The sequence below is a fragment of the Myotis nattereri genome, assembly GCF_964212035.1.
Source record: "Myotis nattereri genome assembly, chromosome: 2".
Lineage (NCBI taxonomy): Eukaryota > Metazoa > Chordata > Mammalia > Chiroptera > Vespertilionidae > Myotis > Myotis nattereri.
In genome coordinates, this window is record NC_138076.1 from 56890330 (window position 1) to 57032347 (window position 142018).

General features: G+C 47.2%; 14 protein-coding genes across 14 annotated transcripts; all 14 read left to right on the forward strand.

Moving 5' to 3' along the window:
- Window positions 1-44787: 44787 nt before the first annotated feature.
- Window positions 44788-46296, forward strand: LOC308513701 (F-box only protein 31-like; the record flags this gene model as incomplete). The annotated part of the gene is made up of 4 exons (XM_081083869.1): window positions 44788-45003; window positions 45121-45551; window positions 45669-45879; window positions 45967-46296. 4 exons carry the CDS (start codon window positions 44788-44790, stop codon window positions 46294-46296), a joined length of 1188 nt encoding a protein of 395 aa, XP_080939995.1.
- A 3435-nt stretch (window positions 46297-49731) lies between these two features.
- Window positions 49732-51240, forward strand: LOC308513702 (F-box only protein 31-like; the record flags this gene model as incomplete). The annotated part of the gene is made up of 4 exons (XM_081083870.1): window positions 49732-49947; window positions 50065-50495; window positions 50613-50823; window positions 50911-51240. The coding sequence occupies 4 exons, from the start codon at window positions 49732-49734 to the stop codon at window positions 51238-51240; spliced, it is 1188 nt and encodes a 395-aa protein (XP_080939996.1).
- A 3434-nt stretch (window positions 51241-54674) lies between these two features.
- Window positions 54675-56189, forward strand: LOC308513703 (F-box only protein 31-like; the record flags this gene model as incomplete). Its single annotated transcript, XM_081083871.1, has 4 exons — window positions 54675-54890; window positions 55008-55438; window positions 55556-55766; window positions 55860-56189. 4 exons carry the CDS (start codon window positions 54675-54677, stop codon window positions 56187-56189), a joined length of 1188 nt encoding a protein of 395 aa, XP_080939997.1.
- Window positions 56190-59623: 3434 nt separating this feature from the next.
- Window positions 59624-61138, forward strand: LOC308513704 (F-box only protein 31-like; the record flags this gene model as incomplete). The annotated part of the gene is made up of 4 exons (XM_081083872.1): window positions 59624-59839; window positions 59957-60387; window positions 60505-60715; window positions 60809-61138. The coding sequence occupies 4 exons, from the start codon at window positions 59624-59626 to the stop codon at window positions 61136-61138; spliced, it is 1188 nt and encodes a 395-aa protein (XP_080939998.1).
- Window positions 61139-64572: 3434 nt separating this feature from the next.
- On the forward strand, window positions 64573-66086 carry LOC308513705 (F-box only protein 31-like; the record flags this gene model as incomplete). The annotated part of the gene is made up of 4 exons (XM_081083873.1): window positions 64573-64788; window positions 64906-65336; window positions 65454-65664; window positions 65757-66086. The coding sequence occupies 4 exons, from the start codon at window positions 64573-64575 to the stop codon at window positions 66084-66086; spliced, it is 1188 nt and encodes a 395-aa protein (XP_080939999.1).
- Window positions 66087-69521: 3435 nt separating this feature from the next.
- Window positions 69522-71036, forward strand: LOC308513706 (F-box only protein 31-like; the record flags this gene model as incomplete). Its single annotated transcript, XM_081083874.1, has 4 exons — window positions 69522-69737; window positions 69855-70285; window positions 70403-70613; window positions 70707-71036. 4 exons carry the CDS (start codon window positions 69522-69524, stop codon window positions 71034-71036), a joined length of 1188 nt encoding a protein of 395 aa, XP_080940000.1.
- A 3434-nt stretch (window positions 71037-74470) lies between these two features.
- On the forward strand, window positions 74471-75982 carry LOC308513707 (F-box only protein 31-like; the record flags this gene model as incomplete). The annotated part of the gene is made up of 4 exons (XM_081083875.1): window positions 74471-74686; window positions 74804-75234; window positions 75352-75562; window positions 75653-75982. The coding sequence occupies 4 exons, from the start codon at window positions 74471-74473 to the stop codon at window positions 75980-75982; spliced, it is 1188 nt and encodes a 395-aa protein (XP_080940001.1).
- A 3434-nt stretch (window positions 75983-79416) lies between these two features.
- LOC308513708 (F-box only protein 31-like) lies at window positions 79417-80925 on the forward strand (the record flags this gene model as incomplete). Its single annotated transcript, XM_081083876.1, has 4 exons — window positions 79417-79632; window positions 79750-80180; window positions 80298-80508; window positions 80596-80925. The coding sequence occupies 4 exons, from the start codon at window positions 79417-79419 to the stop codon at window positions 80923-80925; spliced, it is 1188 nt and encodes a 395-aa protein (XP_080940002.1).
- A 3435-nt stretch (window positions 80926-84360) lies between these two features.
- Window positions 84361-85869, forward strand: LOC308513710 (F-box only protein 31-like; the record flags this gene model as incomplete). The annotated part of the gene is made up of 4 exons (XM_081083878.1): window positions 84361-84576; window positions 84694-85124; window positions 85242-85452; window positions 85540-85869. The coding sequence occupies 4 exons, from the start codon at window positions 84361-84363 to the stop codon at window positions 85867-85869; spliced, it is 1188 nt and encodes a 395-aa protein (XP_080940004.1).
- A 3435-nt stretch (window positions 85870-89304) lies between these two features.
- On the forward strand, window positions 89305-90816 carry LOC308513711 (F-box only protein 31-like; the record flags this gene model as incomplete). Its single annotated transcript, XM_081083879.1, has 4 exons — window positions 89305-89520; window positions 89638-90068; window positions 90186-90396; window positions 90487-90816. The coding sequence occupies 4 exons, from the start codon at window positions 89305-89307 to the stop codon at window positions 90814-90816; spliced, it is 1188 nt and encodes a 395-aa protein (XP_080940005.1).
- A 3434-nt stretch (window positions 90817-94250) lies between these two features.
- LOC308513712 (F-box only protein 31-like) lies at window positions 94251-95765 on the forward strand (the record flags this gene model as incomplete). The annotated part of the gene is made up of 4 exons (XM_081083880.1): window positions 94251-94466; window positions 94584-95014; window positions 95132-95342; window positions 95436-95765. 4 exons carry the CDS (start codon window positions 94251-94253, stop codon window positions 95763-95765), a joined length of 1188 nt encoding a protein of 395 aa, XP_080940006.1.
- A 3434-nt stretch (window positions 95766-99199) lies between these two features.
- On the forward strand, window positions 99200-100713 carry LOC308513713 (F-box only protein 31-like; the record flags this gene model as incomplete). The annotated part of the gene is made up of 4 exons (XM_081083881.1): window positions 99200-99415; window positions 99533-99963; window positions 100081-100291; window positions 100384-100713. 4 exons carry the CDS (start codon window positions 99200-99202, stop codon window positions 100711-100713), a joined length of 1188 nt encoding a protein of 395 aa, XP_080940007.1.
- Window positions 100714-104148: 3435 nt separating this feature from the next.
- LOC308513714 (F-box only protein 31-like) lies at window positions 104149-105663 on the forward strand (the record flags this gene model as incomplete). The annotated part of the gene is made up of 4 exons (XM_081083882.1): window positions 104149-104364; window positions 104482-104912; window positions 105030-105240; window positions 105334-105663. The coding sequence occupies 4 exons, from the start codon at window positions 104149-104151 to the stop codon at window positions 105661-105663; spliced, it is 1188 nt and encodes a 395-aa protein (XP_080940008.1).
- A 3435-nt stretch (window positions 105664-109098) lies between these two features.
- LOC308513715 (F-box only protein 31-like) lies at window positions 109099-110613 on the forward strand (the record flags this gene model as incomplete). Its single annotated transcript, XM_081083883.1, has 4 exons — window positions 109099-109314; window positions 109432-109862; window positions 109980-110190; window positions 110284-110613. The coding sequence occupies 4 exons, from the start codon at window positions 109099-109101 to the stop codon at window positions 110611-110613; spliced, it is 1188 nt and encodes a 395-aa protein (XP_080940009.1).
- Between the last annotated feature and the right edge of the window lie 31405 nt (window positions 110614-142018).

A 142018-nucleotide genomic window follows, 5' to 3' on the forward strand; every position in this document is an offset into this window, starting at 1 on the left:
TCACCTTTCTCACTCACCATGAAACTCATCAAGCACACCTCTTACGGTGTTTTTGTTTTTAATCTAGTGACATGAGAAATGTGAAAATGTGTTATAAACAATAAAGCACTATGATAATTGGTTGCATTGCCATTTTCTAATGCTTCAAGGAGAAAAAGAGATTCAGGGCTTGCATACAATACTGTAGGGCTTCTCGTAATGGTTTCTTTTTATTGAACTGATGGGCCAACAGCAGAGTAAGAATTGACTCCTGAGGCAGAACTGCAGGCGTATAAAAGTTCACATTTGCTCCTGGACACTCTTCAGGTGTCAGAGGGTCTTTCCTGATTTTTGGGATCTTGTTTCTCCCACTCATTTTACCTTTCACATAAAAGGTAAGTATTTAGTTAATGTATTTATTGCTTATTCTAAATAAATCTCAGTGAGACACCATTGATCTTTCCATGTTGCAGACTCCTGTGGTCAGGGTTCACACCTCTGCTTTTTGCTTTGTCCAGTGACTGACAGAGCACCACATGCAAGGAGTTACCTAATGATGTCATGGGATTAGAGGAGTAAGTTCTGGAAGAATGTGAGGGATCCTGGTCTGGAGATGAGCACCAGAGTCCTCTGCTGGCGTAGAGAGTGATGGTAGGACAGGAGGAGAAACTGTGTTAGACAGGGTAGCTAGGAAAGACTTCTGAGTAGATGATATTTGAAAAGATATCTGCATGATGAGAAGAAGAACAGCCATTATGTATTTTGATTCTCTATTATTAGGAGCATACCTAGACCATGATAATTTTTAATTATGTGATCAATATTCATTTATATAGGTAGAGATATAGATAATGTATTTAAAGCCATCCAGGATAATCTCATCTCAAATGAGATTATTTGAATATTTACATTAATTACATCTGCAAAAACACTTATTCTAAATAAGGCCACATTCTAAAATTCCAGACAAATGTCTATTTTGGGGTGCAGTATTAAACTACTACAATCATATAAGAAATTCATAATGTTGATACTACTTCTGCTATTAATAAATGATATAAGTGGCACTACAAGGTTATATCTGCTTATTACTATTGCTCTCATATAAAATTACACTCATATAATTACACTTTTGAGATAACCCATTTTTCTACAAAGGTACTCTTTTATAAATAATATAAATTACCTGGAACTATTACCCACATTTGTACTTTAATTTTATGTTCAAAGCAAAATTATACCAAGGTTGTATATTCCAGACCGTAAGAACTGTGTTACTTTCATTGACTTTGTTGTAGGTGCAGTGGAAACATTTTCAATAATAATGTTCCAATCTATAAAATAGACCCAATCACCCGATAGATGGTGTGGATTTAGTTTGCCTCAGTTTAAGTTTCCATCTTTCAGAATGTGAGGAAAGTTAGATAATCAATATTCTTGACCTACCAGCTATGCTAAACTTTTATGGCTGCCTACCCCTAGAGAGATGCCATTTTCTTTGCATTGAAAGATTTGCAAAGTATCTGGACCAAAGTGACTAGAATTGCCCTTATTCACAAAAGGCCTCAGCGAGCAGATTAAAAACCAATTCCCTTCCTCTGCTGCCTTTTCATTTGACTCTTGTGGTCATTTTTGCTGATGTCAGCTGCACTCTCCCCAGCTATCACTGTCGTTTTCCTACAGAGATGGATGACTGAGCGGACTGGTGGCGTAGCTATCCATCACATATGCCTATGGATGGTCAAGGCCATGTCTAAGGCTCCAATAAGTGTGGCTTGCATCCAGCAACATAGCCCTCTGTGCCACCCACAGAGAATCAGGGAACCTGAAAGATTTTTTACTTATTTCAGAATGCTGCTAACAGCTCACCTACTGAGATCGAAAAGTGGAAACAAAGATAAGATGAAAAGTGAAAAGGAGATGGAAAAAACTGAATAAAGATATCCAGGAATTGAGGCACTGGGTTTCAGGGGCTCTTTGAGCTTGCTGCTTTTGTGGAGAGCAGTTTGCCAAGACTTAGTATACAAATAATAATGCCTTTGTGGGTCAAAGGATGTAGAGCCACTGAATTAGGCATATACCTGGGTGTCAGAGAGGTGAATTGCTGCTCACAGAGATATGGAAAAATGTGTTTCTTGAAGATCCTCCAATATTAAATACCTAGCTGTCCTGAGAGCTTAATAAACATTACAGAGGGATCTAGTTTCTCCTCTGGAGCTTTTACTGCCATAGTCATTCATTTAGCATTATTAGGCAGGCCTGCTTACTGATTCACTGGTGAACTCCAAAGAGGTGCAGTGAATGCAGTGAGCAACTCAGAGTTAACGACTATTTCAATAACAAGGATTTGGATTTATAGCTTAAGTCCTTTAAGACCCATTTTAAAAAAAGCAACACAGAAAAATGAATAGTAGTGACAAAAATTTTTTAAACTTAATTTATGAAAAATTTGAATACCTTCTACATGGGCCAGAAAAAATCTTTGGAGTGTATGTGAGTTGTCATGTTCTCCCTGTCCAGGGTCGTCCTTCAGCAAACACTAATTGAACACCTACCACTTGGATTCAGGTAAAAGGCCTTGCATCTAAGGAGTGCACAGTCTGTCGAGGGGCACCAAACTCATGGATCCTCATTTTCTCTCACTTTAGAAATACACCAATTTATGCCTTCTTCCCATTTTCTAAGCTGAGAACCTGTGTCTTCTACAGTCGTGAATAGAACACACAATAACTGATCTATGTTAGCCTCCTACATCCTCTGATGTAGTAGGAACAGTGTATGGGTGACTGCTGGAGACAGCGTCATGGCCTGGGTTAGAGTGCTGTCCTTGCCGAGATTTTAAACTTCTACCACAGAGAAATGAGTACGTCACATAAAGCATGTCAGGAAGATATTTTTAAGAGGCTCATACTCTTCCTATGTAGTTGTCCAGTGCTGGGTCACAAGGGAACTGTTTTCAAATATGACTTGATATATTCACATAAATTTTACATATTGTACATTCAATATATCTTATGCATTGAACTAGTCAAAGTCACAGCTGCTTCAGAGATCTTTGTCTTTAATGAGACTCATCAGACAAGAAGACTGTTGAAATGTTACGAAGAAAACCAACAGTATTACATTATGAGCACAGCTAGTACCATTTTTCATTCAATATGATGCTGTTCTGATTGGAAATCCATAATCTGCTATTAACCCTGAGATTTTCCTTCCAAACAGTGGACAAACAAAATGATTTCCCCCCCCCTTTAGAACTACTCTTCTCTGGAGCCTCATATCCTAAAATGTGCCAAGTTTAGCTTTTTATTTATATTTTTTGTATCACAATATAAATGTATTGTGCCTGCAAGAACATTGCAGAATTTAAAAGCTCAGAGAAGTGAGTGTCTTTCCAAAGTTGACAGCAATCGGCGGAGTTAAGCTGCCACTGCTGCTGACTGCTTAGCACACACTCTTTACCTGAGAGGAGGGGGAAAGTTTGGGCTCTCCTTCAGCTTTTTATCATTCCAAGATCAGCTGACACCGATTAGCTCAACCAATCCTAAAATTAGGTAAAATAAATCATTTGTATTATCTCGCTGCACGTATGAATTCACGGTACCCAGCTGAGAGGTCAGTGGGGGGCTGGAATCCAGCCCACATTTGGTCATCAAGCTATGGGCCATGCCCTAGAATTCACTCCAAGAAAAAGGCACCACATTCTAATTTGCACAAAGACACCAGATCAGCTGCTGGCCACCCTGTGCATAGCGAGATCTACAAATGGGTTGAGGGGTCCAATTCAGCTTTCATTCTTCTTAATACTCCCTGCGTTCCTAAGCACATAGCTCTTCCTCGCCATTTATTGGAACAGGTCTCAAACCAATTCATGACACCTTTTAATTTCAACTAGTTTGGAAGAGTGTAAGAAGAAATTTTTATGTTTCTTTTTTATTTTATTTTTATTTTTGTTTTATTGATTTTTTACAGAGAGGAATGGAGAGGGACAGAGAGTTAGAAACATCGATGAGAGAGAAACATCGATCAGCTGCCTCCTGCACACCCCCCACTGGGGATGTGCCCACAACCAAGGTACATGCCCTTGACCGGAATCGAACCCAGGACCATCTGGTCCTCAGGCCAACACTCTATCCACTGAGCCAAACCAGTTAGGGCTTTTATGTTTCTTTTACATTTAAAAGCATTTCTGGTCATCTATACGTATTGCTGTACTATGGCATGACTTGTCCATATTCTGTAGCATCTTCAGTTTGGGGAAAAACATGCATTATGGCTATTACTAGATTAGATGCTATGAGGAATGAAAAAAAGGATTGTGGGCATCTGGGTTTATTTACATTGCATAATGTGTTCGTGCACATTTAGAAGATTTTGTTCTTGTTTTTGCCCAATTTGGAGTCTAATTTGGATAGTTAGAATATCCTGTCTATCTCTTTCATGTGCTGCATAGTAAGTTGTTTGTTCTTCAAGGCCTTATGTCACCTCTTCTGTGAAGCCTTCCTACTAACAGGCAGTGGCCTACATGTTCCCTTCCCATGAACACATTTATTGCAGTCTTTACCACTGGTAGTGTGTATCTGCCAGCTCTATTGGGCCAGCCAGGCCATGAATGAGTTCTTTGAAGAGAAAGACTGCACCGAATACATTTTTGCAGCCCCAGAGTCAGGGGAGGGGGAGCCTGGACACTCCGTGATGCAGAGAATGCTAATTGAGTCCAGGTGAATGCATGATTCCTGAAGTGTGATCCTTAGTTAATCTTTGAGGGTTATGGCTTCTTTGAAAATGCTTTATATTCTCTCCCCAGAAAAAAAGTACATATATGCACACTCACATTTTGCATTAACTTTTTAGCTGTTCTTTGGCCCTCTCTGAAACCCTTCATGGACCTTCCTGAACTCAGATGAAGAACTACTTGCTAAAGGAAATAAATAAATATCCTTGCTAAGATAAAGTGCTAAACATTTCCCTGCTATTTCCTTCACTCAAATATTTATTGTGCTGGATGCAGAAGATGCTGCGATGAATATCATGCAGTACTCACCTCCCAGAGAGACTGACACATGAGTCAATAATGATACTAGGGCATGGTAAGTACTATTGTAACAATGTATGTAGAATGATGGCCTTAGAGAAGTGGCTTTCAGATTCATGATTTTATGGACTAAAATTTTCATTTATATATATATATATATATATATATATATATATATATATATATATATTTACCCATACAAGTGGTTACATTTTTATCCCAAATCAGTAACCAAAGGACTTGTATGCATGCATATAAGCCTAACCAATGGACACAGACACTAGGTGGTGAGAGCATGAGTTGGGGGGTGAGGGAGGCAATGGGGGAATAAGGACACATATGTAATACCTTAATAAAAAATGTTTTTTTTTTAAGTTTCTACTACCACCCCCATTTCAAAAAGTCTGACTCCCCCAAAAGAAAGAAAATGTATAATTTTGGAACAAAAAAAAAAACCTTTTTAATTGATCACATCTAATTTTGTGAGAATAAATTTTTTCTCATTTTATTGTGGACCTCTGAAATCTTCTCATACATTGGCACCAGACACTGAGTATTTGAATTTCACTACCTTAGGGAGCCATTGAAGTCAGTCCCCAGAACTGTCCAAATTGAACCTTAAGGGATCATTGTGGAGTCAGAATGGGGAGAGAACCAGAGGGACACATTTATTTCAGGCAGATACAATAATAGCTGAAAGACTCAGAGACTAATTACACATAATATGCAGATAAGGTAATAATGGGGTGAGCTCGAAGGTGAAATGGGCAAGCCTTGGGAATTCTTAGGAACTGGACTTACGCAGAGGAAGGACATTACGTGCTGGTTGGGTGCAGAGGCCAGTGCAGAGGAAAGCTGTAAGAAGTTTGGGGCCCCTGTATGAAGAATTATTCACCCTGAAACCATGTGTAAGAGCAAGTTAGCCAGGAAGACACTCCTCCTGGCAGTGTAAGAGAAGAGAAAGGAGGGTTGGGATGCAGGGAGGAGAGCCTGAGTCTGTGCTGGGAGAGACTAAGGGCAGGCAGGCTGCAGAGTGGAATTTGCACCAGAGACTGATGGGAGGATAGGACAACCAGCTCAGGGCAAACATTCAGAAAGTCGTTCAGTAGGTAAGGTCAAGAGGGCCTTTATTTGCTAGTTAGAAATGGAAATAGAGTATAAATATAAATTCAAGATATAAGGAAGAAACAGAAGAACCCGGGGTAGATCTATATCCACAGAATTAATATTATCTTATTTTAAAATAATTTAAAGGTGTCCTCTTCTATTCTCTATATGCCATGATTTTATTTAATCAGCTTATTTAGCTAATCAAACCTTAGTAAATACATATGTCATTTAAAAATATTTCTCACAATTGTATCAATCCTATTGAATGGTATTTGTTGATGATGATTTTTTAAACTTTCAGCTCTGAAAGAGTTTATAAACAGATTACTCAGATAGTCTAGCTAATTTAAAGTAATTCAAAATGTTATGTGATCCAAAATTACTTTCTCTGATGAACTGTAGATATGTGTCCCACATCCAACCCATGGCTACTGCTACTAAATAATCCTCTATTAAGAAAAATAAGCCTTTAATGAAAGGCACTGTTAATATTTCTGGGTCTGTTTCCATTGGGAGAATATTGTACATTATCAAAGCTCACTCTCAGATGCTTTCTGTTTATGGCATGTAAATAGTTAAAAGCCGTCTTTCCCCAGAATCACTGTTTCCTACCAGCCTTTTCCTCCACCTAAGATTATCCTTTTAAATTTTTAACAAATAATTTTTAGACACATTTCTTATTATAGCATTACCACAGCCAGCACAAACATCTTCCTTTTCCTTTCTCCCGCCACGTGTACACATAATGGAGTTTCTTATTAAATATACATGCAATTCCTTGTTGCATATAAATGTACCTCATCAAAGAATAAGGGAGACCCTGAGACTCTGCTATCGATTGATCATAAAGACAGGGTAATATCTGAATGATCTTCTTGCGGTTCTCTTAAAACAACAACAACAACAACAACAACAACAACAACAAAACCCTGAAAGAATCATGTAACTTTAGCGACCATCATAAGGAGCTCTGACGTGGTTCCCTTCTTACATATTTATTAGGCTGCTTTCTTACATATTTTTTGAGAACGCGAAAAGCAAAACTGCTTTCCTTCTTTCTGAAGAGAAAATACAAAAGTCACGGGTTTTGTCTTCATGGGCAATACACTTGTCTTTGGGGAAGATGCCAGTCTGAATGAAGAAAGTCACACTATGGGCGTGGGGTGGGAGACTCATATTAAAATGAACTTTTTGATAGTTCAAATGCTTAGAGGAAACGCCGTGCAGTGCCACAGAAGGTCTTTTGAATAAGTAAAGAAGAAGAATATTTCTCATATCCAAACAATTTCATTTTAACATTAGATGCAAATGAGTTGAAATTTATAAACATATGAGGCAGGGGAGAAGGAGAAAATCAGAAGCCGAATTAAGGAATAATAGTCTGGAAGAATTAATAGACTATTGTTAGGTTGCAGGTGCAGGCTTCCTCAGAAAGCTGCTCTTCGTCGGCTTGGGAGTGCTGAATTCACTGCTGGAAAACACACCAGGACGGGTGACTCGCGCCAGGGCTGTACACGCTAGGTGAAACGTATCTATTGACTTACAAGCTGGATGCATGTGTCAAAATGCAATCGGGTATTTTTGTAATAATAGCGAGCAGGCACGGCTGTAAATTATTTATGGGGCATATTCAGTGCAAACAGGTTCGTGCACACATCCTCTTCAGCTTGACCGCCCTGGTTTTAGATCACGCAGGCATTCAACTCCTCAGAGAGCTGCTCTTATCACTGCACATCCTAAAAGGGGGCCCAAGCTGCAGCCAGTTCCACCGCTCACAGCGGCGGGGCCACTGGCTAACGCTCTACCTCACGGTTCAGTGAGTAAACACGGTCCCTCTGCCCGCTCTCACGCCCGCCTGGCCCTGCTGATGTCAGGTAATATCAGACATGAAGGCGGATCGATCCCCGAGCGGAGGCAGGGCGGTGCTCCGCTATCTGTGTGCAGAAACATGGAAGAAAGTGCACAGACAAGGCCACCGGTGATCTTAACGCAAGCTGACAGTTCACTAATGCCATGTTTCGGAGGCCAGGAAGGGCTGGCTAGCCAGCCAAGTCCTCGGTTTAGATTTAAATAAGCGTGACGCCCCACTGCCATCCAGGGCATGGATTCCCCCTTCTGCCCCGGCGATTTCAGCCAGGTCCGTTGCCATCTCTTCTCCGTGATCAGTGTAGGCAGGTGGGCTTCTCGCAGTGCCATACAGACCGCCTGAAAGGCTACAGCATCTTTCACATTTTAAGAATTAAAACCACAAGGGAGAGCCAAGTCTCTGTTAATATTTCAGGAAGGCTCTTCCGCCTCCCCAAACAGGCAATTAATGAGATACGGACCTCAGATGTCCCAGGTCAGATAACTATACATTTCTCTGTACCTTCTTTGTCCTTTGAGATGAAAAGATATTACAGACTTTCTACTGCGTAATATGGAAGAACTATTTTGTCATAAGAGATCGCAGCTTTTATCTGTGGGGCTTAGAACAAGAAGTGGGTTAAACTAGCTATCTAGTCTGCAGTTTATAAACATAGTAAAAGAGATGCCAGCACAACTGTCGGGGCCAAACTGGGAAAGATAATGGGCACTGCCAGATGGAAAGAGTGGAAAACAAAACCTGTGGGTTCTAGAATCAGCTCTCTTTAGGATTTGATAGCAACAGTTTCTCTCCCAAATTGTTTTGCAGAATGTGAGAAAGCAATGGATAAAAACATCTCCATGGCTCAAAGGGCATGCTACCAGAGATCAGGAACCCTGGTTCCGCCGCGTAAAAGCCTGTATGACTTAAAACCATTCATTTAACTTCTCTGAGAGCCAGTTGCTCCATCTATAGAATCTTAAAAATAAAATCCTCCCTGAATGTCATTTTGTTGTTGTAAGCACAAAATAACATGATATAAAGAAAGAAGGTTATTGTGGTAGTTTGTATGGTGAACCCCCCCCCCCAAAAAAAAGGCCATTTCTAAATGTCTGGTAGCTGTGAATGTAACCTTAGTTTGAAGAAAACATAAAAATTCAAATGCATTTTTTCAATGATTTGATTAAGTTAAAGGTCTTGAGCTAGAGATCGTCCTGGATTATCTGCGTGGTCTCCAGATCCAATGACTAGTTCTCTAAGAGGCACAAAGAAGAGAAGACAGAGATGGAAGGAGAAGAGCCTCTGAAGAGGGAGGCAGGATTGAAGTTATGCAGCCACAAGGCAAGGAAGCCAACAGCCACGGGAAGCTGGAAGAAGTTAGGAGGGATTCTCCCCGAGAGCATCAGGGGAGAGTGGCCCTGCCAACACTTTGATTTTGGACTCTGTGAGAGAATACACTTTGTTGTTTTATTCAAGCCACTAATTTTGCGGTAATTTGTGACAACTGCCACAGGAAAATAATATAATTATGATCAGAGTGGGGATTAGGAGGGTAAGGTGAGGAAGGCTTTCACCTCTGGCACAACATTTAAAGTCCCCCCCCCGCCCCGCCAACTCAGTTACTAAGATAAATAATATTTTAAGGCAACAATTAAAAAAATCAAAATCAATGGAAAAAATCCATGATGAAAAAAATATTCAATCTTCTAGGTGATGAAAGATTTGTCTTTGATGCAGATGAAATATCCTCACATTATTACAATAATAAGAAGAAAATGAGGTGAGGCAACATTTTTCTGTTAGAGCATTTAACTGAAAAGTGTCAGTAATTAAGCCTGTTTTGGGTTGAATTATGCTTTGGAGACTGGTATTTTGAAAGCCATAATAAGTGAAAATATAAGGTCCTCAGAGACAAATAGAATCCTATTCACAAAGAAAGGTTTCAAGAATAAAATTGGTTCAGTCTTTGGCTGAATATTAGAATCTCAGTGCCCAGGATGCATCCCAGACAAATTAGATCAGAATCTTTGGGCTTGGGACCCAGGCATCAGACTTGGGGTGCCCAGGAGATTTCAATAGTAGCCCAGCCTGGGAGCTACCTTGTGGAAGATAAAGATGGGTGTCTGGGTGTTTGGGAAGCTTAGTTCTATGAACCATACCTTGGTATTTCATTTAAATGATAAATGCTAAAGGGTGATTTTGAACCATGTCTAAAATTATACATCGTTAGGGATAACTTTTCATTTCAACAGTTTAGATTCTTTAGAGAGTTGACGTGGTAATTCACAGGGGATGGTAATAGTGACCGTGACAACAGTGCTGTATAGCTTTTTAGAACTTGCAAAGCAACAAAACCATCTTCCCGTTAGCCCCCAGTGTGATCCTTCAAACACAGTTGTGTGTTTCTCAGATACATTTCCTGAAAGCTTTTTCACTGAAGTATAATGAATGGTGCCCCCCGCCCGCTCAAAAAAAGATACATCAACCTGGAGCCTATTTGGAATAAACAGGCCTTTGTAGATTTGATTAAGTGAAGGATTTTGAGATGAGGAGATCATCCAGGATTATGCAGGTGGTTCTTCAATCCAATGACAAATGTCCTTATAAGAGACACACAGAGAAGAACAGACACCGAGGAGGAGACACCATGTGAAGAGATTACGCATCCACATGGCAGGAAGCCCACAGCCACCAGAAGCCACAAGAGGCAAGACTGGGTTCTCCCATAGAGCCTTGGAGGGAGCTTGTTTCAGCCACCGCTTTGATCTTGGACTTCTGCCCTGCAGAAGTGTAAGAGAATAAATTTCTGCTGTTTTCAGCCACTCATATTTTTATGAGAATTCAAACTGTCTCTTACTAAGAAGCACCTCATGATCCAGTGCCCAGCTATCTTTCCACTCTTTCCTTTTCCCAGTCAGTACCTTGTCTATCTCACCTGAGTCATCTTACTTCTTACGCTCCCCCACCCTCACGCCTGCACCAGCATGGCTGCACCTTTCCACAGTAGACCCCTTTCCATGGCCATTTGTCTGGTGGATGCCTAGTCAACACACAGGCTCTGAACCCTCTTAAACCTCCAGGCAGTTTGACCCTCCTGATCTCTTCACAAACTGCCTCTTATTTATTTACTAGAGGCCCAGTGCATGAAATTCGTGGACTCAGGGGGTGTCTCTCAGCCTGGCTTGTGCCCTCTCACAATCCGGGAGCCCTAAGGGGATGTCCGACTGATGGTTTAGGCCCACTCCCTGCAGGAGAGGCTCCTGCCACTGCCACTGCGTTCACCATGAGCCCTTGAGCCCAGCTCCTGCATTGAGCATCTGCCCCCTGGTGGTCAGTGAGCATCATAGCAACCAGTCAATTTGCATATTAGCCTTTTATTAAATAGGACTAGAGGCCTGATGCACAAAAATTTGTGCACTCGGGGGGGAGGGGGGCCCTCAGCCTGGCCTGTGCCCTTTTGCAGTCTGGGACCCCTCGGGGGATGACCACCTGCTGGCTTAGGACCGCTTCCAGGGGGATTGGGCCTAAGATGGCAATCAGACATCCCTCTGGCAGCCCAGCAGCCCTTGGGGGATGTCCACTTGCCAGCAGGGAGCAGGCCTAAACTGCAGTCGGACATCCTTAGCACTGCTGAGGAGGCAGGAGAGGCTCCCACCACCACCGCTGTACTGGCAGCCATCAGCCTGGCTTGTGGCTGAGAAGAGCTCCTCCCGTGTGAGAGTGCCCTGACCACCAGAGGGCAGCTCCTGCATTGAGCATCTGCCCCCTGGTGGTCAATGTGTGTCCTAGTGACCAGTCATTCCCAGTCATTCTGCTGTTAGGGTCAGTTTGCATATTACACTTTTACTATATAGGATAGAGGCCTGGTGCATGGGAGGGGGCCAGCTAATTTGCCCTGAAGGGTGTCCTGGATCAGGGTGGGTGTCCTGCTTGGGTGCCTGGCCAGTCTGGATGAGGGGATGATGGCTGTTTGCAGCTTGTCACACCCTTTTCAGGGTGGGGGTCCCCACTGGGGTGCCTGGCCAGTCTGGGTGAGGGGCTGAGGGCCGTTTTCAGGCTGGCGGGTGACTGAAGCTCCCAACTGCTCCTTTTCTTCTTCTTTTTTTTTTTTTTATTCTGGGATTTATTTACCTTCTATGGCTGTCACTGGAACTTAGAGCCTGCTTTAGCTCTGAGGCTTGGCTCCAGCTCTGAGACCTTGGCTGCTGAAAGCAGGTATCTGGGTTTGTTTTGGTTCTATAATTGAAACACTGTTGCAGCTCCAGCTCCAAGGCCGGCTGGCTGAAAGCAGGTTTCTGGGGTTTGTTTAGCTTCTATAATTGCGACATTGTTTCTTAGAGTGCAGCTCAGAGGCCAGCAGCAGCAGGCGGGGAACCTTTGCTTCCTCCATCACTGGAGCAAGCAAGCCTCCTCTTTGCTTTAGTTGCCTGGCTGCCGGCCGCCATCTTGGTTGGCAGTTAATTTGCATATCTCCCTGATTATCCAATGGGAAGCGTGTCGGAGGTACGGTTAATTACCATGTTTGTCTATTATTAGATAGGATTGTACCCTTTTATTATAGTACTAGAGGTCCTGTGTACAAAATTCATGTTCAAGAAGGGGAGGTCCCCGCAACCCAGCCGGCACTCTCTCCAATCTGGGACCCCGTGGGGGATGTCCAACTGGGATCAAGCCTAAACTGGTAGTCAAACATCCCTCTCACAATCCTGGACCACTGGCTCCTAATTGCTCACCTGCCTGCCGGTCTGATTGCCCCTCACTGCTTCTGTGTGTTGGCCTGATCACCCCTATCTGCTCCCCCTGCTGGCCTGGTCACCCCTAACTGACCCCACTGCTGGCCAGGTCGCCTCCTCCAGGCAGTTTGACCCTCCTGATCTCTTCACAAACTGCCTCTTATTTATTTACTAGAGGCCCAGTGCATGAAATTCGTGGACTCAGGGGGTGTCTCTCAGCCTGCCCTGCACCCTCTCACAATCCCGGAGCCCTTGGCGGATGTCCGACTGATGGCTTAGGCCCACTCCCTGTGGGATTGTATATATATATGTGTGTTTATATATATATACACGTCTAAGTACCATAAACATGAATATTTTGAGGTTATACATGTGTTTATAAGTAGAAAGTAAAAGGAGGTGCTGAGGATACAGAGCTAGAGAACCTGGCTTACACCTCTGCATCCCTCAGGCAACAAGGAGGAAGAAAGCCCCCTCGCTGCCTGCCTGGTCACCCCTTACTGCCCCTTGCTGCCATCCTAGTTGCCTCTTACTGCCCCCCCTGCTGGCCTGGCCACCCACAACTGCCCCCTCTGTCAGCCTGGTCGCCCCTCATTGCCCCCCCTTCCAGCTGGTTGCCCCCAACTGCCCCCCCCCCACCAGCCTGGTTGCCCCTCATGGCGCCTCCCCAGCCTGGTCACCCCACACTGCCTGCTGTTCAATCATTTGGTTGTCCCTCACTAAACCCCTGCTGGCCTGGTCACCCCTCGCAACCTGCCTGTTCAATCATTTGGTCATCCCTCACTAACCCCCCTGCTGCCCTGGCTGTAGGCAGCCATCTTGTGAGGGGTGAGGGTTAATTTGCATATTACCTCTTTATTATATAGGATTAGAGGCACAATGCATGAAATTCGTGCAAGGAGCTCAGCCCTCGCTGCCATGGCTGCCTGGTGGCCCTGCCCTCTGCCCACTGGTCATTCTAGAAGGTCATTCTGCCATCTGGTCTAATTAACATATCAGCTCTTTATTATATAGGATATGCCACATGTGACCAGAATAATTTGTTTACTCACATATTTCCTCCACATCACTCTGAACTCCTTGAAGGGAGAGTCATATTTAGCTTCATTTTTCCAGTATTTAGTAAAGCTTCTGACTTCTCACTGATGATCAATAATTGTTGGTTAAATTAATTACTTTGTTTATTAATAATGTCTTTTAACACGAATTAGTTTATCTTTGGTTACATTAATTAGTTTAGTAATAATGTCTTTTAACATGCATTATTTCATCTAATATCTTAAAGATCAAGTGAAATGCAAACTACTATTATATTTTTTACAAAAGAGAAAATTGAGCAACAATGTGATGGATTAAATTGTTGTAATTTAAATCTAGGAACTTGATTTCAAATCAGCATGTTTAATATATAACCCTATATATTTAAACCTATTTGTTTAATCATATATACAGGGTTGGCAAAAGTAGGTTTAAGTTGTTCATATGGAAAATAAAATAACTAATAAATAATAAGAGAATAAACTCTGTTTCATGTATTCACACTGTAAGCCTACTTTTACCAATCCCTGTGTATTTGACTATATATATATATATATATATATATATATATATATATATATATAAAATTACATATATATTTAACCATATATGTTTGTTATATATTGCATAGGACTCTATAACACACATTGCCTTATTTCTTTCTGCCTAGTGTTAAAGTTATTTATGTGTAAGTTTTACCTCTCATAAGTTCATTGAGAATGGGATCCACATTTTATTTAGCATTTCTGCCATAATGTGTCTTCTAAATAGCAATCATTCAAATGTTTGTTGAATGGATTAATGATCATTGCAATGGCTATATTTTATTGAAATGTGCTTCATGTTTCTTCAAAATTACCCTATGAGGCTGCATAATGTCATTTTACTAAAAGCTGTACATATGGAGTTCCCAGGCAATTGCATACCTATTTTCTGCCCTATTTCAGGAGATGGTGGGTTGTTAACTGGACTGCTATTTTACCCTGAATGTCTCCCGGCTGCTCTAGTGATTTAGCTGGGCTTATTATTTTCATAATTTTTTAGAAAGTTAATAAGGATAGAATTTCACTTTAGGAACAAGCTCAGACAAAGCGAGTAGAAATGCTGCCTTGGACATTTTTGTGGTAAGGATGAACTTTGACCCTTTATTTCTGATGCCACCATGGGTAAGGATCATGCCAGCGGGGAATTGAGAATTGCAGTTACAAAAGAAATAATTACCCAAATTTTAATTATAACCACTAACAGAAGCATGAAGGAGGGACCCAGGGTCTAGGAAATGCAAAGCAGATGGGAATTGTGAGGAGTTAAGCAACTTTTGTAGAAAGCAGTCAGTGATTATGAGTTGGAAAGAGACCCTAGTATAAGGGTAGAATGGGAGCCAGGAAAGAGAAAGAGGATTTCCCAGGAGACTAACTGGTGCCTGAAGCCTACCCTATCTCTGTCACCAGCTTAGGAAGCGATAGTACATATTTATCAAATCAAATGTGTGATAGTTTGATAATTGTCTCTACATATGCAGTTCACGGGCAAGCTGTAAGGATTCATTTCCCTGTGAAATTCTTAAGACAAAATAGCTCTGCCTTGGGCCTTTCCTTAGGGGCACTGGGACAAGTGTGAGTTCAGGGGTGAAAAGATGTACAGGAAGGAAGAGAGGTGCTGAGAAAGTAAAAGGAGGTGCTGAGGATACAGAGCTAGAGAAGCTGGCTTACACCTCTGCATCCCTTAGGCAACAAGGAGGAAGAAAGCACAGCCTCTCTCACCTCCCTCCTCCTGACTGGTCCCCCTTTCTTCATTCCTTGCCACTGCATTTTCATAAGGCCTATGAGGATAGAATTGGCACCAAAGTACAGCCGACTGAGGAGGAAAATGACAGAGGAACTAAGGGTACATGGTAGAGAACAGGCAGCATGGAGGTCACCAATGCATCAAAAGTCTCTGATAATGTGCAGGAATGGTGGCAACTGGCACCTTAAATGAAACCTCCAATGAAGTAACATTGGGAAGGAGGTGCCAATTAATCAGACATTATTGTCTTCAGACACTGGGAAAGGATGTCCATCTTCTTCAGCAGTACACTCTCAGAGAATATCCAAGGTTTAAATTTTGGACTCATTACTGAGGCCAAAACAAAACACACACACACACACACACACACACACACACACACACACACACCAAAACAAAACAGTGCACAAGAGTCAGAAGACCTGAGGGGTTTTCTCACCTCTGTCACCTCCTTGTCTAATGACCTTAGGCAAGATGCTTAGCCAGAGTGAGATTTCTCTTATCTGAAAAGAAAGCAACAGTGTCTAACACAGGGTTCTTGGAGCATAAGCCAAGATAATGTATGCAAAGTTCTTGGACACTGTAAATTGTGAAGTATTATAAGATGAGAAAAACAATATGAAAGAAATTCTCTTTCAAACGCAAACCCTACAGTCTTCATATAATCGTATGCTAGCTATTCTATAATCAAGCAGTTTGAAATTTTCATATTTTAATGGTCTGAACAACAGAAGCCAGACCACGTGACTATATATGTTTATATATATACACGTCTAAGTACCATAAGCACAAATATTTTGAGGCTATACATGTGTTTATAAGTAGAAAATGAAGCATGAGTTGACACTACAATTTCTCTCATAAAAATAACCTTAAAACAAAAAAAATCAATGTTTCTCAGAATTAGAGATCCCCTGAAATACTATCCATTTGGACTATATTATCAGGGACTACCAATACTTTTAATAATTACAGATGAAAGTCCGAGGAATACCTCATTCTTCTATCAAACCATTCTGCGGGTGGCAAGGTGAAGGTGGGACTTTCCTATGCCTCCATGTGTGTGCTCATATTTTCATGGCAAATTAGAGACTGTGGCAACCTGAAATATTTTGCATAATAACTTACACCAGACCAAAAGAAGCCCAAAATTGTTAATAATTTGGTGGGAACTATATTCACCTCTTGAAATAAGGTTGCCAGATAAAATACAGGACACCTAGTTAAATTAGAATTTTAGATAAAAAAATAAAGTATTGCAATAAAATGCAATATTCAGGACATGCGTATGCTAAAATATTATTCATTAGTTTTCTGAAGTCTGAATTTAACCAGCATCCTATATTTTTATTTGCTAAGTCTGGCAGCCCTACCCGATGCCATGAGCTGCTCCATGACCCCGTCCCATATCCCTGTGATCTCACCATATTTAGTTCACTTCCTGAGGTAAACAGCTCTGTCCCTTTGGCCTCTGTGGGACTTGATATTTCTCCTTGTCCTCCCTGACACTGTGAAGGGGGAGATCACATATCTTGCCATCAGACCAATTGTACCTGCAGTAGTGGATATGAAGTCACATGCCTGCCTGAAATCGCTTAGAATTCTTCACCCGCATTCCTATCTTCTCTGTTGGAGAGGCCTGGAGATTAGTATACAGGTGCTTTGGAACTAACAAAACACGGCTTCCCTTTCTGCAAAAATTAAATGGAAATTCCTGGAAACCCCAGATTCTAATTCTACCCCAGATGAGTAATTGCAGTAATGATTAGTGTTTACTCTGTCTCATTTTGACATTTCTTTGATTATTAAAAAAATACACAATGCCACTGATACAAAGCTAATTGGATTCTAATTATTTTCACATAGATTAGTGTTCTCAAGACTCTGTCTCAGAAAGGTCATGAGATGGTGACCTCAAATCAGTTTCTTGTCATTTACATTATTTTTAAAAATATAGGGAAAGGGGACTATTCTGCATAATTATCACTCTTAATTAAAAAATGGACCAAGATATCAGCTGTGGTGGTGGCTTAACAAACCCCTTAGGGCTAGCTCAGATTCTACTACCCTCTGATTAGAATACAAATCTGGAAATATCCACCTCCATTATCTCCATTAAGATGTGATGCTTTCAGGGTTGATAATCAGTTCAGGCTGGGTAATCATTTCCATGAAGGTCTGGTGGTGAGAAGAAGAATGCGAGTGTCTGGTAAACATGCCCCTTGACTTATGGTTCCATATAATAAGCTACTATTCAAAATTACTGTTAGAACTCTGAGGGGGTTCCTCAGGCTTCCTAATATATAAGATCCAACATGCTTATGAAACACAAGGTAATTTGCAATTCTCACAACCACCACATCTGAGAATTTTCATGGGAGATGCATTATAAGTTGTGTGTGTGTTTTTTTTTAATAAAAAGCAAATAAAAGTAATTGATTTGGCTTTTAACTGCTATCCCAAATGGGAGCTATGACAAAGGCACTCTATTCTAGCACTGGCAAAAAATTCCGTCTGTCCCTTTTTGACAGTTCTTTGAGCTAAAATTGTCCAACTTTTTGAAAACTGCAATGTAATCATACCAACCAAAAATTGAGTAGATTAAAGGACAAGTATTCTTCCCATGACTGTAAAGTTGCACCTGTATATTTTACTGAAAATCATCAATAATAATAAGAGAAGTTATTCCAATTTTTTGTTTATGGTTATTTTCCTGGTTTTGCAGGGTAGCTGATAAGTTGAAGGTAGAAAGGATTTCCCTATTTCATGAGTTATTTAGAAACACTAACTTCCAAAAAGTGTTGACGAGCTTATAATACAATCATAGGCATAAAACTACTTATTGAAGGCACAAAATCCAGAAATTCAATAAGGTAGTGTCTTTACCAGACAGAAAAGCAGTGAGGACAATCATGGGAAAGATAAGTAGGCCAGTGGCTGTGGGGAACTAAATGGAGTGCTAAATCTAACTCACTTGCTAGCAACTAGAAGGAGAAGAAGAAGAAAGCAAACAAATTATAGTTTTCATTGTCAAGTGGTAAAAGGTATTGCAGTTTTCCAGGAGAATCAAAGTTTGCTTACACGCCATACCCCAAGATGGAAGTGGGAAAGTGCCATGCTGGTGTTAAGGGCACTGTGTGTGGACTTGATGGAGATGTGGTGTTTCCAGGCAGCCTTCAACACTGGATCAGGACAGAGAGACTCAGAGGCCCGGTGGTCCATGTTCTCTCCCTGTTCCTCTCAAAGGCAGTGCTGTTCAAACATGTTGACCATGACCAGTGTCTGAAAAAGCAATGCTTCCCCTACGATGTGTTACTCTGATGTTTTCTGATTTATTTAATTCTATTTCTTTTTAAAAGTTCTGGTCAAAACCCACTACGTTGACTTTTTGAGCCGCTAATTAATAGGTGGAAACCCACATTGTGAGAAACACTGTACGAGCAGGAATAGCATCTTCTTAGAATACAGAAAAATGGTAAAATAGAATGTATTTTTTATTTATTCATATAAATATATGTAAGTATGGATATATCTCAGCCTGTATATATCCACAAACATATCAAAATGTATATGTAAAGTTTTACAGATTTGATAACAACTTGCTTAAGCGCATGAGAAATCTTGAAGTAGGTTTAAACATATCTTTTAATCCCACAGTTGAATAAAACCCATATTAAATGTTAAAATTGTAGTATGTATTTTTATTCAGTTCATAGATTTTAGCGTGTCTTTTAACAAAAAGATATTTAAACTAATTTAAATAATTAACCTAGCTAACTCTTTCGAATTCTTATTACCTAAGTTTCTCCTATAGCCTCCTCTGATAAGCTTTCCTCACTTCCCAGGCAAAGTTTGTGCTGTCAAACCTACCAGTGGGTCATTTGTAAGTGTGTGCATGTCAGCCTAGCAGATAATTTCATTCAAATATGATTTAGACATATGATCATTAGCTTAAAAATGTTATTATTTGTGTGTTTTTTCAAATGATAAATATTTAAAAATAAAATCACACAGTGGTAGATTTCCCTTCTTACCTCATTTGTCTCACTCTCTCTGTTTCACCATTAAAGAATGTAAAAATATTTAGGTCAAGTTGTTAGCCTTTTTATCCTCCAAATATATCCTTTTCCCTCCGTTTCCAAATCTATCATGATTGAAACAGCCCTTTTCACTAGGCATCCTTGAGGCAAGATGAGGCTGGCATCTGAATTGATAATGCTTGAACTGAGATAAGTAAGAGGTTGGCCTGAGAAAGAGACAGGGAAGGGCATTCCTAAAAGACCTACACTTGCTACAAGGAGGTTCAAGTCATTGGGGATAGCTAAAGTAAAGAGTTCAGGCTGAAGAACAATGGAAAGTAATATCCCAAGTGAAAGCAAAGGCCAGATCAGAAATTTGTTATTTATTACATAGGTGGAAGAGAGACTTGGAATGTTTCCAAGCAGAGAAGTGACATGACTAAACTTTCATTTTAGAAAGATCACTTTAACAAAAATTTAGAGAGTGGATGGAAAGAGGTCAAGATATGAGGCTGAGAGTTCAGTTAAGAAGTCATGGCTATAATCTAAAAGAGAAATAATAATGGCTGAATTAAGACATGAGAAGAATTGAAGGAAAGAACATGGACTCAGTAAAACATAATAGAGACCAAATGTCTGGTGTATTGGTGGATAGTGTTTGAGGGTAGGGAAGAGAGAGAGAAGAAAAAGTCTAGAATGATTCCTGGTTTCTGGCTTGGCCACTGATATAAAAGGTATTGTTGGTAACAAAAGGATCAAGCTTTGAAAAAAAAAAAAAAGATGAGTTTAGCTTAGCAATGTTGAGTGTGGGATGTCTACTGTACCCTCCATAGAGATGTTCACCTGAAGAGCTAACTTTCATTGAGCACTTACTATGCTCAGATATTGTGCTAAGTATTTACATGCATCAGCTTCATCTTCTAAAGACTCATAAGAATGGCCATTATTATCCTTAGTTTACATATAAATAAACAAGCTCAGAGAGTAAATTCATTGACCCAAGGTCACATAGCTGGTAAATGGCTGAGCAGGGACTCAAATTTAAGTCTGCATGACCCTATCCCTGTGCTTGATACCCATGCTATGCAGGACTGGTGTAATAGAGACTCAGGATCAATGAAACATCAGTGGAAGTTGAAGTTGTAATTGTGAATGAGGTTACCAAATTAGAGTATATGTTGTAGAAAACAGAGGTCCAAGGAAAAGCCCCATAGAACACCAAGATTTAACGCACAGGCCATAAATTAATCATCTCCATTTGCCCACAGATACAGTTCGCTTGACTAGCATAGCATTTTAAAAAACTTTGATTTGAATGCCTTCTGGAAGGGAAAGGGAGTAGTCTGCATTGTTTCACAGTCCTCACCAATCATTGCTAATTACACACAGCTCCTTTAAACCTGTACATTTCCTACTGGGCCCCTAGAGGTACTATTGTTGTGACCCCTAAAGAGTGTGAGAAGGAAAACCTCAGGTAGGAAAGAAAAAATCAATTAAGAAAAGGTGAAAAAAGAAAGAAAGGAAGGAATGAAGGAAGGAAGGAAGGAAGGAAGGAAGGAAGGAAGGAAGGAAGGAAGGAAGGGAGGTATATTTGTGGCTACAAGGAAGTTGAAGAAGGAAAGAGTTTCAGGAAAAAGGGAACAGTCAGCTACATTAAATATCATAGATGGCCCAGTAAAATGAGGTGAGAACAGTGTTTATTGAATGTATCAATCCAGTGGTCACTTATAATCTTAGTAAAAATCAATGGGGTTGGATGGATTGGTAACAAAGTAAGATTACAATGGGATGAAGAGAGGAAGAGTGCGGATGAGGTGGACATAGATGGCTTAGGGTCTTCTTTAAGAAAATGTATATGAACCGGAAATGAAGGAAATAGACAAATAAGTAACTAATGGAAGATGTGGCCAGATGGGAACTTGTGCTCTTAGAATGGAAAATAACCGAGCATGTTTTTGGCTAAGGAAAACTAGCCACAAGGAACGTCACCTGAGAATATGGAAGAGAAGAGAGATGGTGGGTTCAACCGTGATCTTTAGAAGTGATACTGTGTACCAGGCAATATCTTAAGACATTGAGAACATTGACGTGAAATAAGAGAGAAGGCCCCCATTGTCATAGAGATTACATTCTGTAGGAAAAAGACATCCAATCGACAAGGAGAATAGCTAAGATAACTTTAGACAGTGATGTGATAGATAGAGAATGAAAGGTTTCTTTTTAACTTTTTCTCTTATTGTAGGGTGGCTTTATGTTGGGTATTTAGGGAAGTCCCTTCTGAGGATTGACATTTGAACTGAGCCGTGAATGAAAATGGGAGCTAGTCATGGATGATTTGGAAGAAGAGTGTTCCAGATGAGACACACAGCCAGTGTACCCTGGGTGGGTGGGAGCTTGTTGTGATTGGGAAACAGAAAGAAGCCACAGTGATTCAAGAACTACAATGTGGTGAGAGATGAAGTCAGAGATATGGGTTGGGACTCAGGTCAAAAGGCACCTTGCAGACTTATAGTAGTGAGTTTGGGTTTTATTTAAGGTATGATCACATGGAAGGGCTTTAAGCAGGGGTATGGTATCAGCTCCAAGGAGGTGAGAGGGGATGCATCCAACACAGAGGTAGAAGGATGAGCCTTGAATAGGCAAGTTATCAACTCTTCCACTGATATGGGGGAAGCAGGAAAGAATAGGTGGAAGTGGAGATATTTGTAGGTAGTGTAGAGGGTTGTTAAATGAGTTAATACTTAAGGACTTTCATTTTCTCACTGAAGCTAGGGGCAAGATCTTCAGCTAAGACTGTGGGTAAAAGGTTGTAGTAGTCTTGGATGGCTGCCATAATAAAATACCACTGACTGGAAGACTTAAAGAACAGAAATATTTCCTCACAGTTCTGAAGGCTGGAACTCCGTGATCAGGTGCCAGCCAACCTGGTTTCTGGTGAGAGCTCTCTTCCTGACTTTCAAACAGCTGGCTACATTCTTGCTGTGTCCTCATAAGATTGGTGGCAGGGGAACCTCTGGTGTCTCTTTCTCTTCTTATAATGAAACCAGTCCTATCTGATAGGGCTCTACCCTTATAACTTTATTTAACCTTTATGACTTGTTCACAGGCCCCGTCTCCAAATACAGTCACATTGGGGGTCAAGGCTTCAGCAAATGAATCTGGGAAGATACAAGCGTTCAATCTATAACAGGATCTGTGGAGAAAAGGAAAACTTCGGAATATTAAAGAAATGGGGAAGGAAATTAAGAATATAAAAAATACCACCCATCCTTTTTTTTGTATTAAGGCTAAATTACTTTAATCTCTCTGTGATTCTAAACTTTATGTAGCAGGAAAATATTTAGGTCATGAAATCATCATCCTTAATACACAATCTCCCATTGACTCAGAAAATAGGTGTCTCCTAGCAATGGGAAGATTTTTTATTTGGCAGCAGATAAGGCAGGGTGACATGACAGCCTGGACCTAAATTGGAACGAAGGCAGTCTGTATAAAAAAAAGGATAGAGACCAAGTGAGAAATCTATGTCAACAAGTGCCGGTGTGGCTCAGTGGTTGAGCGGCGTACCATGCACCAAGCGGTTACAGGTTCCAAAACAGGTCAGAGCTCATTGCAGCTCAATCCTCAGCAGGGGGCATGCATGAGGCAGCTGAAGGATGTTTCTCTCTCACACCCATGTTTCCCTCTTCTCCCTTCCTCCATCTCTAAAAATCAATAAGAAACATATTTTTTAAAAAAGAGGACAGAGGTCATAGAGAGAAGCTGGGCACAATCCTACCAGGCCGTTGCACAAGTGAAAGGAGGGTGTATGACAAAACCCCAGTGACTGGCAGTCAAGGAGGAACCTGGGGAAGAACGGAAAAGCCTCAGGATTTATAATAGTTTCTTCTGCTGTAAATATGTGCTTCCTTCTCCAAAAGAAACCCTCCACCAAACCTATAATGCTCATTAATCTACGTGGGACAAGTTTGATTTAGATCAGTAAGTCCTGTTTTAAAATCAGTGCCTGGAGAAAACCAGGGGAAAACAGCCACGTGCTGGGGACATTCAGAGGCCAACAACCACCAACACAAAATAACATAAAAACAAGCAAGGGGGCAAAATGTTAACATTAGTTTCACAGGGGTCCAAATAATTTAATTTTGACGCGTCCTCCTTTAGAAGATTCGCTCTAATTTGCAGGAAACAGATACAGATTATTTTAAAGCACTTTTAAACCTCACCGGCACCCGCACCCTAGCCTTTCTCTGTCGCTTGGGTTGCAGCATTAGAGTCTGACTCCACTTAGTAACATTTCCTGCAGATATCCCTCCCGACTACTCCCGACTGCAGACAGACATGGCACTTACTACTGCTTTTCAAAATCGAAATCAGAACAACTCCAGACTCTTCTAGTTTGTTTCTTGACTCCTTCAGGGTAATATTAGTTGACATCGATTTTTCACTTCATTTCAATTTCCCAGCACCTATATGCACTGTCCTCATTGGTTAATCTTCACCATTTGATTTTTTCCCCTTCATGTGTCTTCTATGTAGAATTTTTCTACAACTAGGCAGAGAGAAGCTCGTCCGGCACTTCCTTTCCATTCCTTGGATCTCCATTTTGGTTTCTTGCCCAGAGTGGCCCATTAATCAATGCTGGTGAAGTTGATGAATAAATAATAATTAATGACAATTTTGACTCACCCAGGTGTTTATCTGCTCAGCTGCATTATTGAGATGCCCAGGGTATCTATGTTTTATAGAGATATTTGCTAATTGAGGAACATATTGATAGATGTGAGTAATGTGGCTGCTTTATTTTCAAGGTTTTCCTGAAGTGTTGGTGCAGCTCAGGGCTCTGTGTAGATTTCTGTTGCAAATGATTACAAAAGTGGCATGGGGAGAGTGGGCTGGGAGGCAAAATATATGCAGGGAAAGTGGAAATCACCAAGGAAAACGACTGAAGGGGAAATCAATATGAGGTGAAAGGTCAACAAGCCTCCTGCTGTTAGTCTGTCAAAATGTATTTAATGGGTTCATTGGATATTTTTCACTTTTAAGAAATTGACATGAGAAAGGGTTAGCCTGTAATAACTTTTTATCTCTCGCTTACAAAATAGCTATTTTTTTTTCATTTGAGAAGTTTACCTCTGTTAATTCTGCAATCAGAGACACATTAATTTATCAACATGTAATTTTAAAATATATTCATTAAAATTAAGTAAGAATCACATATGGAACTTGCTGTATGTATCCAAGGGTCTAGTTTCTGGGTCTGAGTTCATTGTATTTATTAAGAGGATTTTAAAAATTCTCTTTTCTATTATCTATACAATTAGATTGATCTTCAGTTCTCTCCTCTTCCAGCAAGAGAGTAAGAGTAAGAGACACAAAAAATTAACTCATTTCCAGTGATAGATTTTGGTAAAGAACTTTAAAAATAAAAAGTCTCCCAATGTAAAATACATTTATACTATATTGTAAATTTTCTGTACTGTCATTTGATGTATATTCTTATTTATTTAATACTAGAGGCCCAGTGCATGAATTCATGCACAGGAGGGGTCCCTCAGCCTGGCCAGTGATCAAAACCTATTGGGAGGCCAGCCTGCTGGGAGAGGAACCCTGGGAGGTTGGCCAGCCTGCCCCCTTATCGGGGCCTATTGGGGGGCTGGCCGGCAAGGGGGAGGGACCAAGGGAGGTTGGCTGTGGGAGCGCACTGACCCCCAGGGGGAAGCTTCTGCGTTGAGTGTCTGCCCCCTGGGGGTCAGTGCGCATCACAGCAACTGGTTGACCAGTCATTCCAGTTGTTTTGGTCATTCCAGTTTTTTGGTCATATGGTCTCTTAGGCTTTTATATATATATATATATATATATATATATATATATATATATATATATATAGAGAGAGAGAGAGAGAGAGAGAGAGAGAGAGAGAGAGAGAATATACATATTCTTCATTATTTAGAAAATTCAATCATCTTAGTAAAGGCTCGAGCTCAAGTTTTTGCATTATTCTAACATCTTTAATCAAGATACCTCCAGGTATATTACAAATATTAATTCATTTGATGGTTTCTGAGCTGGACAGAAATATTTAGCATTAAACACTAATATCTGAAAAATTCACCATGGCAGACTTAAATATGTTAACAGTTTTCTCCCTTTTTTAAGACTAAATAATTTATATTAATATTTAAATTTCCTTTGTTTTCCATCAAGAGCAGTTGATACAAATTTGGTAAGCTCACACCAGAATCTTGGTCAAAATGGGACCTGGAGCCCCTCAGTCCGCAGACTGATGCTCTATCAACTGAGTCAAACTGGACATGGATTCTCTGACTTCTTAATAAGCTAAAGCAGCCCAGCCTAGGTTCATTTCCTCACCTCGTCCCTCTCCTCCTGTTGCTTCCTGTATCCTAGACCCTTCCTTGTTTCACTATTCCCAGCTTTAATAAACATCTTCTAAAAAATCAAAAAAGTAAAAAAAATTATAGAGCTAATAATAGTACTATTCAAATTTCTTAAAAAACTCATTCACCATTCATTATCTTTATAATTACTTTTTAAAAAGTTAGATATCTCATTATAACTACTGAGGATATATTTTGAACATTTTTCCTTCTACTTTCTTTATACTTCTGTGAGAAGTGAGACTGACAGGACTGCGGAGTTGTGGTGGGGGTGAAAAAATGTATAAAAAATACCTGCTTTTAAGTAGTTAATGTAAAGAACTATCCTTAGTATTTTAGGATAACACATCAGTTTTCAAACTAAATTTCAGCCAGCTGTTCTGATCACCTATGTCACCTTTTTGAGATTCATCCTCAGAAAAATCTTTCAGTATGTTAGAGAAAAGTACCCCTTACCACACTTTTCAGCTACCCAAAATGTTGTAGAAATTCATGTCCAGATAATTGTCCCTTATAGGCAATAAACCTAAATTCTTACTCTCAAATCATTACCTATTAAGAATTGATGCCTTTCAGTTTTCAAAGATACTGAAGATGTAAATATCATAAGAAACACTCAACTACCTCATATCAGAAGAAGTTTACCCAACTGCTATATACTGAATATTTGTGACCCCCACCACCATCACCAAATTCATATGTTGAAACCTTAATATTCAATGTGATAGTATTTAGAGGTGAGTTTTAGGAGGGAATTAGGCTTAGATGAGGTCATGAGAATAGAGCCCCCATGATGCTATTTTCCTTATAAGAAGAGGAAAACAGCAGAGCTCTCTCTTCACCATGTGAGGATGCAATAAGAAGATGGCCATCTACAAATGGGCCAGAGGACTCTAACCAGACATCAGATTTGTTGGCACGTTGATTTTGGATTTCTCAGCCTCCAGAATTGTGAGAAATAAATGTTTGTTGTTTAAGCCACCCAGTTTTTGGTATTTTTTTTATATCAGCCCAAATTGACTAAGATAAAACTAAAAAGCAGGAAACATACTAAGAAATATTTTTACCAAGTATCCACTGAACACTGAACACACTAAGTCATATACATGTACTAATTCCTAACTTTCCTATGATTATTAATACTTTTAACCTACTTGTGTCTATATTTAAAGTAAACTTCTTTCTTTTTAAATTAAAATAAAACATGAGCTATAATTGACATATAATAATGTATTCATTTTAGGTGTATAACATATGATTGGTATATATGGTGAAATGATTACCACAAATAGTTAACATCCATTCCCACATGTAGTTATATTTTTTCTTATAATGAGAACTTTTAAGATATACTCCCTTATTAACTTTTAATATAGTATTGTTAGTTATAGACAATATGTGGTACCTTAGATACCCAGGACCTATTTATTTTACAACTTGAAACTTGTACTTTTTGACTATCTTCACCCATTGGTGAAGGGTGGATAAAATGGCTTAAGTGTGTTTCTTGTAGACAGCATATATATTTGGGTCTGACTTTTAATCTAACCTGATAATCAGACTTTTAGTTGGGGTGCTTAGAGCTCTGACATTGAATGTAATTATTGATACGTTTAAGTTTAAAATGATTATCTTGCTATTTGTTATTATTTATTTATTTATTTATTTATTTATTTATTTATTTATTTTTGACAGTATTACAGATGTCCCCCATTCCCGCCCCTCCCCACCCCCGCTTGCCTGCTATTTTTTTTTTAATTTGTCTCATCTATTGTTTTCTTTTTTTTCTCAACCTCTTTTGGATTAAGTTTGTTTTATGATTTCATTTTATTTACTTTGTTGAATTTATTTTGCTGTTGTTTTGGTGGTTACATTATGGTTTGAAGTAAACATCTTTGACATCACAGTGTACCTTCAGGTGGAATCATACTATTTCATGTATGATATAAAGATCTTACAATAGTACCCTTTAGTACACACATTTACTTATACATATGTTATAAACTCCATACATATTTAAATAGTTAATTACCTTTTAAATTATAAAGGGAAAAGGTACATATTTAACCATTATCTCCAGTGTTCTTCTTTGCTATGTATAGATCCATAATTCTATCAATTTTCTTCTGTCTGAAGGAAATTTAACATTTTATATTTAAATGTAACATTACTCATAGTGAGATTGTTGGTGATTAATTCTTACAGCTTTTTACATGTAAAATATCTTTATTCCACCTTTTCTTTTGAAAGATATTTTTGCTGGATATAGAATTCTAGGTTGATTTTTTTTCTTGTCAGTACTTTAAAGATGTCACTTCAAATTTGGGGGCATAAAATTGTTTATAATATTCATTTAGAATCCATAAGGTCATTAGTAATGTCAGCCTTTTTCATTTCTAATGATAGATCTTCCCTCTCTTTTTCTTGTTTACCTGACTAGAGAAATATCAATTTTATTGATCATTCAAAGAATCAGCTTTTGGTTTCATTAATTATCTCTATTGTTTTTCTGTTTTCAGTTTTATTAATGTGAGCTCTTATTATTTTTCTTTGGCTTACTTTGGATTTAATTTGCCTTTTTGTTTTTGTTTTTGTTTTTCCCAAGAGGAAAGCCTATATTTTCACTTTTAGATCTTTTTTTTTCTAACATGCTCATTCAACATTATCCCCCAAATTTCTATAGATTGTATTTTCATTTTAATTTAGTTTATGATGTGTTTTAATTTCTCTGAAAATTTCTTCTTTGATTTATGTGTTATTTAGAAGGGTATTGTTTAAATCCCCAAATATTTGAGGATTATGCAGCTATGTATTTTTTTAAAAAAATATGTTTTCATTGATTTCAGAGAGAGTAGGGAGAGGGAGAGGGAGAGATAGAAACATCAATGATGAGAGAGAATCACTGATCAGCTACCTCCTGCATGCCCCCTACTGAGTATGGAGCCCACAACACTGGCATGTGCCTTGACTGGTAATCAAACCATGACTTCCTGGTTCATAGCTTGATGCTCAACCCACTGGGCCACACCAGCTGGGCCAGCTATCTATTATTAATTTCTAGTTTAATTACACTGTGGTCTTAGCGCATACTTTGTATGTATCCTATTTTTAAAAAAATTTGTGAAGGTGTGTTTTATGAGCCATAATGTAGTATCTCTTGGTAAATTTTCCTTGTGAATTTTAGAAAACCATTTGTTCTGCTGTTATTGAATGAAGTATTTCATTAATCAAAATTATATCCAGAAGGTAATATTAAGTCCAACTATATATTACTGATTTCCTGCCCCAGACTTTGCAGAGAAGCAAAATCCAAACTGAGAAGATGTCAGAAATCTACAAGCTGATCCACAAGATAATCAGAACTTTTTAAGTCTTTCAGCACACAAAGATTAATTTGTTTACTGAAACAGAGATGCTCCTGATATTTTACCAAAAAAATAAAAAGTTTCTCCAACATTAGTACATCTGAATCATCTAGAAGGCTTATTAAATAATGTTGAGATTCACTCCCAAAATTTTAGATTTTTTTAGATTGTGGGTCAAGCCTGAGACTTTGTATTTCTGTCAAGTTTCATAGGCAATGCTGAACTTTCTGGCCCAGAAACCAAACTTTGAGAACACTGGCTTACGCCATCTAGGTATATTTTAAAATCCATAGTGTTCAGCATATGTACACCAAGGATTTGGGGCGAATTGTGCTCAAGGCATTCTAAGCCAGGGTAAACAATAAAGAGAATATTATTCCTGGTGAGGGTTTTCTATGCCTTAGCCTGACCTGGTGAAGAAATAGATAGTTATTAAATTGCTGATACAACTCACTCAAGGAGACATAGTATAGGTCCAGGCTTCTGGCAATGTTGGCTATCATCCTACCCCAAATAAATTTATTTCTAGATTGTTCTTTTTTCCTCCTTAGCAGAGAAATTCTCCTTTTGACAGAATCCAGATTGGAAAATACAGTATTGCTTGATAAATTGGAACCAAAAAAGAGGAGGAGGCACAGCAAAGCAGACTTTGGCTTAAGTACCCCAAGGAAAGTTCTTGATACACTTAGAAGTAACTGAATCCAGCTTCCCAGATGTGAGCAAAGTGATATTATTGAGAGATTATTTCTCAAGGGTGGTTTACTCAACCACCAAAGCCTGGGCCATAATTATAAAGCCATGTTTCTATGTAATTTTCTCTCACTAGAAATCTGCTTGGGTGCTTTTGCATAACCTGGTCAATGTTAGTCTTCACCCCATGATGAGCCCTGCTCTGGTTTTACACAACATGGTGATAGTGCATCCTACTCAGACTAAGAAAGACATTTTTCCTAGCTCATTTCTTAAAAAAGAAATAACATTTCTGGACACATTGAAGATTGATACTACTTCACATTTGCCTACTCACTAGTCAACCAAGAAAACTCAGTCTTCTCAATTCTAGTCTATTTTCTTCCAGCAAACTTGACTTCCCAGACACAGGGTAAGCAGTGCTAGCAGGACCAGTAGTTGGTGAGAGGTAATCTTCATACCTCTCACCAACTAACATTCCTCATGTTGAATTCGTGAAGTGATATTATACAGCTGAGATCCCCGATGTGTTTGAATTTTCTGAAAGAATTTTCATATTGCTTAACTAAAAGAGACCTGGATATTAGAACAATCATTTGCTTAAATTATTTATCTTGGTGTTAGGGGCAGGGGGAGGTAGAGATATGGCTAGCTTTGCAACTCTGTATCTGCCAGGTTTAAGGGATTAATTCTTTTTTTTTTTTAAATATATATTTTATTGATTTTTCACAGAGAGGAAAGGAGAGTGATAGAGAGTTAGAAATATCGATGAGAGAGAAACATCGATCAGCTGCCTCCTGCACACCCCCTACTGGGGATGTGCCCGCAACCCAGGTACATGCCCTTGGCCAGAATCGAACCTGGGACCTTTCAGTCCGCAGGCCAACGCTCTATCCACTGAGCCAAACCAGCTAGGGCAGGGATTAATTCTTGAGGATAGTTTTGCTCTGCCTTGGATGAGGTTTTCTCTCACCTCATCTCTGCAGTGGGGATAGGGCTCATTATGATCAGGACACTGTCGTTATTAGGCTTCTTCCTTTTCATAAAAGCACATCAATACAACTCCTTGCTTAAGTTTATTATTAAAATATAGAGTTTGGAGAGACACAGCATCCCAGTCGCCAGGCAGCTTCTGTTGGATTAGGAGCGGGAGGAACTTGCCCGGGGTGTACTAGGTGCCTCCCGGCCAGTTGTGCTCCTGCCTGGCCCGCCCGCGTACCCCGGCTGGTCTGGGGGTCCGGGCACCACCTCCACGGGGGCTCCTCCAGAACGGAGGACTGGGCCGCAGCCCCAGTCCCGAACGGACGGCATCATGAAGCACCTGCCGTACTAGAGCTTTGGCCGCGGCTCCAGGCTGCTGGGCATACCCACCGCCAACTTTCCTGAATGAGTGGTCGATAATCTTCCCGCTGATGTATCCACTGGCATTTATTATGGATGGGCCAGTGTGGGAACTGGAGAAGTCCATAAGATGGTGGTGAGCATAGGATGGAACCCATACTACAAGAACACAGAAAAGTCCATGGAAACTCATGTCATGCATACCTTCAAAGAGGACTTCTATGGGGGAAATCTTCAATGTGGCCATTGCTGGCTACCTCAGACCAGAAAAGAACTTTGATTCTTTAGAGTCACTTATTTCAGCGATTCAAGGTGATATTGGGAAAGCTAAGAAACAACTAGATTTACCAGAACATTAGAAACTCAAAGAAGACAATTTCTTCCAGGTTCCGAAAAGCAAAATAATGAATGGCCACTGATGAAAAATCATCTTACTTATTCATTCATTGTTCTCTAATATTTTACTGCTCATCACCCTGCAGCCTCATCTTGGTTACATTTAAAAAACCAAAAATTTTCCTACAGCTGTGACTTAGTTTAAACAGTACAATGTAATTATTATTATGCTTCCTGTTCAATTAAACCCATCATGCTACAGTACTAAAAATATTCATTTTAAAAATCCAGATTCTTTCTATGTAATATGTTGACCAAAATTTACCACTAAAAATACCAAGTTTTTTATAAGGGAAATGAAATGTATAAAGCTATGGGTAAAAAGGCAAGTCACCAGTTTGAAATGAAAGCTAATTATAGTAAAAGACTAGCATGTTTGTACTTGTATAGCATGTGCTGCTAAACAGAAGGCTTATAAAAGTAAATGTATTAAAACAGGTTTGATATCTTATAAACCTAAGAGGGGAAATTCATACACTGTATTTTTTTTATATTTTGTGCATTAAAATATTACTACAAACATAAAAAAATAATAAAATATAGAGTTTGATCTTAACTTACAATAGTATAACTGCACTTTAAATTATCCCTCAGAGCTAAAGCTTTGGGTTCTTCCCTACCCTACACATCAAAACTTCTGGTTGAAAAAAACATTTATAATGGAATGGCTTAAATAATAAAATATATCTCAGGATTAACCAGGTCAGGAGCAAATGTCCTTTGTTTGACTTCTGCATAAACTTGCATTTACTAATTGCAGTTAGTCTACAATGCAGAACATAGTAAGAAAAGAATCAGAATCTCTTTGCTTTACTTAGTATGGGAGTTCTTGGAAGGATGCTGTTTGTCATATTACACAATCTCCTTTTTATGAACACATACAGGATAAAATTCCCTCTGGCTCAAAAACTAAGAATAGTTGTAATTCTACTAAGAAGTTGAATTATATTATTTTTATTACACATATTTTATGAATATGTTTCCATTTCCTTCCATTATAAAAATATGTTTTTATTGACTTTAGAAAGAGAAAGGGAGAAGGAAAGAAACATCGAACCATTGATGAAAGAGAATCATTAATTAACTGCCTCCTGCATGCCCCTGACTGGGGACCCAGCCCAAAACCCAGGCATGTGCCCTGACTGGGAATGGAACTAGCAACCTCTTGGTAAATGGGATGATACTCAACCAACTGAGCCACACCAGATGGACTCCATTTCCTTCTTGATTGTTGGCAAGTGCAGAATCACAATAGTAGCCACAACTAGCAATGTTGAAGACATATATGATATAGATTTTGTGCAATAATCTTATTTGTTTCATTTTTTCTGTAATTTTCCTCATTATCTTTATTTTATTTAGTTGTTTCTTACAGTATGTATTTTTTGAAATTTTTATTGTTGAGAATATTACAGATGCCCCCTTTCTTTCCCCCTATGGCTCCCGTCCACCCAGTTCCCGCCCCTTCACCACAGTATTGCCTGTGTCCATAGGAAATGCATATATGCATATAATTTCTTTGGTCAAATGCTGTCTGGCCCCTTCCCCCCTTCCCTCTGAGATTGGTCAGTCTGTTCCATGTTTCCATGCCCTGATTCTATTTTACTCATCAGTTTATTTTGTTCATTAGAGTCCTTGCTCATTTATTTTGATTTTTAGATTCAGTTGTTGATACATATGTATTTATTGCCATTTTATTGTTAATATATTCTTCTTTTTCTTCTTTTCCTCCTTCTTATTTAAGAAGACCCTCCAACATTTCATGTGATACTGGTTTGGTGGTGATGAACTCCTTTAGCTTTTTCTTCTCTGTGAAGCTCTTTATCTAACCTTCAATTCTAAATGATAGCTTTTCTGGGTAGAGCAATCTTGGTTGTAGGTCCTTGCTATTCATCACTTTGAGTATTTCTTGCCACTTCCTTCTGGCCTGCAAAGTTTCTGTTGAGAAATCAGCTGATAGTCATATTGGTGCTCCCTTGTAGGTAACTAACTGCTTTTCTCTTGCTGTTTTAAGATTCTGTCTTTATCTTTAACTCTTGGCATTTTAATTATGATGCGTCTTGGTGTGGGCCTCTTTAAGTTCACCTTGTTTGGGACTCTCTGTGTTTCCTTGACTTGTAAGTCTATTTCTTTTACCAGGTAGGGGAAGTTTTCTGTCATTATTTCTTCAAATAGTTTTTTAATACCTTGTTCTCTCTCTTCCTACTGGCACCCCCATAATGCAAATATTGGTACACTTGAAGTTGTCCCAGAGGCTTCTTACACTATCTTCATATTTTTTTGTTTGTCTTTCTTTTTGCTCTTCTGATTGGGTGTTTTTTGCTTTCTCATATTCCAAATTCTTGATTTGATTCTTGGCATCTTCTACTCTACTGTTGATTCCCTGTAAATTATTCTTCATTTCAGTTAGTGTATCCTTAACTTTTGACTGGTCCTTTTCATGTCTTTGATGTTATCACTAAGGTCCTTGAAACTGTCATTAAGTTCCTTGTGCATCCTCATAAGCATTGTTTTGAACTCTGTCTCTAGTAGTTTGCTTGCTTTATTTCATTTAGTTCTTTTCTGGAGATTTCTTTTGTTCTTTCATTGATGACATGTTTCTTTGCCTCTGTATTTTGGTTGCTTCCCTGCATTTGCTTTTATGTATTACATAGAGCTTCTATGTCTTCTGGAATTGGTACAGTGGCCTTGTGTAGTAGGTGTCTTGTAGGGCCCTGTGGCTAGGCCTCCCAAGTCACCTGAGCTGAACACTCTAGGTGTGTCCCTGTGTGGGCTGTGTGCACTGTCTTATTGTAGTTGAGCCTTGACTACTATTGGCGTCACTGAGAGGAATTGACCCCCAGGCCAATTGGCTGTGAAGACCAGCTGTGACTACAGAAGAAGAGCTGCTATGCAGGAGACACCCCTAGAAGCAGAAGTTACTTCAGTGGGGCTTTGGTGCTTACCGAGTCTACCCCTTGAGTGTGTCACTCATGGATGTGGTAGAATTGTAATCTGGCATGGCCTGAAACTGTCCACTAGGTGCACTAGCTCTGGAGCTTCGTGGGAGGTCAAAGTCAGCCGCTGCCTGTGCCCTGCAGAGGCCACTGAGTACAAGCTACAGAGCGATCTGCAGATGGCTGCTACTTGTGTTGGGCTTAGAGGTGCCTAGGAGAGGCCAAACTGTGAATCAAAGCAGGCAGATGCTAGTGCTGGGCCTGGGGTGGCTTATTAAAAGGTATGGGGCATGCTGAGTCCAGCTACTACTTGTTTGAGAGATTTTAGGAGAGTTTTAAGCCCCAGCAAGGACAGGTCATTTGTACGGAAAAGCTGCTGCAAACAGCTTGAGTGAGCCTGCAAATTAGGTTGGGTAGTGTGTCAGGGAATCACCAGGGCAGGTGAAATGGTGTGGGGCAGATTTATGGAGACTCAGATATGGCACCTGCCAGTCAGTTCTGTGTGGGGGGAGATCTCAGCATAGGGACAATGACCTCTGTGAGCACTTTTGTCTGGGAGAAAGCTTCCCCTGAGCTCTTGCCCTAATGCCATATAATTTAATCCCTCCTTCTAAGTCTGTGGACTCCCCCAAGCCACTGCCCCAGTGCTGGAGCTCAGAGGAAGTGAATCTGATTAAGTCTGTGTGCAGACCCTTTAAGAGGAACTGCCTTATTTTCTGGCAGTCTCTGTGTCATGTCACTCAGCTATCATTACCAGTTGTTTTTATAGTGTTAAGTTATGGGGACTTCTCTTCCCAGCTCTGGAACCCTGGGCTTAGGGGTCTGGTGTGTGGCTGGGATTCCCTGCTCCTCAGGGGATATCCAAGATATCCTTCCAGATTGAAAAAACACACACCACACATGAGTGTGGGACCAGCCCATTCCACATCTCTGCCCCTCTTGCCTGTCTCAATGAGCTTTCTTCTTAAACTCTCTAGTTATAGGACTTCCATTCAGCCAGATTTCAGGCAGTTTTGAATGATGGTTATTCTGTATTTTAGTTGTAATTTTGATGTGGTTGTGAGAAGATGGGAGTACCACGTTTACATATGCTGCCATCCTCTCTCATTGCATTTCCTACAATATGTATTAATGGAAAGATTTTTTTTTTAAGACAGAATAGGTTCAGTCATTTCCAACTAATCTACTCAGTTTAAAATTTCCATCAACTTTTACAAAGTTATATATCAAGACATTGTGTGGTGCTGGCATAAAGACAAACCTATAAATCAATGAAACAGTGTTGAGAGTCCAGAAATTAACTGATTTTTATGGTCAGTTGATATTAACAGAAGTGCTAAGGCAATTCAATAGGGAAAGAATAGTCTTTTAAACTAATGGCACTGAGATAACGGACCATCCAAATGTGAAAACATGAACTTAGTCCCTACCTCCATATAGAGAAATTTTCATATATACTATAGAAAAAGTAACTCAAAATGAATCAGAAACCTAAATGTAAGAGCTAAAAGTATACAGATTTGAGTATAAAACACACACACACACACACACACACACACACACACACACACACACACATGTTTGACACTTTGGTTCAGTCAAGAAATTCTTAAATATGACACCAAAAGCATGAGCAGTAAAAGAAAAACTTGATAAATTATACTTCATCAAAATAAAAACCAGTGCTTCAAGAGACACCATGAAGAAAGTTAAAAACCAACCCACAGAATAGGATAAAATATTTATAAATCATATATCTGGTAAGGAATTTGAAATGTAAAAAGAAGTTTTACAACTCAATAAGACTACTAACTCAATTTAAAAATAGACAAAAGTTTTGAGTAGACGTTTCGCACACACAAAAAAATTATGAGAATGGCTAATCTACACTAATAAAAGAGAAAAATGGTAATTTGCGTACGGCGATACCCTTTTCATTGGCTAATCAGAGCTATATGCAAATTAACTGCCAACTAAGATTGGCAGTTAACTGCCAACAAGATGGCGGCTAATTTGCATATGTAGGCACAATGCAGGGAGGCGAAAGGGAAAGCAGGAAGAAGCCCCCTGCCACTGACAGTGATCTGAAACCCAGGGGGGAGCTAAGAGCTGGGGGGCAGGGCAAAGGCGGCCCGGGGGTCGCCTTTGCCCTGCCCCCCAGCCATGATCGGAGAATCAGGCTCCTTTGCCGCCCTGGCCAGTGATAGCAGGAAGTAGGGGTGGAGCCAGCGATGGGAGCTGGGCACAGTCGAAGCTGGCAGTCCCAGGAGCTAGGGGTCCCTTGCCTGGGCCTAAAGCGAAGCCCACGATCGCGGCGCCCCCCACTGCCACTGCAGGTCCCCGCTTCCCGGGCCAGATGCCTAGGCCAGAGGCATTAGGCCTGGGCAGGGGCGGAGCCTGCAACCGCGGGGAGCTGGGGGTCCCCTGCCCAGGCCTGACACCTCTGCCGGAGGCCTCAGGCCTGGTCAAGGGGCCGATCCAGTGATTGGTGATCGGAGGGTGATGAGGGTCAACTCCTCTGGCCGAGGCATCAGGCCTGGGTGGAGGGCGGAGCAGGGGGTTGGGGGGATATGATGGTCCCCTTGCCCAGGCCTGAAGCCTTGGTCAGAGGCGTCAGGCTTGGGCGGGGGGTGGAGCAAGTGATCAGAGGGTAATGGGGGTCCCCTGCCCAGGCATGATTCCTGGGCCAGAGGCCTCAGGCCTGGGCGGGGGCCAGAGCCAGTGATCGGGGGGAGATGGGGGTCCCCTGTCCAAGCCTGACACCTCTGGCGGAGGCGTCAGGCCTGGGCAAGGGGTTGATCAGACGATCAGAGGGTGATGGGGGTCAACGCCTGAGGGCTCCCAGTATGTGAGAGGGGGCAGGCTGGGCTGAGGGACACTCTCCCCCCCCACACACACACACACCCAGTGCACGAATTTCCTGCACCTGGCCCCTAGTAAGTACATAAAAAGATGTTCAACATCATTGCCATTAGAGAAATGCAAACCAAAACTGGAATGATATATCAATTTTCAGCCATTGGAAAGTCTATAATCAAAAGAAAGGACAATAATAAATGCTGGCAAGAATGTGAAAAAGAATGGGAACCTTTCTAAATTATTGATGGGAATATAAAATAGTAGAGTCACTTGAAACAGTCGGGCAGTTTCTCAAAATGTTAAACCTGGAGTTACTGTATGACCCAGCAATTCCATTCCTAGATATCCACTCAAAAGAAGTCAAAATATATGTACACAAGACTTTGTACACAAATGTTCATAGCAACATTATTTATAACTAGAGGCCCGGTGCACAAAATTCATGCACTGGCGCGGGGGGGGGGGGGCGGAGGGTATCCCTCAGCCCAGTCTGCACCCTCTCCAATCTGGGATCCCTCTCACAATCCAGCACTGCTGGCTCCCAACTGCTCGTCTGCCTGTCTGCCTGATTGCCCCTAACCACTTCTGCCTGCCAGCCTTATCACCTCCTAACCATTCCCCTGCCGGCTTGATCGATGCCTAATTGCTACCCTGCAGACCTGGTTGCCCCCAACTGCCCTCCCCTGCTGGCCATCTTGTGGTGGCCATCTTGTGAACACATGGGGGGCGTCTATGTTGTGTGAGGGTATGATGGTTAATTTGCATATTACCCCTTTATTATATAGGATAGCCTAAAGCAAAAACAAAATGTGTATAAAATGAATGGGGAAACAAAATGTGGCACATTCATATAATGAATACTATTTAACAATAAAGGGAATGAACTTACCATATGTGCTATAACATGGATGAACCTCAAAAATAGTATGTTAATTGGATATAGCCAACCACCAAAGGCACATGTTGCATGTTTCCATTTTATGAAATGTACAGAAAAAGCAAATCTATGGAGACAGGAAATAAGTAAATGGTTGCCCTGGGCTGGGTGTGAGACTGGGGATGAGACAGTTCCAAAAATTGATTAAGATGATTGCTACAGAAAATAGTTCTCGAAGCAGAACCAAGATGGCGGCATAGGTAAACGCCGGAGTTTGCTGCCTTGAACAACTACTTCAAAAGTGAAACTAAAAAACTGAACGGACATCACCCAGAACCACAGGAACGCTGGCTGAGTGGAAGTCCTACAACTAGGAGGAAAGAGAAACGCATACGGACACTCAGAAGAGGCGCAGTGCTGAAGTCAAATTCTGAGGTGCGGAGTGCGCGGAGCGGGCTGGTGGTTGGAGGTGCGGTTGGCGTTTTCAATCGGGAGGGAGTCGCAGACTCTGAGCTCCAGATCCCGGCGAGTCTTTAGGGACCCAGACTCAAACGGGAGAAGCGGACTGTCTGGCTTCGGTCAGAGCGAGTGCAGCTTTCTCTCCGAGGTCTGCAGCGGTCTCTGGGACCCAGAGAGGCAGAGCCCCTGGGGATAGGACTGAGAGCAGCCATAACTGCTCTCTCCGGCCCACCCTGTTGATCCTGTGCGACCCGCCCAAGCCCTGCACAGAGGCATTTGCCGGATAGCCTCAGGCAAAGGCTAGATTAGCACCTCCCTAGAGGACAGAAGTTCTCTCACTGCAGACACAGCTGATTCTCATAGCCACTTGGCCTGGAGGTCAAACCCTCCCTGGTATTAGCTACAACAATCAAGGTTTAACTATAAGACTGCGCACAAAGACCGCTAGGGGGTGCACCAAGGAAGCATAACAAAGTGCGGAGACAAAGAAACAGAACAAAATTGTCAATGGAAGATATAGAGTTCAGAACCACACTTTTAAGGTCTCTCAAGAACTGTTTAGAAGCCGCCGATAAACTTAATGAGATCTACAAGAAAACTAATGAGACCCTCGATGTTATATTGGGGAACCAACTAGAAATTAAGCATACACGGACTGAAATAATGAATATTATACAGACTCCCGACAGCAGAACAGAGGAGCGCAAGAATCAAGTCAATGATTTGAAATGCGAGGAAGCAAAAAACACCCAACCGGAAAAGCAAAATGAAAAAAGAATCCAAAAAATGCGAGGATAGTGTAAGGAGCTTCAAGCGTACCAACATCAGAATTATAGGGGTGCCAGAAGATGAGAGAGAGCAAGATATTGAAAACCTATTTGAAGACATAATGACAGAAAACTTCCCTCACCTGGTGAAAGAAATGGACTTACAGGTCCAAGAAGCGCGGAGAACCCCAAACAAAAGGAATCCAAAGAGGACCACAGCAAGACACATCATAATTAAAATGCCAAGAGCAAAAGATAAAGAGAGAATCTTAAAAACAGCAAGAGAAAGAAACTCAGTTACCTACAAGGGAATACCCATATGACTGTCAGCTGATTTCTCAACAGAAACTTCGCAGGCCAGAAGGGAGTGGCAAGAAATATTCAAAGTGATGAATACCAAGAACCTACAACCAAGATTACTTTATCCAGCAAAGCTATCATTCAGAATTGAAGGTCAGATAAAGAGCTTCACAGATAAGGAAAAGCTAAAGGAGTTCATCACCACCAAACCAGGATTATATGAAATGCTGAAAGGTATCCTTTAAGAAGAGGAAGAGGAAGAAAATGGTAAAGATACAAATTATGAACAACAAATATGCATCTATCAACAAGTGAATCTAAGAATCAAGTGAATAAATAATCTGATGAACAGAATGAACTGGTGATTGTAATAGAATCAGGGACATAGAAAGGGAATGGACTGACTATTCTTGGGGGGGAAAGGGGTGTGAGAGATGCGGGAAGAGACTGGACAAAAATCGTGCACCTATGGATGAGGACAGTGGGTGGGGAGTGAGGGCGGAGGGTGGGGCGGGAACTGGGAGGAGGGGAGTTATGGGGGGAAAAAAGAGGAACAAATGTAATAATCTGAACAATAAAGATTTAATTAAAAAATAAAAAATAAAAAAATAAAATAAATAGTTCTCATACCAAAAAAAAAAAAGATGATTGCTACATAGTTCAGTAAACTTCTAAAAATTTATTGAATTGTAAACTTAAAACAGGTGAATTTTATGATTTGTAAATTATACAATTCAATAAAATTAATCAAAGAATTCAACAACTGAGGTTGAGATGTTCCTCAGTTAAAGATACCTGTACTTGCCCTCCAGCTCTTACCACCCACAATAGACAGGCCAGGAGCATGGCACCCTTCCAGGTTGATTCCCATTGAATGTACAGCTGCCCCAGTCCAGTAGTGCTTAGTTTAATGGGGTTACATAATTTTGGAATCACCACATTTCTGAAACATCATATGACATCTATGTAAAAAAAACCCTCACATAAACCAACAGTTAGATCAATATATGAGTAAAACTTCCCCCATGGCCAAGAATGGATAATCAATATGTCAGACCACATTTATTTCAAGTGAGGAAAATTAGAGTGACACAAAAGAAATGAATGATTATACTTGAGTATTAAAGCTTGTCTGCCTCAGGTTATTTTGATGATACTTCAAATATTTATGGAAAGAAGGGAATCTTTTTTTTTTTTCCTCACACAGTTTAAATTTGAGTAGGGATGTTTCTGAGAGCATCCTAAGAAACATTGGTGCCATCTGGAAGTCCTACATTCTTTGTAAGAGCCCCACGCATATACAAACTTTTGATGAGGTTCAAAATAAAATGTGCGAGACAATCCAGGAACATACTAAAATGAAATGTTCTATAGGTTTCCTTCGGGAAAAGAAAACATCTTATGTGTGTCATTATTCTCATTCTCTTTACTACAGCCACCCAGCCTCTGGTTGTTACTGTGAAAAACATGGAACCTAAAATACTATACTATGTTATTATTCAAATTCATGACCATTTTAAAGCACTTTATTGTGAGTTCTAAGAAGAAGAGCTTGGTCATATTCATCTTTGTATCCCTAGCACTCGGCTAAAAGTTTGGACACTGTAAGTGCTCAATATATATTTGATAAGTGATATCCAGGGTGACTTACTTATGTTCATTGTCAACATCTGTTCCTGGCCACAATAAATTAATCAACAGCATTTATTTCTTCATTCATTTCTTCACTAATTAATTTAACAATATTTGCGGACTGTATACTAATATAGTACTAGTGCTGAAATTTCAGCAGCAAAAAGATATAGTCCTTATATCTTAGAAGATCTAGAAGATGACAACACAGAAATAAAATACTCTGTGACAACCAGAAACAATGTTAAAAGGCCTGTGGAAGCTTCTACCCTAATTTAGGGTGTGACTGTGGTAGGATCAAGCGTTGGCCTGGTTATTCTGTTGGTCAAATAAAGGAGACAAAAGTGGATAGAGAGAATGAGGCCACACTGCAAGGTGGTAAAAAGGCTTGGAACGAATGTGGGCTTTAAAATCAGACAGACCAGGGTTTCCATCCTTACTTAGCCACTTACTAGCTCTGTGACCATGTTGGCCAAGCTCTTTATTCCCTCTATTTATCTCACTGTGTTGTTGGCATAATTAGGCTAATGTAGCTGGTATAGACACTGTCCCACAGTTAATATTCAAAAATTATACTTCAAAAATAAGTGATATGGCTTCAAAGTGAAGATGTGAAGTTTTAATATGGTTTTACTATTTCATTTTATTTTATTTTATTTTATTAGGATGGTTATAATATATATATATATATATATATATATATATATATATATAAAATAGGGGCCCAGTGCACGAAATTTGTGCACTGGGTGTGTGTGGGGGGTGGGGAGTGTCCCTCAGCCCAACCTGGCACCTCTCACATACTGGGAGCCCTCAGGCGTTGACCCTCATCAACCTCCAATCACCGGATTGGCCCCTTCACCAGGACTGAGACCTCCGGCAGAGGTGTCAGGACTGGGCAGGGGACCCCCAGCTCCCCGCGATATCCCGCTCTGCCCCTGCCCAGGCCTAACGCCTCTAGCCTAGGCATCCGGCCCGGGCAGCGGGGACCTGCAGTGGCAGTGGGGGGCGCCGCGATCGTGGGCTTTGCTTTAGGCCCAGGCAAGGGACCCTTAGCTCCCGGGAGTGCAAGCTTCGACCATGCCCAGCTCCCATCACTGGCTCCACCCCTACTTCCTGCTATCACTGGCCAGGGGGGAAAAGGCACCTGATTCTCCAATCATGGATGGAGGGCACGGCAAAGGCCGCTTTGCCCTGCCCCCCAGCTCTTAGCTCCCACCTGGGTTTCTGATCACTGTCAGTGGCAGGGGGCTTCTTCCTGCTTTCCCTTTCGCCTCCCTGCATTGTGCCTACATATGCAAATTAGCCGCCATCTTGTTGGCAGTTAACTGCCAATCTTAGTTGGCAGTTAATTTGCATATAGCCCTGATTAGCCAATGAAAAGGGTAGCGCCGTACGCCAATATCCTTTTTCTCTTTTATTAGTGTAGATTTTAAATATTTATTTTATTGATGTTTTACAGAGAGGAAGGGAGATGGATAGAGAGCCAGAAACATCAATCAGCTGCCTCCTGCACACCCCCTGCTGGGGATGTGCCGGCAACCAAGGTACATGCCCTTGACCCGAATCGAACCTGGGACCCTTCAGTCTGCAGGCCGACGCTCTATCCACTGAGCCAAACCAGTTAGGTGCTGGGGTCCAGCCCCAGCGGGTCCATGGGTCCCCAAAGGTGTAGACGGAGTCGGTGAAGAAGGAATGACACGGAGACAGCTTTCAGTTGATCAGCAGCCTAGCCAGGATCTCCAGCCAGGATCTCCAGCCAAGTTCTAGTCTGGATCTCCAGAGAGGTTATGCTTAGGATCTCCAGCCAGGTTCTGTCTTCTCCAGGTTCCCTAGCCAGGTTCGGTCACCAGATTCTGTAGCTAGGTTCTTCAGCCAAGTTCAGTCAACAGGTTCTAGTCAGGTTCTCTTGCCAATTTCTGTAGTCAGGTTCAGTCCAGGATCTTTTGCCATGTTCTCTCCAGCGTAGTTCTTCTGTCTCTAGGTTCTGTGTAGGTTCTGTCTTCCTTGGTTCTGTGTTCTAAGCTCTGTCGTCTAAGTTCTGAGTTGTTACATCTGTATTTATACCAGTTGATTCCAATCCTATCAATCTCTATTCCAAAGGTTAGGGCGTTTCTTATCTCCATTCCAGGGAGTAAAGATTATGTAGCTTAATCATGATTGTTCATAGTTAAAGTGATTAGTTACCCGCCTGGTACTTAGTTAAGAGGTTTTATTCCCTCCGTAACTTCAGGGGAAAATCCCTACCTGGGGAAACAACCTTTCTCAGAGACCTTGGTTAAAACACGTAGTGACAAGAAGGTGAGCAAACATATAAAGAACAGTATGCCATATGTGCCAGGTCCCTTGAAACAGCAAACATGAACCGGCTCCCGACAGTTAGGGCAATATTTTTTTTAAAAAAGCATTCATGAGAATGTTTAAAAATTGGACCCCTCGTACAATGCTGGTGGAAATGTAAAATAGCGGGGCCACATTGGAAAACGTTTTTGGCAGTTCCTCAATATGCTAAGCATAGAGTTCCCAGATGACCCGGAAGTTCCACTTCTAGATACATACCCAAAAGAAACGGAAACATGTTCACACAAAAAAACGTGTACACAATGTTCATAGCCGCGTTACTCATACGAGCCTCAAACCGTAAACAACCCAAATACTCATCAACTGATGAAGGGGTAAACAACATGTGGTATACCCATACTAGAATATAGCATACATAAAACTCTAAAAATGTTATGCTAAGTGAAAGAAGCCAGTCACAAAAGACCAGATATTATGACTGAAATGTCCCCCTGCCCATAGGCATATCCCTGTATCCCTGGAGGCCTATTAGATAGAAGGGCTAGGGCTAGGGCTAGGGCGGGAGGAGAGGAGCGACTGTTAATGGGTATGAGTTTCTTTCTTTAATATTTTGCAGAGAGGAAGGGAGAGGGACAGAAAGTCAGAAACATCAATCAGCTGCCTCCTGCACACCCCCTACTGGGGATTGGCCCGCCACCAAGGTACATGCCCTTGACTGGATTCGAACCTGGGACCCTCCATTCCGCAGGCCAAAGCTCTATCCACCCAGCCCAACCAGTCAGGGCGGTATGGGTTTCTTTAGAGTCCTACAATTGGCTCCTCTCTGAGGGGGCGTGGCTAGGCCGTGGGGGCGTGGCCGGACTCGAGGGCGGATTGAGCCGGTTGAAAGCCCCGGCTGTGGTGGCAGTTACAGGTGGAGACATGGAGGAGTGCGCTGGCCTCTGTGGCCTGGGCTCTTCGCGGGGACATCGGTGTCTTCAGAAGCGCCAGCGCCCAGCTGAGACGGCAGAGGCCGACGCCAAGCGGTGTCGCCAGGAGCGCCAGCGCCCGGCTGAGATGGCAGCGGCCCCCAGCAAGCCGTCCCCGGCAGAAAAGCACGTCGAGGTGGACGAGGCCGCGCGGCGCTGCGCGGGGAGGGTAGGAATCGCGAGCCCCGCGCCGCCCCCGCCCCCGTCGCTGCAGGACCTGCCGGTGGAGATCCTGGTGGAGATCTTCGCCTCGCTCCCCGGCACCGACCTGCGCAGCCTGGCCCAGGCCTGCACCACATTCCAGCACATCCTGCGCACCGACAGCATCTGGCGTCGGCGCTGCCGCGAGGAGTTTGGCCTTCCTGGAAACCTGCAGGACCCGGAGCGGACCGGGGTGTCCTATCGAGAAGTCTATGCGAAGCTGTTCCCACACAGACACATTCTGGGGTTGTGGCAGCTCAACTACAGCGTTAGAATACTGCTGAATGTCGTGGCGGACGGCTTCTGCATCACTGCCTGGCCCTACAGGCCTCCCCTGGACACCCCTGTGCGGGGCCCAGTCCATACCAAGCCCTGGTTCCGAATTCGCCTGGCGGAGCGGCACTCGGCCGCGCTGGAGTGCATGGCAGGCCTCCTCGGCAGGCCCCACAGCGGCCGCATGCAGGTTCAGGGGGACAGGCTCACCATCCAGTGCAGGAGGACCGACCACCGAACGGGGTCGCCAGCGCGGCCCAGGGGAGAACGGGGGCGGGTGCGGGCGGACGGCCAGCGGCACGACTGCCTGACCTACCGCCGCCTCTACCTCCCGCCGCGCCGCCCGGGCGACCTCATCAGGCCAGGCCTCTTCCACCGCAAATACAACGCCCTGGGCCCCACCACCCTCATGCTCAGCTTCCACGGGAAGTACGCCAGGGTCACGAGGCTCATGGGCATCGGCACCAAGGCGCTGGAGATCCACCTCGGGCGCCGCATCCCGCTGCCCGAGGGCGAGTTCTTCCGCAGCTTCGACGAGCTCTCCCGCGGGGTCCGCGAGATGGACGAGCAGGTGACCCGGGAGCAGCAGCAGCAGCAGCAGCAGCAGCAGCAGCAGCAAGAAGACGCGACCGAGGACAGCCAGGGCCATGGCTGGCAGAGCCCTGCCCAGCCCAGCGCCGGGGAGTCCGGGGCCGCCGCTTGGGAGGAGCAGCCTGTGCGGTTTGTGCTGCCTGCGGGCGTGCGCTCCAGCGACCAGAACTACCCCCGAACCTGCAGGATGTGTTTCTACGGCCTGGACATTGAGTCCTTCGCCCACCCCAGGCACTGCTGCCCCGGAGTCTTCATCCTGTTCGATGAGGACCACTTCGGGTTCATCTGGCTGGAGGAGAAATACTTCTTCTGGTACGGCAGAGTCCACGACACCTTCCAGAATGCGGAGGCGCCATCCCCGCAGGCCTTCCTGGAGATGCTCAAGGACATTGTCTAGTTTGGTGTTTTAATCTGAATAATTCTTTACTGGCAGTTTTTTTCAATCGTTTTTCTTCATTTATAAATCTTAAGTGGTTTCCCATTGCTTATAAAATTAAAACAAAATCTCTTCTTTTATTTTAAAATATATTTTTACTGATTTCAGAGAGGAAGAGAGAGGGATAGAGAGATAGATACATGATTTAGGAGAGAGAATCATTGATTGCTGCCTCTTGCATGCCCCACCCTGGGGATCGAGCCACAACCCAAGCATGTGCCCCTACTGGGAATTGAACCGTTATCTTTTGGTTCATAGGTCCACACTCACCCATGGAGCCACACTGGCTGAGCTGGGCTTTCTTTATCCTTCTTTTTCTAGTACCTTTAAGTGTAAAGTTAGATTTTTTTTCATGTTTCTTCAGGTAGGCCTGTAATGCAATGAATTTCCCTCTTTGGACTGCTTTCATTGCATCCCATAGATTTGGGGTTGTTGTGCTCTCATTTGCATTCATTTCCAGATATTTTCTGATTTCATCATTGATGTCATTGTTAACCCATTCGTTGTTTAGCTTCCATGTATTTCTGTGTTTTTCAGTTTTTTCTTATGATTTCCAGTGTCATACCATTATGATCAGAGAAGGTGTCTGATATGATTTCAATCTTCCTGAATTTGTATAGACTTGTTTTGTGTCCTAACATGTGGGCTATCTTTGACATTGTTTCATGTGCACTTGAGAAGAATGTATATTCTGTCCTTTTGGGGTGAAATGTTCTGTAAATATCAGTTAGATCCGTCTGATCTAGTGTATCATTTAAGGCCTCTGTTTCCTTGTTGATTTTTTTTTTTTTTTTGTCTGGAAGATCTATCCAGTGATGTCACTGGGGTGTGAAAGTCCCCTAACGTGACTGTGTTACTGTTAATCTCTCCCTTAAAGTCCATCAAGGGTTTTTAAAAATATATTTGGGTGCTCCTATATTGGGTGCACACATGTTTACAAGGGTTATGTTTTCTTGTGAAATCATTCCCTTTAGTATTATGTAGAGGCCTTCTTTGTTTCTTGTTATGGTCTTTGTTTTGAAGTCTTTCACCTTTCTTGTATTGGTCTGGCAAGCTGTTTATTTCACCTTCCATTTTAAATGATAGCGTCGCTGGATACAATAGTCTTAGATACAGTAATCTTAGATACAGTACTCTTGCTTTTCATTACTCTGAGTACCTCATGCGGTGCCCTTCTGGCCTGAAGTATCTCTATTGAGAAGTCAGCTGACGTTCTAATGGGAAAAACAAAATCTTTTCTGAACATCTGTATTGAAGTATAATTAACTTCTTATATAAACTACTGTTGATTTATCTATTAAATCAGTTGCTGAACATTTGTGTGGTTTTCACTTTTTGGCTTTTATGAATAACTCGGGGCCCGGTGCACGAAATTCGTGCACTGTGTGTGTGTGTGGTGGGGGGGCGGGTGGGGGTGGGGGGGGGGAGTGTCCCTCAGCCCAGCCTGCCCCCTCTCACATACTGGGAGCCCTCAGGCGTTGACCCTCATCACCCTCCGATCGCCTGATCGGCCCCTTGCTCAGGCCTGACGCCTCCGCCAGAGGTGTCAGGCTTGGACAGGGAACCCCCATCTCCCCCCGATCACTGGCCCTGGCCCCGGCCCAGGCCTGATGCCTCGGCCAGAGGAGTTGACCCTCATCACCCTCCGATCACCAATCACCGGATCGGCCCCTTGACCAGGCCTGAGGCCTCCGGCAGAGGTGTCAGGCCTGGGCAGGAGACCCCCAGCTCCCCGCGATCTCCCGCTCTGCCCCTGCCCAGGCCTAATGCCTCTGGCCAAGGCGTCCGGCCGGGGCAGCGGGGACCTGCAGCTGCAGCGGCCCCGCGATCGTGGGCTTCGCTTTAGGCCCAGGCAAGGGACCCCTAGCTCCCGGAACTGCCAGCTTCGACCGTGCCCAGCTCCCATCGCTGGCTCCACCCCTACTTCCTGCTATCACTGGCCAGGGCGGCAAAGGCACCTGATTCTCTCCGATCATGGCTGGGGGGCAGGGCAAAGGCGGCCCCAGGCCCCAGGGCCGCCTTTGCCCTGGCCCCCAGCTCTTAGCTCCCCCCTGGGTTTCTGATCACTGTCCGTGGCAGGGGGCTTCTTCCTGCTTTCCCTTTCGCCTCCCTGCATGGTGCCTACATATGCAAATTAGCCGCCATCTTGTTGGCAGTTAACTGCCAATCTTAGTTGGCAGTTAACTGCCAATCTTAGTTGGCGGTTAACTGCCAATCTTAGTTGGCGGTTAACTGCCAATCTTAGTTGGCGGTTAACTGCCAATCTTAGTTGGCGGTTAGTTTGCATATAGCCCTGATTAGCCAATGAAAAGGGTAGCGCCGTATGCCAATTACCATTTTTCTCTTTAATTACTGTAGATTTTAAATATTTATTTTATTGATGTTTTACAGAGAGGAAGGGAGATGGATAGAGAGCCAGAAACATCAATCAGCTGCCTCCTGCACACCCCCTGCTGGGGATGTGCCGGCAACCGAGGTACATGCCCTTGACCCGAATCGAACCTGGGACCCTTCAGTCTGCAGGCCGACGCTCTAGCCACTGAGCCAAACCGGTTAGGGCAATATTTTTTTAAAAAAAGCATTCATGAGAATGTTTAAAAATTGGACCTCTCGTACAATGCTGGTGGAAATGTAAAATAGCGGGGCCACGTTGGAAAACGTTTTTGGCAGTTCCTCAATATGCTAAGCATAGAGTTCCCAGATGACCCGGAAGTTCCACTTCTAGTTACATACCCAAAAGAAACGGAAACATGTTCACACAAAAAAACGTGTACACAATGTTCATAGCCGCGTTACTCATACGAGCCTCAAACCGTAAACAGCCCAAATACTCATCAACTGATGAAGGGGTAAACAACATGTGGTATACCCATACTAGAATATAGCATACATAAAACTCTAAAAATGTTATGCTAAGTGAAAGAAGCCAGTCACAAAAGACCAGATATTATGACTGAAATGTCCCCCTGCCCATAGGCATATCCCTGTATCCCTGGAGGCCTATTAGATAGAAGGGCTAGGGCTAGGGCTAGGGCGGGAGGAGAGGAGCGACTGTTAATGGGTATGAGTTTCTTTCTTTAATATTTTGCAGAGAGGAAGGGAGAGGGACAGAAAGTCAGAAACATCAATCAGCTGCCTCCTGCACACCCCCTACTGGGGATTGGCCCGCCACCAAGGTACATGCCCTTGACTGGATTCGAACCTGGGACCCTCCATTCCGCAGGCCACAGCTCTATCCACCCAGCCCAACCAGTCAGGGCGGTATGGGTTTCTTTAGAGTCCTACAATTGGCTCCTCTCTGAGGGGGCGTGGCTAGGCCGTGGGGGCGTGGCTGGACTCGAGGGCGGATTGAGCCGGTTGAAAGCCCCGGCTGTGGTGGCAGTTACAGGTGGAGACATGGAGGAGTGCGCTGGCCTCTGTGGCCTGGGCTCTTCGCGGGGACATCGGTGTCTTCAGAAGCGCCAGCGCCCAGCTGAGACGGCAGAGGCCGACTCCAAGCGGTGTCGCCAGGAGCGCCAGCGCCCAGCTGAGATGGCAGCGGCCCCCAGCAAGCCGTCCCCGGCAGAAAAGCACGTCGAGGTGGACGAGGCCGCGCGGCGCTGCGCGGGGAGGGTAGGAATCGCGAGCCCCGCGCCGCCCCCGCCCCCGTCGCTGCAGGACCTGCCGGTGGAGATCCTGGTGGAGATCTTCGCCTCGCTCCCCGGCACCGACCTGCGCAGCCTGGCCCAGGCCTGCACCACATTCCAGCACATCCTGCGCACCGACAGCATCTGGCGTCGGCGCTGCCGCGAGGAGTTTGGCCTTCCTGGAAACCTGCAGGACCCGGAGCGGACCGGGGTGTCCTATCGAGAAGTCTATGCGAAGCTGTTCCCACACAGACACATTCTGGGGTTGTGGCAGCTCAACTACAGCGTTAGAATACTGCTGAATGTCGTGGTGGACGGCTTCTGCATCACTGCCTGGCCCTACAGGCCTCCCCTGGACACCCCTGTGCGGGGCCCGGTCCATACCAAGCCCTGGTTCCGAATTCGCCTGGCGGAGCGGCACTCGGCCGCGCTGGAGTGCATGGCAGGCCTCCTCGGCAGGCCCCACAGCGGCCGCATGCAGGTTCAGGGGGACAGGCTCACCATCCAGTGCAAGAGGACCGACCACCGAACGGGGTCGCCAGCGCGGCCCAGGGGAGAACGGGGGCGGGTGCAGGCGGACGGCCAGCGGCACGACTGCCTGACCTACCGCCGCCTCTACCTCCCGCCGCGCCGCCCGGGCGACCTCATCAGGCCAGGCCTCTTCCACCGCAAATACAACGCCCTGGGCCCCACCACCCTCATGCTCAGCTTCCACGGGAAGTACGCCAGGGTCACGAGGCTCATGGGCATCGGCACCAAGGCGCTGGAGATCCACCTCGGGCGCCGCATCCCGCTGCCCGAGGGCGAGTTCTTCCGCAGCTTCGACGAGCTCTCCCGCGGGGTCCGCGAGATGGACGAGCAGGTGACCCGGGAGCAGCAGCAGCAGCAGCAGCAGCAGCAGCAGCAGCAAGAAGACGCGACCGAGGACAGCCTGGGCCATGGCTGGCAGAGCCCTGCCCAGCCCAGCGCCGGGGAGTCCGGGGCCGCCGCTTGGGAGGAGCAGCCTGTGCGGTTTGTGCTGCCTGCGGGCGTGCGCTCCAGCGACCAGAACTACCCCCGAACCTGCAGGATGTGTTTCTACGGCCTGGACATTGAGTCCTTCGCCCACCCCAGGCACTGCTGCCCCGGAGTCTTCATCCTGTTCGATGAGGACCACTTCGGGTTCATCTGGCTGGAGGAGAAATACTTCTTCTGGTACGGCAGAGTCCACGACACCTTCCAGAATGCGGAGGCGCCATCCCCGCAGGCCTTCCTGGAGATGCTCAAGGACATTGTCTAGTTTGGTGTTTTAATCTGAATAATTCTTTACTGGCAGTTTTTTTCAATCGTTTTTCTTCATTTATAAATCTTAAGTGGTTTCCCATTGCTTATAAAATTAAAACAAAATCTCTTCTTTTATTTTAAAATATATTTTTACTGATTTCAGAGAGGAAGAGAGAGGGATAGAGAGATAGATACATGATTTAGGAGAGAGAATCATTGATTGCTGCCTCTTGCATGCCCCACCCTGGGGATCGAGCCACAACCCAAGCATGTGCCCCTACTGGGAATTGAACCGTTATCTTTTGGTTCATAGGTCCACACTCACCCATGGAGCCACACTGGCTGAGCTGGGCTTTCTTTATCCTTCTTTTTCTAGTACCTTTAAGTGTAAAGTTAGATTTTTTTTCATGTTTCTTCAGGTAGGCCTGTAATGCAATGAATTTCCCTCTTTGGACTGCTTTCATTGCATCCCATAGATTTGGGGTTGTTGTGCTCTCATTTGCATTCATTTCCAGATATTTTCTGATTTCATCATTGATGTCATTGTTAACCCATTCGTTGTTTAGCTTCCATGTATTTCTGTGTTTTTCAGTTTTTTCTTATGATTTCCAGTGTCATACCATTATGATCAGAGAAGGTGTCTGATATGATTTCAATCTTCCTGAATTTGTATAGACTTGTTTTGTGTCCTAACATGTGGGCTATCTTTGACATTGTTTCATGTGCACTTGAGAAGAATGTATATTCTGTCCTTTTGGGGTGAAATGTTCTGTAAATATCAGTTAGATCCGTCTGATCTAGTGTATCATTTAAGGCCTCTGTTTCCTTGTTGATTTTTTTTTTTTTTTTGTCTGGAAGATCTATCCAGTGATGTCACTGGGGTGTGAAAGTCCCCTAACGTGACTGTGTTACTGTTAATCTCTCCCTTAAAGTCCATCAAGGGTTTTTAAAAATATATTTGGGTGCTCCTATATTGGGTGCACACATGTTTACAAGGGTTATGTTTTCTTGTGAAATCATTCCCTTTAGTATTATGTAGAGGCCTTCTTTGTTTCTTGTTATGGTCTTTGTTTTGAAGTCTTTCACCTTTCTTGTATTGGTCTGGCAAGCTGTTTATTTCACCTTCCATTTTAAATGATAGCGTCGCTGGATACAATAGTCTTAGATACAGTAATCTTAGATACAGTACTCTTGCTTTTCATTACTCTGAGTACCTCATGCGGTGCCCTTCTGGCCTGAAGTATCTCTATTGAGAAGTCAGCTGACGTTCTAATGGGAAAAACAAAATCTTTTCTGAACATCTGTATTGAAGTATAATTAACTTCTTATATAAACTACTGTTGATTTATCTATTAAATCAGTTGCTGAACATTTGTGTGGTTTTCACTTTTTGGCTTTTATGAATAACTCGGGGCCCGGTGCACGAAATTCGTGCACTGCGTGTGTGTGTGGTGGGGGGGCGGGTGGGGGTGGGGGGGGGAGTGTCCCTCAGCCCAGCCTGCCCCCTCTCACATACTGGGAGCCCTCAGGCGTTGACCCCCATCACCCTCCGATCGCCTGATCGGCCCCTTGCTCAGGCCTGACGCCTCCGCCAGAGGTGTCAGGCTTGGACAGGGAACCCCCATCTCCCCCCGATCACTGGCCCTGGCCCCGGCCCAGGCCTGATGCCTCGGCCAGAGGAGTTGACCCTCATCACCCTCCGATCACCAATCACCGGATCGGCCCCTTGACCAGGCCTGAGGCCTCCGGCAGAGGTGTCAGGCCTGGGCAGGAGACCCCCAGCTCCCCGCGATCTCCCGCTCTGCCCCTGCCCAGGCCTAATGCCTCTGGCCAAGGCGTCCGGCCGGGGCAGCGGGGACCTGCAGCTGCAGCGGCCCCGCGATCGTGGGCTTCGCTTTAGGCCCAGGCAAGGGACCCCTAGCTCCCGGAACTGCCAGCTTCGACCGTGCCCAGCTCCCATCGCTGGCTCCACCCCTACTTCCTGCTATCACTGGCCAGGGCGGCAAAGGCACCTGATTCTCTCCGATCATGGCTGGGGGGCAGGGCAAAGGCGGCCCCAGGCCCCAGGGCCGCCTTTGCCCTGGCCCCCAGCTCTTAGCTCCCCCCTGGGTTTCTGATCACTGTCCGTGGCAGGGGGCTTCTTCCTGCTTTCCCTTTCGCCTCCCTGCATGGTGCCTACATATGCAAATTAGCCGCCATCTTGTTGGCAGTTAACTGCCAATCTTAGTTGGCAGTTAACTGCCAATCTTAGTTGGCGGTTAACTGCCAATCTTAGTTGGCGGTTAACTGCCAATCTTAGTTGGCGGTTAACTGCCAATCTTAGTTGGCGGTTAGTTTGCATATAGCCCTGATTAGCCAATGAAAAGGGTAGCGCCGTATGCCAATTACCATTTTTCTCTTTAATTACTGTAGATTTTAAATATTTATTTTATTGATGTTTTACAGAGAGGAAGGGAGATGGATAGAGAGCCAGAAACATCAATCAGCTGCCTCCTGCACACCCCCTGCTGGGGATGTGCCGGCAACCGAGGTACATGCCCTTGACCCGAATCGAACCTGGGACCCTTCAGTCTGCAGGCCGACGCTCTAGCCACTGAGCCAAACCGGTTAGGGCAATATTTTTTTAAAAAAAGCATTCATGAGAATGTTTAAAAATTGGACCTCTCGTACAATGCTGGTGGAAATGTAAAATAGCGGGGCCACGTTGGAAAACGTTTTTGGCAGTTCCTCAATATGCTAAGCATAGAGTTCCCAGATGACCCGGAAGTTCCACTTCTAGTTACATACCCAAAAGAAACGGAAACATGTTCACACAAAAAAACGTGTACACAATGTTCATAGCCGCGTTACTCATACGAGCCTCAAACCGTAAACAGCCCAAATACTCATCAACTGATGAAGGGGTAAACAACATGTGGTATACCCATACTAGAATATAGCATACATAAAACTCTAAAAATGTTATGCTAAGTGAAAGAAGCCAGTCACAAAAGACCAGATATTATGACTGAAATGTCCCCCTGCCCATAGGCATATCCCTGTATCCCTGGAGGCCTATTAGATAGAAGGGCTAGGGCTAGGGCTAGGGCGGGAGGAGAGGAGCGACTGTTAATGGGTATGAGTTTCTTTCTTTAATATTTTGCAGAGAGGAAGGGAGAGGGACAGAAAGTCAGAAACATCAATCAGCTGCCTCCTGCACACCCCCTACTGGGGATTGGCCCGCCACCAAGGTACATGCCCTTGACTGGATTCGAACCTGGGACCCTCCATTCCGCAGGCCAAAGCTCTATCCACCCAGCCCAACCAGTCAGGGCGGTATGGGTTTCTTTAGAGTCCTACAATTGGCTCCTCTCTGAGGGGGCGTGGCTAGGCCGTGGGGGCGTGGCTGGACTCGAGGGCGGATTGAGCCGGTTGAAAGCCCCGGCTGTGGTGGCAGTTACAGGTGGAGACATGGAGGAGTGCGCTGGCCTCTGTGGCCTGGGCTCTTCGCGGGGACATCGGTGTCTTCAGAAGCGCCAGCGCCCAGCTGAGACGGCAGAGGCCGACGCCAAGCGGTGTCGCCAGGAGCGCCAGCGCCCGGCTGAGATGGCAGCGGCCCCCAGCAAGCCGTCCCCGGCAGAAAAGCACGTCGAGGTGGACGAGGCCGCGCGGCGCTGCGCGGGGAGGGTAGGAATCGCGAGCCCCGCGCCGCCCCCGCCCCCGTCGCTGCAGGACCTGCCGGTGGAGATCCTGGTGGAGATCTTCGCCTCGCTCCCCGGCACCGACCTGCGCAGCCTGGCCCAGGCCTGCACCACATTCCAGCACATCCTGCGCACCGACAGCATCTGGCGTCGGCGCTGCCGCGAGGAGTTTGGCCTTCCTGGAAACCTGCAGGACCCGGAGCGGACCGGGGTGTCCTATCGAGAAGTCTATGCGAAGCTGTTCCCACACAGACACATTCTGGGGTTGTGGCAGCTCAACTACAGCGTTAGAATACTGCTGAATGTCGTGGCGGACGGCTTCTGCATCACTGCCTGGCCCTACAGGCCTCCCCTGGACACCCCTGTGCGGGGCCCAGTCCATACCAAGCCCTGGTTCCGAATTCGCCTGGCGGAGCGGCACTCGGCCGCGCTGGAGTGCATGGCAGGCCTCCTCGGCAGGCCCCACAGCGGCCGCATGCAGGTTCAGGGGGACAGGCTCACCATCCAGTGCAAGAGGACCGACCACCGAACGGGGTCGCCAGCGCGGCCCAGGGGAGAACGGGGGCGGGTGCAGGCGGACGGCCAGCGGCACGACTGCCTGACCTACCGCCGCCTCTACCTCCCGCCGCGCCGCCCGGGCGACCTCATCAGGCCAGGCCTCTTCCACCGCAAATACAACGCCCTGGGCCCCACCACCCTCATGCTCAGCTTCCACGGGAAGTACGCCAGGGTCACGAGGCTCATGGGCATCGGCACCAAGGCGCTGGAGATCCACCTCGGGCGCCGCATCCCGCTGCCCGAGGGCGAGTTCTTCCGCAGCTTCGACGAGCTCTCCCGCGGGGTCCGCGAGATGGACGAGCAGGTGACCCGGGAGCAGCAGCAGCAGCAGCAGCAGCAGCAGCAGCAGCAGCAGCAAGAAGACGCGACCGAGGACAGCCAGGGCCATGGCTGGCAGAGCCCTGCCCAGCCCAGCGCCGGGGAGTCCGGGGCCGCCGCTTGGGAGGAGCAGCCTGTGCGGTTTGTGCTGCCTGCGGGCGTGCGCTCCAGCGACCAGAACTACCCCCGAACCTGCAGGATGTGTTTCTACGGCCTGGACATTGAGTCCTTCGCCCACCCCAGGCACTGCTGCCCCGGAGTCTTCATCCTGTTCGATGAGGACCACTTCGGGTTCATCTGGCTGGAGGAGAAATACTTCTTCTGGTACGGCAGAGTCCACGACACCTTCCAGAATGCGGAGGCGCCATCCCCGCAGGCCTTCCTGGAGATGCTCAAGGACATTGTCTAGTTTGGTGTTTTAATCTGAATAATTCTTTACTGGCAGTTTTTTTCAATCGTTTTTCTTCATTTATAAATCTTAAGTGGTTTCCCATTGCTTATAAAATTAAAACAAAATCTCTTCTTTTATTTTAAAATATATTTTTACTGATTTCAGAGAGGAAGAGAGAGGGATAGAGAGATAGATACATGATTTAGGAGAGAGAATCATTGATTGCTGCCTCTTGCATGCCCCACCCTGGGGATCGAGCCACAACCCAAGCATGTGCCCCTACTGGGAATTGAACCGTTATCTTTTGGTTCATAGGTCCACACTCACCCATGGAGCCACACTGGCTGAGCTGGGCTTTCTTTATCCTTCTTTTTCTAGTACCTTTAAGTGTAAAGTTAGATTTTTTTTCATGTTTCTTCAGGTAGGCCTGTAATGCAATGAATTTCCCTCTTTGGACTGCTTTCATTGCATCCCATAGATTTGGGGTTGTTGTGCTCTCATTTGCATTCATTTCCAGATATTTTCTGATTTCATCATTGATGTCATTGTTAACCCATTCGTTGTTTAGCTTCCATGTATTTCTGTGTTTTTCAGTTTTTTCTTATGATTTCCAGTGTCATACCATTATGATCAGAGAAGGTGTCTGATATGATTTCAATCTTCCTGAATTTGTATAGACTTGTTTTGTGTCCTAACATGTGGGCTATCTTTGACATTGTTTCATGTGCACTTGAGAAGAATGTATATTCTGTCCTTTTGGGGTGAAATGTTCTGTAAATATCAGTTAGATCCGTCTGATCTAGTGTATCATTTAAGGCCTCTGTTTCCTTGTTGATTTTTTTTTTTTTTTTGTCTGGAAGATCTATCCAGTGATGTCACTGGGGTGTGAAAGTCCCCTAACGTGACTGTGTTACTGTTAATCTCTCCCTTAAAGTCCATCAAGGGTTTTTAAAAATATATTTGGGTGCTCCTATATTGGGTGCACACATGTTTACAAGGGTTATGTTTTCTTGTGAAATCATTCCCTTTAGTATTATGTAGAGGCCTTCTTTGTTTCTTGTTATGGTCTTTGTTTTGAAGTCTTTCACCTTTCTTGTATTGGTCTGGCAAGCTGTTTATTTCACCTTCCATTTTAAATGATAGCGTCGCTGGATACAATAGTCTTAGATACAGTAATCTTAGATACAGTACTCTTGCTTTTCATTACTCTGAGTACCTCATGCGGTGCCCTTCTGGCCTGAAGTATCTCTATTGAGAAGTCAGCTGACGTTCTAATGGGAAAAACAAAATCTTTTCTGAACATCTGTATTGAAGTATAATTAACTTCTTATATAAACTACTGTTGATTTATCTATTAAATCAGTTGCTGAACATTTGTGTGGTTTTCACTTTTTGGCTTTTATGAATAACTCGGGGCCCGGTGCACGAAATTCGTGCACTGCGTGTGTGTGTGGTGGGGGGGCGGGTGGGGGTGGGGGGGGGAGTGTCCCTCAGCCCAGCCTGCCCCCTCTCACATACTGGGAGCCCTCAGGCGTTGACCCCCATCACCCTCCGATCGCCTGATCGGCCCCTTGCTCAGGCCTGACGCCTCCGCCAGAGGTGTCAGGCTTGGACAGGGAACCCCCATCTCCCCCCGATCACTGGCCCTGGCCCCGGCCCAGGCCTGATGCCTCGGCCAGAGGAGTTGACCCTCATCACCCTCCGATCACCAATCACCGGATCGGCCCCTTGACCAGGCCTGAGGCCTCCGGCAGAGGTGTCAGGCCTGGGCAGGAGACCCCCAGCTCCCCGCGATCTCCCGCTCTGCCCCTGCCCAGGCCTAATGCCTCTGGCCAAGGCGTCCGGCCGGGGCAGCGGGGACCTGCAGCTGCAGCGGCCCCGCGATCGTGGGCTTCGCTTTAGGCCCAGGCAAGGGACCCCTAGCTCCCGGAACTGCCAGCTTCGACCGTGCCCAGCTCCCATCGCTGGCTCCACCCCTACTTCCTGCTATCACTGGCCAGGGCGGCAAAGGCACCTGATTCTCTCCGATCATGGCTGGGGGGCAGGGCAAAGGCGGCCCCAGGCCCCAGGGCCGCCTTTGCCCTGGCCCCCAGCTCTTAGCTCCCCCCTGGGTTTCTGATCACTGTCCGTGGCAGGGGGCTTCTTCCTGCTTTCCCTTTCGCCTCCCTGCATGGTGCCTACATATGCAAATTAGCCGCCATCTTGTTGGCAGTTAACTGCCAATCTTAGTTGGCAGTTAACTGCCAATCTTAGTTGGCGGTTAACTGCCAATCTTAGTTGGCGGTTAACTGCCAATCTTAGTTGGCGGTTAACTGCCAATCTTAGTTGGCGGTTAGTTTGCATATAGCCCTGATTAGCCAATGAAAAGGGTAGCGCCGTATGCCAATTACCATTTTTCTCTTTAATTACTGTAGATTTTAAATATTTATTTTATTGATGTTTTACAGAGAGGAAGGGAGATGGATAGAGAGCCAGAAACATCAATCAGCTGCCTCCTGCACACCCCCTGCTGGGGATGTGCCGGCAACCGAGGTACATGCCCTTGACCCGAATCGAACCTGGGACCCTTCAGTCTGCAGGCCGACGCTCTAGCCACTGAGCCAAACCGGTTAGGGCAATATTTTTTTAAAAAAAGCATTCATGAGAATGTTTAAAAATTGGACCTCTCGTACAATGCTGGTGGAAATGTAAAATAGCGGGGCCACGTTGGAAAACGTTTTTGGCAGTTCCTCAATATGCTAAGCATAGAGTTCCCAGATGACCCGGAAGTTCCACTTCTAGTTACATACCCAAAAGAAACGGAAACATGTTCACACAAAAAAACGTGTACACAATGTTCATAGCCGCGTTACTCATACGAGCCTCAAACCGTAAACAGCCCAAATACTCATCAACTGATGAAGGGGTAAACAACATGTGGTATACCCATACTAGAATATAGCATACATAAAACTCTAAAAATGTTATGCCAAGTGAAAGAAGCCAGTCACAAAAGACCAGATATTATGACTGAAATGTCCCCCTGCCCATAGGCATATCCCTGTATCCCTGGAGGCCTATTAGATAGAAGGGCTAGGGCTAGGGCTAGGGCGGGAGGAGAGGAGCGACTGTTAATGGGTATGAGTTTCTTTCTTTAATATTTTGCAGAGAGGAAGGGAGAGGGACAGAAAGTCAGAAACATCAATCAGCTGCCTCCTGCACACCCCCTACTGGGGATTGGCCCGCCACCAAGGTACATGCCCTTGACTGGATTCGAACCTGGGACCCTCCATTCCGCAGGCCACAGCTCTATCCACCCAGCCCAACCAGTCAGGGCGGTATGGGTTTCTTTAGAGTCCTACAATTGGCTCCTCTCTGAGGGGGCGTGGCTAGGCCGTGGGGGCGTGGCTGGACTCGAGGGCGGATTGAGCCGGTTGAAAGCCCCGGCTGTGGTGGCAGTTACAGGTGGAGACATGGAGGAGTGCGCTGGCCTCTGTGGCCTGGGCTCTTCGCGGGGACATCGGTGTCTTCAGAAGCGCCAGCGCCCAGCTGAGACGGCAGAGGCCGACGCCAAGCGGTGTCGCCAGGAGCGCCAGCGCCCGGCTGAGATGGCAGCGGCCCCCAGCAAGCCGTCCCCGGCAGAAAAGCACGTCGAGGTGGACGAGGCCGCGCGGCGCTGCGCGGGGAGGGTAGGAATCGCGAGCCCCGCGCCGCCCCCGCCCCCGTCGCTGCAGGACCTGCCGGTGGAGATCCTGGTGGAGATCTTCGCCTCGCTCCCCGGCACCGACCTGCGCAGCCTGGCCCAGGCCTGCACCACATTCCAGCACATCCTGCGCACCGACAGCATCTGGCGTCGGCGCTGCCGCGAGGAGTTTGGCCTTCCTGGAAACCTGCAGGACCCGGAGCGGACCGGGGTGTCCTATCGAGAAGTCTATGCGAAGCTGTTCCCACACAGACACATTCTGGGGTTGTGGCAGCTCAACTACAGCGTTAGAATACTGCTGAATGTCGTGGCGGACGGCTTCTGCATCACTGCCTGGCCCTACAGGCCTCCCCTGGACACCCCTGTGCGGGGCCCAGTCCATACCAAGCCCTGGTTCCGAATTCGCCTGGCGGAGCGGCACTCGGCCGCGCTGGAGTGCATGGCAGGCCTCCTCGGCAGGCCCCACAGCGGCCGCATGCAGGTTCAGGGGGACAGGCTCACCATCCAGTGCAAGAGGACCGACCACCGAACGGGGTCGCCAGCGCGGCCCAGGGGAGAACGGGGGCGGGTGCAGGCGGACGGCCAGCGGCACGACTGCCTGACCTACCGCCGCCTCTACCTCCCGCCGCGCCGCCCGGGCGACCTCATCAGGCCAGGCCTCTTCCACCGCAAATACAACGCCCTGGGCCCCACCACCCTCATGCTCAGCTTCCACGGGAAGTACGCCAGGGTCACGAGGCTCATGGGCATCGGCACCAAGGCGCTGGAGATCCACCTCGGGCGCCGCATCCCGCTGCCCGAGGGCGAGTTCTTCCGCAGCTTCGACGAGCTCTCCCGCGGGGTCCGCGAGATGGACGAGCAGGTGACCCGGGAGCAGCAGCAGCAGCAGCAGCAGCAGCAGCAGCAGCAGCAGCAAGAAGACGCGACCGAGGACAGCCAGGGCCATGGCTGGCAGAGCCCTGCCCAGCCCAGCGCCGGGGAGTCCGGGGCCGCCGCTTGGGAGGAGCAGCCTGTGCGGTTTGTGCTGCCTGCGGGCGTGCGCTCCAGCGACCAGAACTACCCCCGAACCTGCAGGATGTGTTTCTACGGCCTGGACATTGAGTCCTTCGCCCACCCCAGGCACTGCTGCCCCGGAGTCTTCATCCTGTTCGATGAGGACCACTTCGGGTTCATCTGGCTGGAGGAGAAATACTTCTTCTGGTACGGCAGAGTCCACGACACCTTCCAGAATGCGGAGGCGCCATCCCCGCAGGCCTTCCTGGAGATGCTCAAGGACATTGTCTAGTTTGGTGTTTTAATCTGAATAATTCTTTACTGGCAGTTTTTTTCAATCGTTTTTCTTCATTTATAAATCTTAAGTGGTTTCCCATTGCTTATAAAATTAAAACAAAATCTCTTCTTTTATTTTAAAATATATTTTTACTGATTTCAGAGAGGAAGAGAGAGGGATAGAGAGATAGATACATGATTTAGGAGAGAGAATCATTGATTGCTGCCTCTTGCATGCCCCACCCTGGGGATCGAGCCACAACCCAAGCATGTGCCCCTACTGGGAATTGAACCGTTATCTTTTGGTTCATAGGTCCACACTCACCCATGGAGCCACACTGGCTGAGCTGGGCTTTCTTTATCCTTCTTTTTCTAGTACCTTTAAGTGTAAAGTTAGATTTTTTTTCATGTTTCTTCAGGTAGGCCTGTAATGCAATGAATTTCCCTCTTTGGACTGCTTTCATTGCATCCCATAGATTTGGGGTTGTTGTGCTCTCATTTGCATTCATTTCCAGATATTTTCTGATTTCATCATTGATGTCATTGTTAACCCATTCGTTGTTTAGCTTCCATGTATTTCTGTGTTTTTCAGTTTTTTCTTATGATTTCCAGTGTCATACCATTATGATCAGAGAAGGTGTCTGATATGATTTCAATCTTCCTGAATTTGTATAGACTTGTTTTGTGTCCTAACATGTGGGCTATCTTTGACATTGTTTCATGTGCACTTGAGAAGAATGTATATTCTGTCCTTTTGGGGTGAAATGTTCTGTAAATATCAGTTAGATCCGTCTGATCTAGTGTATCATTTAAGGCCTCTGTTTCCTTGTTGATTTTTTTTTTTTTTTTGTCTGGAAGATCTATCCAGTGATGTCACTGGGGTGTGAAAGTCCCCTAACGTGACTGTGTTACTGTTAATCTCTCCCTTAAAGTCCATCAAGGGTTTTTAAAAATATATTTGGGTGCTCCTATATTGGGTGCACACATGTTTACAAGGGTTATGTTTTCTTGTGAAATCATTCCCTTTAGTATTATGTAGAGGCCTTCTTTGTTTCTTGTTATGGTCTTTGTTTTGAAGTCTTTCACCTTTCTTGTATTGGTCTGGCAAGCTGTTTATTTCACCTTCCATTTTAAATGATAGCGTCGCTGGATACAATAGTCTTAGATACAGTAATCTTAGATACAGTACTCTTGCTTTTCATTACTCTGAGTACCTCATGCGGTGCCCTTCTGGCCTGAAGTATCTCTATTGAGAAGTCAGCTGACGTTCTAATGGGAAAAACAAAATCTTTTCTGAACATCTGTATTGAAGTATAATTAACTTCTTATATAAACTACTGTTGATTTATCTATTAAATCAGTTGCTGAACATTTGTGTGGTTTTCACTTTTTGGCTTTTATGAATAACTCGGGGCCCGGTGCACGAAATTCGTGCACTGCGTGTGTGTGTGGTGGGGGGGCGGGTGGGGGTGGGGGGGGGAGTGTCCCTCAGCCCAGCCTGCCCCCTCTCACATACTGGGAGCCCTCAGGCGTTGACCCCCATCACCCTCCGATCGCCTGATCGGCCCCTTGCTCAGGCCTGACGCCTCCGCCAGAGGTGTCAGGCTTGGACAGGGAACCCCCATCTCCCCCCGATCACTGGCCCTGGCCCCGGCCCAGGCCTGATGCCTCGGCCAGAGGAGTTGACCCTCATCACCCTCCGATCACCAATCACCGGATCGGCCCCTTGACCAGGCCTGAGGCCTCCGGCAGAGGTGTCAGGCCTGGGCAGGAGACCCCCAGCTCCCCGCGATCTCCCGCTCTGCCCCTGCCCAGGCCTAATGCCTCTGGCCAAGGCGTCCGGCCGGGGCAGCGGGGACCTGCAGCTGCAGCGGCCCCGCGATCGTGGGCTTCGCTTTAGGCCCAGGCAAGGGACCCCTAGCTCCCGGAACTGCCAGCTTCGACCGTGCCCAGCTCCCATCGCTGGCTCCACCCCTACTTCCTGCTATCACTGGCCAGGGCGGCAAAGGCACCTGATTCTCTCCGATCATGGCTGGGGGGCAGGGCAAAGGCGGCCCCAGGCCCCAGGGCCGCCTTTGCCCTGGCCCCCAGCTCTTAGCTCCCCCCTGGGTTTCTGATCACTGTCCGTGGCAGGGGGCTTCTTCCTGCTTTCCCTTTCGCCTCCCTGCATGGTGCCTACATATGCAAATTAGCCGCCATCTTGTTGGCAGTTAACTGCCAATCTTAGTTGGCAGTTAACTGCCAATCTTAGTTGGCGGTTAACTGCCAATCTTAGTTGGCGGTTAACTGCCAATCTTAGTTGGCGGTTAACTGCCAATCTTAGTTGGCGGTTAGTTTGCATATAGCCCTGATTAGCCAATGAAAAGGGTAGCGCCGTATGCCAATTACCATTTTTCTCTTTAATTACTGTAGATTTTAAATATTTATTTTATTGATGTTTTACAGAGAGGAAGGGAGATGGATAGAGAGCCAGAAACATCAATCAGCTGCCTCCTGCACACCCCCTGCTGGGGATGTGCCGGCAACCGAGGTACATGCCCTTGACCCGAATCGAACCTGGGACCCTTCAGTCTGCAGGCCGACGCTCTAGCCACTGAGCCAAACCGGTTAGGGCAATATTTTTTTAAAAAAAGCATTCATGAGAATGTTTAAAAATTGGACCTCTCGTACAATGCTGGTGGAAATGTAAAATAGCGGGGCCACGTTGGAAAACGTTTTTGGCAGTTCCTCAATATGCTAAGCATAGAGTTCCCAGATGACCCGGAAGTTCCACTTCTAGTTACATACCCAAAAGAAACGGAAACATGTTCACACAAAAAAACGTGTACACAATGTTCATAGCCGCGTTACTCATACGAGCCTCAAACCGTAAACAGCCCAAATACTCATCAACTGATGAAGGGGTAAACAACATGTGGTATACCCATACTAGAATATAGCATACATAAAACTCTAAAAATGTTATGCTAAGTGAAAGAAGCCAGTCACAAAAGACCAGATATTATGACTGAAATGTCCCCCTGCCCATAGGCATATCCCTGTATCCCTGGAGGCCTATTAGATAGAAGGGCTAGGGCTAGGGCTAGGGCGGGAGGAGAGGAGCGACTGTTAATGGGTATGAGTTTCTTTCTTTAATATTTTGCAGAGAGGAAGGGAGAGGGACAGAAAGTCAGAAACATCAATCAGCTGCCTCCTGCACACCCCCTACTGGGGATTGGCCCGCCACCAAGGTACATGCCCTTGACTGGATTCGAACCTGGGACCCTCCATTCCGCAGGCCAAAGCTCTATCCACCCAGCCCAACCAGTCAGGGCGGTATGGGTTTCTTTAGAGTCCTACAATTGGCTCCTCTCTGAGGGGGCGTGGCTAGGCCGTGGGGGCGTGGCTGGACTCGAGGGCGGATTGAGCCGGTTGAAAGCCCCGGCTGTGGTGGCAGTTACAGGTGGAGACATGGAGGAGTGCGCTGGCCTCTGTGGCCTGGGCTCTTCGCGGGGACATCGGTGTCTTCAGAAGCGCCAGCGCCCAGCTGAGACGGCAGAGGCCGACGCCAAGCGGTGTCGCCAGGAGCGCCAGCGCCCGGCTGAGATGGCAGCGGCCCCCAGCAAGCCGTCCCCGGCAGAAAAGCACGTCGAGGTGGACGAGGCCGCGCGGCGCTGCGCGGGGAGGGTAGGAATCGCGAGCCCCGCGCCGCCCCCGCCCCCGTCGCTGCAGGACCTGCCGGTGGAGATCCTGGTGGAGATCTTCGCCTCGCTCCCCGGCACCGACCTGCGCAGCCTGGCCCAGGCCTGCACCACATTCCAGCACATCCTGCGCACCGACAGCATCTGGCGTCGGCGCTGCCGCGAGGAGTTTGGCCTTCCTGGAAACCTGCAGGACCCGGAGCGGACCGGGGTGTCCTATCGAGAAGTCTATGCGAAGCTGTTCCCACACAGACACATTCTGGGGTTGTGGCAGCTCAACTACAGCGTTAGAATACTGCTGAATGTCGTGGCGGACGGCTTCTGCATCACTGCCTGGCCCTACAGGCCTCCCCTGGACACCCCTGTGCGGGGCCCAGTCCATACCAAGCCCTGGTTCCGAATTCGCCTGGCGGAGCGGCACTCGGCCGCGCTGGAGTGCATGGCAGGCCTCCTCGGCAGGCCCCACAGCGGCCGCATGCAGGTTCAGGGGGACAGGCTCACCATCCAGTGCAAGAGGACCGACCACCGAACGGGGTCGCCAGCGCGGCCCAGGGGAGAACGGGGGCGGGTGCAGGCGGACGGCCAGCGGCACGACTGCCTGACCTACCGCCGCCTCTACCTCCCGCCGCGCCGCCCGGGCGACCTCATCAGGCCAGGCCTCTTCCACCGCAAATACAACGCCCTGGGCCCCACCACCCTCATGCTCAGCTTCCACGGGAAGTACGCCAGGGTCACGAGGCTCATGGGCATCGGCACCAAGGCGCTGGAGATCCACCTCGGGCGCCGCATCCCGCTGCCCGAGGGCGAGTTCTTCCGCAGCTTCGACGAGCTCTCCCGCGGGGTCCGCGAGATGGACGAGCAGGTGACCCGGAGCAGCAGCAGCAGCAGCAGCAGCAGCAGCAGCAGCAGCAGCAAGAAGACGCGACCGAGGACAGCCAGGGCCATGGCTGGCAGAGCCCTGCCCAGCCCAGCGCCGGGGAGTCCGGGGCCGCCGCTTGGGAGGAGCAGCCTGTGCGGTTTGTGCTGCCTGCGGGCGTGCGCTCCAGCGACCAGAACTACCCCCGAACCTGCAGGATGTGTTTCTACGGCCTGGACATTGAGTCCTTCGCCCACCCCAGGCACTGCTGCCCCGGAGTCTTCATCCTGTTCGATGAGGACCACTTCGGGTTCATCTGGCTGGAGGAGAAATACTTCTTCTGGTACGGCAGAGTCCACGACACCTTCCAGAATGCGGAGGCGCCATCCCCGCAGGCCTTCCTGGAGATGCTCAAGGACATTGTCTAGTTTGGTGTTTTAATCTGAATAATTCTTTACTGGCAGTTTTTTTCAATCGTTTTTCTTCATTTATAAATCTTAAGTGGTTTCCCATTGCTTATAAAATTAAAACAAAATCTCTTCTTTTATTTTAAAATATATTTTTACTGATTTCAGAGAGGAAGAGAGAGGGATAGAGAGATAGATACATGATTTAGGAGAGAGAATCATTGATTGCTGCCTCTTGCATGCCCCACCCTGGGGATCGAGCCACAACCCAAGCATGTGCCCCTACTGGGAATTGAACCGTTATCTTTTGGTTCATAGGTCCACACTCACCCATGGAGCCACACTGGCTGAGCTGGGCTTTCTTTATCCTTCTTTTTCTAGTACCTTTAAGTGTAAAGTTAGATTTTTTTTCATGTTTCTTCAGGTAGGCCTGTAATGCAATGAATTTCCCTCTTTGGACTGCTTTCATTGCATCCCATAGATTTGGGGTTGTTGTGCTCTCATTTGCATTCATTTCCAGATATTTTCTGATTTCATCATTGATGTCATTGTTAACCCATTCGTTGTTTAGCTTCCATGTATTTCTGTGTTTTTCAGTTTTTTCTTATGATTTCCAGTGTCATACCATTATGATCAGAGAAGGTGTCTGATATGATTTCAATCTTCCTGAATTTGTATAGACTTGTTTTGTGTCCTAACATGTGGGCTATCTTTGACATTGTTTCATGTGCACTTGAGAAGAATGTATATTCTGTCCTTTTGGGGTGAAATGTTCTGTAAATATCAGTTAGATCCGTCTGATCTAGTGTATCATTTAAGGCCTCTGTTTCCTTGTTGATTTTTTTTTTTTTTTTGTCTGGAAGATCTATCCAGTGATGTCACTGGGGTGTGAAAGTCCCCTAACGTGACTGTGTTACTGTTAATCTCTCCCTTAAAGTCCATCAAGGGTTTTTAAAAATATATTTGGGTGCTCCTATATTGGGTGCACACATGTTTACAAGGGTTATGTTTTCTTGTGAAATCATTCCCTTTAGTATTATGTAGAGGCCTTCTTTGTTTCTTGTTATGGTCTTTGTTTTGAAGTCTTTCACCTTTCTTGTATTGGTCTGGCAAGCTGTTTATTTCACCTTCCATTTTAAATGATAGCGTCGCTGGATACAATAGTCTTAGATACAGTAATCTTAGATACAGTACTCTTGCTTTTCATTACTCTGAGTACCTCATGCGGTGCCCTTCTGGCCTGAAGTATCTCTATTGAGAAGTCAGCTGACGTTCTAATGGGAAAAACAAAATCTTTTCTGAACATCTGTATTGAAGTATAATTAACTTCTTATATAAACTACTGTTGATTTATCTATTAAATCAGTTGCTGAACATTTGTGTGGTTTTCACTTTTTGGCTTTTATGAATAACTCGGGGCCCGGTGCACGAAATTCGTGCACTGTGTGTGTGTGTGGTGGGGGGGCGGGTGGGGGTGGGGGGGGGGAGTGTCCCTCAGCCCAGCCTGCCCCCTCTCACATACTGGGAGCCCTCAGGCGTTGACCCCCATCACCCTCCGATCGCCTGATCGGCCCCTTGCTCAGGCCTGACGCCTCCGCCAGAGGTGTCAGGCTTGGACAGGGAACCCCCATCTCCCCCCGATCACTGGCCCTGGCCCCGGCCCAGGCCTGATGCCTCGGCCAGAGGAGTTGACCCTCATCACCCTCCGATCACCAATCACCGGATCGGCCCCTTGACCAGGCCTGAGGCCTCCGGCAGAGGTGTCAGGCCTGGGCAGGAGACCCCCAGCTCCCCGCGATCTCCCGCTCTGCCCCTGCCCAGGCCTAATGCCTCTGGCCAAGGCGTCCGGCCGGGGCAGCGGGGACCTGCAGCTGCAGCGGCCCCGCGATCGTGGGCTTCGCTTTAGGCCCAGGCAAGGGACCCCTAGCTCCCGGAACTGCCAGCTTCGACCGTGCCCAGCTCCCATCGCTGGCTCCACCCCTACTTCCTGCTATCACTGGCCAGGGCGGCAAAGGCACCTGATTCTCTCCGATCATGGCTGGGGGGCAGGGCAAAGGCGGCCCCAGGCCCCAGGGCCGCCTTTGCCCTGGCCCCCAGCTCTTAGCTCCCCCCTGGGTTTCTGATCACTGTCCGTGGCAGGGGGCTTCTTCCTGCTTTCCCTTTCGCCTCCCTGCATGGTGCCTACATATGCAAATTAGCCGCCATCTTGTTGGCAGTTAACTGCCAATCTTAGTTGGCAGTTAACTGCCAATCTTAGTTGGCGGTTAACTGCCAATCTTAGTTGGCGGTTAACTGCCAATCTTAGTTGGCGGTTAACTGCCAATCTTAGTTGGCGGTTAGTTTGCATATAGCCCTGATTAGCCAATGAAAAGGGTAGCGCCGTATGCCAATTACCATTTTTCTCTTTAATTACTGTAGATTTTAAATATTTATTTTATTGATGTTTTACAGAGAGGAAGGGAGATGGATAGAGAGCCAGAAACATCAATCAGCTGCCTCCTGCACACCCCCTGCTGGGGATGTGCCGGCAACCGAGGTACATGCCCTTGACCCGAATCGAACCTGGGACCCTTCAGTCTGCAGGCCGACGCTCTAGCCACTGAGCCAAACCGGTTAGGGCAATATTTTTTTAAAAAAAGCATTCATGAGAATGTTTAAAAATTGGACCTCTCGTACAATGCTGGTGGAAATGTAAAATAGCGGGGCCACGTTGGAAAACGTTTTTGGCAGTTCCTCAATATGCTAAGCATAGAGTTCCCAGATGACCCGGAAGTTCCACTTCTAGTTACATACCCAAAAGAAACGGAAACATGTTCACACAAAAAAACGTGTACACAATGTTCATAGCCGCGTTACTCATACGAGCCTCAAACCGTAAACAGCCCAAATACTCATCAACTGATGAAGGGGTAAACAACATGTGGTATACCCATACTAGAATATAGCATACATAAAACTCTAAAAATGTTATGCCAAGTGAAAGAAGCCAGTCACAAAAGACCAGATATTATGACTGAAATGTCCCCCTGCCCATAGGCATATCCCTGTATCCCTGGAGGCCTATTAGATAGAAGGGCTAGGGCTAGGGCTAGGGCGGGAGGAGAGGAGCGACTGTTAATGGGTATGAGTTTCTTTCTTTAATATTTTGCAGAGAGGAAGGGAGAGGGACAGAAAGTCAGAAACATCAATCAGCTGCCTCCTGCACACCCCCTACTGGGGATTGGCCCGCCACCAAGGTACATGCCCTTGACTGGATTCGAACCTGGGACCCTCCATTCCGCAGGCCAAAGCTCTATCCACCCAGCCCAACCAGTCAGGGCGGTATGGGTTTCTTTAGAGTCCTACAATTGGCTCCTCTCTGAGGGGGCGTGGCTAGGCCGTGGGGGCGTGGCTGGACTCGAGGGCGGATTGAGCCGGTTGAAAGCCCCGGCTGTGGTGGCAGTTACAGGTGGAGACATGGAGGAGTGCGCTGGCCTCTGTGGCCTGGGCTCTTCGCGGGGACATCGGTGTCTTCAGAAGCGCCAGCGCCCAGCTGAGACGGCAGAGGCCGACGCCAAGCGGTGTCGCCAGGAGCGCCAGCGCCCGGCTGAGATGGCAGCGGCCCCCAGCAAGCCGTCCCCGGCAGAAAAGCACGTCGAGGTGGACGAGGCCGCGCGGCGCTGCGCGGGGAGGGTAGGAATCGCGAGCCCCGCGCCGCCCCCGCCCCCGTCGCTGCAGGACCTGCCGGTGGAGATCCTGGTGGAGATCTTCGCCTCGCTCCCCGGCACCGACCTGCGCAGCCTGGCCCAGGCCTGCACCACATTCCAGCACATCCTGCGCACCGACAGCATCTGGCGTCGGCGCTGCCGCGAGGAGTTTGGCCTTCCTGGAAACCTGCAGGACCCGGAGCGGACCGGGGTGTCCTATCGAGAAGTCTATGCGAAGCTGTTCCCACACAGACACATTCTGGGGTTGTGGCAGCTCAACTACAGCGTTAGAATACTGCTGAATGTCGTGGCGGACGGCTTCTGCATCACTGCCTGGCCCTACAGGCCTCCCCTGGACACCCCTGTGCGGGGCCCAGTCCATACCAAGCCCTGGTTCCGAATTCGCCTGGCGGAGCGGCACTCGGCCGCGCTGGAGTGCATGGCAGGCCTCCTCGGCAGGCCCCACAGCGGCCGCATGCAGGTTCAGGGGGACAGGCTCACCATCCAGTGCAAGAGGACCGACCACCGAACGGGGTCGCCAGCGCGGCCCAGGGGAGAACGGGGGCGGGTGCAGGCGGACGGCCAGCGGCACGACTGCCTGACCTACCGCCGCCTCTACCTCCCGCCGCGCCGCCCGGGCGACCTCATCAGGCCAGGCCTCTTCCACCGCAAATACAACGCCCTGGGCCCCACCACCCTCATGCTCAGCTTCCACGGGAAGTACGCCAGGGTCACGAGGCTCATGGGCATCGGCACCAAGGCGCTGGAGATCCACCTCGGGCGCCGCATCCCGCTGCCCGAGGGCGAGTTCTTCCGCAGCTTCGACGAGCTCTCCCGCGGGGTCCGCGAGATGGACGAGCAGGTGACCCGGGAGCAGCAGCAGCAGCAGCAGCAGCAGCAGCAGCAGCAGCAGCAAGAAGACGCGACCGAGGACAGCCAGGGCCATGGCTGGCAGAGCCCTGCCCAGCCCAGCGCCGGGGAGTCCGGGGCCGCCGCTTGGGAGGAGCAGCCTGTGCGGTTTGTGCTGCCTGCGGGCGTGCGCTCCAGCGACCAGAACTACCCCCGAACCTGCAGGATGTGTTTCTACGGCCTGGACATTGAGTCCTTCGCCCACCCCAGGCACTGCTGCCCCGGAGTCTTCATCCTGTTCGATGAGGACCACTTCGGGTTCATCTGGCTGGAGGAGAAATACTTCTTCTGGTACGGCAGAGTCCACGACACCTTCCAGAATGCGGAGGCGCCATCCCCGCAGGCCTTCCTGGAGATGCTCAAGGACATTGTCTAGTTTGGTGTTTTAATCTGAATAATTCTTTACTGGCAGTTTTTTTCAATCGTTTTTCTTCATTTATAAATCTTAAGTGGTTTCCCATTGCTTATAAAATTAAAACAAAATCTCTTCTTTTATTTTAAAATATATTTTTACTGATTTCAGAGAGGAAGAGAGAGGGATAGAGAGATAGATACATGATTTAGGAGAGAGAATCATTGATTGCTGCCTCTTGCATGCCCCACCCTGGGGATCGAGCCACAACCCAAGCATGTGCCCCTACTGGGAATTGAACCGTTATCTTTTGGTTCATAGGTCCACACTCACCCATGGAGCCACACTGGCTGAGCTGGGCTTTCTTTATCCTTCTTTTTCTAGTACCTTTAAGTGTAAAGTTAGATTTTTTTTCATGTTTCTTCAGGTAGGCCTGTAATGCAATGAATTTCCCTCTTTGGACTGCTTTCATTGCATCCCATAGATTTGGGGTTGTTGTGCTCTCATTTGCATTCATTTCCAGATATTTTCTGATTTCATCATTGATGTCATTGTTAACCCATTCGTTGTTTAGCTTCCATGTATTTCTGTGTTTTTCAGTTTTTTCTTATGATTTCCAGTGTCATACCATTATGATCAGAGAAGGTGTCTGATATGATTTCAATCTTCCTGAATTTGTATAGACTTGTTTTGTGTCCTAACATGTGGGCTATCTTTGACATTGTTTCATGTGCACTTGAGAAGAATGTATATTCTGTCCTTTTGGGGTGAAATGTTCTGTAAATATCAGTTAGATCCGTCTGATCTAGTGTATCATTTAAGGCCTCTGTTTCCTTGTTGATTTTTTTTTTTTTTTTGTCTGGAAGATCTATCCAGTGATGTCACTGGGGTGTGAAAGTCCCCTAACGTGACTGTGTTACTGTTAATCTCTCCCTTAAAGTCCATCAAGGGTTTTTAAAAATATATTTGGGTGCTCCTATATTGGGTGCACACATGTTTACAAGGGTTATGTTTTCTTGTGAAATCATTCCCTTTAGTATTATGTAGAGGCCTTCTTTGTTTCTTGTTATGGTCTTTGTTTTGAAGTCTTTCACCTTTCTTGTATTGGTCTGGCAAGCTGTTTATTTCACCTTCCATTTTAAATGATAGCGTCGCTGGATACAATAGTCTTAGATACAGTAATCTTAGATACAGTACTCTTGCTTTTCATTACTCTGAGTACCTCATGCGGTGCCCTTCTGGCCTGAAGTATCTCTATTGAGAAGTCAGCTGACGTTCTAATGGGAAAAACAAAATCTTTTCTGAACATCTGTATTGAAGTATAATTAACTTCTTATATAAACTACTGTTGATTTATCTATTAAATCAGTTGCTGAACATTTGTGTGGTTTTCACTTTTTGGCTTTTATGAATAACTCGGGGCCCGGTGCACGAAATTCGTGCACTGCGTGTGTGTGTGGTGGGGGGGCGGGTGGGGGTGGGGGGGGGAGTGTCCCTCAGCCCAGCCTGCCCCCTCTCACATACTGGGAGCCCTCAGGCGTTGACCCCCATCACCCTCCGATCGCCTGATCGGCCCCTTGCTCAGGCCTGACGCCTCCGCCAGAGGTGTCAGGCTTGGACAGGGAACCCCCATCTCCCCCCGATCACTGGCCCTGGCCCCGGCCCAGGCCTGATGCCTCGGCCAGAGGAGTTGACCCTCATCACCCTCCGATCACCAATCACCGGATCGGCCCCTTGACCAGGCCTGAGGCCTCCGGCAGAGGTGTCAGGCCTGGGCAGGAGACCCCCAGCTCCCCGCGATCTCCCGCTCTGCCCCTGCCCAGGCCTAATGCCTCTGGCCAAGGCGTCCGGCCGGGGCAGCGGGGACCTGCAGCTGCAGCGGCCCCGCGATCGTGGGCTTCGCTTTAGGCCCAGGCAAGGGACCCCTAGCTCCCGGAACTGCCAGCTTCGACCGTGCCCAGCTCCCATCGCTGGCTCCACCCCTACTTCCTGCTATCACTGGCCAGGGCGGCAAAGGCACCTGATTCTCTCCGATCATGGCTGGGGGGCAGGGCAAAGGCGGCCCCAGGCCCCAGGGCCGCCTTTGCCCTGGCCCCCAGCTCTTAGCTCCCCCCTGGGTTTCTGATCACTGTCCGTGGCAGGGGGCTTCTTCCTGCTTTCCCTTTCGCCTCCCTGCATGGTGCCTACATATGCAAATTAGCCGCCATCTTGTTGGCAGTTAACTGCCAATCTTAGTTGGCAGTTAACTGCCAATCTTAGTTGGCGGTTAACTGCCAATCTTAGTTGGCGGTTAACTGCCAATCTTAGTTGGCGGTTAACTGCCAATCTTAGTTGGCGGTTAGTTTGCATATAGCCCTGATTAGCCAATGAAAAGGGTAGCGCCGTATGCCAATTACCATTTTTCTCTTTAATTACTGTAGATTTTAAATATTTATTTTATTGATGTTTTACAGAGAGGAAGGGAGATGGATAGAGAGCCAGAAACATCAATCAGCTGCCTCCTGCACACCCCCTGCTGGGGATGTGCCGGCAACCGAGGTACATGCCCTTGACCCGAATCGAACCTGGGACCCTTCAGTCTGCAGGCCGACGCTCTAGCCACTGAGCCAAACCGGTTAGGGCAATATTTTTTTAAAAAAAGCATTCATGAGAATGTTTAAAAATTGGACCTCTCGTACAATGCTGGTGGAAATGTAAAATAGCGGGGCCACGTTGGAAAACGTTTTTGGCAGTTCCTCAATATGCTAAGCATAGAGTTCCCAGATGACCCGGAAGTTCCACTTCTAGTTACATACCCAAAAGAAACGGAAACATGTTCACACAAAAAAACGTGTACACAATGTTCATAGCCGCGTTACTCATACGAGCCTCAAACCGTAAACAGCCCAAATACTCATCAACTGATGAAGGGGTAAACAACATGTGGTATACCCATACTAGAATATAGCATACATAAAACTCTAAAAATGTTATGCTAAGTGAAAGAAGCCAGTCACAAAAGACCAGATATTATGACTGAAATGTCCCCCTGCCCATAGGCATATCCCTGTATCCCTGGAGGCCTATTAGATAGAAGGGCTAGGGCTAGGGCTAGGGCGGGAGGAGAGGAGCGACTGTTAATGGGTATGAGTTTCTTTCTTTAATATTTTGCAGAGAGGAAGGGAGAGGGACAGAAAGTCAGAAACATCAATCAGCTGCCTCCTGCACACCCCCTACTGGGGATTGGCCCGCCACCAAGGTACATGCCCTTGACTGGATTCGAACCTGGGACCCTCCATTCCGCAGGCCAAAGCTCTATCCACCCAGCCCAACCAGTCAGGGCGGTATGGGTTTCTTTAGAGTCCTACAATTGGCTCCTCTCTGAGGGGGCGTGGCTAGGCCGTGGGGGCGTGGCTGGACTCGAGGGCGGATTGAGCCGGTTGAAAGCCCCGGCTGTGGTGGCAGTTACAGGTGGAGACATGGAGGAGTGCGCTGGCCTCTGTGGCCTGGGCTCTTCGCGGGGACATCGGTGTCTTCAGAAGCGCCAGCGCCCAGCTGAGACGGCAGAGGCCGACGCCAAGCGGTGTCGCCAGGAGCGCCAGCGCCCGGCTGAGATGGCAGCGGCCCCCAGCAAGCCGTCCCCGGCAGAAAAGCACGTCGAGGTGGACGAGGCCGCGCGGCGCTGCGCGGGGAGGGTAGGAATCGCGAGCCCCGCGCCGCCCCCGCCCCCGTCGCTGCAGGACCTGCCGGTGGAGATCCTGGTGGAGATCTTCGCCTCGCTCCCCGGCACCGACCTGCGCAGCCTGGCCCAGGCCTGCACCACATTCCAGCACATCCTGCGCACCGACAGCATCTGGCGTCGGCGCTGCCGCGAGGAGTTTGGCCTTCCTGGAAACCTGCAGGACCCGGAGCGGACCGGGGTGTCCTATCGAGAAGTCTATGCGAAGCTGTTCCCACACAGACACATTCTGGGGTTGTGGCAGCTCAACTACAGCGTTAGAATACTGCTGAATGTCGTGGCGGACGGCTTCTGCATCACTGCCTGGCCCTACAGGCCTCCCCTGGACACCCCTGTGCGGGGCCCAGTCCATACCAAGCCCTGGTTCCGAATTCGCCTGGCGGAGCGGCACTCGGCCGCGCTGGAGTGCATGGCAGGCCTCCTCGGCAGGCCCCACAGCGGCCGCATGCAGGTTCAGGGGGACAGGCTCACCATCCAGTGCAAGAGGACCGACCACCGAACGGGGTCGCCAGCGCGGCCCAGGGGAGAACGGGGGCGGGTGCAGGCGGACGGCCAGCGGCACGACTGCCTGACCTACCGCCGCCTCTACCTCCCGCCGCGCCGCCCGGGCGACCTCATCAGGCCAGGCCTCTTCCACCGCAAATACAACGCCCTGGGCCCCACCACCCTCATGCTCAGCTTCCACGGGAAGTACGCCAGGGTCACGAGGCTCATGGGCATCGGCACCAAGGCGCTGGAGATCCACCTCGGGCGCCGCATCCCGCTGCCCGAGGGCGAGTTCTTCCGCAGCTTCGACGAGCTCTCCCGCGGGGTCCGCGAGATGGACGAGCAGGTGACCCGGGAGCAGCAGCAGCAGCAGCAGCAGCAGCAGCAGCAGCAGCAAGAAGACGCGACCGAGGACAGCCAGGGCCATGGCTGGCAGAGCCCTGCCCAGCCCAGCGCCGGGGAGTCCGGGGCCGCCGCTTGGGAGGAGCAGCCTGTGCGGTTTGTGCTGCCTGCGGGCGTGCGCTCCAGCGACCAGAACTACCCCCGAACCTGCAGGATGTGTTTCTACGGCCTGGACATTGAGTCCTTCGCCCACCCCAGGCACTGCTGCCCCGGAGTCTTCATCCTGTTCGATGAGGACCACTTCGGGTTCATCTGGCTGGAGGAGAAATACTTCTTCTGGTACGGCAGAGTCCACGACACCTTCCAGAATGCGGAGGCGCCATCCCCGCAGGCCTTCCTGGAGATGCTCAAGGACATTGTCTAGTTTGGTGTTTTAATCTGAATAATTCTTTACTGGCAGTTTTTTTCAATCGTTTTTCTTCATTTATAAATCTTAAGTGGTTTCCCATTGCTTATAAAATTAAAACAAAATCTCTTCTTTTATTTTAAAATATATTTTTACTGATTTCAGAGAGGAAGAGAGAGGGATAGAGAGATAGATACATGATTTAGGAGAGAGAATCATTGATTGCTGCCTCTTGCATGCCCCACCCTGGGGATCGAGCCACAACCCAAGCATGTGCCCCTACTGGGAATTGAACCGTTATCTTTTGGTTCATAGGTCCACACTCACCCATGGAGCCACACTGGCTGAGCTGGGCTTTCTTTATCCTTCTTTTTCTAGTACCTTTAAGTGTAAAGTTAGATTTTTTTTCATGTTTCTTCAGGTAGGCCTGTAATGCAATGAATTTCCCTCTTTGGACTGCTTTCATTGCATCCCATAGATTTGGGGTTGTTGTGCTCTCATTTGCATTCATTTCCAGATATTTTCTGATTTCATCATTGATGTCATTGTTAACCCATTCGTTGTTTAGCTTCCATGTATTTCTGTGTTTTTCAGTTTTTTCTTATGATTTCCAGTGTCATACCATTATGATCAGAGAAGGTGTCTGATATGATTTCAATCTTCCTGAATTTGTATAGACTTGTTTTGTGTCCTAACATGTGGGCTATCTTTGACATTGTTTCATGTGCACTTGAGAAGAATGTATATTCTGTCCTTTTGGGGTGAAATGTTCTGTAAATATCAGTTAGATCCGTCTGATCTAGTGTATCATTTAAGGCCTCTGTTTCCTTGTTGATTTTTTTTTTTTTTTTGTCTGGAAGATCTATCCAGTGATGTCACTGGGGTGTGAAAGTCCCCTAACGTGACTGTGTTACTGTTAATCTCTCCCTTAAAGTCCATCAAGGGTTTTTAAAAATATATTTGGGTGCTCCTATATTGGGTGCACACATGTTTACAAGGGTTATGTTTTCTTGTGAAATCATTCCCTTTAGTATTATGTAGAGGCCTTCTTTGTTTCTTGTTATGGTCTTTGTTTTGAAGTCTTTCACCTTTCTTGTATTGGTCTGGCAAGCTGTTTATTTCACCTTCCATTTTAAATGATAGCGTCGCTGGATACAATAGTCTTAGATACAGTAATCTTAGATACAGTACTCTTGCTTTTCATTACTCTGAGTACCTCATGCGGTGCCCTTCTGGCCTGAAGTATCTCTATTGAGAAGTCAGCTGACGTTCTAATGGGAAAAACAAAATCTTTTCTGAACATCTGTATTGAAGTATAATTAACTTCTTATATAAACTACTGTTGATTTATCTATTAAATCAGTTGCTGAACATTTGTGTGGTTTTCACTTTTTGGCTTTTATGAATAACTCGGGGCCCGGTGCACGAAATTCGTGCACTGCGTGTGTGTGTGGTGGGGGGGCGGGTGGGGGTGGGGGGGGGAGTGTCCCTCAGCCCAGCCTGCCCCCTCTCACATACTGGGAGCCCTCAGGCGTTGACCCCCATCACCCTCCGATCGCCTGATCGGCCCCTTGCTCAGGCCTGACGCCTCCGCCAGAGGTGTCAGGCTTGGACAGGGAACCCCCATCTCCCCCCGATCACTGGCCCTGGCCCCGGCCCAGGCCTGATGCCTCGGCCAGAGGAGTTGACCCTCATCACCCTCCGATCACCAATCACCGGATCGGCCCCTTGACCAGGCCTGAGGCCTCCGGCAGAGGTGTCAGGCCTGGGCAGGAGACCCCCAGCTCCCCGCGATCTCCCGCTCTGCCCCTGCCCAGGCCTAATGCCTCTGGCCAAGGCGTCCGGCCGGGGCAGCGGGGACCTGCAGCTGCAGCGGCCCCGCGATCGTGGGCTTCGCTTTAGGCCCAGGCAAGGGACCCCTAGCTCCCGGAACTGCCAGCTTCGACCGTGCCCAGCTCCCATCGCTGGCTCCACCCCTACTTCCTGCTATCACTGGCCAGGGCGGCAAAGGCACCTGATTCTCTCCGATCATGGCTGGGGGGCAGGGCAAAGGCGGCCCCAGGCCCCAGGGCCGCCTTTGCCCTGGCCCCCAGCTCTTAGCTCCCCCCTGGGTTTCTGATCACTGTCCGTGGCAGGGGGCTTCTTCCTGCTTTCCCTTTCGCCTCCCTGCATGGTGCCTACATATGCAAATTAGCCGCCATCTTGTTGGCAGTTAACTGCCAATCTTAGTTGGCAGTTAACTGCCAATCTTAGTTGGCGGTTAACTGCCAATCTTAGTTGGCGGTTAACTGCCAATCTTAGTTGGCGGTTAACTGCCAATCTTAGTTGGCGGTTAGTTTGCATATAGCCCTGATTAGCCAATGAAAAGGGTAGCGCCGTATGCCAATTACCATTTTTCTCTTTAATTACTGTAGATTTTAAATATTTATTTTATTGATGTTTTACAGAGAGGAAGGGAGATGGATAGAGAGCCAGAAACATCAATCAGCTGCCTCCTGCACACCCCCTGCTGGGGATGTGCCGGCAACCGAGGTACATGCCCTTGACCCGAATCGAACCTGGGACCCTTCAGTCTGCAGGCCGACGCTCTAGCCACTGAGCCAAACCGGTTAGGGCAATATTTTTTTAAAAAAAGCATTCATGAGAATGTTTAAAAATTGGACCTCTCGTACAATGCTGGTGGAAATGTAAAATAGCGGGGCCACGTTGGAAAACGTTTTTGGCAGTTCCTCAATATGCTAAGCATAGAGTTCCCAGATGACCCGGAAGTTCCACTTCTAGTTACATACCCAAAAGAAACGGAAACATGTTCACACAAAAAAACGTGTACACAATGTTCATAGCCGCGTTACTCATACGAGCCTCAAACCGTAAACAGCCCAAATACTCATCAACTGATGAAGGGGTAAACAACATGTGGTATACCCATACTAGAATATAGCATACATAAAACTCTAAAAATGTTATGCTAAGTGAAAGAAGCCAGTCACAAAAGACCAGATATTATGACTGAAATGTCCCCCTGCCCATAGGCATATCCCTGTATCCCTGGAGGCCTATTAGATAGAAGGGCTAGGGCTAGGGCTAGGGCGGGAGGAGAGGAGCGACTGTTAATGGGTATGAGTTTCTTTCTTTAATATTTTGCAGAGAGGAAGGGAGAGGGACAGAAAGTCAGAAACATCAATCAGCTGCCTCCTGCACACCCCCTACTGGGGATTGGCCCGCCACCAAGGTACATGCCCTTGACTGGATTCGAACCTGGGACCCTCCATTCCGCAGGCCACAGCTCTATCCACCCAGCCCAACCAGTCAGGGCGGTATGGGTTTCTTTAGAGTCCTACAATTGGCTCCTCTCTGAGGGGGCGTGGCTAGGCCGTGGGGGCGTGGCTGGACTCGAGGGCGGATTGAGCCGGTTGAAAGCCCCGGCTGTGGTGGCAGTTACAGGTGGAGACATGGAGGAGTGCGCTGGCCTCTGTGGCCTGGGCTCTTCGCGGGGACATCGGTGTCTTCAGAAGCGCCAGCGCCCAGCTGAGACGGCAGAGGCCGACGCCAAGCGGTGTCGCCAGGAGCGCCAGCGCCCGGCTGAGATGGCAGCGGCCCCCAGCAAGCCGTCCCCGGCAGAAAAGCACGTCGAGGTGGACGAGGCCGCGCGGCGCTGCGCGGGGAGGGTAGGAATCGCGAGCCCCGCGCCGCCCCCGCCCCCGTCGCTGCAGGACCTGCCGGTGGAGATCCTGGTGGAGATCTTCGCCTCGCTCCCCGGCACCGACCTGCGCAGCCTGGCCCAGGCCTGCACCACATTCCAGCACATCCTGCGCACCGACAGCATCTGGCGTCGGCGCTGCCGCGAGGAGTTTGGCCTTCCTGGAAACCTGCAGGACCCGGAGCGGACCGGGGTGTCCTATCGAGAAGTCTATGCGAAGCTGTTCCCACACAGACACATTCTGGGGTTGTGGCAGCTCAACTACAGCGTTAGAATACTGCTGAATGTCGTGGCGGACGGCTTCTGCATCACTGCCTGGCCCTACAGGCCTCCCCTGGACACCCCTGTGCGGGGCCCAGTCCATACCAAGCCCTGGTTCCGAATTCGCCTGGCGGAGCGGCACTCGGCCGCGCTGGAGTGCATGGCAGGCCTCCTCGGCAGGCCCCACAGCGGCCGCATGCAGGTTCAGGGGGACAGGCTCACCATCCAGTGCAAGAGGACCGACCACCGAACGGGGTCGCCAGCGCGGCCCAGGGGAGAACGGGGGCGGGTGCAGGCGGACGGCCAGCGGCACGACTGCCTGACCTACCGCCGCCTCTACCTCCCGCCGCGCCGCCCGGGCGACCTCATCAGGCCAGGCCTCTTCCACCGCAAATACAACGCCCTCGGCCCCACCACCCTCATGCTCAGCTTCCACGGGAAGTACGCCAGGGTCACGAGGCTCATGGGCATCGGCACCAAGGCGCTGGAGATCCACCTCGGGCGCCGCATCCCGCTGCCCGAGGGCGAGTTCTTCCGCAGCTTCGACGAGCTCTCCCGCGGGGTCCGCGAGATGGACGAGCAGGTGACCCGGGAGCAGCAGCAGCAGCAGCAGCAGCAGCAGCAGCAGCAAGAAGACGCGACCGAGGACAGCCAGGGCCATGGCTGGCAGAGCCCTGCCCAGCCCAGCGCCGGGGAGTCCGGGGCCGCCGCTTGGGAGGAGCAGCCTGTGCGGTTTGTGCTGCCTGCGGGCGTGCGCTCCAGCGACCAGAACTACCCCCGAACCTGCAGGATGTGTTTCTACGGCCTGGACATTGAGTCCTTCGCCCACCCCAGGCACTGCTGCCCCGGAGTCTTCATCCTGTTCGATGAGGACCACTTCGGGTTCATCTGGCTGGAGGAGAAATACTTCTTCTGGTACGGCAGAGTCCACGACACCTTCCAGAATGCGGAGGCGCCATCCCCGCAGGCCTTCCTGGAGATGCTCAAGGACATTGTCTAGTTTGGTGTTTTAATCTGAATAATTCTTTACTGGCAGTTTTTTTCAATCGTTTTTCTTCATTTATAAATCTTAAGTGGTTTCCCATTGCTTATAAAATTAAAACAAAATCTCTTCTTTTATTTTAAAATATATTTTTACTGATTTCAGAGAGGAAGAGAGAGGGATAGAGAGATAGATACATGATTTAGGAGAGAGAATCATTGATTGCTGCCTCTTGCATGCCCCACCCTGGGGATCGAGCCACAACCCAAGCATGTGCCCCTACTGGGAATTGAACCGTTATCTTTTGGTTCATAGGTCCACACTCACCCATGGAGCCACACTGGCTGAGCTGGGCTTTCTTTATCCTTCTTTTTCTAGTACCTTTAAGTGTAAAGTTAGATTTTTTTTCATGTTTCTTCAGGTAGGCCTGTAATGCAATGAATTTCCCTCTTTGGACTGCTTTCATTGCATCCCATAGATTTGGGGTTGTTGTGCTCTCATTTGCATTCATTTCCAGATATTTTCTGATTTCATCATTGATGTCATTGTTAACCCATTCGTTGTTTAGCTTCCATGTATTTCTGTGTTTTTCAGTTTTTTCTTATGATTTCCAGTGTCATACCATTATGATCAGAGAAGGTGTCTGATATGATTTCAATCTTCCTGAATTTGTATAGACTTGTTTTGTGTCCTAACATGTGGGCTATCTTTGACATTGTTTCATGTGCACTTGAGAAGAATGTATATTCTGTCCTTTTGGGGTGAAATGTTCTGTAAATATCAGTTAGATCCGTCTGATCTAGTGTATCATTTAAGGCCTCTGTTTCCTTGTTGATTTTTTTTTTTTTTTTGTCTGGAAGATCTATCCAGTGATGTCACTGGGGTGTGAAAGTCCCCTAACGTGACTGTGTTACTGTTAATCTCTCCCTTAAAGTCCATCAAGGGTTTTTAAAAATATATTTGGGTGCTCCTATATTGGGTGCACACATGTTTACAAGGGTTATGTTTTCTTGTGAAATCATTCCCTTTAGTATTATGTAGAGGCCTTCTTTGTTTCTTGTTATGGTCTTTGTTTTGAAGTCTTTCACCTTTCTTGTATTGGTCTGGCAAGCTGTTTATTTCACCTTCCATTTTAAATGATAGCGTCGCTGGATACAATAGTCTTAGATACAGTAATCTTAGATACAGTACTCTTGCTTTTCATTACTCTGAGTACCTCATGCGGTGCCCTTCTGGCCTGAAGTATCTCTATTGAGAAGTCAGCTGACGTTCTAATGGGAAAAACAAAATCTTTTCTGAACATCTGTATTGAAGTATAATTAACTTCTTATATAAACTACTGTTGATTTATCTATTAAATCAGTTGCTGAACATTTGTGTGGTTTTCACTTTTTGGCTTTTATGAATAACTCGGGGCCCGGTGCACGAAATTCGTGCACTGTGTGTGTGTGTGGTGGGGGGGCGGGTGGGGGTGGGGGGGGGGAGTGTCCCTCAGCCCAGCCTGCCCCCTCTCACATACTGGGAGCCCTCAGGCGTTGACCCTCATCACCCTCCGATCGCCTGATCGGCCCCTTGCTCAGGCCTGACGCCTCCGCCAGAGGTGTCAGGCTTGGACAGGGAACCCCCATCTCCCCCCGATCACTGGCCCTGGCCCCGGCCCAGGCCTGATGCCTCGGCCAGAGGAGTTGACCCTCATCACCCTCCGATCACCAATCACCGGATCGGCCCCTTGACCAGGCCTGAGGCCTCCGGCAGAGGTGTCAGGCCTGGGCAGGAGACCCCCAGCTCCCCGCGATCTCCCGCTCTGCCCCTGCCCAGGCCTAATGCCTCTGGCCAAGGCGTCCGGCCGGGGCAGCGGGGACCTGCAGCTGCAGCGGCCCCGCGATCGTGGGCTTCGCTTTAGGCCCAGGCAAGGGACCCCTAGCTCCCGGAACTGCCAGCTTCGACCGTGCCCAGCTCCCATCGCTGGCTCCACCCCTACTTCCTGCTATCACTGGCCAGGGCGGCAAAGGCACCTGATTCTCTCCGATCATGGCTGGGGGGCAGGGCAAAGGCGGCCCCAGGCCCCAGGGCCGCCTTTGCCCTGGCCCCCAGCTCTTAGCTCCCCCCTGGGTTTCTGATCACTGTCCGTGGCAGGGGGCTTCTTCCTGCTTTCCCTTTCGCCTCCCTGCATGGTGCCTACATATGCAAATTAGCCGCCATCTTGTTGGCAGTTAACTGCCAATCTTAGTTGGCAGTTAACTGCCAATCTTAGTTGGCGGTTAACTGCCAATCTTAGTTGGCGGTTAACTGCCAATCTTAGTTGGCGGTTAACTGCCAATCTTAGTTGGCGGTTAGTTTGCATATAGCCCTGATTAGCCAATGAAAAGGGTAGCGCCGTATGCCAATTACCATTTTTCTCTTTAATTACTGTAGATTTTAAATATTTATTTTATTGATGTTTTACAGAGAGGAAGGGAGATGGATAGAGAGCCAGAAACATCAATCAGCTGCCTCCTGCACACCCCCTGCTGGGGATGTGCCGGCAACCGAGGTACATGCCCTTGACCCGAATCGAACCTGGGACCCTTCAGTCTGCAGGCCGACGCTCTAGCCACTGAGCCAAACCGGTTAGGGCAATATTTTTTTAAAAAAAGCATTCATGAGAATGTTTAAAAATTGGACCTCTCGTACAATGCTGGTGGAAATGTAAAATAGCGGGGCCACGTTGGAAAACGTTTTTGGCAGTTCCTCAATATGCTAAGCATAGAGTTCCCAGATGACCCGGAAGTTCCACTTCTAGTTACATACCCAAAAGAAACGGAAACATGTTCACACAAAAAAACGTGTACACAATGTTCATAGCCGCGTTACTCATACGAGCCTCAAACCGTAAACAGCCCAAATACTCATCAACTGATGAAGGGGTAAACAACATGTGGTATACCCATACTAGAATATAGCATACATAAAACTCTAAAAATGTTATGCTAAGTGAAAGAAGCCAGTCACAAAAGACCAGATATTATGACTGAAATGTCCCCCTGCCCATAGGCATATCCCTGTATCCCTGGAGGCCTATTAGATAGAAGGGCTAGGGCTAGGGCTAGGGCGGGAGGAGAGGAGCGACTGTTAATGGGTATGAGTTTCTTTCTTTAATATTTTGCAGAGAGGAAGGGAGAGGGACAGAAAGTCAGAAACATCAATCAGCTGCCTCCTGCACACCCCCTACTGGGGATTGGCCCGCCACCAAGGTACATGCCCTTGACTGGATTCGAACCTGGGACCCTCCATTCCGCAGGCCACAGCTCTATCCACCCAGCCCAACCAGTCAGGGCGGTATGGGTTTCTTTAGAGTCCTACAATTGGCTCCTCTCTGAGGGGGCGTGGCTAGGCCGTGGGGGCGTGGCTGGACTCGAGGGCGGATTGAGCCGGTTGAAAGCCCCGGCTGTGGTGGCAGTTACAGGTGGAGACATGGAGGAGTGCGCTGGCCTCTGTGGCCTGGGCTCTTCGCGGGGACATCGGTGTCTTCAGAAGCGCCAGCGCCCAGCTGAGACGGCAGAGGCCGACGCCAAGCGGTGTCGCCAGGAGCGCCAGCGCCCGGCTGAGATGGCAGCGGCCCCCAGCAAGCCGTCCCCGGCAGAAAAGCACGTCGAGGTGGACGAGGCCGCGCGGCGCTGCGCGGGGAGGGTAGGAATCGCGAGCCCCGCGCCGCCCCCGCCCCCGTCGCTGCAGGACCTGCCGGTGGAGATCCTGGTGGAGATCTTCGCCTCGCTCCCCGGCACCGACCTGCGCAGCCTGGCCCAGGCCTGCACCACATTCCAGCACATCCTGCGCACCGACAGCATCTGGCGTCGGCGCTGCCGCGAGGAGTTTGGCCTTCCTGGAAACCTGCAGGACCCGGAGCGGACCGGGGTGTCCTATCGAGAAGTCTATGCGAAGCTGTTCCCACACAGACACATTCTGGGGTTGTGGCAGCTCAACTACAGCGTTAGAATACTGCTGAATGTCGTGGCGGACGGCTTCTGCATCACTGCCTGGCCCTACAGGCCTCCCCTGGACACCCCTGTGCGGGGCCCAGTCCATACCAAGCCCTGGTTCCGAATTCGCCTGGCGGAGCGGCACTCGGCCGCGCTGGAGTGCATGGCAGGCCTCCTCGGCAGGCCCCACAGCGGCCGCATGCAGGTTCAGGGGGACAGGCTCACCATCCAGTGCAAGAGGACCGACCACCGAACGGGGTCGCCAGCGCGGCCCAGGGGAGAACGGGGGCGGGTGCAGGCGGACGGCCAGCGGCACGACTGCCTGACCTACCGCCGCCTCTACCTCCCGCCGCGCCGCCCGGGCGACCTCATCAGGCCAGGCCTCTTCCACCGCAAATACAACGCCCTCGGCCCCACCACCCTCATGCTCAGCTTCCACGGGAAGTACGCCAGGGTCACGAGGCTCATGGGCATCGGCACCAAGGCGCTGGAGATCCACCTCGGGCGCCGCATCCCGCTGCCCGAGGGCGAGTTCTTCCGCAGCTTCGACGAGCTCTCCCGCGGGGTCCGCGAGATGGACGAGCAGGTGACCCGGGAGCAGCAGCAGCAGCAGCAGCAGCAGCAGCAGCAGCAAGAAGACGCGACCGAGGACAGCCAGGGCCATGGCTGGCAGAGCCCTGCCCAGCCCAGCGCCGGGGAGTCCGGGGCCGCCGCTTGGGAGGAGCAGCCTGTGCGGTTTGTGCTGCCTGCGGGCGTGCGCTCCAGCGACCAGAACTACCCCCGAACCTGCAGGATGTGTTTCTACGGCCTGGACATTGAGTCCTTCGCCCACCCCAGGCACTGCTGCCCCGGAGTCTTCATCCTGTTCGATGAGGACCACTTCGGGTTCATCTGGCTGGAGGAGAAATACTTCTTCTGGTACGGCAGAGTCCACGACACCTTCCAGAATGCGGAGGCGCCATCCCCGCAGGCCTTCCTGGAGATGCTCAAGGACATTGTCTAGTTTGGTGTTTTAATCTGAATAATTCTTTACTGGCAGTTTTTTTCAATCGTTTTTCTTCATTTATAAATCTTAAGTGGTTTCCCATTGCTTATAAAATTAAAACAAAATCTCTTCTTTTATTTTAAAATATATTTTTACTGATTTCAGAGAGGAAGAGAGACGGATAGAGAGATAGATACATGATTTAGGAGAGAGAATCATTGATTGCTGCCTCTTGCATGCCCCACCCTGGGGATCGAGCCACAACCCAAGCATGTGCCCCTACTGGGAATTGAACCGTTATCTTTTGGTTCATAGGTCCACACTCACCCATGGAGCCACACTGGCTGAGCTGGGCTTTCTTTATCCTTCTTTTTCTAGTACCTTTAAGTGTAAAGTTAGATTTTTTTTCATGTTTCTTCAGGTAGGCCTGTAATGCAATGAATTTCCCTCTTTGGACTGCTTTCATTGCATCCCATAGATTTGGGGTTGTTGTGCTCTCATTTGCATTCATTTCCAGATATTTTCTGATTTCATCATTGATGTCATTGTTAACCCATTCGTTGTTTAGCTTCCATGTATTTCTGTGTTTTTCAGTTTTTTCTTATGATTTCCAGTGTCATACCATTATGATCAGAGAAGGTGTCTGATATGATTTCAATCTTCCTGAATTTGTATAGACTTGTTTTGTGTCCTAACATGTGGGCTATCTTTGACATTGTTTCATGTGCACTTGAGAAGAATGTATATTCTGTCCTTTTGGGGTGAAATGTTCTGTAAATATCAGTTAGATCCGTCTGATCTAGTGTATCATTTAAGGCCTCTGTTTCCTTGTTGATTTTTTTTTTTTTTTTGTCTGGAAGATCTATCCAGTGATGTCACTGGGGTGTGAAAGTCCCCTAACGTGACTGTGTTACTGTTAATCTCTCCCTTAAAGTCCATCAAGGGTTTTTAAAAATATATTTGGGTGCTCCTATATTGGGTGCACACATGTTTACAAGGGTTATGTTTTCTTGTGAAATCATTCCCTTTAGTATTATGTAGAGGCCTTCTTTGTTTCTTGTTATGGTCTTTGTTTTGAAGTCTTTCACCTTTCTTGTATTGGTCTGGCAAGCTGTTTATTTCACCTTCCATTTTAAATGATAGCGTCGCTGGATACAATAGTCTTAGATACAGTAATCTTAGATACAGTACTCTTGCTTTTCATTACTCTGAGTACCTCATGCGGTGCCCTTCTGGCCTGAAGTATCTCTATTGAGAAGTCAGCTGACGTTCTAATGGGAAAAACAAAATCTTTTCTGAACATCTGTATTGAAGTATAATTAACTTCTTATATAAACTACTGTTGATTTATCTATTAAATCAGTTGCTGAACATTTGTGTGGTTTTCACTTTTTGGCTTTTATGAATAACTCGGGGCCCGGTGCACGAAATTCGTGCACTGTGTGTGTGTGTGGTGGGGGGGCGGGTGGGGGTGGGGGGGGGGAGTGTCCCTCAGCCCAGCCTGCCCCCTCTCACATACTGGGAGCCCTCAGGCGTTGACCCTCATCACCCTCCGATCGCCTGATCGGCCCCTTGCTCAGGCCTGACGCCTCCGCCAGAGGTGTCAGGCTTGGACAGGGAACCCCCATCTCCCCCCGATCACTGGCCCTGGCCCCGGCCCAGGCCTGATGCCTCGGCCAGAGGAGTTGACCCTCATCACCCTCCGATCACCAATCACCGGATCGGCCCCTTGACCAGGCCTGAGGCCTCCGGCAGAGGTGTCAGGCCTGGGCAGGAGACCCCCAGCTCCCCGCGATCTCCCGCTCTGCCCCTGCCCAGGCCTAATGCCTCTGGCCAAGGCGTCCGGCCGGGGCAGCGGGGACCTGCAGCTGCAGCGGCCCCGCGATCGTGGGCTTCGCTTTAGGCCCAGGCAAGGGACCCCTAGCTCCCGGAACTGCCAGCTTCGACCGTGCCCAGCTCCCATCGCTGGCTCCACCCCTACTTCCTGCTATCACTGGCCAGGGCGGCAAAGGCACCTGATTCTCTCCGATCATGGCTGGGGGGCAGGGCAAAGGCGGCCCCAGGCCCCAGGGCCGCCTTTGCCCTGGCCCCCAGCTCTTAGCTCCCCCCTGGGTTTCTGATCACTGTCCGTGGCAGGGGGCTTCTTCCTGCTTTCCCTTTCGCCTCCCTGCATGGTGCCTACATATGCAAATTAGCCGCCATCTTGTTGGCAGTTAACTGCCAATCTTAGTTGGCAGTTAACTGCCAATCTTAGTTGGCGGTTAACTGCCAATCTTAGTTGGCGGTTAACTGCCAATCTTAGTTGGCGGTTAACTGCCAATCTTAGTTGGCGGTTAGTTTGCATATAGCCCTGATTAGCCAATGAAAAGGGTAGCGCCGTATGCCAATTACCATTTTTCTCTTTAATTACTGTAGATTTTAAATATTTATTTTATTGATGTTTTACAGAGAGGAAGGGAGATGGATAGAGAGCCAGAAACATCAATCAGCTGCCTCCTGCACACCCCCTGCTGGGGATGTGCCGGCAACCGAGGTACATGCCCTTGACCCGAATCGAACCTGGGACCCTTCAGTCTGCAGGCCGACGCTCTAGCCACTGAGCCAAACCGGTTAGGGCAATATTTTTTTAAAAAAAGCATTCATGAGAATGTTTAAAAATTGGACCTCTCGTACAATGCTGGTGGAAATGTAAAATAGCGGGGCCACGTTGGAAAACGTTTTTGGCAGTTCCTCAATATGCTAAGCATAGAGTTCCCAGATGACCCGGAAGTTCCACTTCTAGTTACATACCCAAAAGAAACGGAAACATGTTCACACAAAAAAACGTGTACACAATGTTCATAGCCGCGTTACTCATACGAGCCTCAAACCGTAAACAGCCCAAATACTCATCAACTGATGAAGGGGTAAACAACATGTGGTATACCCATACTAGAATATAGCATACATAAAACTCTAAAAATGTTATGCTAAGTGAAAGAAGCCAGTCACAAAAGACCAGATATTATGACTGAAATGTCCCCCTGCCCATAGGCATATCCCTGTATCCCTGGAGGCCTATTAGATAGAAGGGCTAGGGCTAGGGCTAGGGCGGGAGGAGAGGAGCGACTGTTAATGGGTATGAGTTTCTTTCTTTAATATTTTGCAGAGAGGAAGGGAGAGGGACAGAAAGTCAGAAACATCAATCAGCTGCCTCCTGCACACCCCCTACTGGGGATTGGCCCGCCACCAAGGTACATGCCCTTGACTGGATTCGAACCTGGGACCCTCCATTCCGCAGGCCACAGCTCTATCCACCCAGCCCAACCAGTCAGGGCGGTATGGGTTTCTTTAGAGTCCTACAATTGGCTCCTCTCTGAGGGGGCGTGGCTAGGCCGTGGGGGCGTGGCTGGACTCGAGGGCGGATTGAGCCGGTTGAAAGCCCCGGCTGTGGTGGCAGTTACAGGTGGAGACATGGAGGAGTGCGCTGGCCTCTGTGGCCTGGGCTCTTCGCGGGGACATCGGTGTCTTCAGAAGCGCCAGCGCCCAGCTGAGACGGCAGAGGCCGACTCCAAGCGGTGTCGCCAGGAGCGCCAGCGCCCAGCTGAGATGGCAGCGGCCCCCAGCAAGCCGTCCCCGGCAGAAAAGCACGTCGAGGTGGACGAGGCCGCGCGGCGCTGCGCGGGGAGGGTAGGAATCGCGAGCCCCGCGCCGCCCCCGCCCCCGTCGCTGCAGGACCTGCCGGTGGAGATCCTGGTGGAGATCTTCGCCTCGCTCCCCGGCACCGACCTGCGCAGCCTGGCCCAGGCCTGCACCACATTCCAGCACATCCTGCGCACCGACAGCATCTGGCGTCGGCGCTGCCGCGAGGAGTTTGGCCTTCCTGGAAACCTGCAGGACCCGGAGCGGACCGGGGTGTCCTATCGAGAAGTCTATGCGAAGCTGTTCCCACACAGACACATTCTGGGGTTGTGGCAGCTCAACTACAGCGTTAGAATACTGCTGAATGTCGTGGCGGACGGCTTCTGCATCACTGCCTGGCCCTACAGGCCTCCCCTGGACACCCCTGTGCGGGGCCCAGTCCATACCAAGCCCTGGTTCCGAATTCGCCTGGCGGAGCGGCACTCGGCCGCGCTGGAGTGCATGGCAGGCCTCCTCGGCAGGCCCCACAGCGGCCGCATGCAGGTTCAGGGGGACAGGCTCACCATCCAGTGCAAGAGGACCGACCACCGAACGGGGTCGCCAGCGCGGCCCAGGGGAGAACGGGGGCGGGTGCAGGCGGACGGCCAGCGGCACGACTGCCTGACCTACCGCCGCCTCTACCTCCCGCCGCGCCGCCCGGGCGACCTCATCAGGCCAGGCCTCTTCCACCGCAAATACAACGCCCTGGGCCCCACCACCCTCATGCTCAGCTTCCACGGGAAGTACGCCAGGGTCACGAGGCTCATGGGCATCGGCACCAAGGCGCTGGAGATCCACCTCGGGCGCCGCATCCCGCTGCCCGAGGGCGAGTTCTTCCGCAGCTTCGACGAGCTCTCCCGCGGGGTCCGCGAGATGGACGAGCAGGTGACCCGGGAGCAGCAGCAGCAGCAGCAGCAGCAGCAGCAGCAGCAGCAAGAAGACGCGACCGAGGACAGCCAGGGCCATGGCTGGCAGAGCCCTGCCCAGCCCAGCGCCGGGGAGTCCGGGGCCGCCGCTTGGGAGGAGCAGCCTGTGCGGTTTGTGCTGCCTGCGGGCGTGCGCTCCAGCGACCAGAACTACCCCCGAACCTGCAGGATGTGTTTCTACGGCCTGGACATTGAGTCCTTCGCCCACCCCAGGCACTGCTGCCCCGGAGTCTTCATCCTGTTCGATGAGGACCACTTCGGGTTCATCTGGCTGGAGGAGAAATACTTCTTCTGGTACGGCAGAGTCCACGACACCTTCCAGAATGCGGAGGCGCCATCCCCGCAGGCCTTCCTGGAGATGCTCAAGGACATTGTCTAGTTTGGTGTTTTAATCTGAATAATTCTTTACTGGCAGTTTTTTTCAATCGTTTTTCTTCATTTATAAATCTTAAGTGGTTTCCCATTGCTTATAAAATTAAAACAAAATCTCTTCTTTTATTTTAAAATATATTTTTACTGATTTCAGAGAGGAAGAGAGAGGGATAGAGAGATAGATACATGATTTAGGAGAGAGAATCATTGATTGCTGCCTCTTGCATGCCCCACCCTGGGGATCGAGCCACAACCCAAGCATGTGCCCCTACTGGGAATTGAACCGTTATCTTTTGGTTCATAGGTCCACACTCACCCATGGAGCCACACTGGCTGAGCTGGGCTTTCTTTATCCTTCTTTTTCTAGTACCTTTAAGTGTAAAGTTAGATTTTTTTTCATGTTTCTTCAGGTAGGCCTGTAATGCAATGAATTTCCCTCTTTGGACTGCTTTCATTGCATCCCATAGATTTGGGGTTGTTGTGCTCTCATTTGCATTCATTTCCAGATATTTTCTGATTTCATCATTGATGTCATTGTTAACCCATTCGTTGTTTAGCTTCCATGTATTTCTGTGTTTTTCAGTTTTTTCTTATGATTTCCAGTGTCATACCATTATGATCAGAGAAGGTGTCTGATATGATTTCAATCTTCCTGAATTTGTATAGACTTGTTTTGTGTCCTAACATGTGGGCTATCTTTGACATTGTTTCATGTGCACTTGAGAAGAATGTATATTCTGTCCTTTTGGGGTGAAATGTTCTGTAAATATCAGTTAGATCCGTCTGATCTAGTGTATCATTTAAGGCCTCTGTTTCCTTGTTGATTTTTTTTTTTTTTTTGTCTGGAAGATCTATCCAGTGATGTCACTGGGGTGTGAAAGTCCCCTAACGTGACTGTGTTACTGTTAATCTCTCCCTTAAAGTCCATCAAGGGTTTTTAAAAATATATTTGGGTGCTCCTATATTGGGTGCACACATGTTTACAAGGGTTATGTTTTCTTGTGAAATCATTCCCTTTAGTATTATGTAGAGGCCTTCTTTGTTTCTTGTTATGGTCTTTGTTTTGAAGTCTTTCACCTTTCTTGTATTGGTCTGGCAAGCTGTTTATTTCACCTTCCATTTTAAATGATAGCGTCGCTGGATACAATAGTCTTAGATACAGTAATCTTAGATACAGTACTCTTGCTTTTCATTACTCTGAGTACCTCATGCGGTGCCCTTCTGGCCTGAAGTATCTCTATTGAGAAGTCAGCTGACGTTCTAATGGGAAAAACAAAATCTTTTCTGAACATCTGTATTGAAGTATAATTAACTTCTTATATAAACTACTGTTGATTTATCTATTAAATCAGTTGCTGAACATTTGTGTGGTTTTCACTTTTTGGCTTTTATGAATAACTCGGGGCCCGGTGCACGAAATTCGTGCACTGCGTGTGTGTGTGGTGGGGGGGCGGGTGGGGGTGGGGGGGGGAGTGTCCCTCAGCCCAGCCTGCCCCCTCTCACATACTGGGAGCCCTCAGGCGTTGACCCCCATCACCCTCCGATCGCCTGATCGGCCCCTTGCTCAGGCCTGACGCCTCCGCCAGAGGTGTCAGGCTTGGACAGGGAACCCCCATCTCCCCCCGATCACTGGCCCTGGCCCCGGCCCAGGCCTGATGCCTCGGCCAGAGGAGTTGACCCTCATCACCCTCCGATCACCAATCACCGGATCGGCCCCTTGACCAGGCCTGAGGCCTCCGGCAGAGGTGTCAGGCCTGGGCAGGAGACCCCCAGCTCCCCGCGATCTCCCGCTCTGCCCCTGCCCAGGCCTAATGCCTCTGGCCAAGGCGTCCGGCCGGGGCAGCGGGGACCTGCAGCTGCAGCGGCCCCGCGATCGTGGGCTTCGCTTTAGGCCCAGGCAAGGGACCCCTAGCTCCCGGAACTGCCAGCTTCGACCGTGCCCAGCTCCCATCGCTGGCTCCACCCCTACTTCCTGCTATCACTGGCCAGGGCGGCAAAGGCACCTGATTCTCTCCGATCATGGCTGGGGGGCAGGGCAAAGGCGGCCCCAGGCCCCAGGGCCGCCTTTGCCCTGGCCCCCAGCTCTTAGCTCCCCCCTGGGTTTCTGATCACTGTCCGTGGCAGGGGGCTTCTTCCTGCTTTCCCTTTCGCCTCCCTGCATGGTGCCTACATATGCAAATTAGCCGCCATCTTGTTGGCAGTTAACTGCCAATCTTAGTTGGCAGTTAACTGCCAATCTTAGTTGGCGGTTAACTGCCAATCTTAGTTGGCGGTTAACTGCCAATCTTAGTTGGCGGTTAACTGCCAATCTTAGTTGGCGGTTAGTTTGCATATAGCCCTGATTAGCCAATGAAAAGGGTAGCGCCGTATGCCAATTACCATTTTTCTCTTTAATTACTGTAGATTTTAAATATTTATTTTATTGATGTTTTACAGAGAGGAAGGGAGATGGATAGAGAGCCAGAAACATCAATCAGCTGCCTCCTGCACACCCCCTGCTGGGGATGTGCCGGCAACCGAGGTACATGCCCTTGACCCGAATCGAACCTGGGACCCTTCAGTCTGCAGGCCGACGCTCTAGCCACTGAGCCAAACCGGTTAGGGCAATATTTTTTTAAAAAAAGCATTCATGAGAATGTTTAAAAATTGGACCTCTCGTACAATGCTGGTGGAAATGTAAAATAGCGGGGCCACGTTGGAAAACGTTTTTGGCAGTTCCTCAATATGCTAAGCATAGAGTTCCCAGATGACCCGGAAGTTCCACTTCTAGTTACATACCCAAAAGAAACGGAAACATGTTCACACAAAAAAACGTGTACACAATGTTCATAGCCGCGTTACTCATACGAGCCTCAAACCGTAAACAGCCCAAATACTCATCAACTGATGAAGGGGTAAACAACATGTGGTATACCCATACTAGAATATAGCATACATAAAACTCTAAAAATGTTATGCTAAGTGAAAGAAGCCAGTCACAAAAGACCAGATATTATGACTGAAATGTCCCCCTGCCCATAGGCATATCCCTGTATCCCTGGAGGCCTATTAGATAGAAGGGCTAGGGCTAGGGCTAGGGCGGGAGGAGAGGAGCGACTGTTAATGGGTATGAGTTTCTTTCTTTAATATTTTGCAGAGAGGAAGGGAGAGGGACAGAAAGTCAGAAACATCAATCAGCTGCCTCCTGCACACCCCCTACTGGGGATTGGCCCGCCACCAAGGTACATGCCCTTGACTGGATTCGAACCTGGGACCCTCCATTCCGCAGGCCAAAGCTCTATCCACCCAGCCCAACCAGTCAGGGCGGTATGGGTTTCTTTAGAGTCCTACAATTGGCTCCTCTCTGAGGGGGCGTGGCTAGGCCGTGGGGGCGTGGCTGGACTCGAGGGCGGATTGAGCCGGTTGAAAGCCCCGGCTGTGGTGGCAGTTACAGGTGGAGACATGGAGGAGTGCGCTGGCCTCTGTGGCCTGGGCTCTTCGCGGGGACATCGGTGTCTTCAGAAGCGCCAGCGCCCAGCTGAGACGGCAGAGGCCGACGCCAAGCGGTGTCGCCAGGAGCGCCAGCGCCCGGCTGAGATGGCAGCGGCCCCCAGCAAGCCGTCCCCGGCAGAAAAGCACGTCGAGGTGGACGAGGCCGCGCGGCGCTGCGCGGGGAGGGTAGGAATCGCGAGCCCCGCGCCGCCCCCGCCCCCGTCGCTGCAGGACCTGCCGGTGGAGATCCTGGTGGAGATCTTCGCCTCGCTCCCCGGCACCGACCTGCGCAGCCTGGCCCAGGCCTGCACCACATTCCAGCACATCCTGCGCACCGACAGCATCTGGCGTCGGCGCTGCCGCGAGGAGTTTGGCCTTCCTGGAAACCTGCAGGACCCGGAGCGGACCGGGGTGTCCTATCGAGAAGTCTATGCGAAGCTGTTCCCACACAGACACATTCTGGGGTTGTGGCAGCTCAACTACAGCGTTAGAATACTGCTGAATGTCGTGGCGGACGGCTTCTGCATCACTGCCTGGCCCTACAGGCCTCCCCTGGACACCCCTGTGCGGGGCCCAGTCCATACCAAGCCCTGGTTCCGAATTCGCCTGGCGGAGCGGCACTCGGCCGCGCTGGAGTGCATGGCAGGCCTCCTCGGCAGGCCCCACAGCGGCCGCATGCAGGTTCAGGGGGACAGGCTCACCATCCAGTGCAAGAGGACCGACCACCGAACGGGGTCGCCAGCGCGGCCCAGGGGAGAACGGGGGCGGGTGCAGGCGGACGGCCAGCGGCACGACTGCCTGACCTACCGCCGCCTCTACCTCCCGCCGCGCCGCCCGGGCGACCTCATCAGGCCAGGCCTCTTCCACCGCAAATACAACGCCCTGGGCCCCACCACCCTCATGCTCAGCTTCCACGGGAAGTACGCCAGGGTCACGAGGCTCATGGGCATCGGCACCAAGGCGCTGGAGATCCACCTCGGGCGCCGCATCCCGCTGCCCGAGGGCGAGTTCTTCCGCAGCTTCGACGAGCTCTCCCGCGGGGTCCGCGAGATGGACGAGCAGGTGACCCGGGAGCAGCAGCAGCAGCAGCAGCAGCAGCAGCAGCAGCAGCAGCAAGAAGACGCGACCGAGGACAGCCAGGGCCATGGCTGGCAGAGCCCTGCCCAGCCCAGCGCCGGGGAGTCCGGGGCCGCCGCTTGGGAGGAGCAGCCTGTGCGGTTTGTGCTGCCTGCGGGCGTGCGCTCCAGCGACCAGAACTACCCCCGAACCTGCAGGATGTGTTTCTACGGCCTGGACATTGAGTCCTTCGCCCACCCCAGGCACTGCTGCCCCGGAGTCTTCATCCTGTTCGATGAGGACCACTTCGGGTTCATCTGGCTGGAGGAGAAATACTTCTTCTGGTACGGCAGAGTCCACGACACCTTCCAGAATGCGGAGGCGCCATCCCCGCAGGCCTTCCTGGAGATGCTCAAGGACATTGTCTAGTTTGGTGTTTTAATCTGAATAATTCTTTACTGGCAGTTTTTTTCAATCGTTTTTCTTCATTTATAAATCTTAAGTGGTTTCCCATTGCTTATAAAATTAAAACAAAATCTCTTCTTTTATTTTAAAATATATTTTTACTGATTTCAGAGAGGAAGAGAGAGGGATAGAGAGATAGATACATGATTTAGGAGAGAGAATCATTGATTGCTGCCTCTTGCATGCCCCACCCTGGGGATCGAGCCACAACCCAAGCATGTGCCCCTACTGGGAATTGAACCGTTATCTTTTGGTTCATAGGTCCACACTCACCCATGGAGCCACACTGGCTGAGCTGGGCTTTCTTTATCCTTCTTTTTCTAGTACCTTTAAGTGTAAAGTTAGATTTTTTTTCATGTTTCTTCAGGTAGGCCTGTAATGCAATGAATTTCCCTCTTTGGACTGCTTTCATTGCATCCCATAGATTTGGGGTTGTTGTGCTCTCATTTGCATTCATTTCCAGATATTTTCTGATTTCATCATTGATGTCATTGTTAACCCATTCGTTGTTTAGCTTCCATGTATTTCTGTGTTTTTCAGTTTTTTCTTATGATTTCCAGTGTCATACCATTATGATCAGAGAAGGTGTCTGATATGATTTCAATCTTCCTGAATTTGTATAGACTTGTTTTGTGTCCTAACATGTGGGCTATCTTTGACATTGTTTCATGTGCACTTGAGAAGAATGTATATTCTGTCCTTTTGGGGTGAAATGTTCTGTAAATATCAGTTAGATCCGTCTGATCTAGTGTATCATTTAAGGCCTCTGTTTCCTTGTTGATTTTTTTTTTTTTTTTGTCTGGAAGATCTATCCAGTGATGTCACTGGGGTGTGAAAGTCCCCTAACGTGACTGTGTTACTGTTAATCTCTCCCTTAAAGTCCATCAAGGGTTTTTAAAAATATATTTGGGTGCTCCTATATTGGGTGCACACATGTTTACAAGGGTTATGTTTTCTTGTGAAATCATTCCCTTTAGTATTATGTAGAGGCCTTCTTTGTTTCTTGTTATGGTCTTTGTTTTGAAGTCTTTCACCTTTCTTGTATTGGTCTGGCAAGCTGTTTATTTCACCTTCCATTTTAAATGATAGCGTCGCTGGATACAATAGTCTTAGATACAGTAATCTTAGATACAGTACTCTTGCTTTTCATTACTCTGAGTACCTCATGCGGTGCCCTTCTGGCCTGAAGTATCTCTATTGAGAAGTCAGCTGACGTTCTAATGGGAAAAACAAAATCTTTTCTGAACATCTGTATTGAAGTATAATTAACTTCTTATATAAACTACTGTTGATTTATCTATTAAATCAGTTGCTGAACATTTGTGTGGTTTTCACTTTTTGGCTTTTATGAATAACTCGGGGCCCGGTGCACGAAATTCGTGCACTGCGTGTGTGTGTGGTGGGGGGGCGGGTGGGGGTGGGGGGGGGAGTGTCCCTCAGCCCAGCCTGCCCCCTCTCACATACTGGGAGCCCTCAGGCGTTGACCCCCATCACCCTCCGATCGCCTGATCGGCCCCTTGCTCAGGCCTGACGCCTCCGCCAGAGGTGTCAGGCTTGGACAGGGAACCCCCATCTCCCCCCGATCACTGGCCCTGGCCCCGGCCCAGGCCTGATGCCTCGGCCAGAGGAGTTGACCCTCATCACCCTCCGATCACCAATCACCGGATCGGCCCCTTGACCAGGCCTGAGGCCTCCGGCAGAGGTGTCAGGCCTGGGCAGGAGACCCCCAGCTCCCCGCGATCTCCCGCTCTGCCCCTGCCCAGGCCTAATGCCTCTGGCCAAGGCGTCCGGCCGGGGCAGCGGGGACCTGCAGCTGCAGCGGCCCCGCGATCGTGGGCTTCGCTTTAGGCCCAGGCAAGGGACCCCTAGCTCCCGGAACTGCCAGCTTCGACCGTGCCCAGCTCCCATCGCTGGCTCCACCCCTACTTCCTGCTATCACTGGCCAGGGCGGCAAAGGCACCTGATTCTCTCCGATCATGGCTGGGGGGCAGGGCAAAGGCGGCCCCAGGCCCCAGGGCCGCCTTTGCCCTGGCCCCCAGCTCTTAGCTCCCCCCTGGGTTTCTGATCACTGTCCGTGGCAGGGGGCTTCTTCCTGCTTTCCCTTTCGCCTCCCTGCATGGTGCCTACATATGCAAATTAGCCGCCATCTTGTTGGCAGTTAACTGCCAATCTTAGTTGGCAGTTAACTGCCAATCTTAGTTGGCGGTTAACTGCCAATCTTAGTTGGCGGTTAACTGCCAATCTTAGTTGGCGGTTAACTGCCAATCTTAGTTGGCGGTTAGTTTGCATATAGCCCTGATTAGCCAATGAAAAGGGTAGCGCCGTATGCCAATTACCATTTTTCTCTTTAATTACTGTAGATTTTAAATATTTATTTTATTGATGTTTTACAGAGAGGAAGGGAGATGGATAGAGAGCCAGAAACATCAATCAGCTGCCTCCTGCACACCCCCTGCTGGGGATGTGCCGGCAACCGAGGTACATGCCCTTGACCCGAATCGAACCTGGGACCCTTCAGTCTGCAGGCCGACGCTCTAGCCACTGAGCCAAACCGGTTAGGGCAATATTTTTTTAAAAAAAGCATTCATGAGAATGTTTAAAAATTGGACCTCTCGTACAATGCTGGTGGAAATGTAAAATAGCGGGGCCACGTTGGAAAACGTTTTTGGCAGTTCCTCAATATGCTAAGCATAGAGTTCCCAGATGACCCGGAAGTTCCACTTCTAGTTACATACCCAAAAGAAACGGAAACATGTTCACACAAAAAAACGTGTACACAATGTTCATAGCCGCGTTACTCATACGAGCCTCAAACCGTAAACAGCCCAAATACTCATCAACTGATGAAGGGGTAAACAACATGTGGTATACCCATACTAGAATATAGCATACATAAAACTCTAAAAATGTTATGCTAAGTGAAAGAAGCCAGTCACAAAAGACCAGATATTATGACTGAAATGTCCCCCTGCCCATAGGCATATCCCTGTATCCCTGGAGGCCTATTAGATAGAAGGGCTAGGGCTAGGGCTAGGGCGGGAGGAGAGGAGCGACTGTTAATGGGTATGAGTTTCTTTCTTTAATATTTTGCAGAGAGGAAGGGAGAGGGACAGAAAGTCAGAAACATCAATCAGCTGCCTCCTGCACACCCCCTACTGGGGATTGGCCCGCCACCAAGGTACATGCCCTTGACTGGATTCGAACCTGGGACCCTCCATTCCGCAGGCCAAAGCTCTATCCACCCAGCCCAACCAGTCAGGGCGGTATGGGTTTCTTTAGAGTCCTACAATTGGCTCCTCTCTGAGGGGGCGTGGCTAGGCCGTGGGGGCGTGGCTGGACTCGAGGGCGGATTGAGCCGGTTGAAAGCCCCGGCTGTGGTGGCAGTTACAGGTGGAGACATGGAGGAGTGCGCTGGCCTCTGTGGCCTGGGCTCTTCGCGGGGACATCGGTGTCTTCAGAAGCGCCAGCGCCCAGCTGAGACGGCAGAGGCCGACGCCAAGCGGTGTCGCCAGGAGCGCCAGCGCCCGGCTGAGATGGCAGCGGCCCCCAGCAAGCCGTCCCCGGCAGAAAAGCACGTCGAGGTGGACGAGGCCGCGCGGCGCTGCGCGGGGAGGGTAGGAATCGCGAGCCCCGCGCCGCCCCCGCCCCCGTCGCTGCAGGACCTGCCGGTGGAGATCCTGGTGGAGATCTTCGCCTCGCTCCCCGGCACCGACCTGCGCAGCCTGGCCCAGGCCTGCACCACATTCCAGCACATCCTGCGCACCGACAGCATCTGGCGTCGGCGCTGCCGCGAGGAGTTTGGCCTTCCTGGAAACCTGCAGGACCCGGAGCGGACCGGGGTGTCCTATCGAGAAGTCTATGCGAAGCTGTTCCCACACAGACACATTCTGGGGTTGTGGCAGCTCAACTACAGCGTTAGAATACTGCTGAATGTCGTGGCGGACGGCTTCTGCATCACTGCCTGGCCCTACAGGCCTCCCCTGGACACCCCTGTGCGGGGCCCAGTCCATACCAAGCCCTGGTTCCGAATTCGCCTGGCGGAGCGGCACTCGGCCGCGCTGGAGTGCATGGCAGGCCTCCTCGGCAGGCCCCACAGCGGCCGCATGCAGGTTCAGGGGGACAGGCTCACCATCCAGTGCAAGAGGACCGACCACCGAACGGGGTCGCCAGCGCGGCCCAGGGGAGAACGGGGGCGGGTGCAGGCGGACGGCCAGCGGCACGACTGCCTGACCTACCGCCGCCTCTACCTCCCGCCGCGCCGCCCGGGCGACCTCATCAGGCCAGGCCTCTTCCACCGCAAATACAACGCCCTGGGCCCCACCACCCTCATGCTCAGCTTCCACGGGAAGTACGCCAGGGTCACGAGGCTCATGGGCATCGGCACCAAGGCGCTGGAGATCCACCTCGGGCGCCGCATCCCGCTGCCCGAGGGCGAGTTCTTCCGCAGCTTCGACGAGCTCTCCCGCGGGGTCCGCGAGATGGACGAGCAGGTGACCCGGAGCAGCAGCAGCAGCAGCAGCAGCAGCAGCAGCAGCAGCAGCAAGAAGACGCGACCGAGGACAGCCAGGGCCATGGCTGGCAGAGCCCTGCCCAGCCCAGCGCCGGGGAGTCCGGGGCCGCCGCTTGGGAGGAGCAGCCTGTGCGGTTTGTGCTGCCTGCGGGCGTGCGCTCCAGCGACCAGAACTACCCCCGAACCTGCAGGATGTGTTTCTACGGCCTGGACATTGAGTCCTTCGCCCACCCCAGGCACTGCTGCCCCGGAGTCTTCATCCTGTTCGATGAGGACCACTTCGGGTTCATCTGGCTGGAGGAGAAATACTTCTTCTGGTACGGCAGAGTCCACGACACCTTCCAGAATGCGGAGGCGCCATCCCCGCAGGCCTTCCTGGAGATGCTCAAGGACATTGTCTAGTTTGGTGTTTTAATCTGAATAATTCTTTACTGGCAGTTTTTTTCAATCGTTTTTCTTCATTTATAAATCTTAAGTGGTTTCCCATTGCTTATAAAATTAAAACAAAATCTCTTCTTTTATTTTAAAATATATTTTTACTGATTTCAGAGAGGAAGAGAGAGGGATAGAGAGATAGATACATGATTTAGGAGAGAGAATCATTGATTGCTGCCTCTTGCATGCCCCACCCTGGGGATCGAGCCACAACCCAAGCATGTGCCCCTACTGGGAATTGAACCGTTATCTTTTGGTTCATAGGTCCACACTCACCCATGGAGCCACACTGGCTGAGCTGGGCTTTCTTTATCCTTCTTTTTCTAGTACCTTTAAGTGTAAAGTTAGATTTTTTTTCATGTTTCTTCAGGTAGGCCTGTAATGCAATGAATTTCCCTCTTTGGACTGCTTTCATTGCATCCCATAGATTTGGGGTTGTTGTGCTCTCATTTGCATTCATTTCCAGATATTTTCTGATTTCATCATTGATGTCATTGTTAACCCATTCGTTGTTTAGCTTCCATGTATTTCTGTGTTTTTCAGTTTTTTCTTATGATTTCCAGTGTCATACCATTATGATCAGAGAAGGTGTCTGATATGATTTCAATCTTCCTGAATTTGTATAGACTTGTTTTGTGTCCTAACATGTGGGCTATCTTTGACATTGTTTCATGTGCACTTGAGAAGAATGTATATTCTGTCCTTTTGGGGTGAAATGTTCTGTAAATATCAGTTAGATCCGTCTGATCTAGTGTATCATTTAAGGCCTCTGTTTCCTTGTTGATTTTTTTTTTTTTTTTGTCTGGAAGATCTATCCAGTGATGTCACTGGGGTGTGAAAGTCCCCTAACGTGACTGTGTTACTGTTAATCTCTCCCTTAAAGTCCATCAAGGGTTTTTAAAAATATATTTGGGTGCTCCTATATTGGGTGCACACATGTTTACAAGGGTTATGTTTTCTTGTGAAATCATTCCCTTTAGTATTATGTAGAGGCCTTCTTTGTTTCTTGTTATGGTCTTTGTTTTGAAGTCTTTCACCTTTCTTGTATTGGTCTGGCAAGCTGTTTATTTCACCTTCCATTTTAAATGATAGCGTCGCTGGATACAATAGTCTTAGATACAGTAATCTTAGATACAGTACTCTTGCTTTTCATTACTCTGAGTACCTCATGCGGTGCCCTTCTGGCCTGAAGTATCTCTATTGAGAAGTCAGCTGACGTTCTAATGGGAAAAACAAAATCTTTTCTGAACATCTGTATTGAAGTATAATTAACTTCTTATATAAACTACTGTTGATTTATCTATTAAATCAGTTGCTGAACATTTGTGTGGTTTTCACTTTTTGGCTTTTATGAATAACTCGGGGCCCGGTGCACGAAATTCGTGCACTGTGTGTGTGTGTGGTGGGGGGGCGGGTGGGGGTGGGGGGGGGGAGTGTCCCTCAGCCCAGCCTGCCCCCTCTCACATACTGGGAGCCCTCAGGCGTTGACCCCCATCACCCTCCGATCGCCTGATCGGCCCCTTGCTCAGGCCTGACGCCTCCGCCAGAGGTGTCAGGCTTGGACAGGGAACCCCCATCTCCCCCCGATCACTGGCCCTGGCCCCGGCCCAGGCCTGATGCCTCGGCCAGAGGAGTTGACCCTCATCACCCTCCGATCACCAATCACCGGATCGGCCCCTTGACCAGGCCTGAGGCCTCCGGCAGAGGTGTCAGGCCTGGGCAGGAGACCCCCAGCTCCCCGCGATCTCCCGCTCTGCCCCTGCCCAGGCCTAATGCCTCTGGCCAAGGCGTCCGGCCGGGGCAGCGGGGACCTGCAGCTGCAGCGGCCCCGCGATCGTGGGCTTCGCTTTAGGCCCAGGCAAGGGACCCCTAGCTCCCGGAACTGCCAGCTTCGACCGTGCCCAGCTCCCATCGCTGGCTCCACCCCTACTTCCTGCTATCACTGGCCAGGGCGGCAAAGGCACCTGATTCTCTCCGATCATGGCTGGGGGGCAGGGCAAAGGCGGCCCCAGGCCCCAGGGCCGCCTTTGCCCTGGCCCCCAGCTCTTAGCTCCCCCCTGGGTTTCTGATCACTGTCCGTGGCAGGGGGCTTCTTCCTGCTTTCCCTTTCGCCTCCCTGCATGGTGCCTACATATGCAAATTAGCCGCCATCTTGTTGGCAGTTAACTGCCAATCTTAGTTGGCAGTTAACTGCCAATCTTAGTTGGCGGTTAACTGCCAATCTTAGTTGGCGGTTAACTGCCAATCTTAGTTGGCGGTTAACTGCCAATCTTAGTTGGCGGTTAGTTTGCATATAGCCCTGATTAGCCAATGAAAAGGGTAGCGCCGTATGCCAATTACCATTTTTCTCTTTAATTACTGTAGATTTTAAATATTTATTTTATTGATGTTTTACAGAGAGGAAGGGAGATGGATAGAGAGCCAGAAACATCAATCAGCTGCCTCCTGCACACCCCCTGCTGGGGATGTGCCGGCAACCGAGGTACATGCCCTTGACCCGAATCGAACCTGGGACCCTTCAGTCTGCAGGCCGACGCTCTAGCCACTGAGCCAAACCGGTTAGGGCAATATTTTTTTAAAAAAAGCATTCATGAGAATGTTTAAAAATTGGACCTCTCGTACAATGCTGGTGGAAATGTAAAATAGCGGGGCCACGTTGGAAAACGTTTTTGGCAGTTCCTCAATATGCTAAGCATAGAGTTCCCAGATGACCCGGAAGTTCCACTTCTAGTTACATACCCAAAAGAAACGGAAACATGTTCACACAAAAAAACGTGTACACAATGTTCATAGCCGCGTTACTCATACGAGCCTCAAACCGTAAACAGCCCAAATACTCATCAACTGATGAAGGGGTAAACAACATGTGGTATACCCATACTAGAATATAGCATACATAAAACTCTAAAAATGTTATGCCAAGTGAAAGAAGCCAGTCACAAAAGACCAGATATTATGACTGAAATGTCCCCCTGCCCATAGGCATATCCCTGTATCCCTGGAGGCCTATTAGATAGAAGGGCTAGGGCTAGGGCTAGGGCGGGAGGAGAGGAGCGACTGTTAATGGGTATGAGTTTCTTTCTTTAATATTTTGCAGAGAGGAAGGGAGAGGGACAGAAAGTCAGAAACATCAATCAGCTGCCTCCTGCACACCCCCTACTGGGGATTGGCCCGCCACCAAGGTACATGCCCTTGACTGGATTCGAACCTGGGACCCTCCATTCCGCAGGCCAAAGCTCTATCCACCCAGCCCAACCAGTCAGGGCGGTATGGGTTTCTTTAGAGTCCTACAATTGGCTCCTCTCTGAGGGGGCGTGGCTAGGCCGTGGGGGCGTGGCTGGACTCGAGGGCGGATTGAGCCGGTTGAAAGCCCCGGCTGTGGTGGCAGTTACAGGTGGAGACATGGAGGAGTGCGCTGGCCTCTGTGGCCTGGGCTCTTCGCGGGGACATCGGTGTCTTCAGAAGCGCCAGCGCCCAGCTGAGACGGCAGAGGCCGACGCCAAGCGGTGTCGCCAGGAGCGCCAGCGCCCGGCTGAGATGGCAGCGGCCCCCAGCAAGCCGTCCCCGGCAGAAAAGCACGTCGAGGTGGACGAGGCCGCGCGGCGCTGCGCGGGGAGGGTAGGAATCGCGAGCCCCGCGCCGCCCCCGCCCCCGTCGCTGCAGGACCTGCCGGTGGAGATCCTGGTGGAGATCTTCGCCTCGCTCCCCGGCACCGACCTGCGCAGCCTGGCCCAGGCCTGCACCACATTCCAGCACATCCTGCGCACCGACAGCATCTGGCGTCGGCGCTGCCGCGAGGAGTTTGGCCTTCCTGGAAACCTGCAGGACCCGGAGCGGACCGGGGTGTCCTATCGAGAAGTCTATGCGAAGCTGTTCCCACACAGACACATTCTGGGGTTGTGGCAGCTCAACTACAGCGTTAGAATACTGCTGAATGTCGTGGCGGACGGCTTCTGCATCACTGCCTGGCCCTACAGGCCTCCCCTGGACACCCCTGTGCGGGGCCCAGTCCATACCAAGCCCTGGTTCCGAATTCGCCTGGCGGAGCGGCACTCGGCCGCGCTGGAGTGCATGGCAGGCCTCCTCGGCAGGCCCCACAGCGGCCGCATGCAGGTTCAGGGGGACAGGCTCACCATCCAGTGCAAGAGGACCGACCACCGAACGGGGTCGCCAGCGCGGCCCAGGGGAGAACGGGGGCGGGTGCAGGCGGACGGCCAGCGGCACGACTGCCTGACCTACCGCCGCCTCTACCTCCCGCCGCGCCGCCCGGGCGACCTCATCAGGCCAGGCCTCTTCCACCGCAAATACAACGCCCTGGGCCCCACCACCCTCATGCTCAGCTTCCACGGGAAGTACGCCAGGGTCACGAGGCTCATGGGCATCGGCACCAAGGCGCTGGAGATCCACCTCGGGCGCCGCATCCCGCTGCCCGAGGGCGAGTTCTTCCGCAGCTTCGACGAGCTCTCCCGCGGGGTCCGCGAGATGGACGAGCAGGTGACCCGGGAGCAGCAGCAGCAGCAGCAGCAGCAGCAGCAGCAGCAGCAGCAAGAAGACGCGACCGAGGACAGCCAGGGCCATGGCTGGCAGAGCCCTGCCCAGCCCAGCGCCGGGGAGTCCGGGGCCGCCGCTTGGGAGGAGCAGCCTGTGCGGTTTGTGCTGCCTGCGGGCGTGCGCTCCAGCGACCAGAACTACCCCCGAACCTGCAGGATGTGTTTCTACGGCCTGGACATTGAGTCCTTCGCCCACCCCAGGCACTGCTGCCCCGGAGTCTTCATCCTGTTCGATGAGGACCACTTCGGGTTCATCTGGCTGGAGGAGAAATACTTCTTCTGGTACGGCAGAGTCCACGACACCTTCCAGAATGCGGAGGCGCCATCCCCGCAGGCCTTCCTGGAGATGCTCAAGGACATTGTCTAGTTTGGTGTTTTAATCTGAATAATTCTTTACTGGCAGTTTTTTTCAATCGTTTTTCTTCATTTATAAATCTTAAGTGGTTTCCCATTGCTTATAAAATTAAAACAAAATCTCTTCTTTTATTTTAAAATATATTTTTACTGATTTCAGAGAGGAAGAGAGAGGGATAGAGAGATAGATACATGATTTAGGAGAGAGAATCATTGATTGCTGCCTCTTGCATGCCCCACCCTGGGGATCGAGCCACAACCCAAGCATGTGCCCCTACTGGGAATTGAACCGTTATCTTTTGGTTCATAGGTCCACACTCACCCATGGAGCCACACTGGCTGAGCTGGGCTTTCTTTATCCTTCTTTTTCTAGTACCTTTAAGTGTAAAGTTAGATTTTTTTTCATGTTTCTTCAGGTAGGCCTGTAATGCAATGAATTTCCCTCTTTGGACTGCTTTCATTGCATCCCATAGATTTGGGGTTGTTGTGCTCTCATTTGCATTCATTTCCAGATATTTTCTGATTTCATCATTGATGTCATTGTTAACCCATTCGTTGTTTAGCTTCCATGTATTTCTGTGTTTTTCAGTTTTTTCTTATGATTTCCAGTGTCATACCATTATGATCAGAGAAGGTGTCTGATATGATTTCAATCTTCCTGAATTTGTATAGACTTGTTTTGTGTCCTAACATGTGGGCTATCTTTGACATTGTTTCATGTGCACTTGAGAAGAATGTATATTCTGTCCTTTTGGGGTGAAATGTTCTGTAAATATCAGTTAGATCCGTCTGATCTAGTGTATCATTTAAGGCCTCTGTTTCCTTGTTGATTTTTTTTTTTTTTTTGTCTGGAAGATCTATCCAGTGATGTCACTGGGGTGTGAAAGTCCCCTAACGTGACTGTGTTACTGTTAATCTCTCCCTTAAAGTCCATCAAGGGTTTTTAAAAATATATTTGGGTGCTCCTATATTGGGTGCACACATGTTTACAAGGGTTATGTTTTCTTGTGAAATCATTCCCTTTAGTATTATGTAGAGGCCTTCTTTGTTTCTTGTTATGGTCTTTGTTTTGAAGTCTTTCACCTTTCTTGTATTGGTCTGGCAAGCTGTTTATTTCACCTTCCATTTTAAATGATAGCGTCGCTGGATACAATAGTCTTAGATACAGTAATCTTAGATACAGTACTCTTGCTTTTCATTACTCTGAGTACCTCATGCGGTGCCCTTCTGGCCTGAAGTATCTCTATTGAGAAGTCAGCTGACGTTCTAATGGGAAAAACAAAATCTTTTCTGAACATCTGTATTGAAGTATAATTAACTTCTTATATAAACTACTGTTGATTTATCTATTAAATCAGTTGCTGAACATTTGTGTGGTTTTCACTTTTTGGCTTTTATGAATAACTCGGGGCCCGGTGCACGAAATTCGTGCACTGTGTGTGTGTGTGGTGGGGGGGCGGGTGGGGGTGGGGGGGGGGAGTGTCCCTCAGCCCAGCCTGCCCCCTCTCACATACTGGGAGCCCTCAGGCGTTGACCCCCATCACCCTCCGATCGCCTGATCGGCCCCTTGCTCAGGCCTGACGCCTCCGCCAGAGGTGTCAGGCTTGGACAGGGAACCCCCATCTCCCCCCGATCACTGGCCCTGGCCCCGGCCCAGGCCTGATGCCTCGGCCAGAGGAGTTGACCCTCATCACCCTCCGATCACCAATCACCGGATCGGCCCCTTGACCAGGCCTGAGGCCTCCGGCAGAGGTGTCAGGCCTGGGCAGGAGACCCCCAGCTCCCCGCGATCTCCCGCTCTGCCCCTGCCCAGGCCTAATGCCTCTGGCCAAGGCGTCCGGCCGGGGCAGCGGGGACCTGCAGCTGCAGCGGCCCCGCGATCGTGGGCTTCGCTTTAGGCCCAGGCAAGGGACCCCTAGCTCCCGGAACTGCCAGCTTCGACCGTGCCCAGCTCCCATCGCTGGCTCCACCCCTACTTCCTGCTATCACTGGCCAGGGCGGCAAAGGCACCTGATTCTCTCCGATCATGGCTGGGGGGCAGGGCAAAGGCGGCCCCAGGCCCCAGGGCCGCCTTTGCCCTGGCCCCCAGCTCTTAGCTCCCCCCTGGGTTTCTGATCACTGTCCGTGGCAGGGGGCTTCTTCCTGCTTTCCCTTTCGCCTCCCTGCATGGTGCCTACATATGCAAATTAGCCGCCATCTTGTTGGCAGTTAACTGCCAATCTTAGTTGGCAGTTAACTGCCAATCTTAGTTGGCGGTTAACTGCCAATCTTAGTTGGCGGTTAACTGCCAATCTTAGTTGGCGGTTAACTGCCAATCTTAGTTGGCGGTTAGTTTGCATATAGCCCTGATTAGCCAATGAAAAGGGTAGCGCCGTATGCCAATTACCATTTTTCTCTTTAATTACTGTAGATTTTAAATATTTATTTTATTGATGTTTTACAGAGAGGAAGGGAGATGGATAGAGAGCCAGAAACATCAATCAGCTGCCTCCTGCACACCCCCTGCTGGGGATGTGCCGGCAACCGAGGTACATGCCCTTGACCCGAATCGAACCTGGGACCCTTCAGTCTGCAGGCCGACGCTCTAGCCACTGAGCCAAACCGGTTAGGGCAATATTTTTTTAAAAAAAGCATTCATGAGAATGTTTAAAAATTGGACCTCTCGTACAATGCTGGTGGAAATGTAAAATAGCGGGGCCACGTTGGAAAACGTTTTTGGCAGTTCCTCAATATGCTAAGCATAGAGTTCCCAGATGACCCGGAAGTTCCACTTCTAGTTACATACCCAAAAGAAACGGAAACATGTTCACACAAAAAAACGTGTACACAATGTTCATAGCCGCGTTACTCATACGAGCCTCAAACCGTAAACAGCCCAAATACTCATCAACTGATGAAGGGGTAAACAACATGTGGTATACCCATACTAGAATATAGCATACATAAAACTCTAAAAATGTTATGCCAAGTGAAAGAAGCCAGTCACAAAAGACCAGATATTATGACTGAAATGTCCCCCTGCCCATAGGCATATCCCTGTATCCCTGGAGGCCTATTAGATAGAAGGGCTAGGGCTAGGGCTAGGGCGGGAGGAGAGGAGCGACTGTTAATGGGTATGAGTTTCTTTCTTTAATATTTTGCAGAGAGGAAGGGAGAGGGACAGAAAGTCAGAAACATCAATCAGCTGCCTCCTGCACACCCCCTACTGGGGATTGGCCCGCCACCAAGGTACATGCCCTTGACTGGATTCGAACCTGGGACCCTCCATTCCGCAGGCCAAAGCTCTATCCACCCAGCCCAACCAGTCAGGGCGGTATGGGTTTCTTTAGAGTCCTACAATTGGCTCCTCTCTGAGGGGGCGTGGCTAGGCCGTGGGGGCGTGGCTGGACTCGAGGGCGGATTGAGCCGGTTGAAAGCCCCGGCTGTGGTGGCAGTTACAGGTGGAGACATGGAGGAGTGCGCTGGCCTCTGTGGCCTGGGCTCTTCGCGGGGACATCGGTGTCTTCAGAAGCGCCAGCGCCCAGCTGAGACGGCAGAGGCCGACGCCAAGCGGTGTCGCCAGGAGCGCCAGCGCCCGGCTGAGATGGCAGCGGCCCCCAGCAAGCCGTCCCCGGCAGAAAAGCACGTCGAGGTGGACGAGGCCGCGCGGCGCTGCGCGGGGAGGGTAGGAATCGCGAGCCCCGCGCCGCCCCCGCCCCCGTCGCTGCAGGACCTGCCGGTGGAGATCCTGGTGGAGATCTTCGCCTCGCTCCCCGGCACCGACCTGCGCAGCCTGGCCCAGGCCTGCACCACATTCCAGCACATCCTGCGCACCGACAGCATCTGGCGTCGGCGCTGCCGCGAGGAGTTTGGCCTTCCTGGAAACCTGCAGGACCCGGAGCGGACCGGGGTGTCCTATCGAGAAGTCTATGCGAAGCTGTTCCCACACAGACACATTCTGGGGTTGTGGCAGCTCAACTACAGCGTTAGAATACTGCTGAATGTCGTGGCGGACGGCTTCTGCATCACTGCCTGGCCCTACAGGCCTCCCCTGGACACCCCTGTGCGGGGCCCAGTCCATACCAAGCCCTGGTTCCGAATTCGCCTGGCGGAGCGGCACTCGGCCGCGCTGGAGTGCATGGCAGGCCTCCTCGGCAGGCCCCACAGCGGCCGCATGCAGGTTCAGGGGGACAGGCTCACCATCCAGTGCAAGAGGACCGACCACCGAACGGGGTCGCCAGCGCGGCCCAGGGGAGAACGGGGGCGGGTGCAGGCGGACGGCCAGCGGCACGACTGCCTGACCTACCGCCGCCTCTACCTCCCGCCGCGCCGCCCGGGCGACCTCATCAGGCCAGGCCTCTTCCACCGCAAATACAACGCCCTGGGCCCCACCACCCTCATGCTCAGCTTCCACGGGAAGTACGCCAGGGTCACGAGGCTCATGGGCATCGGCACCAAGGCGCTGGAGATCCACCTCGGGCGCCGCATCCCGCTGCCCGAGGGCGAGTTCTTCCGCAGCTTCGACGAGCTCTCCCGCGGGGTCCGCGAGATGGACGAGCAGGTGACCCGGGAGCAGCAGCAGCAGCAGCAGCAGCAGCAGCAGCAGCAGCAGCAAGAAGACGCGACCGAGGACAGCCAGGGCCATGGCTGGCAGAGCCCTGCCCAGCCCAGCGCCGGGGAGTCCGGGGCCGCCGCTTGGGAGGAGCAGCCTGTGCGGTTTGTGCTGCCTGCGGGCGTGCGCTCCAGCGACCAGAACTACCCCCGAACCTGCAGGATGTGTTTCTACGGCCTGGACATTGAGTCCTTCGCCCACCCCAGGCACTGCTGCCCCGGAGTCTTCATCCTGTTCGATGAGGACCACTTCGGGTTCATCTGGCTGGAGGAGAAATACTTCTTCTGGTACGGCAGAGTCCACGACACCTTCCAGAATGCGGAGGCGCCATCCCCGCAGGCCTTCCTGGAGATGCTCAAGGACATTGTCTAGTTTGGTGTTTTAATCTGAATAATTCTTTACTGGCAGTTTTTTTCAATCGTTTTTCTTCATTTATAAATCTTAAGTGGTTTCCCATTGCTTATAAAATTAAAACAAAATCTCTTCTTTTATTTTAAAATATATTTTTACTGATTTCAGAGAGGAAGAGAGAGGGATAGAGAGATAGATACATGATTTAGGAGAGAGAATCATTGATTGCTGCCTCTTGCATGCCCCACCCTGGGGATCGAGCCACAACCCAAGCATGTGCCCCTACTGGGAATTGAACCGTTATCTTTTGGTTCATAGGTCCACACTCACCCATGGAGCCACACTGGCTGAGCTGGGCTTTCTTTATCCTTCTTTTTCTAGTACCTTTAAGTGTAAAGTTAGATTTTTTTTCATGTTTCTTCAGGTAGGCCTGTAATGCAATGAATTTCCCTCTTTGGACTGCTTTCATTGCATCCCATAGATTTGGGGTTGTTGTGCTCTCATTTGCATTCATTTCCAGATATTTTCTGATTTCATCATTGATGTCATTGTTAACCCATTCGTTGTTTAGCTTCCATGTATTTCTGTGTTTTTCAGTTTTTTCTTATGATTTCCAGTGTCATACCATTATGATCAGAGAAGGTGTCTGATATGATTTCAATCTTCCTGAATTTGTATAGACTTGTTTTGTGTCCTAACATGTGGGCTATCTTTGACATTGTTTCATGTGCACTTGAGAAGAATGTATATTCTGTCCTTTTGGGGTGAAATGTTCTGTAAATATCAGTTAGATCCGTCTGATCTAGTGTATCATTTAAGGCCTCTGTTTCCTTGTTGATTTTTTTTTTTTTTTTGTCTGGAAGATCTATCCAGTGATGTCACTGGGGTGTGAAAGTCCCCTAACGTGACTGTGTTACTGTTAATCTCTCCCTTAAAGTCCATCAAGGGTTTTTAAAAATATATTTGGGTGCTCCTATATTGGGTGCACACATGTTTACAAGGGTTATGTTTTCTTGTGAAATCATTCCCTTTAGTATTATGTAGAGGCCTTCTTTGTTTCTTGTTATGGTCTTTGTTTTGAAGTCTTTCACCTTTCTTGTATTGGTCTGGCAAGCTGTTTATTTCACCTTCCATTTTAAATGATAGCGTCGCTGGATACAATAGTCTTAGATACAGTAATCTTAGATACAGTACTCTTGCTTTTCATTACTCTGAGTACCTCATGCGGTGCCCTTCTGGCCTGAAGTATCTCTATTGAGAAGTCAGCTGACGTTCTAATGGGAAAAACAAAATCTTTTCTGAACATCTGTATTGAAGTATAATTAACTTCTTATATAAACTACTGTTGATTTATCTATTAAATCAGTTGCTGAACATTTGTGTGGTTTTCACTTTTTGGCTTTTATGAATAACTCGGGGCCCGGTGCACGAAATTCGTGCACTGCGTGTGTGTGTGGTGGGGGGGCGGGTGGGGGTGGGGGGGGGAGTGTCCCTCAGCCCAGCCTGCCCCCTCTCACATACTGGGAGCCCTCAGGCGTTGACCCCCATCACCCTCCGATCGCCTGATCGGCCCCTTGCTCAGGCCTGACGCCTCCGCCAGAGGTGTCAGGCTTGGACAGGGAACCCCCATCTCCCCCCGATCACTGGCCCTGGCCCCGGCCCAGGCCTGATGCCTCGGCCAGAGGAGTTGACCCTCATCACCCTCCGATCACCAATCACCGGATCGGCCCCTTGACCAGGCCTGAGGCCTCCGGCAGAGGTGTCAGGCCTGGGCAGGAGACCCCCAGCTCCCCGCGATCTCCCGCTCTGCCCCTGCCCAGGCCTAATGCCTCTGGCCAAGGCGTCCGGCCGGGGCAGCGGGGACCTGCAGCTGCAGCGGCCCCGCGATCGTGGGCTTCGCTTTAGGCCCAGGCAAGGGACCCCTAGCTCCCGGAACTGCCAGCTTCGACCGTGCCCAGCTCCCATCGCTGGCTCCACCCCTACTTCCTGCTATCACTGGCCAGGGCGGCAAAGGCACCTGATTCTCTCCGATCATGGCTGGGGGGCAGGGCAAAGGCGGCCCCAGGCCCCAGGGCCGCCTTTGCCCTGGCCCCCAGCTCTTAGCTCCCCCCTGGGTTTCTGATCACTGTCCGTGGCAGGGGGCTTCTTCCTGCTTTCCCTTTCGCCTCCCTGCATGGTGCCTACATATGCAAATTAGCCGCCATCTTGTTGGCAGTTAACTGCCAATCTTAGTTGGCAGTTAACTGCCAATCTTAGTTGGCGGTTAACTGCCAATCTTAGTTGGCGGTTAACTGCCAATCTTAGTTGGCGGTTAACTGCCAATCTTAGTTGGCGGTTAGTTTGCATATAGCCCTGATTAGCCAATGAAAAGGGTAGCGCCGTATGCCAATTACCATTTTTCTCTTTAATTACTGTAGATTTTAAATATTTATTTTATTGATGTTTTACAGAGAGGAAGGGAGATGGATAGAGAGCCAGAAACATCAATCAGCTGCCTCCTGCACACCCCCTGCTGGGGATGTGCCGGCAACCGAGGTACATGCCCTTGACCCGAATCGAACCTGGGACCCTTCAGTCTGCAGGCCGACGCTCTAGCCACTGAGCCAAACCGGTTAGGGCAATATTTTTTTAAAAAAAGCATTCATGAGAATGTTTAAAAATTGGACCTCTCGTACAATGCTGGTGGAAATGTAAAATAGCGGGGCCACGTTGGAAAACGTTTTTGGCAGTTCCTCAATATGCTAAGCATAGAGTTCCCAGATGACCCGGAAGTTCCACTTCTAGTTACATACCCAAAAGAAACGGAAACATGTTCACACAAAAAAACGTGTACACAATGTTCATAGCCGCGTTACTCATACGAGCCTCAAACCGTAAACAGCCCAAATACTCATCAACTGATGAAGGGGTAAACAACATGTGGTATACCCATACTAGAATATAGCATACATAAAACTCTAAAAATGTTATGCTAAGTGAAAGAAGCCAGTCACAAAAGACCAGATATTATGACTGAAATGTCCCCCTGCCCATAGGCATATCCCTGTATCCCTGGAGGCCTATTAGATAGAAGGGCTAGGGCTAGGGCTAGGGCGGGAGGAGAGGAGCGACTGTTAATGGGTATGAGTTTCTTTCTTTAATATTTTGCAGAGAGGAAGGGAGAGGGACAGAAAGTCAGAAACATCAATCAGCTGCCTCCTGCACACCCCCTACTGGGGATTGGCCCGCCACCAAGGTACATGCCCTTGACTGGATTCGAACCTGGGACCCTCCATTCCGCAGGCCAAAGCTCTATCCACCCAGCCCAACCAGTCAGGGCGGTATGGGTTTCTTTAGAGTCCTACAATTGGCTCCTCTCTGAGGGGGCGTGGCTAGGCCGTGGGGGCGTGGCTGGACTCGAGGGCGGATTGAGCCGGTTGAAAGCCCCGGCTGTGGTGGCAGTTACAGGTGGAGACATGGAGGAGTGCGCTGGCCTCTGTGGCCTGGGCTCTTCGCGGGGACATCGGTGTCTTCAGAAGCGCCAGCGCCCAGCTGAGACGGCAGAGGCCGACGCCAAGCGGTGTCGCCAGGAGCGCCAGCGCCCAGCTGAGATGGCAGCGGCCCCCAGCAAGCCGTCCCCGGCAGAAAAGCACGTCGAGGTGGACGAGGCCGCGCGGCGCTGCGCGGGGAGGGTAGTAATCGCGAGCCCCGCGCCGCCCCCGCCCCCGTCGCTGCAGGACCTGCCGGTGGAGATCCTGGTGGAGATCTTCGCCTCGCTCCCCGGCACCGACCTGCGCAGCCTGGCCCAGGCCTGCACCACATTCCAGCACATCCTGCGCACAGACAGCATCTGGCGTCGGCGCTGCCGCGAGGAGTTTGGCCTTCCTGGAAACCTGCAGGACCCGGAGCGGACCGGGGTGTCCTATCGAGAAGTCTATGCGAAGCTGTTCCCACACAGACACATTCTGGGGTTGTGGCAGCTCAACTACAGCGTTAGAATACTGCTGAATGTCGTGGCGGACGGCTTCTGCATCACTGCCTGGCCCTACAGGCCTCCCCTGGACACCCCTGTGCGGGGCCCAGTCCATACCAAGCCCTGGTTCCGAATTCGCCTGGCGGAGCGGCACTCGGCCGCGCTGGAGTGCATGGCAGGCCTCCTCGGCAGGCCCCACAGCGGCCGCATGCAGGTTCAGGGGGACAGGCTCACCATCCAGTGCAAGAGGACCGACCACCGAACGGGGTCGCCAGCGCGGCCCAGGGGAGAACGGGGGCGGGTGCAGGCGGACGGCCAGCGGCACGACTGCCTGACCTACCGCCGCCTCTACCTCCCGCCGCGCCGCCCGGGCGACCTCATCAGGCCAGGCCTCTTCCACCGCAAATACAACGCCCTGGGCCCCACCACCCTCATGCTCAGCTTCCACGGGAAGTACGCCAGGGTCACGAGGCTCATGGGCATCGGCACCAAGGCGCTGGAGATCCACCTCGGGCGCCGCATCCCGCTGCCCGAGGGCGAGTTCTTCCGCAGCTTCGACGAGCTCTCCCGCGGGGTCCGCGAGATGGACGAGCAGGTGACCCGGGAGCAGCAGCAGCAGCAGCAGCAGCAGCAGCAGCAAGAAGACGCGACCGAGGACAGCCAGGGCCATGGCTGGCAGAGCCCTGCCCAGCCCAGCGCCGGGGAGTCCGGGGCCGCCGCTTGGGAGGAGCAGCCTGTGCGGTTTGTGCTGCCTGCGGGCGTGCGCTCCAGCGACCAGAACTACCCCCGAACCTGCAGGATGTGTTTCTACGGCCTGGACATTGAGTCCTTCGCCCACCCCAGGCACTGCTGCCCCGGAGTCTTCATCCTGTTCGATGAGGACCACTTCGGGTTCATCTGGCTGGAGGAGAAATACTTCTTCTGGTACGGCAGAGTCCACGACACCTTCCAGAATGCGGAGGCGCCATCCCCGCAGGCCTTCCTGGAGATGCTCAAGGACATTGTCTAGTTTGGTGTTTTAATCTGAATAATTCTTTACTGGCAGTTTTTTTCAATCGTTTTTCTTCATTTATAAATCTTAAGTGGTTTCCCATTGCTTATAAAATTAAAACAAAATCTCTTCTTTTATTTTAAAATATATTTTTACTGATTTCAGAGAGGAAGAGAGAGGGATAGAGAGATAGATACATGATTTAGGAGAGAGAATCATTGATTGCTGCCTCTTGCATGCCCCACCCTGGGGATCGAGCCACAACCCAAGCATGTGCCCCTACTGGGAATTGAACCGTTATCTTTTGGTTCATAGGTCCACACTCACCCATGGAGCCACACTGGCTGAGCTGGGCTTTCTTTATCCTTCTTTTTCTAGTACCTTTAAGTGTAAAGTTAGATTTTTTTTCATGTTTCTTCAGGTAGGCCTGTAATGCTATGAATTTCCCTCTTTGGACTGCTTTCATTGCATCCCATAGATTTGGGGTTGTTGTGCTCTCATTTGCATTCATTTCCAGATATTTTCTGATTTCATCATTGATGTCATTGTTAACCCATTCGTTGTTTAGCTTCCATGTATTTCTGTGTTTTTCAGTTTTTTCTTATGATTTCCAGTGTCATACCATTATGATCAGAGAAGGTGTCTGATATGATTTCAATCTTCCTGAATTTGTATAGACTTGTTTTGTGTCCTAACATGTGGGCTATCTTTGACATTGTTTCATGTGCACTTGAGAAGAATGTATATTCTGTCCTTTTGGGGTGAAATGTTCTGTAAATATCAGTTAGATCCGTCTGATCTAGTGTATCATTTAAGGCCTCTGTTTCCTTGTTGATTTTTTTTTTGTCTGGAAGATCTATCCAGTGATGTCACTGGGGTCTGAAACTCCCCTAACATGACTGTGTTACTGTTAATCTCTCCCTTAAAGTCCATCAAGGGTTTTTAAAAATATATTTGGGTGCTCCTATATTGGGTGCACACATGTTTACAAGGGTTATGTTTTCTTGTTAAATCATTCCCTTTAGTATTATGTAGAGGCCTTCTTTGTTTCTTGTTATGGTCTTTGTTTTGAAGTCTTTCACCTTTCTTGTATTGGTCTGGCAAGCTGTTTATTTCACCTTCCATTTTAAATGATAGCCTCGCTGGATACAATAGTCTTAGATACAGTAATCTTAGATACAGTACTCTTGCTTTTCATTACTCTGAGTACCTCATGCGGTTCCCTTCTGGCCTGAAGTATTTCTATTGAGAAGTCAGCTGATGTTCTAATGGGAAAAACAAAATCTTTTCTAAACATCTGTATTGAAGTATAATTAACTTCTTATATAAACTAGTGTTGATTTATCTATTAAAGCAGTTGCTGAACATTTGTGTGGTTTTCACTTTTTGGCTTTTATGAATAATGCTACTATGAATATTTATGTAGAAGTCCTGTGTTGACATATTTGTTCATTTCACTTGAGTAGATACCTAGGAGTGGAACTGCTGGATCATGTGATAACTCCAGATTCAACATTTTAAAATACTTCCCAACTAGTTTTCTATAGTATACATTCCCACCAACAATGCATGAGAGTTCTAATATCTACACACCCATGCTAGCACTCGTTGTCTTTTTAATTTAAACATTTTTAAAGAAATATTTCAATGATTACAATAAGGCACTTCAAATGCATAAGTTTTGAAAATATGTAGAATTAGATAAAATGAAAAATATCATTTATTCAGGGCATGTCTTTGCAATTTTTCTTTTAAATAGCTGATTTTTTTTTTACCTGATTGTGATAATAATGAATGTTCAATTTTAGTCAAATATGAATTTAGAGGAAGTATGAGTATGATCAAAGAAATGTACACTAATAAAAGAGAAAAATGGTAATTGGTGTACGACGATTCCCTTTTCATTGGCTAATCAGGGCTATATGCAAATTAACTGCCAACTAAGATTGGCAGTTAACTACCAACTAAGATTGGCATTTACCTGCCAACAAGATGGCGGTTAATTTGCATATGTAGGCACAATGCAGGGAGGCGAAAGGGAAAGCAGGAAGAAGCCCCCTGCCACTGACAGTGATCAGAAACCCAGGGGGGAGCTAAGAGCTGGGGCGCAGGGCAAAGGCGACCCTGGGGCCTGGGGCCGCCTTTGCCCTGCCCCCGAGACATGATTGGAGAATCAGGTGCCTTTGCCACCCTGGCCAGTGATAGCAGGAAGTAGGGGTGGAGCCAGCGATGGGAGCTGGGCATGGTCGAAGCTGGCAGTTCCGGGAGCTAGGGGGTCCCTTGCCTGGGCCTAAAGCGAAGCCCACGATGGCGGGGCCGCTGCAGCTGTGGGTCCCCGCTGCCTGGGCCGAATGCCTAGGCCAGAGGCATCAGGCCTGGGCAAGGGGCCGATCAGGCGATCGGAGGGTGATGGGGGTCAACGCCTGAGGGCTCCCAGTATGTGAGAGGGGGCAGGCTGGGCTGAGGGACACTCCCCCCCCCCGCCCCACACCCAGTGCACGAATTTCATGCCCCGGGCCCCTAGTTTATCTATAATAGCATATATTATTTACTAGAAATTGTGTAAATTCCTTCATTAAATTATCCCACTTAATTCTCAAAGCAGCACTCTGAGGGAGGTAACATTATTTTCGTCATTTAATAGATGATAGCAACTGAAGTTTCAGAAGTTAGGTAATTTCTCTAGGTTAATATTGAAGTAAATAATGGAGCCAGACCTCAAACTCAGGTATGGAACTCTCCAAGGCCTCTGCTATATACAATAAACTCATGCTGGTTATGGAACTTATGTGGGCATAAAGGGTAGGTGGAATTTAGTTCATAGGGAAAGATATTTCGGTTGGTGAAGAATTTATTATATAACCTGACTTGGAATAGAGTCAACTATAGAATATTTGACAGTCATTGAAAGACCACTCTAATTAGAGTTAAGTAAGGAAGACAGAGTTGGACAGGTTGAATTATATGTGGTCTTAAATGTAGGGCAGAGGAGGTAAACTATTTCTTAGAGGCAATAACAATTCATTGAGTAGTGTTTGTGATGAAGAGGTGGTATCTTGTGATGGATTAGGAGAGGGAGTGATTAGATAAGGAGGGAGAGGAAGGATATTGTTGAAAAGCTTTTGTGTAAAGTGATGAGGAGTGAGACTATGGGATAGCTGATGATGAGAATGGACTTAAAGAGTATATTGAACAGGCATTGAGGGATGGAAAGAGCAGAAAGGAACGTTCCTCTTCCTCTTCTACTCCCTCCCACCCCCCAAAGGCTGGTAGTAAAAATAAATTAAACCTGGGAAATAAGTAAGTTCCTTTGTTCTGTAAGATTCTCTACTGGATTACAAATACTAATTTTTCAAGGTATTTCTGATAGTTTCACGTATTTTAAATGTACCTTGGCATCTAATTCAATGTTGTCGAAGGATGTCAGTAACTAATGATTTTCTGTATGAAGGACTTAAAACCTAGTATTTGGAAAATGAAACTAATTCACAATAATCTATATGATGTTAAACTATAATATGTGTGTTCTTTCTAGGGTGTAAGTCACCTGATGGCCCTAAATAGAATTAGGAAGAAAGAGACAAATGTTTCCAGATTTCTAAGGATCTGCAGCAATTACACTCCTGATGTGATTATGGTCATAGCAGATTTGATGCCATTGAAATTAGCTAGTTATTAATAATAGGAAAGGAGCAAAGGAGGAAACCAGACATTTTAGGCATGTCATTTGGGCAGCTTCACCAGGAAGGTGCAACTTTATACTCCCCAGGGAACCACAATTCCATTCCCTGGAAAACCCCAAGGGAAAGGGCTGGACAAACGGGAAGGATGGAGACATGTGCAGTGAAGTTGGGGTGACATAGAAAAGGTACTTGCTGTCAATCAAACCTGGGAACAAACATCATTGGCCAGAGGAGGTGAGGCCACAGCAAGCCCACAAAAATTTGGGGATATGTAATCTGCAGACAAAGGAATTCTCTTAACTCTTGGCTCTTTTGACTCTCTGGTTCCATTGGTTTTGCTCCTGTTTTCTTGCATTCGCCTGTGTTCCCATTATAGCCATGTAGCCCTGTGGACTCCACACGCAATGGACTAATGGCTGCAGCTGGGAACACAAGCTAAGGTAGCCTGGTGCTGGATTAGACTGTGCAGACATTGAATGGAAACTCTGGGCAATGGTTTTAATCCTAGCTCTGCTGAAGCCATACTTACACTTCTTCAATGATGGGACAAAGGGAAATGGGAGCTTGGAAACTCGGGGAATTAATTCCATGCAAATAAAAATCACTGGTTCTCCTATGGGAGTCTCAGAAAATTATTTTTTGTGTGTTATCGCAAGAAGCCCACTCCCACCAGCAACCAGTGGGGATGAGGAGCACACCCTACAGATAACAGCTCCAAAGGCAAATTTTTTTTCCTTAGGTTTTTTTTTAATTTACTTATGGCAAGGAAGTAAATTTTAAAAAATAAGGAAGTCCATACTTTATTATAAAATATAAATGAGACTCTTAACTTTACATAGCTAACATTTATTGAGACCCAGTATCATGTAGTTAGAAAATAGTCATAGTAGTAATACTAATAATACAACTGTCATTCATTGAGCACTTACAATGTAAATAGCACTATGACAGAAGCTTCAAAAACATTTGCTGATACCTATTTATAATATGACCTAGGAAGTAGGAATTATTTTCTGTATTTTTACAAGATACAAAACTTAAGCTCAGTGAGTCTAATTATCTTCTCCATGGTCATTTGACCCAGTGATCCCACTTCTAGGAATATATCCCAAGAAACTAGAAACACCAATTAGAAAGGATATATGCACCCCTATGTTCATAGCAGCACAATTCACCATAGCTAAGATTTGGAGACAGCCTAAGTGCCCATCAGTAGATGAGTGGATTAGAAAACTGTGGTACATCTACACAATGGAATACTACGCTGCTGTAAAAAAGAAGGAGTTCTTACCATTTGCAACAGCATGGATGGAACTGGAGAGCATTATGCTGAGTGAAATAAGCCAGTCAGAGAAAGGTCAATATCACATGATCTCACTCATTTATGGAATATAATGAACAACATAAACTGATGAATAAAAACAGATCCAGAGACAGAGAAGCATCGATCAGACCATCAAACCTCAGAGGGAAGGTAGGGGAGGGTGGGGGGAAGGGGGAGAGATCAACCAAAGGACTTATATGCAAGCATATAGGCCTAACCAATGGACACAGACAACAGGGGGGTGAGAACATGAATGGGGGGGATGGGGGGTAATGTGGGGATAAGGACACATATGTAATAACTTAATCAATAAAAAATTAAAACAAAAAAAACAAACAATAAACAAAACAAAACAAAAACAAAGGCAGAAAATTACAGAGGCAGGAGTCACCTATGTCTACTCCAAACCTGAGTCCTTTCCTTACTACATCTGTGCCTTTATGCTAAGAGGCTTTATCATCTGCTATCAACTAACGTATATAGTTTGAAATTATAGAATATATGCAACACTAAGGTCACTGAAATCTTTTTTTTTTGTCTCTGAGAACAGTGATGTGCTGTTTAAAGAACTGTGTATACATTTCCCCTGAGAACCTATTCTTTTAGTTGCTTTTCCCTCAGAAAGGTGTCTGCCCGTTGTCATTCTGTACCCTTGGTCTAGCCTGCCCTCTGCCTTTTGCCTGTTCCTTTTGTTTGGTCTGCCTACAATCCTCATCCACCTTTTCAAATGCAATTTACTTGTCAATGTCCCATTCAAATGCCTCTGTCTGTTGCTTTTCCTAATATTTCCCTGGAATTATTGAATGCTTTTTTGCTCTGCACCTTCAAAGAACATTAACCACACCCCCAGCCACATACACACGTTGGCTTGTGCAAATACCTCTTTTAGTCATTAGATTATGATTTTTTTTATGGGGAAGACCTGTAACTTATTTATCTTACTTCACAATGATTGATCTTTATAACTGCAACACTGAACACAATACCTTAAACTGAGTTTTAAATGGTCTTTTATTAATTGGTAATCATGTTTTATTTTATATTTATTATGCCCGTTTTTCAATATATCTATCATGTAGCTTGCTTGGACCCTATTCTAGTTCACTTCAATTTTTGAACAAAGTTCTCATCAACAGTCAAAAAATAGTTTCTACCTATCCGTATGCCAATGACTCCCAGGTCTGCAACCCAGATCACATTGGCAATATCTCCAGATTCACACAGCAAAATTATATCTACACTTAGGCCTAATCACGATCACATTGAAGTCTCTTTAAGTACTACTCTCTTCCAAATGCTTCTTCCCAGATGTGCTGCATTATTAATGGAATGGAATTAAATATAGGGGTTTAAAATGAACTTGCCTCCAAATATATTAGGCTTCATCTTCCCATTTTGACCTTCTTTATTTCTTGGTATTGCTATTTTCACAAGTCCTGTGCCCCATTTTTTTTTTTATCTTCTCTTGTTTTCTTATTATATACCCTATTATATACCCTTCACAATTTAATTGATACTCTGTTTATGATACTGTTAATATCTTTAGTTAAGACCCTAGATGTGACCTAAACTGATCTTTATAGCATGTCCCAGATTACTCCTAAATGGATAAATTTATCATGATCACAGATTCTCCTCTAGTCTTTGTGGGGTTTTTTTGTGGGTTTTGTTGTTGTTGTTGTTGTTGTTGTTGTTGTTGTTGTTGTTGTTTTCCTGAGCAGGGCTCCAATCACACATTAAGCCACTATAACCTTTTATTTCCCAGCTATTTTGAATTGATTTTCTAGCTAATATAGTTTATTAAATTACTTACTCTAATTAGATGTTTTCCTTTTGTATGTTGATGAACCTCAGAGGGAAGAAATTACTGGCAGCCTTGGAGACTCTAGGTGTTTATGTGTGGGGATGAGAAGTGGTAAAGAAGAAAGATCTCATGATAAATTTAAAAACTCAAAAAACACAAACCTGCATGAACTTACTATTTAACTCAAATTTATTCTAGAAACAAATTTAATAGGCTGGCCAAGTTCAACAAAAGTTACTTGAATGAATTTTAAAGGAAACAAATAAAATCATAGGGTGTTTTCTTCAACCCAAACCCACACATTCATTATAATCAAAAAGCTAATCAAAACTGGTACAGAATTCCTCACAGACCCTTATATTTATCCTCTAGGATTTATAATTTAGAATAGATACTCTATAAAGAAACTTTTAGAACAACCATCGCTCTTCCTTGTTCTTCACTCAGACCTCTATCCGCTTTTCATTCAATCTTGAGTTAAATAATGTATACTGAAATGGAATAAGCCTCATATAATGGCAATTTGTCTTACCTGGGTCATCTTCCCTGATTTTTCTTCTCCTGGGCCAAAAATATTGAATAGAAAAATCACATAGATTCCATAAGATTCATGTTTCAATTTTAACAATATTTGAAAGGGGTCTCTGATTGGAGAAATTGAACAAAAAAGATGTGGAAAAATATTGAACCCTCATTCTGTAATATAAACTACATAGAAACCAACTGAAAAATAGCCAAGATATATTCTGGGCTTGATACATGTTAGGTATTTTGCTAATTGATTTTCATATAGCATCTTTAATTCTCATAGCAGTCCTATAAGGTAAGTCTTAATATCATCCCCATCTTACAGATGAGAAAACTGAGTTTGAGTGAATGTAAGTAACTTACCCAGAGTTGTAAGGGTGCATCAGACAAGCCCCACCATGAAGAATTAGTCCCAATTTGTCAATAATGCCAAGGCTGAAAAACCCTGTTCTAGATACCTAATTATAGTACCCTGGGAAGGATGGGAAATTGTGATAACATCAGTTTTATTAGAGTCATTTAAGTCATTAAGCAGAAAGAGAAGGATTCAGATTCAGGATGCTCTGTGTTTTCTTAAGAGTGTCACAGTGTGTTCTCTGAGGTCTGTTTCTGGCTTCTGGATGCATATTATTGGATTTTGATTTCTCTCAAGCAGTTGCTCAAAAGAAAACTTTGAAAAGAAAGTCTTTTATCACTGTTTCCTATGGTAGGCTTGGCTTTCTTCTAGTATATTCTGCAAAATGCTGCAGTGCTCTCTCTAACCTGAGTGTATCATGCCTAGGTTCTTTCTGGTGGCCAGTTCTACTTGCACAATCTGTACTATTTGGTACTGTGATGGGTGGTGGGTAGCTGTAATGTCACTTGAAGAGAATATTTTTCCAAAAATTCTTTCTGAACTTAAAACCCATGTTGCATGGGGTAATGCCATCTTACTTTCTAAGTCAGATCACCAAACAACCTCCAGACAGCAACAACTCAGGACAACACTGTTAAATCTTCCTGTGCCCAGTTCAGGTGGACCAGCCTATGTGCCATGGTTAATCTACTACTCCCTCCATTACACTCCTCAGATTAATAGGGCTATTCAAGACAAAACAAATCAATATTGCTAACTTGGAAAATTATTTTAGTATGGCTTAGAAAAGACATGGGGTGTGATCATCACCAGCACACATCTTTTTGTACTTCGCCTACTGGAATGGAAACTCCTTTAGAGTAGGAACTCAAGTTTTTGAAGGTCATGTGCAGAGCAAAAAGTAATGTAGCTCTGGGAGTATTTAATATTAACACTATTTTCATCAAAAAGTTATCAGATATTCCTTTCTGATTATTTTTATAACAGTTTGGGGACATTTGGTTAAGAGAAATATGATGACAACTTGGAGGGAGTTCAGAACGAAACAATAAAAATGAGTGAATGGTTAGAGGGAAGAGGGAATCAGTTATGTGCTGGCTAAACAAGAACGAATGAAGGAAAGGCCTATGATAAATGAAAGGTGTATGTATCAAAGAACAAATTGCTTAGTTGTTGATAGGCCTTTGAGTAAGACAGTTACCACCTCTGGAGCCATATATTTTGGGATTAACTGAACTTTCTTTTGCCCTCTCTACAGTTGAATTCCCTGGTCCCAATTCTAATTTCATTGCTCCATGAGGAGCCACTTCCTGCAGTTGGTAGGAGTCAAGATTTTGTTATAATACATTTCTTTTCTATTTTCCAAAGACTTGGCATCATTTTTAAACGAATAAAAATAAAATATTCCTAATAAGAAGACCAGTTCCCCCATTCTTAATAAGAATCCTATGAAATCTTGAAGGGGTTGGGGTCTGTTTGATAGAAATATGAAGGTGATAAAGAAGAAATACTGTAACAGAAACTGACTTGGAGAACAAGTAGATAAGGATTTGAGACATGAATTCTGCTCTGTTGACTGGGGATCCCAACATTTGCTGATCTGACCACATCTGAAATACTGTGGAATTCTGAGCACCATACATTAGAGGGGTATTGACATCAAGGAAGGATCACCTTTGTTGAAAAGAGTTTGAAGATGCAAAAAATAAAGGAAATGTGAATAAGCTAAAGAAAGTGTAATGGGGAAATTATAACTATTTTTAAATGTCTGAAGTTCAGCCAAATAAAATGGAATTTAGACTCTTTTCTAGTATCACAGAATAAAGAAGAAGGACCAATGGGTAGGAGTTTCAGGAAGATAAATTTCTGATTAATTTAAGAGAGAAATGACAAACCATTGGCTGTACCATCATAGAAGAGTTGCCTATAGAGAGAGGGATAGTCATTTAAAGAATCAAATCAAGACTGAATGATTATCTGTTAGATCTATACTAATAAAAGGATAATATGCAAATTAACCATCACTTCGCAACAAAGATGGTGGTGCCAATAGCCACAAAGATGGCAGTGCCGGCTGGAGCCACAGAGCTGGTGGAGCGGGTGGGAGGCTTGGCGATGAAGGAAGCCAAGCCAGGCCGGCCACCGAGGGAGACATGCAGGGAGTGCAGTGGGGAGACATACGGGGAGTGAGCGAGGTTCCCTGTCTGGGGGTTCCAAATCCGCCGTTGGTTCCTTTCACTGCTGACTAGAGATATGCAGGGTGTTCCCCCAAAATGTATACACACTTTGAATACCTACTAATTCCAATGGGTTTAAGCATGAAAAGAAAGAAACAACAATGGAACTGTCATCGGTTAAAAGTCCGGACACAAACCGGCAGTTGGACATTCCTCAAGGGGTCCTGGATTGGAGAGGGTGCAGGCTAGACTGAGGGGCTCCCCCCTGACCCCTGTGCATGAATTTTGTGCACCAGGCCTCTAGTTTATAGATAACATTTATGCATAGGTAGAAGAGATGGGACTGAAATTCTGTTAATTATTTTCTGGTGATAATTGTATTAAACATGTTAATTAAATGTTTTCTGGTTAAACCCAAATAAATTATTGAAAGATATTTTACTATTGCCTACACAACTTAATCCATGTTTTGCTTCTACTGATATGCATTAAAACTAGTTATATTTGGAGGGTTATTAAGGGGAACATAAATCATCTTAATCAATTTCATTCTTAAGTATTTATGAAATCTCACCCTCACACCCTCATTCATACTTTCAGTCTCCTAATTCAGTCCTCATCAGTTCTCCCTGTGTTATTGTAGCAACTTCTGAACAGTTTTGTTCATATTCTCTATCTTTCAACCCATTTTCCCAAGTTCTACCAATGTGACAGAGTTAGCCCAGTGAGCCTTTCAGAAAAAATAAAACATGCTGATGGCTCCCATCTGTCTCTGGATAAAGGCCAGCTTCTGAACACAGGACTGGAAATCCTTGGCTCAGGGACCCAGCCTCTCACACTTGCCTCATTCTCTGCTGTCCTTCCCCTGGAAGTCTTCCCTCCAGTAGTAAGGGATCTACTATAATCTCTGAAGTGGAAATGCTGACCCACATTTTTTAAATTTTGTTCATAAGGCTTCAACTGCTCTGAATGCCCTTCCCTAATCCTTGTTCACCTTATTTTTTAATCAAATATATGGTCAATATTAATTAATCCATTGTATTATCAGTCTGTTTTATCTCTTCAATTATTTATTCTCAAGACTATCAAACCAAAGTGAGAAAGTAAAAAGAAACCACAGTTACTTAGTTGAACTGTAGTCTACACAAACTGTTTCTCAATAAACTCTCTTTGATTTCCTTAATTCTTGGACATAAAAAGTCTAGTATCTATTTTTATCATTGTATTCTGAACATTTTATTAAAATGTCATGTTCTCCATGGTAATTATCATATTTATTCACATTTAAGAAATGTGGTAATATAGCATTCTTTCTTAGAACAAAAACAATTACCAACTCATAAATATTAATCTTATTTTCCTTTTGCCATGTACTGTATCTTCAAGGGCCCTGATCAAATACAGAGCATGCCTTCTGATGTCAATATAGTGAAAATGCCTTGGCCTCTAAAATAGTAAAAGCAGACTATTTTGCATATCCAAAACGGGCAGCACACAATTGTATTTACACTGTATCCAGTTACATAACATTTATCATCCTTGATAAGTAATGTGTGTAATTCAAATACACTTTAAATATAAATCTTTGCATAATGCACACTTAAAAATGGATTTAGTATCCTTTATATAAGACTACATACAGGTGTGGTACCTTCGCTGAAATTCCATAAAGATGAATTTAGTTGATAGCTGGAACCCCCAGTAGTACATCATCATAATCAAAGCTTTAAATGCAATAATGTTTAGGAATTGAGCTGGCACCAGGGAGACGAAGTCCTCAAGTCAATATTTGAAAATTAGAGCTGTTGTGTGAAATGAAGTGCTAAACTGGAGAGCTGCCAACTGCTGAAAGCCCACAAGCCGAAGTGTGACTGAGAAAATATAGGGTTTCCAGACGAAGCCAAGGAGGGGGTGCTAAGGGAGCTAATGTCTTATGATCATGCCTTGTTCAGGCCCAGCCTCTGGACTTGGTCCTTTCCTTGTTCTCTTTCCCTTCCCGTCCATCGATCCTTTAGCCCAGAGACCCTGTGTTTCCTTGAGAGAATTTATTACTTACAGTGAGCCCTCTTTGAAGCCAAGGAAGAACAGAAAAATACGATTATTTTTTAGATGGTGGTGGTAACTTGGATTTTGTTTCAACTCTAAGGTAAGTGCTGCATCATTGTACAAGATGCAGAAATACATTCAAAACCAAAGTTTGAAAACCACCTCTGTTTGAGAGTTGAGAGAGCCTTAGATTAATTATGTGAACAAAAATAGAAATTCAGGTGGAAGTACTGGACACATGCTAAATTCAGCATGTGGACATTAAATATATGTAACTGTTCTCTTCCATCCAGCACAAAAACTTCAGTTTCTTTACTTTGTAAGCATGTTTTGTGTATCCCTCACAGAAACACTGAAGTGCTACAGATCATATGCCTTCTTGGGGAAGAAGCGAGAGATGAGACCCTGATATTGCTGCAGTCGCAGTTCAGTCAGGAAAATTGCCTGTGCTGTGTAATTCAATAAAGGACACTTAGTACGTGGAATTAGAGATAGAGGTGTTGGAAGAGCCCAAAAGCCAAACAGGGGACTGTGAGACAACTCAGAGATTAACAACAGCAACAAGAAGCCACAGCACCGCAGGCTGAAAAGATACGGTGATGAGATGTGACCAGTTCTCAGAAGCAGGCTATTGTGGTGGGAATTTCAAACAAGATGGAGCCTGTTCTAAAGGAACCATGGAAGGAGACACTTGTTGACAAGAAATTAAGCCATAGAAATGAGAATCTCCATTAGAGATGCTACCTAAACAATAGTGGGGGGGGGGGGGGCAATTTCCTTATAAATAGGTAATAATATCCAAAGACAATTTTATTGCCTAACAACATCCAGATTTAAAGTTATGTAAATAATATTTTCATTTTCTATTAATGCCCTACTATCTATAGTCATATGAACTGAATTTGCTGAATTTGGCAATTCCATGTATTGATTTAAAATACATAGATCCCAATTACCTAAGCAAAATATTCAAAGTCAGTTATTCACTGGAAAGAAAGGAGAACAAATATTCATTTTAGAATTCTGCTCTCATAGTCAATTACCAAACAGGACTACATATTTTTACACTAACATTAAGAATATTTGACAAAGGTAAGGAGATTAAGACATCATTTAGTTCCATTCAATATTTTTTAAAACTCTTACAAGTTCTGTGAGTCAATCAACAGGAGAGTCTGAATTGTTCATCTGTGTATCCAGAGAGCCCATTATAAGATGATGGGCACTTTACCCAGTGTACAAAATACTTCTCCTGAACTCCAAGCTCCCAGATATTATCTTCTTTTTTCCTTCTCTAGCCAAAAAGTAATAATCTCCCAAGAGGTCTACATTCTAACCTCCAGAATATGATACCTTCTATGGCAAAAGGGATTTTGAAATGTGATTAAATTAAGGAATTTGAGGTGGAGAGGTTATCCTGGATTTCCTAGGTGAACCCATAAGAGACAGGGGGGTTGGCTTCAGAAAAGGAGACGTAATGATAAAAGCAGAGGTCAGAGAGAAAGACATTTGAAGGTGCAACACTGTTGGCCTTGAAGATGGAGGAAGGCGTTCCAAGTCAAGAAATGCAGGCAGCCTCTGAGATGGAAAAAGCGATGAAATAGATGATGCCGCCGAGACCCCAGAAGGAAGGCAGTTCTGCCACCACCTTGCTTTTAGGATGTTACCCTCTAGAACCGAAGATAATAAATTTGTGTTGTTTTAAACCACTAACTTTGCAATGGTGTATCACAGCATCAAAAGAAAATGAAAACACCACCCATCTTAAACATCAATAACACGTACTGTGTCTACCTTATCACTCCTGGTCATTCTCATCCCACCACCATCTATTTTCCCTACTCCATTCTTCTCTGAACTGCCACTAATACTGATGTTGCCCAATCCAGTGATCACGTTTTGGCTCTTTTCTTACCTGGCCTTTTTGAAATATTCAGCAGGAAACTTCTTACCTGGATTCCCAAACAGTTGGGCTTCTTGGTTTGCAATGAGATTATCTACCTCATTTGCCTTCTAGTAAATGGGAATAAGGCACTTCTGACATGGATCCCAATGATCTCCACCTTAAGGGCATTTACACCCTTACATAAAGCACATGGAGTGTGTGCTGGATCTAGTGACTTGTTTCTACTGAACAGAATATGTCTCAAGCGATTGAATGTTACTTCTGAAATTAGGTTACAAAACGACTGTGACTCCCATCATATAATACCCTCTTGCCCTTGCTCTCACGAAGCCAGCTGCAATAAGAGCCAATCCATGGAGAAACCCATTTGTCAAGGAATTGACAGAGTTCCGCAGCCAACAACCAGAGAAGAACTGAGGCTTTCAGTGCAATGCCATGGAGGAACTAAATCCTACCAACAACTACACCGTCACCTTAAAATCGTATTTCCCCCAGAGGAGCCTTCAGATAAGACCATAGCCCTGAACACAATATGTGAGTGGTAGCCTTATGAGAGACCTCGAGACAGACGCACCTGGCTAAGGTGCAACCAGATTCTTAACCCACACAAACTGTGATACCATAAGTGTTTGCTGTTTGGGGGTAACCTATTTCAAAACAATAGATAACTAATACAGGAAGTTCATGGAAAGAATATACTTAGTCATGATTGTATAACCAAACCTCAAAGTTAAAAACTAAATCACAAGGCCTCTTACTACAAACAGAAGACAATATCATATAGATCTCAAACTGGAACATTTGAGACCAGAAAGCGATTCGGTACTTGACCTACCCCCAGTTTATTAGGTCACCTCATTTCCCTCTTCAGTAGCTGAAATGTGTGGACTCCTACCTCCATACTCAAGCCAGTAGAGACTTAGTTCTGCTTTGGCAGGTCCTCCCATTTCCAAGCAACTACCTTACCACCTCTTCTTTTTTTATGGCTTCTGCTTGTACATGGTTTTGTTTACCTCATAGATCCTGTAGCCTATGGGTTTGTCACCTCTAACACCTATTATTAGTTTGTAGGGCTGCCATGACAAAGTGCCACAAACTGGCTTAACCAACAGAAATTTACTGTCTCACAGGTCTGGAGTCTAGAAGTCCCAGATCAAGGTGATGACAGGGTTCGTTCCTTCTGAAAGCCATCAGGGAGCATCTGTTCCATGCCTCCCTCGCAGCTGGCAATCTTTGTTGTTCCTTGACTTATAGAAGCATCACCTTGATGGCTGCCTTCATCTTAACATAGTGTCTATATCCACTTTCCTCTTCTTATAAGGCTACAAGACACATTAGAATAGAGACCCTATTCCAAGTATGACATCACCTTAATGTAACTAATTATATTTTCAACAATCCTATTTCCAAATAAGGTCACATTCTAAAGTACCTGGGGTTCCAACAACAACATATGAATTTGGGGGAGAACACAATTCAACAGATAACAATACCTGCTGCCACCTCTCTCTGTATAACCATGCATTTCTGGTAAAGAGATTCCTGCTGACCCATTTGAATAATGTTCTCACACTAGGACTTCCTATAAGAACCTAGGCCAGCCTATAAATTGGCTACCCTGGGTTGAAAAAAAAACATGTGATCCAGAACTTACTCTTTTATGTATGTGGATGATGAACCACCGAGGGCTGCTTGCCTGGGAAACACAATCACTTTGGAAGGATGATGGGAACAGGTGGAATTTCTAAGGTTACTTTTCCATTTAAACTTCTATGGCATTATTGTTTCTCAGCTTTTCTCCCACCTCTCTGCTGCTGAACATTAAACAATTCTTTCTCCACTTGCCATTTAAGTCTTAGTCCCCTAGGCTTCGTTTTCAGCCCCATGCTCTTTTTTCCCTGAACTGTTTGCTCTCGGTGACTTCATCAAAAACCATGGCTTCAACTGCCACTTTGGACTTTCAAACCCATTTCCAGAGCTTAAACCATTCTGTTGAGCACATCTATTCAACTGCTTGCCCAGTTTCTCCTCCTAGGTAGCACTCAGGTACCTTAGACTCAAGAGGCACAAGCATGGATTTGCCAGCTCATCTCCTGCAAATGTGTCTTTCCCTCAGCTCATCCCATCTGGGTATCCTCTCAGCCCCCCGAATGAGAACACTGGCAGTGCCCCCCTCTCCCCAGTCACCCTGGCACATTCAATCAGTTACCCAAGTCTATGGCACCCACCTAAATATTTCTCATGCCTTTTCTCTCATAGCCCTTCCTACTATTGGCACCTTAATTCACGGTCTCCTCGCTTCTCAGATAATACCAACTCTCAGTGCCTCTCTTAGAACATTATTTCTTAAAGTACAAAAGTTATCTCATTATTTCTCACATAAAATCATTTAATAGTACTTGACAGATTATGGTTAAATCTGAAGCATAAAAAAAACCTAATTTTCAAAACTCTATTTTTCTAGTCCTTCACCTCCTGACAGCATGTTTACAAATATTCCCTGCAAAACATTAAATAAGTAGACAATATTAAAAGAATGTTGTGGCCCTGGCTGGTTTGGCTCAGTGGATGGAGCGTCAGGGTCCCAGGTTTGATTCTGGTCAAGAGCACATTCCTAGGTTGTGGGCTTGATCCCCAGTAGGGGATGTGCAGGAAGCAGCCACTCAATGATTCTCTCTCATCATTGATGTTTCTATCTCTCTTTCCCTCTCCCTTCCTCTTTGAAATCAATAAAGAAATATATATATATATAAAAGAATGTTGTGATCAAACATGACCTAGTCTTGTCTATCTTCAACCTCTCCTCCATCCCAGATTTTAATTGAGATTTACATTTTCATTTATATTAGCATTTATCTGCATCCCCACCTAATTCTGAAGATCACATTAGCACAGCCTTTGCCACATTGCACTATAACAATCAATTTACTTGATTGTTTCCTCTCTTAGAAAATAAATCTTTTGAAGGAAGGATCTATTTTGCTTTATGACCTCAAAGCCTAGTGGTGTGCTCAGTAATGCACTGTTAAATGAATGTAGGAGTATGTTAGATGCTGTAATGAACAACTTGCAATTCTTACCATTAACAGATCATATTAATGAAACACATATTTCATGAATAATTATAATACCAAGTTAGAGAAGTACTACCTATAAAGTGCAAGGGGCCAGGATGGGAAGTGATATACCTTGAGGGAGCTGAAGAGTTGAAGAAGGTAAATTCATGACACTGTTCAGTATCCAAATCTGATCAAAATGATGGTTCACGAGTCCATCCCTCTGGAAGAATCATTCCTTCATGTGCCTAACCATATGAGCCTTTGCTCTCAATCTAAAGAAGCAGCTTTTATAATTACACACAACTTTTCTAAGTCTAATAATTTGGTGACAAAACCCTCCAGTCTAAGAAAGTGTCTGTGACAGAGCTTGTTAACAACATGGAGGGCTGCTTCGTAAAATCATAAATTCCCTATCACTGGAGATGCCCAAACAGAAGCTGGATAACCTACTTTGGGGGAATGTTGTAGAAAGTGTATCCATACTGGATGAAAAGGTAACTAACCTTACATTAGGTTGATTCCAAACCTGAAATTCTATTATTCTATTATTTATTTCTAACAGTTGGTGACAACACTCAGCTTTTTCAGATATTAATGACAGAAAACAGCTTTGATATAATCATTTTACTCCTAAAAATTTAAAGCCTAAATTTCACAGGCTTCATGTCATACAGCACAAATATACAATTTTATATGTTCATTAAAGTTCTCAGATTTTATTCACTTTTTTCTTTCATCTTTAACACTACTTGTTGACTAAATCTTGTTTCAGTTCTGTTCTCTCTCTCTCTCTCTCTCTCTCTCTCTCTCTCTCTCTCTCTCTCCATATATATATATAAAATTTGCAACAGAGAGAACACTCCTAATCTCTATGGAGTTGAATGTCAAGAGAGATTTATATTTATTCCTTTCAAACAGATGGGTTAACAAGAGACTTGAATCTTGTAGTGCCATTCATCTTGAAGTAGCAAATGTCCAGTGTCCTATGAATGGAATGTCACATTATTCCCCGCCCCCCCCCCCACACACACACACTAGTTTATTGAGATATAATTGATATATAACATTGTATAAGTTTAAGGTAGAGAGCCTAATAAGTTGATATATGTACTATCCTATCTAATAAAAGACAAAAAGGGTAATTGACCATACCTCCACTACACTTCCCATTGGCTAATCAGGGCAATATGCAAATTAACTGCCAATAATGATGGTGGCCGGCAGCCACGCAGCTGAAGTGAGCGGGAGGCTTGCTTGCTCCAGTGATGGAGGAAGCCAAGGTTCCCCGCCTGCTGCGGCCCGGCTCTAAGCTCCAAAAGCAACAAAGTTTCAATTATAGAAGCTAAACAAACCCCAGATACCTGCTTTCAGCCAGCCCCGACCTCAGAGCTGGAGCGAGCAAGACGGCAACAAAGTTTCATTATAGAAGGTAAATAAATCCCAGAATAAAAAAAAAAGAAAAAAGGAGAGGCTGGGAGCTTCAGTCGCCAGTCAGCCTGAAAATGGCCCTCAGCCCCTCATCCAGACTGGCCAGGCACCCCAGTGGGGACCTCCACCCTGAAGGGGGTGTGGCCCGCCTGAAAACTGCCATCAGCCCCTCATCCAGGCTGGCCAGGCACCCAAGCAGGACCCCCACCCTGATCTGGGACACCCTTCAGGGCAAACCAGCTGGCCCCCACCCATGCACCAGGCCTCTATCCTATATAGTTAAAGGGTAATATGCAAACTGACCCTAACAGCAGAAAGACTGGGAATGACTGGTCACTACGACACACACTGACCACCAGGGGGCAGACGCTCAATGCAGGAGCTGCCCTCTGGTGGTCAGTGCGCTCCCACATGGAGGAGCTCTGCTCAGCCACAAGCCAGGCTGATGGTTGCCAGTACAGTGGTGGTGGTGGGAGCCTTTCCTGCCTCCTCAGCGGTGCTAAGGATGTCTGACTGCAACTTAGGTCTGCTCCCCGCTGGCAAGTGGACATCCCCCGAGGGCTGCCGGGCTGCCAGAGGGATGTCTGATTGCCAGCTTAGGCCCAATCCCCAGGGGAGCAGGCCTAAGCCAGCAGGTGGTCATCCCCCAAGGGGTCCCAGACTGCGAGAGGGCACAGGCCTGGCTGAGGGACCACCCCCCCCTCGAGTGCACAAATTTTTGTGCTCTGGGCCTCTAGTTGTGAAATAATCTATACTAATAAAAGGGTAATATGCTAGTTAGATCAGAACTTCCGGGAGATCGGCCAGAGAGGGCAGTTGGGGGCCATCAGGCCAGCTGGGGAGGGAAGTTGGGAGCCATGAGGCCAGCAGAGGAGGGCAGTTGGGGGCCATGAGGCTGGCAAGGGAGGGCAGTTGGGGCCATCAGGCCAGCAGTGGAGGGCAGTTGGGGGCGATCAGGCCAGCAGGGGGGAGCAGATGGGGTGAGCAGGCCTATAGGGGGGGACAGTTGGGAGCTAGAAGGCTGGGGGTGGGGTGGGGGGGAAGGCCAGCATGCAGAGTGGTTAGGGGCGATTGGGCAGGCAGGCAGGTGAGCGGTTAGGAGCCAGCAGTCCCAGATTGTGAGAGGGATGTCTGATTGCCGGTTTAGGCCCAATCCCATAGGACATCCTCCAAGGGGTCCCAGATTAAAGAGGTTGCAGGCCTGGCTGAGGGACACCCCCCCCCCTTTGCAGGAATTTCGTGCACCAGGCCACTAGTTACCACAATAATTGTAGTTAACGTCCTTCACCCACATAGTTATAAATGTTTTTCCTTGTGATGAGATCTTTTAAGATCTATTCCCTTAAGAACTTTCCAATATACAATACATTTTTATATGAGGCTTTTGCCAAGAAGATCCAGGAGACGGTGAACAATGTTCAGTCTGATTAGCAACCATATATAAACATCTGAATGGCTGAGGCTCCTTAACATTGCTTGTGATAAGTTAGTGGCAAGCCTATCCCTTGGTGAGGGTGCATTATTTAGTTCATAAATTTAAAAGGAAGTGAGAGAGGAAAAAGAGTCTTTTAAATAATCAGTCTTGTTTACTAATAACAGAACACAGAAGTTTGAGGTGAGAGTTTTATTAGAGTATAGTTCTTGCTAAGTAAGGCACCAACATATATTTCTAACCCAAGAAGTCTTAAAGGGTTCTTACTGACAGCTGTGTAGCAGCATTTCCTGGAACCAGATCTGCTTGTTCAGAAGTCAGAGTCCAATGACCATTATTTTAAGCAGTTACGCCCCACAACACCAACACACCCATGAGAAAAGAAGAGACAAGAACATTAGGTAGGAACAAAACAACTGCTGGTTACTTTACTAGACCATTGCAGTTGGGGAAATCATGTTATGAAAAGCAACTCCCAGGTAGGTTGTAGGGATGCTGATGAGTGTGTACGTGGTAAGTCATCTATAAGCAGGGAGCCTGTGTGGCTATGATTCTCTGTCACTGTGAAGGAAGGTTCTCGAAGGTGTGTCTGCTGGACTATAAAAGATGTAATCGTAAATAAATGTTATGTTGGATTTCCATATCTAGTGTCTCTCTTTTATTTTTTAAGCTCTTTCTTGAAGGACCACAGTAAACAATAGCTTAGCAATAAGCTTTTAAAAGTCAATGCTTTTTCAAGTCATACACCATTTCTTCCTTGGCCTTTTAGATTCCTCACTTTTATTCTTAAGTGACCAAACTCTCTAGTGCTCAATACAGCTCCTAAATTTAGACAGAGGACTAAGTCATACAAATCTCCACCTTTATGCAGATGCAGAGGGTATTTTGTTTTGCGAATGGACAGTGCTCTCCTGCCAAGAGTGAAGTCCCATATCCTTCATAGTGAGGAAAAAGAGCCTGGCATTTATCACAATATGAAGCTTATAGTAAGTTGGGACTTAATAAATCTAGATGGTAAACAAATTGACCCAGGAAGGACCACCATATGTCCATGTCCACCAGTTCTATCCGGGGAAAGAAAAGAAGTTAGAATCACTCCCCCACCAAATCCCCGCAATGCTTGCGAGCTCTTCTAACAACCTACTGCAGGATTGCTAAAAGGATGCTCAAGTGACCACCTGCATCAGTATCATCTGGGGTTTTGCTAAAAATACAGATTTTGTGGCCTATCCCAATCATGCTGAGTCAGAATCTCCGGGTGTGAGAGCCACAAATCTGCACAGTTAACAGGTTCCTTGGATAGAGGAGGAGACCAAGTAGGGCCCCTTAAACAATTTCTTTAAAACGTAAGTAGTATTCTGTTTAGATGTGCTCTGACTGTCCTCTGCATGGAGCCCTGGTGATCTCCCAGTCCTGGATGCCATCTTCTAGCATAGGAGAGTCTCAGGCTGCTTTTGACAGTTGTAAGACCATGTGATTATTGTTCTCAGACCGAAATAGCTACTTAGAAGCTGAATTTTCCTTTGTGGCTACTTCATCTTTCCCATAGCAGTGGGCCTTGCTGCCTGTTTTATGAGCATGGCATCCAGTCAGGGTTGAGGCATTTGTTCAACGAATTCACGATCTGCAATGTAGGAGACAAGCTCTACTAGGAAACGGCAAATTCCCTGCAAGACAGGTTACTCTCAAGAGGAATTTTTGTATCACCTTCCAAAAGCAGCCATTAAAATAAGCTCCTTCCCTTGGGAATTATTTCAAAGAGAAAGTAAATTTGAAATCCCTTGAGGTTCTCTTATATCTAATCAAACATATGATACAAAACAAATTGCATTTTGTAAGCTGGCAATCACAGGGAAAGGGTGGATAGAGGTTATTTAATGAACTCACTAGATGGGCCTATTTTTTAAAAAATAAAACCAGTTCCTATCAGAGAGATCCCAGAAATAATCATGACGAGTAGCTTTCCAGGATATTTCCTGTACTGTGTTGCTTGGAATTTTAGTTCTCTTCTTTGTTTGCATTCAAGTGATTCAAGCACAAAGAAATGAGATTGCAACCCATCAACCCCAAGAGAATACCAGCCCAGAGTGTGATGCCACCTTTGCTGTCAAGGTGGTCTTTGACTGAGAAAGTAACCAGACAAGGCAGCACGATACAATGGGTAACCGACCACATTGCTCCTTGGCCATGCTAGAGGCCTTTGTGACATGAGCAGCAATTGCTGTGGGCTAATAATGTGTAGTTATATAAAACAGACTAATGCCAGCCAAGCAAATTGCATAAAAGGACTGGTTGTGTTCCTTGTTAAATGTTTTGTCAAGCTGACCATGCCCTTTATTTATCTCTAACACAACATGCTTATTCTGCCCCATCCACTGTATTCACCCTGCAAATTTATGAGGCTCTATTAATCTTCTGCCCTGCTGACTATCTCTGTTGCAAAGTGTCAGCAGACTTTTGTACCTTGCTAATGTACAAAGGGCTTCCTATGAGTAATATCAGCATTTTGCCTTTTAATTGCACATATAATTTTTAGGTCTTACAGCTAATAAGGGAATTGAGACCACAGTTCATCACTGTCTAGAATGGTACTCCAGGGGTGTGGGGACTGGAAGCTGAGAGAAGAATATAGCTGTTCTGATTCCAAGCAATGGTTTCTCTCATTATACTGGTACCATCCCCACTCTAGTGTTAAGGGTCTGTCACTTTTCCCAGTATACACCCTACTTTTCTGGGGCTTCCTAACTTCACAGTAAAAATGTACTCTTGTTTAAAATTTTTTTGGATTGGATCTTAGCTCATGGTATTTTTATCACCTTTCATATAGATTCCAAGAGAGATTAGCTGTGTGAGTTTTAAAGTGAACACACACACACACACACACACACACACACACACACACCAAAAAACAAACCAAAAAACGCCCCCCATCATTATTTATTGGACAAACTCCTGAATGTCTAAGGCTTCCAAATGGGTGCACTTTTGCTGGTCTTTCAACTGACCTTTTTCTATTGGATTTTTTTAAAAAGGCAGACTTAGTTTTAAGTACTTTCAAGAAAAAAATGTTAAAATAAATGGGGGATTAGTGTTTGCAATGTGGGCATTTTGCTTTTGCATTAATAGCCTTTCAGAAACATTTTTACTATGCCTGAAGAATGTGCATTATTGATGAGTGTACTTCTTACTGTGCGAAAGCCATTAGGAAGGAAATGAAAGGTCTATGGCAAGAAGTGGGTGTACAGTGGGTAACAGTGTTTTCATTTAGCAGCGAGGGTGTGCCCATAACTGTCCTGCCTACAATGGACTCTTTCCTTTGCATTTTCTTACAGGGACCCACGTGGTTATGCACACCTCTTTTGGCACCCTGAAAACGGATACTTGTGAAACTGTGATTGTATGGGATGGAAGCCAATTGCTGGATTTATCATACAATTAACTTAACTGGGACAGGAAGTCAGACACTAAAATCTGAGGAAGAGACAATCTGAGGAAGTGGGAGACCTGGGTTCTTGTCTTGACTGTTTCTGATTCTGAGCATTTTCCTGGGCCTCAGCTGTTTTAACTGTGGCTCAGAGAGTGTGGAAAGTAGATAATGTCCTTTCCATGGCTTTGATTCTGGGCCAGCATGACAAAAAGACGGAATCAGAATGGCTGAACACCAACCTGATCCTATCAGGCAGGGAAGGTTTCCGCAAAACCGAATGCCATGGTGGCAGCTCGAGCCTCCTGTGTCCCTCTTCCCCTGTGGCATCTGCATTTACTCCACGTTGTGCATCAATCCCTGGAGTTAACGTACCGCCCTGCTGTGTAGAGGCCTTTTCTCCCGAGTGCTATGACTCTTAAGGTCCTCAGTGCAGTTTTAATTTACTCCTTCCTTGGAGTTCAGGGATTGCAGGCCATTCTTTGGCCAAATCTTGAGCAATGTCAAAAGCAGAAGAAAGCCCGCTCGTGGGTGTACCACGAAAGACACCAACACCAAGCTGAGATGAGATGACAGAGGGCTGCCATGATTTTTTTTTTGGGGGGGTGGGGGGGCAAGGAGGGGAATCTACAGCTCTTTGCTAGAATAGAATTCAGAGAAAACAAAATAAGTTAGTTAATCAAGTGACTACTGTGTGCCATGCACCCTCTTATGTAATTCTTTTATTAAGTGGGATTATAGATATTATCTTTAGGTTACAGAGGAGAAAGTTGGTCTTGAAGAAGCTTAAGTAACTCTTACTAAACCTCCTGAATCTGTATAAAATCATCTGCTCTTGTATTATGAAGCCAAAAAGCCCAAAAGAAGAGGATAGTATGTAGCTTGGGATTGATCTTTAAAGTCATGATCTAAAACATACTCTTCCTGTAGTTGTTCTCCATCTTTGCTTTTGCCTTGTTATTTATTCATTTAGTCATTCATTAAAAAATTAATGAAATGTTAACTTGTATGCCAGATGTCAATATGTGACACCTCTGTATCATCTACATTCAAAGATGCTGCTGCAGCAATTGCCTCCCACGTGCACGGAGGCTAATGGGTGAGCAGCAGTGCCTCCCCCATGGAAGGGCAGAGGTCTGGTGTGGGTCTGCCACTGACGGCCTGCAATTATTTTGCCTAATTTTCAGTAAAAAATAAACCATAACCACTGCTAACTCTCTCACAGCAATGTGAGAATGAAAAGAATTTTGTTACTCAGGCAAACAGAAGTTTACACAGATTATTTTCTTAAATAAAAATCAGTTTCATCAAAAGGACAAGAATTTTGTGGGCAAAAATGTCCTTAGAAATTATAGTAAAAATTAAGAGTATATCTTCAGAGTCTTTTTACGTACAAAATCTGTGTTTATCCTAGAATAACTCTTTTCTGTTGTCAGTTTCATCATCGGTAATACATCCAGTAATATTGATTCAGAATCCATAAAATACCATAATCCCATAAACTGTTTATCAACATTGGATATAAGATGGTGCATTTTCAGAGCACATTAGCTACTGGAATCCTTCTTGTTTTATAAAGAAATAATTCTCTTGGGACTATAAAAATCAATAGTTCAGATCTTTAGAAGGGTTATAGATTTAGAATCAGACAAAGTGGGCACCTTCCTGGGGAAATACCTTTGAAGAAAGAGACATAACTTGGTATTGACTTTTATCCCCCTTCCATGATATTTGCTGGAAAACCAATAATATTGAAGCTGCTAATATTTTGTATTTTTCCCCTCTGTCATTGGGGTCAGTGTCCACCTTAAAATACTTTCAGAAAAGGCCCTATTGTGGTTTTTCTAACTGGTGAGTGCATTGACTTAAAATGAGAACTATTTCCAATCTTCAAGTAATATTAAAATTGTGGGATAGTGTTCACGGCTCAGTGGGAGTCAGGGCTCTGGGGTCAGAACACTCAGATCTGAATCCTGGTCCCTCACCCATTAGCTGTAAAATTTAGGCCAAGTTACGTGACCTCTGCCTGCCTCAATTTCTCCATCTATAAAAAGGGGATCAAAGTGAACTACCTCAGATGGTTGTTGTGAGAAAAACATACCATTCCAGGCATCTAGTGCTCAATGATTATTTTAAAACTACTCCGAAGTTTAATGTATCAGTTAATTTTGTTATCGTCGTCATGAGTACCTCTTAAACCTACTGGATAGCAACATAACTTTTTATATTTTTTTATGCAGAAATCACATTTTTCAATAATTGGCTATCCCAAAATGAAAACTCTTATAGTATGCTTTTCAAATTTATCTTTATATTTTGTCATGGTGCTCATTTTAATAACTGCACACTATGTTTAAGGAAGAAACCAGACAGTATTTTAAAATGGTAACTGAGAGATGTGTATCCTGTTGGCACTGATGACAAGAGACTTGGCTACTAGGGCAGGCAGACTCTAAGGTGACCCCCAATGATCAATGCCTTCTGGTGTTCAAGCCCTTGTAATCCGTTTCCTCTGCGTGCCGGCTGCCCTCTGTAATAGCACGGATGGGAACTCCCTTCTGAGGTTAGGTGATAAGATAAAGACTATGGCTTCTGTCTTGCTTAATTTCTGTCACTCTCCCAGATTACTCACTCAGGGGGACACCAGCTGCCATGTCACAAGGCAGCCTCATGGAAAGTCCACATGTTGAGAGACCAAGGCCTGCCAAAAACTCTATAAGTGAGCTTAGCAGCCAAACTTTTTGATGAGACAGCAGACCCAGCTATCAGCTGACTGAACCTCATGAGGGACTAGAACCAGAGGTGCTTAGCTAACTGTACCGGGATTTGGGGCTCACAAAACTATGAGATAATAAATGTTGTTTTAAGATCCTCAGTTTAAGGAGCATTTGTTACACAGCAATAGTTAACTCATACCAATATAATTGAATCAAAAGAGCCGGATTTCCAGTTTTAGCCGGATATAAAACGTGGTTTGGTAAATTATGGCTTGTGAGCCAAGTTCACCTCATATCCTTTTTTAAAAAATTGAGATATTATTGACATTCCTTTCTATATAGCCCCCAAGCTACGAATTGTTTTAACTCTTTTAAATGGTTATAAAAAAGAAAAAAAACACAGGATATATAACAGAGACTATATCTGGATAGCAAATCCTAAAATATTTGTTATCTGTTCCTTTAGAGAAAAGTTTACTGACCCCTGTGATAAACCACTGCACTGTCCAGAGGACACACGACCCTCCCAAAGTCACCTGAAAGAACTTCAGGCTGTAGAACACAGTTGTTCAACACTCCATATGATTGTCTCTTAAATTA